Here is a 117,144-nt window from a genome sequence, read left to right as displayed (position 1 = left end):
ATTATCAGTATAGCAGTAGGTTAAGTTATAAACAAAATGACTGCCTCAAAACTGACATGGATGCTCTGGAGTTGTAATAATCACACTGGACCAAATTCAGGCTTGGCAGTTGTGCTTCACAGTATGTCAAACGATGAAATTCTCCTGGACTTCAGCAAGGCTCTAGTTTCATCCATGTTTTAGCTATTCAAATATATTTGTGGCCAGTATCCAGTGATTTTCAACACTGTTCATATCCAGCACCCAGTCATGTGTTAGCAGTCATAACAACTTACACAAGTTTCATTTCATAAGCGAATATTTCCGTTTCCACTGTTTCTGACTGCGGTGCTGTTTTACAGGTATTTTTGGCATCTTTTCTGCCAATGTTTTAATTTCTCTATGAATTATCTAAAAGGAGGAGTAGAGTATATTGTGGTTGTACCATTAAGGCTTTCCCCTGCTTTTGCTATCACAGTAACGCTGCCCAGTTCATTTTAGCCACCTTCTCTGGTAGAGATAACTGCTCGTGCAGCTCAGCTGCGAGCATCTGCCCCTCTAGCAGGATGGAGGTCAACCCACATAGCACTTTCTTCCCATAGCAGCTGGCTCGGCATCCTCTGACAGCAAAGCCTTGGGCTATTTGACCCCACTTAACTAACTGAAAGTTTGAATTGGTTTTCTCTTGTTCATGAGATGGACCAATCTGCTTGAAAATTTGCCTCTCCTTCAATCTCCTCCAAGGTCTCCAGAAGTGTGGGACGTAGTGTTTGGAGCAGTGTCAGCATATCCAGTTTCCCACTTCCAGATGCCACCTGAACTGGCAGATCCTGAGCTGTGACTTGGCTCTGTAGAGTTAGCACCCCACCACATGCTCTCTCCCCCTCGGGTTTTTCCTCTGCTGCCCTTAAAACGGACCCCCAGTGCTGCTCCCCTTTCGGGGGATTTGAGCTTGAGGCCCTCCAGGATACTGGGGTTTTGCCACCCTGGAGATGCAAGTTTGTAACCTCCCTATGTCTGTTACGAAAAATCTTTATCCTATCTCTATCTGGTGGATAGCCTACACTGCCAGGTGGCAAACACAGGCCAGTGGAGGAAAGAAAACTAACTGAGTTTCCCTCTGTAAATGCAAGTGAAAGGGGAAGAGACCAGAACAGAGTGGGATTCGCACTCTTCAGCAGCTCATGAAGCAGCTGGGCCGGCTCCCTGCACCTCACAGGGGGCGCAAAGGGGTCAGTCCCCAGACCAGGACACAGACTGAAGACGGTGCCTGGCTGGGATAGGCCAGCTTGGGAACTCAGCCTAGATGAGATGACGAGTGCTGTGGCAGCACCAAACCAGAAAACAGATGTGCACCACTGGGGACGCCACTGGGACTCTGCACAGGGAGTTTTGGGTGGCATGTAGGGAACAACAGGACCAGTGCCCTCTGCCCAGAGGAGTCAACCCCTTAGCTCTTCGGGCTGGGATGAAGGAGCACCTCTAACGTCAGCTCTGATGCACAGCAGCAGCTGGCTATATGTGCGCAGTGCGCCAGCCTTGCTCTCAAACTGGTGTTATATCCCCTGAGCTGGGTTGATGCCAGTGGCCACCAACCTGGCTGTGAGTCTCCTGCGACACCTAGTTGGCCAGGCCTCTGTTTACAGTGGTCCGTCTGTGACTTTTTGTAGAGGGGATGAATGATTCCTGGCTGGAAAGGCTACCAGAAAAAGGCTTAATGACTAGGTTTCCTAGAAGTGAGACTTTATAAGATGAGGTAGGTTCTGGTATTGCCCCATAATTTCTTACTTGCCTAAATTCTGTCTGTTCCTGTAATCCATACATAATCCAGTTACATGTAAGTAATTGCTAGCATTGATTTGCAACCAATATTTGGCGAGTCTGTGATCCACACGCTGCACAATTTCTGGCCAAGCCCTGGCTTTACTGGTCAGCTGATGCTTTAGTGTTGTGTTTCCTGCTCCGAGCGCGTCTTGTCTGAGGTCTGCTGCCACTGTGCCACTGTCGGTGCTTGGAGGATGTAAGGAGCTGCTCACAGCCTCAGCCATTTCTTGCTTCCCTTGGCTGAAGCAGGAATCAGGAATTGAGCATTTGAGTAAATCAAAGAGATGGTCTTGATTATGTGGCGGTAGATGCCAGATGCCTTGGGTTATTACTGCATTATAGAGAGGAAAAGTTCGTAACAGCTGCAGTGGGTCTGCCTGGACACGCCATAGGGTATTCAAATTCATAGCATTTGAATATTTTTGATGAAACCACTACATTTCCTGCATCCAGCATACTTCTGTTTGGGATTTCCTGCCTTGCTGAAATTCTGCGAAGAGAAAGAGCCAAGGAGGGATGACTCATGGCCAGGCTGGAGGCCGGGCGGTGACTCAGAGGTGGAGCTGGCTCCCTGGCCCGCTGGAAATTCATATTGCGGGGCCAGCATGCTTGACTCAGGCAGCACAAGGGCTAGAGAGGTTCCCAGCATGCTTGCTTCTCTAGCAGTTGTGGAGAAGAATATATGGACCTCTCCTTGGCATCTCGTAGCATGTTCTTCACCAAAAATGTGCTAAATGTTCATCCGTTTCCATCTGCCTTAACTTTCCCTGAACATGAGCGACCAGAGTCATTCACAGTATTCCAGGCAAAGGCTCGGCTGCGCCTCTACATGATGGCACTAAAACCTATGCAAAATGCCTGGCCTGATACATCCTACAACTATATTTGCTTTTTTTTTTTTTTATGGCTGCATCACACTGGGGACTCATCATAGTCCTGCAATCGATCAACACACCTGAGTTTTCCCCAGAAATCCTCACATTTCAGCCCCAGCTCTTGAGACCTGGTGGTGCAGCTGTGAACAGGATGGTAAGTTAGAGGCGTACAGAGAAGCTGTGAACTGATATGCGCAGCTCACGGTACACAGCCTTCTGTTACAAGCAGGTGGAGATCATTTGAGCATGAATTCAGTGGTGACTACCCGTGGCACCTAGCCGGGGCTAAGGGTCTCTGTGGGACTCGGAGGTTGCAGAGGCTTCATCCAGCCTCGAGGATTGCTCAGCTTTTAGAAATTTATCCCTGCGAGAAGCAGCTCTCGGTGGTGTGCTCTAGACCGAGTCGCAGGAGGGAAGCTGCTGTAAGAGCCGGGTGTGCGGTGGCTTTCCTGAGGAGGAGAAAAGGGTCTGCCCCATCCTGCCTGAGATAACTCTTTTGTACGGCAACATACTGCCCCGCTGCTGCGGGAGGAGAAGGCAGGAAGCGTTACCAACCATGAGCAGACGAGCTCAAACAGCAACTCGGACTCCTTCTTCTGGAAAAAAAGTATGCACAGCAGAGGTAAGACAAGGCAAGCAATGGTACGTCATCCCAAGCGGAAAGGGGGAAAGCAAAGTTGTTGTGGGCTGGCTCCTCTCTGGGGAAGGAAGAATGACGAAGGCAGCCGGCTTGAGAAACAGCTCACCGATACCGCGGGCAAAGTGCTGTGTGGCACCTGCTCTTGGTGCTAGGTTTGAACCCCCTTGGTGTTGTCTTTAGTTTTTTCTTATCAGAAGGATTTCTCAATCACAACAAAGTGTGTTTCGGTGATGTTTTCTGTCCCTCCGTCTCAGGAGATGTTGCCAGTCTCATTTCCTCCCTCCTGCAATTCTGCAATTGCTTAATGCACAGTATTGTCACATTACAGGTTTCTCAGACTGTGGGTTACAAGTTTCTAACCTCTCATTCAAAATGATATAATTGTAATGGTTTTATTGCTTTAGCCACAGATATTAACAGTTGCACACATTTTAGGCCAAAAAAGCCTAAATATTATTTACTTCGATAGAGTCACTGTTATTCAATTGTATCTTTGTATTTGAGAATGTGTTCACATAGTAAGGAATTAACTATTTCTGGAAAAAAATTTTTATTGCCAGTAAATGATTTATTTCAGCTTGCACAAATAATTGCTAATAATGCAAGACGGGGAGGGAGAGGAACACGTGTCTGTACCAGCTGCTGCTTCGCTCTTTCCAAAAAGCATAAGGAAGTTGTTGTCAGTCATTGCAAAAAGATTTTCCTTCTTCCTCTTCAGGCACATATGTAACAGCTGTTGCCTCTGGCAAGTGTAATTTTTGCCTTATTTGTGCTCATCCCATGCAGAATTTTATAAAAGGCTAAACAAAGAAACAGAAAACAGCAGAAGTCATGCTATGAATCAGACTCATTTCACAGGGCTGGAACAGCCAAGTTAGAAAAAGAGCAATTTGGCCACACAAAGACATAACGGCCCTGAAACTAGACCTATCTGCTTTACAAACCTAGAAGGAAGTCCAGCAGGAGAAGAAGAAAGTATCACTGCTTGTTACCCTGCGGGACGCTGCCCCGGATTTCCTTCGACTTCATTTCTGCTGCTGCATCAACCACTGTGCTTCTTTTCCATCTCGGTGTCAAGTCTCTTTCTCGATAGAAACTTTATTTAGTTGTTCTAGATCGAGCTATGAGAAAGAGCCTGTCCTGTGTCAATTAAACCACGCCGCAGGGATCCCCCACGCGTGGCTGGTCGCCTGCTCTGCGCTCTGCGGGTGGCAGGCACTTGCAAGCTCTCTCTGGCTCAGAAATGCAACGCCTCCTCACCTGGGCTGGACAAGGAGGTGAGAACACAAGATTTTGGTGGCTTGCACAGCGTTTTCTTATAGTTTTCCAATGTCATAAACATAAGTGCAGTTTTCTCACTGCTAGCTTTGTCAAGGCAGCCGGAGTAGCATCGCAACCTGCAAACTCCTATAGCCTTAGCCGCACAGGGCAGCTAAACCTTCACTGATTAAAGCAAAGTCACTCAGTATTACACAAATTACCCATCACTCAGTACTACAGAAAAAAGTCACCTTCTTAGTACAGGGAATCCCTGAGTTTCTGATTTTAATTCTCTTTTGCAGCCAAGCTGCTTCCTTAGCACCATCTCTGCTTTCCCTCAGTTGACTGTGGGATTTTAACAAAATATGTAACTTTTATAGTTCGGTACCCTGTTTCTCTCCTTCTCATTCTGAGGACCTCACCTTTGTCCTTGTGTTTGTCCCATGGGTACATTGCATTACATCTTGGTGCTCTCCAAAAACACTTTAGGTTGAGTTGAAAGAGTCTGGAGCAGCTCACCACAAAATAGTCTTGAAAGAGATTGACTATTACAAAAGACTTTGAATTCCCTTGTTAAAAACGCAGTAGGTTAACCACAATAGAAAACCCAAGTACGTATCTCTAAGTGCATGCACGGGGATCGAGTACATAAATCTCTAGGATTATGTTTGTCAGGCTGCAGTACACTCCTAACAGGCAACACTGTCAAAAGCAAATGCTAGACCTAATCCCCCTTCATAGGGAGCTGATTTTAATTAAGAAAGTAGAAGATGCAGAGCAGCTAGCATCTATCACATATGCAAGCATTTGAAATAATTTGTGATTCTTTGGAAAGATTAATAGCAACACAGAACTTCTTGCTCACATAGCACAGTGCTCTAGGAAAAGGTCTTTTGTGAAGCAGCTAAATAAGGTATTGGAGATAGGGTCCATCTATTGGCATGTGTACAGAGCTGTTATTCAGCACTGATTTTCCCTATACCCTGTATCACCACTGCTGGAAATACTTTGCGTTATACATTGGTGTATAAGCTCAAGAGCCAACAAGAAGCACTTTTATCTGGAAATAATCATTTGCTGCATGTTGAGAGTCTTATTTACCTACGTGTTAGCTCACTTCAAGAGCAAAACTTTAGCCCAGGAAAATCTTAAGGGCTTGCTGTCCCGTGACCTTCCTGCCAGCACAGCGGGCTTTGGGATCAGCGTACCTTTGTGCCAGCTCCTGCCCGCCTGCGCTCACCCCACGCCGTGCACGTGAGGGTGAGCCCCACGGCACCCCGTGGCCCTGGGGGGAGCTGTGCCCTGCTGTCCACAGGGGCGCAGGGCAGCCAAGCAGGGCCAGGGGGCTTGGGAGGGGGGCTCACACTCCTGCGGTTTAATTCCAGCTGGAGTGCAGAGCAGCTCTGCTGGCATACAGACTACGGCAGGATAATCTGCCGTTCGCCCAGAAGTACTGATCTGGACATGGGAATGACTGGGTGAAATTCAGTGGTCTGTTTTTATGCAGAGGAAGAGATTAGAATAGCACATTAGTTTCTCAGAGGTTAAAAATCTATGCATCTTTACTCTTCAAAGCCAGAGCCAAGTCACAGTGCTTATTTTTAGGGAGTGCTCTCTGTTGCAATCAACAGTTAATTTGGACTAGAAGTCAAAGGAGCCATCTGGCCCTCAGACAGATCCTTGTATGCTGTTAGCTCTGCAAAATTCAAGGAAGGTAGCGTGAATCATCCGGAGAGAGCAGCTCTTGTTGGAGCTGTTCCTTGGGTACAGTGCTAACCCGCTGGGGACTAGCATTTCCTCTAGTGTATATTTAATTTAGTGGTACGATCTTTTGAGGGTATTTCTTAAGAGGCAGCAGCCACTGTTACGAATACAGAGATCCGCCTGCTACCTGCCTGCAGCAAATATAGCTCAACAAATGGTGGCAGGGACAGGGATACCTGGCTAATATTTCTGGATGAGCATTTGGTCTGTTGCCTGAATTTTGGCAAGTGATTTCTTCTCATTATAACCGTTTCCCTTCCAGTTTGTCGGGTTGCAAGCGCCTCATGAGAGGCTGAGCGTAATCCCGTCTTCATACAAAGCCTGATGAAACAGGACCCTGATCTCAGCCCACGCATCTAGACCAAACTTATTCAATTAATTTTTGTACTGAGGTGCATCCGAAAGGAAGGAGTGCTGAGCACCCTGTCTCCCAGCGGCAGCGGAGGTAGGGCCATACTGACGTGACTGGGAGACTGCAAAGAGATTGAGGATCTCCTCTAGGACTGCAGGAGATGTCCCACGGCCCAGGCAGGCAAAATTTGCTCTCAGGGAGATCCCAGGCCAGAGGCCTCTTACTGACTAGCTACTGTAATATCAGTGATCGTAAGTGAAATCACACAAGTCGTTCGTTCCCAACCAGTCGTGAATCACACAGCTGGCAACGTGAGTAACGGCACTGCACTCGCTTTTCTTCCTTCCTCTGCAAATCCCTGTTAGCCTTTAAACGTTCAGTCCTTTTCCCAATCTTACAAAATACCGGATGTAAATAAGCCTCCAGAGGACGAAGCTAAGCAACGTGCAGCTACTTGGCCCGAGGGTGCCATGCCGCGGCATTGCGGCCCCGTCCCAAGGTGAGCGCTGCCTGTGCTGGGAGCCAGGCGGGGGAGCCGGCTCTGCTGGCAGCGCTGCTGGCCGGGCAGCAGCATCCCCGCTTCGGTCTGCTGGCTTTTCTCCCTGTTGATCTATATGAAATTATTCCTAGATTCACCTGCTATTTCAGGGTCAGCGTGCAAGGAGGGAAAAAAAAAAAAAGGAAGACTTCAGGAGGCACAAAAAGAACAATTGTGCTTTGTCAGCATTTTTTCCAGGGAACCTCCGTATTTTTCCCACTAGACTGCGCTGAAAGCAGTATCTGCCATTTGGGCAGAAATGTTTGCTAGCAGAAGGGAGTAAACAGTAAATATATTCGTTTCCTTGCACAAAACAAGCATTTCTTACAATCAGCAAAGTAACAGCAGTACAATTAGGCAAAAGTCCATACTGGATGCACTTGGTGGGGTATCAGCATCTTCTGTTCCTGAAAGCTTCTCCAGCTTCTTTAGTTAGCATGGTACAAGCAGCTGGTGTAGTTTCAAGAGGAGACGGGGGACAGTCCAGCTGATCCCTGCCTCAAGCGATGCATTTTAAAAGCCCTGCTGCTACCAGAAGCTGGGGCAATCCCGCAGGAAAGAGAAGCCCCCTTGGGAAGCGCCTGGGAACGGTGGGCGAAGAGGCAGAGCCTGGTCACGTACCGCTGCCGGCACCGGGAACGCGCCAGGCCCTGCCTGGGGCACTGCCACCAGACATGGGTGCCCGCCAGGGCGCCGGGCAGGGGGGCGAAACGCGGCGGTCCCTCCGCGTCCACCCGGCCGAGAGCAGCTGGCGGAGGTGCCCGCGCCTGGGAGCTGCCGGGGAGCCCCTCCAGCTGCTGGTAGTCAGATCATTTCCATTCTGCCGCTTCCAGAAAAATATTTTTTAGCCTCAAAGCGGTGAAGGATGCTGAAGAGAGTATTTATTCACAGTAAATCTTTGTTGCAGCAGCAACGGAGGAGATTCAGCAGATTCTCGAGCGACGTATCCTCCTTCAAACTGCCACCCCAGAGGTCACGGCGGCTCTTTCCAGGGCGCTGGTTTTGTGTTAGCCCTCTCTGCATGGAAGAGGATGGATAACCTTTGCTTTTCAGCGTACCTGGGTCGGACCCAGCAGGGTGCTGATTGCTTTCTGTAAGGTGCTAAGCACCCATCGACAAATGAGGTGTCTTAGCACCTCACAGAGGGTGACCAGCATCTGGCAGAATAAAATGCAGCAGGGTGAACTTCCCAGACAGCCCATGCAGCAACTAATTAGCCATGGTAGTTGCTGCGCTGGCAAATGCATTAATCGCTCGCACTCAGCAGTGCTTCTCATGCAGCTGGGGCCATTGACATTAAACTTTACCTGCGCATGGAAATTACTCTTTCTCTCAAACCATTTCCAGCAACTGGTCTCCCACAGATGGTTTGAGGATATCCTGTGCTCCCCAGCACGCTGCTATGAGGAACTCTTGTAATTTGCTTTGTCTGCTTAGAGAGGAACTGCTGGATGTTGCGTGCTTTTTAAAAATCTGCACTTAACAATAGTTTCAACATATGACCATGTTCCCTATGAAAAGAAGCCATATGATTTATTTTCCTTCTTCAGATCAGGGTTTTCATCTTTCAGGGTTTCTCTACACAAGTTTGGATTTGATTGCTTGCAAGTTTTCTAATTTACACCTTTTGGTATTTTGATCTAAGATCGCATGTGGAGACTGTAACCGCCAGACAAAATGTGTAAAACAAACAGCTTAACTTGATCTCTTCTCAGACTAAGTTACATTAAATTAAGATGCTAAATGTGAACATGGCATAAACAACTTTACATATGCAGTATTTGGACTGAGATAATGAACAGTAGACACCAAAGCAGAGTGATTTTGGTGCCAGTGAGAGAAGAATCCCCCTTAATTATTGAAGAGCTCTTATTTTAGATTTCAGAAATCATCTGCCGGTGAGTTTGCAGCACGTCAGCAGAGCAACCTGGTTCTCAGTTTCAGTGCACTGCTTGTTGCTACTGTGCTGCATAAACTGGGTTCAAAAATCCCTCTGCACCAGAAATCATTGGGAAGTGGTATTTCAAAGTTAGATTTTAAGTCCTCACTCTTTAGGATTACTTTTTTTTTTCAAATTTGTAAGTCCAGCCTTGCTTTGTTGCAACACAAAAGGTGATGAGGGTCTGCCAGAGCCATAAGACTAGCCCAGGGAAAGTTCAGCTTCCCCAGCACCTGCGGACACTTTCCTCTTTCAGGCCTTCCAATATCGCCTCTGTAAATCTGACAAAGAACATCACACATGAACAGACAAAGTAAATGACTAAATTTATAGGCAAATGGCTAATTCTAGAAAGACTGCCACAAAACACTGTATTACAGTTAATAGAAAATCTAATCTGCAGCCTATTCAGTCCTTCTAACCGCAAAAGCATTTGGCGTAATAGCCATCTTTTGATGAATGATTTCTTTGGCTCTTTAGAAAGATCCCAATAAACACTTAAAGGATCCTCATCAGGCTGTATCAAATAATGCAGGCAACACAAACAACTGCGCCCATCGCTGCTGTCAGAGGGAAGGAAGGCAGAGAGACAGCAGCAAGGCAGAAGAGGGATAACACCTTTCTCTCTGGGATTATCTTCTTGTCTCCAGACATCCATCCTCTAACATCACCCGTAGGAATATGGATGAGGAAGGGCAGGAAGCAGCAGTGAAGGGCAGTAATGTCCTAATACACTTGAACCTTATGCAGAAGATTTAGACCCAAAGCACTTGTAATTACGAGATGGGGTCAATGAAGATTATGAATCCTCAGCTTCTGGTTGTGCAGATGCCTACTGCTACTAGCGGAGACACCTGAACGCCAGTGGTGGGTGCGCATCAATCCCTGCAGGTACTGCGTGCGTGAGCAGCTGGCCATGGCTTCACCTTCAGCCTAATAGACACGAGGAGGCGATGCTGCTGCTCCCCACTGCACATGCTACTGAAGGGTTGAAATTACCTGTAGGCCAGAACTGGAACCTCAGCTCAGAATAACTTTTGTTTCCCCCTATCCTGGGAAAAGCTCGATTTTGGACTAATAAGCATTGAGATGTATCAGCAAAATGACAGGCATAAAAAGTCCCGCTTGAACAGCAGGATTAATTCAGTCACATTGCACACAGGCTGTGCAGGATCTTCTGTTCCCTTCCTGCGTATGAGAGTACCTGTTGTTTACACTGCAAAGGATAAACCCTAATTTTCTCGTGCAATGCAGACCAAGTGCTATTGCTGGAAGGAGGATGTTCCACCAGCGGACTGGTGGGTGCTTTCATCGTATGACCTTCACATCACACAAATACGGACATCAGTTATCAAAAAGGTTGGGCAAATGAAAGGCTGGTGGAGAACTCAGGAATCTCCTGTGCAGTCAGCTGACAACAAGCTGAAAAGCAAGACATCCATGCTGTGAATCTGGCGTGACGTGCAGCCAAGGTAGCACAGCTCACCCTGAATTGTTTTGATACGTTAGTCACTTTAGACACATGTAAGCAACCAACTACCTTTAACTACAGGAACCGAAAAAGAAAGGGTAAATAAGGACGGATTGTGAACTTCCCTGCAAAGAACTGTGATACATACTTGGAAACTCCTTACTCTTGCAGAGTTATTATTCCTTTCCTTTCACGACCAGTCCAGATAACTGCAAGGTTTTACAACAGCCTCGTAATGCAACGTATGGGAGAACCCCACCTGAAGGATATTTAATCGGCTCTGCACTAAACAAGGGGTCACAGCAGTAGCTACCCAGCCCCGGCCAAACAGCGCGATTCCTCCCGGCCTTCTGGAGCTGCCTGAAAGCCACGCTCCCTTCCCTGCAGCTCGCCTAGGCAGCCTCTAACGTTAGAGGAGAGACATACTCACGTTCCCGTGCTCTGGTCACGCCAGGCACACCTCAAGCTCTGTATACTGACTCTTGCCTTCTCCTCCACTTTTCACTAGCCCATCCAGCCTCTTCCATTTTTTCCCCACTTCTGCCACTCTCTCCTTGCCCTTCTTCCCAGGCCACTTGCTGATAGACGAGAGCGGCTGCCAGGCTGCTCTCTGCCGCTGTCCCTGTTACAGCGGCCGCGAGAAGCCACCGCCGCTTCTCTCGAGCGCTGGCTGCCACGTCCTATTTTACGCTCTTCAGCAGCGTGCAGAGGAAGGTTGGACTGAGCAACTTCAGGGCGGGAGCGTAACGCTGCTGGTAGCCTGCCCCTACGCAAAGTGTAACGTCGACCGAAATAGGAGGATTAGACCCTGGAGGAAATCCCGACTCTCAAGTGCGCGTGTTACCGACTCCCTCTGCTCCAGCCAGTGGCAGCCAGGCATCCCTCCGGCAATCGAGCTGTAATATTTTTTACCAGATGAAACTGAAATGTGGTCAGTGCCTGCTGTGCTGCCCAACAAAGCAACTTTCAAGCTCTCCTAAGGTCCATGTGCTCCTGGAACTGAAATGCAGACATTTCTCTCTCTCTCTCTCTCTTTTTTTTTTAATGGCAGCATGACTTTTTAGCAACCGCAGTTCCAACCATCATTTCATTTTCTCTTTCTCTCGGAAATTCTGGAGCACCCCCTTTCTATTAAATTACTGATGCTCTGGTGGAGAACAGAAGCGATCCTATTATACTGTTTCTGGTTCATTACATTTCTAATCACTTTGGGTTTGATATTCAAAAGCACTAATTAATGCTTTTAATATGTAATATTAGTAATGCCCTATAGTTGAATTAATATAATTCTAAAAGAAAAAATATATAATATTTATTCTCAAGGAAATATAGAGTAGAAGTAAAAGTAGAGAGTACTTATTAAATAACCTAAGGGTAAGAAATGTATGGAATTGCTAGCGTCCCACAACCAAGCATTCAGAATCCAAAAAATTAAATTAAGATTAGTTCAATTAAGATTAGTCTAATTAGTCTTTAAAAATCCCTGAAACAAACTAAATCAAGAAATCCTCCGCTGAAACCACTCATAATTAAACTTCTCAAACACCACCAACTCCTATCTGTCGCGCCACCAAACCACCACTGAGGCATTTCGATATTTACTTTTAAGGACACAGGATATGTTTTCACACACTTTCCTATGTAATTACTGAAGGGCAGCATTAAATTGTATTTATGTCTTGTGTTTAAACTGGGCACCTTGTATCTTTGGGATTACCCCATTACATTTGGGTAAGTGTAGCCACACCTCTGAGCAGCCTGTGTTTATAAATAATCCTGTGCTTGGAAATAATTATTACATCCCTTGAGTACGTCCTTTCCGTTTCACCCTGGTACCTGCCTCCAGCCCGAATTCCATTCCAACGCGGGGCTTCCTGAGCCTGAGGATTTGCTTAGTTTTGGTAGAACTTATTGAAAATTTCAGACTGCGAGCACCAATTAAGAAGTGCTCATAGAGAATGTAGCCGCATGCAATTCACAATTATTTGAAAAAAATGTTATCCACCCTACATCAGTTTTTATTTCAGTTTTTTAAGGCAGATTTGCAGATACTCTAACGCGACACAGAGTGACCGGAGGATGCTGTCTGGTTGAACTGCACTGACAGCCACATCGCGGTGACGGGGCGGCACAAAGCAGCAGGCAGCGCGAGCGAGTCTCGTCCGTAGTTAGATATTGATTTACTGACTTGGAAGGAAAGTTGCGCCGCCCAGGATGCCGCGGGGGAGCCTCAGCCCCGCGTCCTGCTCTCTGTAATTTAAAAACTGCCTCGTGCTCTTCCCTTGCTTCTCCTGGGAGATCGGCTTCAGCGAGGCAGGCAGCGGCGCGGGGGCCGCGTGCCTGGCGGTCCCCGGGAGCAGCCCGTGGCGAGCCCTCGGCACCCGGCGCTTCTCCGTCAGCCCTGGCTGCGCAACCCGGCGCCTTATCTAAGAGCTGATGTGCTGCTGCCGAGGGGACTCCGCTTGCTGCTTAAGCAAGCCTAGCAGTTATGGTTGGCAATCATTAACGCAGCTACATAAGGACACTGCCTTTTCAAATATAGCCTGCGCGCAAGCTGTTCAACAGTTTTAACAGCGCACAACCTGACGACATTGTGTCAGCCGAGTAGCCTGATTTTTCTAGCTCAACTGAACAATTTCAACTTGCGTACAATTTGTGTACAATTTCAGCTGCCGCTTCTCCCCCTCTTCTCTGCATCTTTCTTCAATCTCTATTTGTACAGGCTATCAATCACTGCTATTTTCCAGGATTTCTGCTTTGGGCCTCCCCTGCATTGTCTCACACCTACTCGCACCAGTCCCATCAGCTCATTGCTTCTGCCACAGACACAGCACTTTCTCATCTGTTTTCGTCCTCTAACTCTTCTGCTTGCTCCTAGCTCCACCGTATCTTATCTCCTGAACCACCTCCCTCCTGTTTTCTCTCTTTAATCTCTCACCCTTCTCTGGCTCTTCACCATTACAATGAATGCATCTTGTTAAGCCTCTTTACTTTTTACAAAAGAAAAAACCCAAACCCAGATAACTACTTTTCATACGCTTCTCTCTCTTTTAGCCATCTTATTTCTGTTTGGTTTGTAAACTGGCTGAAACCTTGTTTACGAGAGGTGGCTGGAGTCCTCTGCTACCGGCTCCATCTCTCGCGCGGCGCCTGTCCTTTGCCGTCAGTCGGCCTCGCTTTCACTGGAGTCTCCAATGACCTGCTTGTCGTCAGCTACAGCTCTCCCTCGACGTTTTCCTTCACTAGTCAGCCACCGTCCACAAGTCAACTGTGCTTCGCTTCCTGAGACATTATTCTTTGTCTTTCACAACTCTGTTGTCCCGTTTCCCTTTATGCGCTCATTCAGCAAGTCTGTTGGAGGATCCTCTTTATCTTCCATGCCAGACTTCGCTGGGGGTTGCATAAAGCCCTCTCCTTGTCCTTCTTCTCTTCTTCTATGCCTTATCACTGGGTAATCTCCACTGCAAACATAAATTCACCTTCTGGACAACTTTAAGATCCAGTGCTCTATTCAGATCAGTCTCTTAAGGTGGGATTGATCTGACCAGAAGTGAAAGGGTACAGCGTAGGTGTCTCCATCTGAACCAGTTGTCTAGATTCCCTTTACAGCCAAGTGACCCTCACCTTATTCTATAGCAGGTACCTAAAAGAGGCCAGATGAAGAGCCGCCAGGAAGAGCCTGTTTCTCTCCGCTGCTACAAAGGGAGCCCCTCCGACTAGCTCTGATGCAAATGTCTGCACTGCAGATATTTAAAACTGGCAAGATGAATCCTCGACCTTTCTTCCAAATGCAGGCTTCACTGCTTCTCTGCTGTCTCTTCAGGAAAGCCTTTCTATCAGTTCAAGCTAAGCTTGGCTGAAACAAGACCACTTCATTATGGTGCTCCTTCTCTGCTCAGTCACTGTTTAGACCAGCAGCCATGCATGCCTACAACTTGGCTGTGTCTTTGGTCCACACTTTTCCCTGCATCCTTATTCAGGCCAGGTCTAAGCCTTGTTCTCTCTAAAATCTCTGACATGAGGCCTTCCTGTCTCCATCCATACAGCTAAAACTGCCGTCCAAGCTGTAATCACTTTGAATTGTGATTACTACAAAAGTGCATTGCCTGTCCTTAATATATACCGTTTTGTCCTGTACATAATCACCCTAAATGCGTCCGCAAATAATATTTCTCTAGCTGGTCCTCTGACGTTGCCATGCCTATCTTTGTATTTCTCCCCTAGCTCTTTACTCTCTGTTACATCAAATGTGAGCTATTTGTCTTCACTTTCTAGGCCTTTCATAGCCCTTCCTGGCTCTGCCTGTCTCATGCTTGGCCTCTCAGGCATAACAGAGAGTCAGTCCTGCCATCACTGATCAGCCTGTGGTATCACCCACTTCGGTATGTTTTCAAACACAGCCCTACATGCTTCATGTTGGCCAGGATGTTTGGGAGGAGCTGTCGGTACACATCTGCAACACCAACTCATCTTCAAAATTCTCCTTTCCCTTACTGCCTGCAAAAAGCTTGACAAGAGTTAGGCTTCCTAGCCAGTCTTTGTGCTGACAAATACTGTCTCACTGATTCATTCCCAGCTGACTGTAGGCACACCTCATCTCCCACGATACACCAGGAGCTGGACTGTCCCATGATAGTTCACTGCATGACGGAGAGGGGTCCTTGTCCATGATCTGTGCTCCTATGTGCTACAAATTCATATATCTAAAATGGCAACAGAAACCACCAAGTCACAATCAGCATTTCCACAACTATATAAAAAATAGTGTTCTTAACCTTAAGACGCGCAGCTATAATTTAGAGATAATATATGCTGCTAGCAGTTGTAGGAAGCCGGGAAGACTTGAGTCAATTTGTCATTCTTTCAATGCTCCTGGCACAAACGGCGGCCCTAAAGAGGTGAGAGGGGGCTCAGCTGATGTACAGAATGGAGAGAGACTTCTTGGTAGCCCTGCAGATCTCTTTATTAATATCTGAAATTTTAAACTTTAAAGTAAAAGAGTGTTTTGACCATATTGGAACACCTATACTCCAAAGGAATAGCATTAGACTTGCACTTTTCACTTCATATTTATTTTCTGCCTTTGCAGTGGCTAACAGTGCCACCTTAATTTTATGTTGACTGTGCTGATTTTTAACATATGTTTTCTTATTAAAAATAAGAGTAAAAGTGCAGCAAAATAACCTATAGCTTTAAAATCCAGAGGGACTGAGGAGGAAGGCAGCAGGCACTTATCAGGCCACTTTTGGAAAGTGGCAGGTATTTCCTCTCCTGGGGAAAAGGAGGTGAGGAAAGAGGTGGCTGTTTACTAGTTATCTTCTAATCATCTACTTTAGATGGTTTGATTAGACTGTATTCTACAGTGGAAATGTTTCACACTGAGGTTTTTTTTCCCTGACTTTTGTGTTGAATAAAAGTGTGTCCTTAAAGAAACTCTGAGCGTAGCCCTTGCTGGGATGGGAAACAGATTAGTACTTGCTTACAAAAGGTTATTGTTTAGAAAGATTATACCGAAATTTCAGGTGGGATTATTTAGTGTGTGTGTTAGTGACCTGGTTGTTTTCTTCAGTAAGTCTTTCTGAGCATGTTTTACTGTGCTGTGAGTTTAAAAATTCATTTCAAAGTTTTGCTGCCCTTGCTCCAACATCAATTAAACATATTAGAGAGTGGTGCTGGAAGAGGTCTGCCAGACAAAGCTGACATATTTTGATTTCCGATTTCCGATCTTGTTTGTAGGGTGTTCTAGGACATACGGGTGGGACTATAAGAGAAAAGGTAGGTATTAAACTGCCTGAGTGATGCTTAATAGCTCTGGTATTTTCTGAACAAATTGTACATTATAATGAAAATAATCTTGACTGCAATGTGCAATGAATCTCTTTGTGCTGGATACTAGGTGGGTTGCAGAAAACGTAGCGAGAAAGTAGAAAAACTTGTCCAAGTGCCAGGGATCAGAATTTTATCCTGTTGTTTTTAAAGCTGAAAAGAGAAGACTTTGTGCTTCGTTTACACTGTAGGGTGAAAATAAATGATGCTGCAAGCACCACTGTAAGTTGAGTAAGCTTTACTTAAATTGCAACAACAGCAAAACACTTGAACAGAAGAAATTAGGTGGCTGTTGTTTAAGTGTGTTACTGATTGTACTATGCTCTGCTGAAGCTGGGAGGGCTAATGGATTTCTTTTACTTGGGATGAATATAAAAGCAATTGAGCCTTTTTGGTAGCTGAAATAAAAGGATTACCAAATAGGCATATGCAGACTGATTAACTGTGTTCTGGATGTTGATGGGGATTTGAAAACATGAAAAAGAGAACAAATAGCCTTGTGCCTGGCTACCCAGAGAAAAATGGGGGTCCTGGGTGCAACTGCTGGTTGGAAAAGGGGTTGGAACTCTCTTCCTAATTCTTGTTCAGTACAAGAAAGTGGGACTCTGCTCCTTCTTCGAACATAAGCAGTACTGCCCAAGAGATACCTCACTGCTATCAGCTTCTCATCCTGAATGACACAACATCTGGAACATCAAAAAGCACAAACTAGAATCGGAAGAATAGTAATGGAAATGCAAGGTGCAAAGACACTTCCTTCTCCTAATGTTGGTGACATTCTACCTCCAGGTGGCAAAAATTAAAAGGGTAAGTATCTTGCCAAGATGCTGGTGATGTTGCAAAGGAAATGGGAAAGTCCTAACTTATTTGGCAAATCGACCCAAGGAATTATTCTCAAAATGGCTGCAAAGAAGAGTTTTGTATAGCTAAGTGCCTCTTGCTTTCCTCATTTCAATGGTGAATACGTCATGGCTTTCATTTGTAAAGAGATGCTTATTTATGCTGGCATATAGATATGTTTTCAGCCTAAAAATTGTATTTAAAATTTAGAGCTAATCCACTCCTTAAACGTATTTTTAATTTGCCAGTATTATTTCATTAAATGCTAGTTATGCTTCTGCTTCCTTGCTGTTCAGGCTTTTGCAGTCAAGTAGAAACAATTAACTGGGCAACAGACCTGCGCAATGAACTAGAAACTTCATCGCAATCAGGCAGTTCTGGAAACCTGTTTATTTACAAAACGTACAAAGTCCTCTTCCCTCGGTCACAGCAGGAATCAAATGGAAACACCATCTTTGTTTACGGGGGTTTAGATCAAAAAGCTCTCTAGCAGTACTTTTCTGAGGTGCGCGTGCTTGTCTAGGTCTGACGCTTAATTTCTGTTTGCCTTCCGCCTTTTCCAGGCTACTTCTACAGCTGAAGATATTTTATTGGCACGTAACGTATTTCACAGGCAAAATACTCCTGGCATAAACCCGTCCAAGCCCAAGCTTGGATTTTAACACAGAACCACCACCTTTACAGGCCCCTAACACCCCGGGACCAGGCTTAGCAGTTGCACTGAAACACAGCTGCACCCGGCGTCGCGTTGTCCCTAGCACGGGCATGGCCGCAGCTGTCGCAGACAGAGCTGCGCTGGCCGAAGTCGGCCTGCAAACTGCTACCGAGGAGCCAGACGTCTGCCGCGCCGAGGCTGGAGCAGCCCCTGCCGCGCAGCTGTCCGGTGACCGGTGCTACCAAGCGACGGCGACCTCCCCCCCTCCCCCCGCGGCCACCCGCTCGGCGAGGGCAGCAGAGAAAATGGCGCCTTCGCCCTGCTCGTGACGCCGGCCGCTGGAGTCCTTCAGCGACTACATTTCCCAGCGTGCCCCGCGGCAGGCCCGCCGGCGGCGGCGGCAGGAAGCCGGTGCGGCGGAGCGGAAGCGGCGGCGGCAGGGCATGCTGGGAAGCGTAGTTCGGTGGAGGCCGCGGCCGCGGCCGCGGCCGCAGCCCCTCCCCGGCAGGCGGCCACCGCCCGCGGCCAAGCCCCGCGAATTTGAAAATTCCCGCGGTGGCCGCGGCCGCTCTCGCGAGATCTCCGCCCCCCCCCCCAACACCGTTCCGCCCCGCCCCCCGCGCGGCGGGTGAGCGAGCGAGGTAGGTGCCGCGCGCGGGGGGAGGGGAGGGAGCGGCGCGGCGCGGAGCGGGGCGCGGCGCGGCTGCGCAGGCACCGAGAGCGGCGCGGCGTAGGGCGGCGCGGTACCGCCGGGCAGAGGCCCGGGCAGGCGGAGGCCGCTCTAACCGCTGCGGGAGATGCCGCCGCTTTCACCGGCACGTACCGGGGGAAAAATGGGGGAGGTGGTGGGGGAGGTGGGCGGGAGCGGCGCAGGCAGAAGGCGGCGGTGGCCGGTGGCGACGCTCGCCCCCCCCCCCACTCCCCCGCCCTGCGGCCAACAGCAGGTACCGGGCGCTCCCGAGGCGGCTAGGCCAGTAGCGGCGCCGCTGGCGCAGCGCGGGCCCGGCGGGGGCTGTCGGCGGGCTCGGCCGCGGCCGCCCGGCCCCTTACGTAAGTGACCCCCTGGGCCGCGGCCGCCGCACGTGGCCTGGCCGCGGCGAGGGCCGGGGCGGGGGGTCGGGTCGGGCCGGGTTGGGCCGGGGCGGGCGGCGGCGCGGCCTGGGCAGAGCACATGGGAGGCGGCGGCGGTGTGCGAGGCTCCGCCGGCGGGAGACGGCAGTCAGGGGCTGGGGGGGGGGCGTGGGAGATGTGGCGACCGTCGCCGCGAGCTTTCCCTCCCTGCCGGCCGGCCTCCTGCCCGGTCACCCGCACATCCCCGCGCCTCTCCGCCCTTCGGGCGATTTTTTGGATTTTTTTTCCCCCCCCTTCCCCCTTTTGGTCTGGTTTTCCAGCAGAAGGCGGGATGTTTAGCTTTCTGCATAGAGCGGGAGTCGCAGGAAGAGAACTGGGTTTAATGGGCCGAGCACAGTTTTACAGATGCCGAGTGTGTTTCGTGCGTCTCCTGAGCCCTGCTGAGGGTGTGAGGGACCTGCCTTTCCCTCTTGCTTTGCCAGCCCAACTTTTTGTTATGTGTTGCTGAGGGTTTCTACGACTCTTAATTTTTGTATGAAGCATGCATCATGCCATAGAGTTGCTGACTTAAACAAAAGTGCTTGAATTCTTCCGTAGTAAACCGTGACTCCAGGTCTGGAGCTTTTACCAATAGAAAGAAATGTAGTGTCAATCTTTCAGGTCTGCTAATTACTGCCTGATAACGTTTGGTAAAATTATGCAAAATCAGAGGACGTAGTTGTGTCAGGAACACTGAATCCCGTTTAGGGTGTCTGGTGAAATAGGGTATTTCAAGTGATTTTTTCCTTAGACTCATCAGTCTAGATCATTATATCAGTCTTGACTGGTAGCTCTCATAAGCGTATGGGCATGCAGTACTGTATCCTGTTCTGCTGAGGACAGCTCCTCATTCACTTATTACATCAGCTCATTTTGCTGCATTTGTTTTCCTTGGGATTGCTTTTCTAACACAGTGAAATGAACTTCATCAGGCTTCTGTTAGTTTCAGGTCTTCTACCTAGTAACCTGTCAGATAGGGTTCTAGAGAAGTAATAGTGACAGACCTGTGGTGATGTGTCACTTGTGTGGTGGACAGAATGCTTAAACTGCATTAGTAGGAGAGAGGAACTAAAAGCCTTGGCCTATTGTATATGTTGGAAATGTTTTTGTAGTTTACCTTGTCAGATTGCTTCTTGTAGAAGTATGTTTCAGAATCCTGTGCTGGGAAGGCCATGTGGTAGGATGCTGTACCATGATGTTACGCTGGCGATGCCCTGTTAACTACTACCTAGTGATATCAGCGAGGCTGGATTTGGTGGCGAGAAAGCTAACAGCTGCATTTGTCTACCCTAAGCATACCAAGTCATACAAAAAAGAGTATTTTAGCACAGACTTAAGGAGCTTCTGCTAGCTTAGCCATATTAGACGGGGGTTTCAGCTCTTGAATAAATGCATAGTCATATTAGAAAATAATTGTGGGAACTAGTTGGGTAGACTTGGATCTAGTGTCAAATTCTGTTTGTTTTTGTTTGTTCTTGTATTTAAAGGGAAATCAAGTCTTATGGTCTGCATCAGATACAGGTTCTTAGCTGTTGATGGCTTGGTGGTTGATGGGATAGAGACCTGAAATTCTTTTTTCTTTCTTACCTTCTGCTGTAGGTTTGTGCTTCCTGGAGAGCTTGCGAAACATCTGAATAAATTCTGCAAGGCAATCTGTAGGCTGCATTTCAGTGAAATAAGTCTGATTCTTGCATTCTGATAGAGCTCATTTCTGTTATGATAATGACTTTGGGGGGGACTAAAATTTGTTATTTGGATTAAATACCTGGGATTTTGCCTAAAACATCAGATTTTCTCTCTCCCCCCTCTCCCCCCTCTCCCCCCTCTCCCCCCTCTCCCCCCTCTCCCCCCTCTCCCCCCTCTCCCCCCTCTCCCCCCTCTCCCCCCTCTCCCCCCTCTCCCCCCTCTCCCCCCTCTCCCCCCTCTCCCCCCTCTCCCCCCTCTCCCCCCTCTCCCCCCTCTCCCCCCTCTCCCCCCTCTCCCCCCTCTCCCCCCTCAAGTGGGGAAAAAATAATCAAGTGCTACTCACTAAATCACCTGCTTGTTTTAGTCTTTCTACTGGAGTAAAACATGGCAAAATTCTAATTCACTGAACCTGACTACTAAAGTGCAGGAAGTGTCTTATCATTCTACTGCTCCTCCTATGTTTGTGAGTTGTTTCCTATTTTTCTGAAGAAAATGTCATGGAACCAGTTGTTACCAGTAATTCAAAGAATTCCATAATTTTCATTGATACCTGTTATCTAACAAAGTAGGTGCTGTTTTTCTCAAAAGAATTTACTGTTTTTCTTTCATTTCTTTTGTTTTTTCCCCACTCTGTCCTATTTCCTTGGAAAATGTGACCTGAATAAGCATATTTTTCGTGTCCATATCCGTTCTCAGATCACCAATTAACTCTTCCCTGAAATTACTGTAGCTTCCACATCTGACTGAATGGAAGAATGGAAGAATGAAGCCACTGACAACTGCAGCCTTTGTCAGTGGCGTACTCATTGCGATAGTGAGCCTCTACATGGAAGAGGGAGTTAAAAAATGTTCATGTCTTAGGTAGTGTATTTTCTAAAAAGAAAGTGTTTCTAGCTCTCTTTGCAAACTGTGTTTCGTTTCAAACATATGAGCCAGCATAACAGCTTGCTGCCACAAAATGGAGAAGGTTTAATTCCCTCTGTTCCACCTGCACTGTTGTGCCTCCTTTCTTTTACCAATCTTTATGCTTGCCAGACCTCTCTGTGAACCAGTTTACCTCTCTAACCTGGCAGAAACTATCCACTTGTCTAAGTTGATTCCCTATCTGTTTAGGGAGTCAATGTGGCTCATAAAGTGGTCTGCAAAGTGTTCAGGTCAATGCAAGGTAAGCTGCAGGGATATAGTGCTTGGACAAGAGAGCAAATGGGGAAGTGGGAGGTGATAGCAAGGCCTCTCTCTTTAGGTGGCAGTGAACTCGCCATGCTTTATGAAATCATAGCTTCAGCTGCATGTAACTGACCCTTTTTCTTCAGTAAGCCAAAAAAGCTGTTTGAAGCTGATTTTCATGTACTTCTGTCAGTCAAAAATGACATCCCAGAACTTGTCTATATGCGATTTTGCCAGAACTTATAATTTTTAGAATGCTTTTTCGGGAGTCTGTTGATCCAAAACCCCATCATTAGTCTGTGATTTGTGTCCTTAGTAGTAGTTTGTGATGTTGGTAATCGTAAATACCTAGGATGAAGGAAGAATGGTAGTTTTGACAACTTGTGCACAGATCGCTGCTATAGGGATACAGCTGAAAGGTTCAGTTCTGGTTTACTCCAGAACATGGCGTAAGCCTTGTGGCGTTTCACACGTCTCTGATTTTTAACAGACAGATATGAATGTGATTGTGATACTTGCTTTCAAAGAGAGCAGAAATGCAGTTAGTGTTGGATAGATCCTCTTAAATGAGAGATTTCGTGCCTTTAACCCATCTCCGGATAGAATCATAGGATTCTTCTGGGAAAATGTTTTTCCATTGTTTTGCTTTCCGAGTGGTCCTTGGTTTAACTTAGTAGCGTGATGCAAGTAAAACATCCTAATATCAGTAAATATTGCTTATAATTTATTATGGAGTTTATATGTCCTTGTTCCACATTGTCAAGCCAGATGTCTAGAAAAAACATGCAAAATGCACGTTGGCTTACTAGAGGAAACCTGGACATGGCTGCTGCTCTGGCATTTTTTTGTGCTTTCGTGTGCCTGTGTTTCAGTTGAAGTAGCTGCAGCATGGTTAAATTTAGAGTTACAAGAATGGTCCCAGTACTGGAGCGTTGCCTACTTCATCGTTCTGACTAGCACAGTGGCCTGAATGCTAGAACCAGTGACACGTGTGATCCGTACTGTAGACAGGACTAGGCTGTGTCAAGGTGCGAGCTCTCTGCCAGAGAAGAACTCATGGTTTCCGGTTTCGTGGGTTGTTTGGGGTCGTGTTTGTGGGTATTTCTTTTTTTCTGTCTCAAATTTCTCTCAATCTCCCAATTAAATTTTAAAATTTAATTTCCTATTTGGCTGCACAAAGATCAGGCTTTTCCCTGCAAGTGTACTCTTGGCCTATCCAGGCAGGCAGTAGCAAAGGAAGGATGACTGTGGAACTGTATTTGAAATCTCACTGAGAGCATGCACTCGAGAAGCATCCTTGAATGCTGTCACCTACCTCACTGGAAAATTGTTGCTGGCTCTTAAAACCATCTTGCTACTACTGTGAGATACCATGTTAGTAATCATGAAGTACTTTTCTCATCATGCACACTTGATTTTAGATGCCTCAGTGCTTTACAGAAAAAGCTTTATTGTCTGTTCGCTATGATCATGTGTTCTTTTCTGAGTTTTGTGGTATTTTCTGTGCTTTGCTGCTTTGATAGATGTTGTCAAAATCAATGTTTCCCTTAAAAGAGCATAGACGAGCAGGAAATTTAAAAATTGGCTATTTTGTTGTTCATTTGAAGTAATAGTAAAAAATGTTCTGGAAGGGACTGTGCGCGTAAGAGCGCAATTGAATTGACTCTGGTCTGGTTCACCGCTTGCTACTGCATCATCTCCCTTCTGTGTTCTTTTTCAGCTTTTGTCATTGCTAACTCCTGGTGGAATTAGCAGGAAAAAAAGTGACTTCTCTTAGATCAGTCCGTTCCAGAAAATTGTAAATTAGACTGTAAGGTGGTTGCCAGATACAACATAAACAATGTATAAGTGATTTGTTTTGCTTTGTTTTTTTTGTTTTGTTTTGTTTTTTGGTCTAGTCAGAATCTTGGAAATCAGTTAAGATCTGCAGATAACATCGCTGATAGAAGACATTGGGACTTTGAGCAGAGATTGTGTGTTTCAGATCCTTTACTGTTCCATTTATCCCCTTATGTTACCTGTCCTGTAAACACAGTAACAGTTGGTGGCAGAAGAAAATAAGACAGGCAAAAGAACACATTAAATTGTGTTAAGTGAGAAATATTTTGGGTGGGTTTTCTAGGTCAGGGTGTTTTTTTGTGTGTGTATATTCTGGGTTTTTTTGGCGGGGTTTTGGGGGTTTTTGTTTGATTTTTATTGTTGTTAATGCATAGTCTACTCTTGGTATTTATTTTATCTCCTGCTCCCATCTGTTCGTTGCTCTGCTGAGTGGTCCCCTTCTTTGTTCTTTACGCAGTATATCCCTATTGTTTTATCCTGCTCTTGTCTTGAATGTGAATTTTCTGCTCGGTTGCCTCCTTCTTCTGCTCTTTCAGATGTATTACCTGGCTGTCTTGTTGTTCTTCTTCTGGAATTTTTCCTCCTGCTAATGTAGGAGGTTGTTCCTCTTTTCTCATTAAGCATCACAGTGGTGCTAAAGGCACTGATCAAAGCAGCTGGATGCTGAAGGCATTTAAAATGTGCTGTTCACCAACCAAATATTTGTTAGTGTTGGGTGTAACGGCTTATTCATAAAATGTATTTACTAAATCATTACAATTAAACTAAGCCAGACTGCTGGTTGAAATGTGGAGCTTTTTACTCTCTAGAGTCGTCATATGTCCAAATGTTCATCCCATTGCCATTTCAAAATGATGACAATTACTGAAAAGCAAACCCAACCAACCTATTGCAAATAATTTGTTGTCCCGTTTTGAACTTTATCTGCAGTGATTGTGCATGCTGGCAGAGGAAACAATAGACCTAGAGTGGTCAGACTGACTGGCTGCAGCAGTGTCCTGCAGTATTGGCCTTGCCATCAGGAGCATTTTTTTTCCAAGCGTTGACTTGTTCTTAGTGTGAGAACCTGAATTACACTTCCTGTATTTCACACGTTAGTTGTTTTGATGCTGGTGGAGGATCCTGGAACTTGGCCTATTCTCAAATAGAGTGCTTGTGACTTGAAGTATAGTGAATTCTAGTGCTCAGCTTTTAGCATAATCTGTCTCCACAGAAGGACAATTTATATAAATTACACTTACTCAGAAATGGGTGTTTTCCTTTTAATGACTATTTTATTCCCATAGCCTAGTCTTGAAAACTAGCTGTAACCTGGTAAACTGTAAGGAAAATAGATTGTTAGTGCATGCTGGGAGAAACGGTCATAAAACTTTATATGAAGGAAAACATGTTTGTTGCATTCAGTGCTATATGGTTTGCATGTACGCTTAAATGGCTTTCTGTACAGGTTTGTAACATAGTAAAAGGGTTCTCTTTGGCAGGATCAGTGAGCATGTGTAACACCTAGAAATAGTGAACTGCTTCTACTTGTGTCTTCCTTTTGAGACTTGGTGAAGGAAACCATGCCGTTTGAACAAGATAATTAAATCTGTCCTGCCTTCCAGAGGCTTTTATAATAAATCACAAAACTTGCAGAACTTTAATGTGGAGTAGTGTATATTTCCGTATGTATGGACTATCTCTTAGTCACCTGTTTATCTCCAATCTTGTAAATCAGGCTTTTAAGTTTTCCCACAAAAACTCTGGCTTGGCACACTGAAATGTGAACTCTTTGTGGAGCACCTACAGAGATGTGAAGATCTTCTTAAAGCACTTGAAATTTCTATGCAGTATTGCAGAGATGTGATAAGGACAGGCAAGTAGAAGGAAGAGAATGGGGTAAGGAGGAGGATTTAAGTACAGAAAGAAACAATAATGTTTCATAATGTTGCGTTGTTACATGTACATCACAAGTGTGTGGAAAAATACTTTCTAATTTATAAGCTGTAAAAATCTGTATTGCTCCTAGTATAAAAAGTAGCAGTGTATTTTCTGGAAAAATTGAAATGAATATACTTACACAGTTAGTATCTCTTAATGCTCAACTGTATATGCAAAAAGTGCACAAATGATTAGTAATGCATGAAATTTGCTAGAAGATAATTGACAAAAATAAAGTATAGAAACAAGGGAAAGGAGAAATAAAAACACACTGATAAGCCTTTTAAAGAAAATTGTTCACGATCCTATTTTGTTAGCCAGTATATGAGTAGACTTCAGTTCAGTATGTTGGGGTTTTTTTCTGCTATTTATCTGTCAATACCTGTGCATCACTTCAGGTTGATGATCTCATAGGCATCAGAAAAGCATTCTCCCTTTGCTCTGCTTTGAGGTTAACAACTGACCTGAGTGCTCTTGCCCAAGTTTACCACAGTTGCTGCAAGAATGAGAACCCATACCTGAAAGACGATGTTAATAAAGAAACATATTTTAGTTGCTAACATCTCAGATTATACAGGAAGCTCAGTATCGAATACAGGGTATAGGACTGAGAGGGGTTACGGGATTCAAATATTTTGAAACACGTTTTAGAAAATACTAGAAAATTATTGTAATAATAAGGCTCCTTCCTTTATTTCTTTGCTTCCTCCTCTTGTTTTTTCTTTCTTTCTCCATCAGCAAAAGAGGAATGTTCTTTCTTCAGGCATAGAGAAGATAGAAATTCAATTATCTATCCTGCCACTAGCCGAAAGATTGAGCCTCTGAAAGCAGCGGCTATTTTCTGTTGTCAGAATTATGTGTTGATGGATACGTATTTGGGAGAAGGTGTATGGAGAAACATTTAAATGCTGTTGATTACAAAGAATAAAAAAAAAAAAAGCCACAGGCGATGTATAGGAGATTATTCACTGAATACTGATTAAGCTCCTATAAAATCTCAAAAATATTTATGGCTAGCATGAATTTATTTTTTCCACTGTTCCTTTATTTACAGTGAAGAATGCGAGACCTAACGGCTCAGGTAACGAGCAGTCTCCTGCAGTTTCCAGAGGTGACTATTCAGGCACTTGGGGAAGATGAGATAATCCTAGATTCTGTACTTCGTGGGAAGTTTTCTGGAGGTGAGCCTTTTCCTTTTAAAATTTGGTCTTGGACAGAGACATTCTTGCCTGGAGGTCACCTAAAGCATAGGGTAGTATTAGCAGCTGTATCAGGTTGGTGCTCTTGAGATGCACCAGATTTGGAAAGAATAAAAAGGATGTTTTAACTATTAAAAATGCTGATGTTAAAAAATTAATATAGTTACGTTTTGAAACTACAGCAATCTACATTAAAAACTAAACCAGTCTTGTGCTATTAAAACCATTTACTTAAAAACCTGCTGAATCAGTGAGGCCTCCTCAACTTTTAATGAACTAAAACACTTTTTTTAGAAGGTAATAGTGTTGTCTTGGATCGTATTTATTTGCACCAGCTCAAGGTTTGTGGCCATCTGTCACATGCAGAAATACTTAAGTTCTTGTACAATATTAGAGGCAAACAACCTTTTTTTTTTTTTTTTTTCTTTTCCAATCTGAATAAGAACAGAAGGGAGAGGATAAGACTGCTAAGCACTGCAGCCATATTTCTGCAGTGTTTAATAGGATGCAGGGCAGTATCCAGTGAGAGTTTCTGAAGTGGCTAAGCAGATTAGATACTTGACTTTCTAGGTGATCTGAAAAGAGCTGGATGCATATCTGGATCTCTGGCCTTCTGTTAAGACCAGGTAGAATCTATCTGGTTATAAATGCAGTAATGCAGTTCATATTTTCTTTCAGCTTAAACTAGATCTATGAAATAAAATATATTAAATTCTTTATGGAATCGGTACATGTAAAAGTTTCAATTTGCTAATGCAGCGCCCATTTTAAGCTCATTTCTTTTTCAATTCCAGTTCCCTACCCAAAGTAGACATATGCCCAGTAAAATTAGTAAACTAGAAATGAATTGTTATTTATCTTTGAAATATGCTTTAAGACTTGCATTCCCTTGCATGTTTCTCTTTTTCTTTTTTCTTTTCTTTTCCTTTTTTTTTTCCCTTTTTTTTTTAATAACAACAAGCCAAATACACTGAGCCATAATCTTCACACCATGTTGCAGTCTTTATCCCAAGCAATCAAAATCCTTCTTCAGTGCAGGGAAGACAAGTACAAACGCAAAGTAATGAGGTTGCTAATTGTAAGGCATATTGCTTGAGGATTTCAATGGGTGATTTTAAATAATTGAACAGAATTAGGTAAGTCAGTCTTCCTCTGTTAGGTTGTGAGTGCTTTTATTGCAGCAAAGGGACAGCGTCTTTCCTACTTGAAATTTGCTTCAACCAGCTTTCTTTTTTCTTCTAGGGAGAAACGGCCTAGCGTGGTTGGCATGTGGTCCCCAACTTGAGATAGTGAACTCCGTGACAGGAGAGCGACTCTCTGCATATCGTTTCAGTGGAGTAAATGAACAACCTCCCACTGTTCTTGTGGTGAAGGAGTTTTCCTGGCAGAAGAGAACTGGATTACTAGTTGGATTGGAAGAAGCAGAGGGAAGTGTTCTCTGTCTGTATGACCTTGGAATATCAAGAGTGGTTAAAGCAGTTGTCCTTCCTGGAAGGGTGCGTACTTTTTAAACTGAGAAATGAAGTTTTTGTCTTGTTATGTGCTACTTAACCCTATTTCAAGAGAATTTTTGGAACGTTGTTTTGTAGGAAGTTTTTTTTTTAATAGGAGAGTGTTTGTTTGTTTTTGTTTTTTTTCTGTACTGCATTAACTTACTGTCACTTCACAGTATCCAGTCAAGGGAGTCTTGATGTAAAGTCTTGGGTTTAATGGTGCCGTTATTTTGTGAGTCATACAGATAATAAAACGAGTTTTCTGATTTTACCGAAGAGTATGTAGTTGCCTAATGCTCTAATTTCATAAAAAAAAAAAAAAAAAGGCATTGAAAAATAGCCTTTTCTGTTTAAAGTGAAAAAGAAAAAAAATTACTTTGACGTGTCTGTAGTATGCTTTTCCTAGATGATTAGTTTCTGTCAAAAACAGTCTTTAAAATGTTTCAAATTTCCGCAGTTGTGTTGTAAATGACTTAAAATACACATTCCCACGAATCAAACTAGTAAACAGATGACTCTGGAGCAGAATGCATTTTTATGATGGTTTAGGACAGAGAAAAGAACATTTAGCAAGCGAGTTATTTGACAGATTGTTGAAAGATTGGCTTGCAATCCAAAGTGCGTCTTCCTTAAAGTAATTCTTGGGTTTATGATTAGCATCTAAGATTAGATCCTGCTAGGCCAAAAAAGAATCATCTTTGACGTGGGAAGTTTTAAAAATCTCACAAGTTGATTATCTGCTCTGGATATTTTTTACTGAGCTGGCTTGTATTGGTTTTGTCTTAAACTATAGCTTCCCTGTTTGAATGTTTTTCTACATCAGCATCCAGGTCCTTTCTTCCACAGTAGTCTATTTGAATCTGTGCTCACTGAATATTCTTTTTGTATAGACAAGGTACACTGACATATTTTTTTCTACCTTTTCTAACATATAAACTCAAATGATGTAATATTACCCAGTCTCATTATCTATGTTCTATTTTGAAATGGAATATAGTTATAACCATCAGTTGTTTTAGAGAGTTTTTTTAATAGCATGAAAAGTAGTTCAGGAGAAAACGCGAGGGGGAAAAACTGGCCGTTGTGTGATAAATGCTACAAATTGGGGAACAAAGCCAAGGCTTATCTGAATTTTTACTGTTCTGCCCTGAATGCTCTTGCATTACAAGCATATTTGATCTCTTGCTTTCATTTTGCTTCCTATCTTTTTGCTATTAGATTAGTTAGATTAGTGTAGACATGGGTGTTGCTAATTGGAGTATAAATTTTGAGTTGTGAATGGGCATAAGGGTAAACAAAAACAAGTAGATAAAACTTATGCTTGACCACTATCCATTCCTTTGGAATTTAATTATTCTGTAGCTCATATTTGCATCTTATATAACGTATAACTTGGGGTTTTAATTCTGCCTAAATGTTTCTGTGATTTTTCACACTGATTACTTTGAAAAGTAAAATGTGGATCTGTTCTTAGCTTCGTTTTCTGCAGTTTGTGTCGTTTACTTTTTGAAGATTTTAATGAGCACTTTAATTTATGGACTATATTCCCTGTGGGTATATCTTCTGGAGTCAGTTAAGCTATACAGATTAACTGAAACTTTGACTGAAGGTGCCAAACCATTAATGTATTAACACAGGGCAGTTATTATGAAAACGTGATTACCTTTTAGTTGTAAGAATAGGCGGTAAGTCATTCAGAGCATCAAGGAGTGAGTTCAAAAAAACCCAGCAAACGTAGAAAAAATTCTGTCATCATTTTTTTCTGTGGGAGCATCCCTAACTGCCGTGGAATATCCATGCAAAATGAAATGGAAAATTAAATATGTTACTGGAGTATTATTTACAACAAATTCCATAAAAGCAAATCTAAATTGAAAACATTAGTTATATTAAGCTGGTTTATAATGCTCATACTTTTCAAAACTATTGAAAAGTATTTTCACAAATTTTTCTGATTTGTATGAGGAGGCAGAAGGGTAGCATTCAGATTCAGTGAGCTGAGAAAAGTTTTCTTTGTTCATTCCCAGAATGAGTTGGCAGTAGTGTAGGAGAATATGAAAAGCCAGTGCATAGCATAGTGGAAAAATATGCTGTTTCAGGAGCTTCTACATGGAAAACTGAAGTGTTAAAACCAGGAAACGCTTTTGGAAGACTGTATGCAAAAATTGAAAAGATTCATTTGGAGCCAGCTGAGCAATGAAAAAAATCTGTCCAAATAAAAAGAAATTAGAAGCAACACTTATAGGCTGGGTAATTCTGCAGTGAAATACATGCTGTATTTCTGTTCTCCTAGTAAGTCACCAAGACTTGGAGCAGCAAGAATTTGGGTAATCAGAATGCTTTTGATAATCCTTTGAGTAGCAGGGCAGATAAGAAGTTTAATTTGTAGGAAGTCTGAAACAGAATGAAGTTATCTAGATTAGTATAGATATGTCTAAGATTAGAACTGTTGTGATCAAGATGAAAGGTAAATTCTGTAGTGGCTATGTAGTCATAGCAAACACTTGATGTAGGAGGAGAGAACTGTGAGGCTTAGGGATTTGGTTATTTTTACCGCGTCTGAAAAAACAAATTGCAAAGAGACTGCCTTCTGATGCTCACCTCTTTATTTTACGTTGATGTAAAATTTTCTGCTGGTTTCATTGTGTTGCGATGCTCTAATTTCATAAGAAGATCAAATGATAGCCTACGTTCTTTTTTTGTATGGCTTTAGTGCAGGAGTCTTTGCTTGTATCTCTGCTGTAGCATTCAGCATTGTCCTGGGATGTGTCACAGGTGCTGAAATGTTTTACTTTAGTTTAAAATAGTTCAAAATAGTTGCATGCAAACTGTTGGCAGCATCGAGGAGCAGAATGCGCTTCTTGCTTGGTTAGTTAGCTTTTTATCTAACAAGCTGTTCTTCTTTTGTTGTTGTTTTGTTTTAGACTGACTTTTTAAACTTCTTATTAATGTACACAAAAGAGCTGGTGTGCATTTAACAATTTTTTTTAACTTAATCTTGTAGTTATTTTAATCTAAATGAGGGCTAGTATCAAGTTTACTAAGCCAGTATCTGCCTTCATCACTTGCTGGAAATATTCCATTTCCATAGAAATGGTGTGTCGGCCAGGCAACTGCGTTAGTGCTTTTTCTGACTTAAAGCCATGATTTAACTTAATGCAAGTTTTGCAGAGAAGGCATAAACTACAATGGCACTGATGCGGTGTGAGCAGAGGAAGAACTACATTTAGTCATAAATCTCTTACATGTCATAAAGTTCTGTACATACAGTTAATTTTAAAATTCTCTTAGTGTTAATCGTTTTTCTTAAGAAGGAAACTAAATTGCTAATCTACAATAACAGAGCACTCTATTTAAGTTAAAATTAATTCACTTAAATAACTAAGAAGTAAGTTGGAGATGGTAATGAATTTTCGTACAGGGATTTGATTTTCTTAAAATAATTGGAGGAGGCAGTACTTTTCTTTCAAATCTTATGATTCTGCATTTACTTTCTTGTTTCTGAACAAGTGCTAACTGCGGCTTTACTGTTGAATGATTTCTGTTTAGCTTGTCAAACAGCTTAGGTATTAACTTGCAGTTTTCCTGTAGGTAACTGCTATAGAACCCATAATTAATCATGGAGGAGCCAGCGTGAGCACTCAGCACCTACACCAGAGTCTGCGATGGCTCTTTGGTGTGGCAGCAGTGGTAACAGATGTTGGACACATACTTCTGGTTGACCTTTGTTTGGATGATTTATCTTGCACTCAGAATGAAGTAGAAGCATCAGGTGAGTTTGCAGTCTTTAAACTTAAAACTCCTATTTTGAAAGTAAGAAGACTCAAGTCTTCAAAATGGGATACATGTTCTTTATCTAGAAGATGATAACATGCAGACATTTAGGACTACCAATGGCAGATGGTGGTTTGACATCATGTAATCCAAGCCGATTAAGGATGGGAGTGGTTTAATACTGTTTCTGAATTCATAAATCACAGAATGGTTGAGGTTGGAAGGGACCTCTGGAGATCATCTAGTCCAACCTCCCTGCTCAAGCAGGGTCCTCTAGAGCATATTGCCCAGGATAGCTTCCAGGCAGGTTTTGAATATCTCCAGGGAAGGAGACTGCACCACCTCTCTGGGCAACCTGTGCCAGGGCTCTATCACCCTCATAGTAAAGAATGGAACTTCTTGTGGTTCAGTTTGTGCTCGTTGCCTCTTGTCCTGTCACTTGGCACTACGGAAAAGAGTCTGGCCTCATCCTCTCAACACCCCCCGCCCTTCAGATACTTGTAGACATTGATGAGATCACCTCTCAGCCTTCTCTTCTCCAGGCTGAACAGGCCCAGCTCTCTCTTTCAGCCTTTCTTCATAGGAGAGGTGCTCCAGTCCCCTCATCATCTTTGTAGCCCTCCGTTGGACTCTCTCCAGTAGCGCCATGTCTCTCTTGTACTGGGGAGCCCAGAAGTGGACACAGTACTCCAGGTGAGGCCTCCCCAGGGCTGAGCAGAGGGGCAGCATCACCTCCCTCCACCTCCTGGCAACACTCTGCCTCATGCACCCCAGGATACCATTGGCTGCCTTGGTCGCAAGGGCACACTGCTGCCTCCTGCTTAACTTGTTGTCCACCAGCACTCCCAGGTCCTTCTCTGCAGAGCTGCTTTCCAGCAGGTCAGCCCCCAGCCTGTACTGGGACAGGAGGTTATTCCTGCCTAGGGGCAGGACCCTGCACTTGCCTTTGAACTTCAGGAGGTTCCTCTCCGCCCAGCTCTCCAGCCTGTCCAATAAATAAATGCCCCCCTCCCTCCAAGATCTTTAAACCGTTATGATACTTGTCCGTGAGGTTCAGGAATTCTACCATCTGAATCCTTGCAGCTGCCTGTTGGGAAGCTGTGTCAACCAGAGGGGCCCTATTTCTTGGAATTGTTCTTCTGTTAAATGACTTGTGAGAAATTGTAGGAATACTTTAAAAATAAATCCCAACTTAACAAAAATCATGCATTTGGATGAATGAAATCTAAGTTGTGTATTCAGGTTGCATCCACTGCTTTGCTATTACAACAGCAGCTCCATGAGTTCATGTCACTTCAAATGACTTTGTCATGAAGCCCAAACTCCTGAGGTACCGAATCCAAAAAGAATCTGTCCATCATGGTTACGCTTTTACCTGGTTTTGAAATATGATACAGAATATCAGTCAGTCCAGTCAGAGAGTTCCTGTGTTCTTTGAATAAATAGGAAGTGGAAATAAAAAAGGGAAATGGATGAATGGATATTTTGCCTGGGAGAGTGGAATTAGATCGGACATACGGTCACGTTGAAGTGTTTAAAGTGCATCCTAAAGAGAATAACCCATTCTTTTATTGCATGATTCTGTATGTGTAGACCTAGAAGTTATCACTGGAATTCCTGCTGAAGTTCCACAAAGAAGAGAAGCTGTGACCAGAGAGGGACGACATCTCTGTTTTCAGTTACAAAATCCTTCAGGAACAGCAATATCAACCTTATGCTACATAAGTAGAAGCAATCAGCTGGTTGTGGGTTTTTCAGATGGTTATCTCTCACTATGGAATATGAAGACTTTGAAGAAGGAGTAAGTAGATCTTTACATCTGGCCGTGCCTGGAGGTGCAGGGATTTCAATATTTACTCAAGGAATTATGTTAAAATAAAGGGTAGCTTTTTTTCAGGGACTGAAATTGTTGAGTATAATCTTGAAATGCTTAGAAATCCTCTTCTGAAATAACTATCAAGTGATACATGTATAAAGTGGATCTTCTCAGTGAACTAGGGTTGTTTTCCGTGTTTATTGTGCCTGTGAATTAAGGAATCTTGGAAAACGTACTGCTTCTGGTTACGTTAAACGGGATGTGACAGCACTGATATCTATAAGGAAATAAGACGATTCCTTCTGTCATCAGCGTTCAGTGAAACCAGGAAACACTTAATTTAAAAAATTATTTCATCTAATTATCTTTTTCAGAACCACTTACTGCAATTAGGACATAATTTGCAAAACTTGAGTGTATTAATAATGTAATTTTGCTGACAATATTGTTAAAAGTATCCAGGATGAAACTACCAAGGCATGTTAGCTGATTTGTGCCTGAGAATGTATTTTTTCCCTGCATTTCAGCCTTGACTGAAATAAGAGATTGACCAGTTCCAAGGCAAGGATGTTCATTGTGTCAGCTTGTTCTCATCAAACCTGAATGAAAGTTTGCTTAGAACATTTGGAGATCAGAAGAAGGGACATGTAAATTTATGGGCAATGGGAAGATCAGGGGATGATTTCAAATCTGCCAAAGAGCAATCTCACTTGAGATTTATGACCGAGGTCAGATAGGGATTCATTAAGCAAATCTGTCGTGACTCACCAGAAATTATTAAATGCAGAAATAGATGATGGAGGAATAAGTAGGTGGCAGGAATAGAAAGAAGATAATGAAGTTACAAATCAAGTTCAGAAGTCTGGAAGAAAAATGCTTTCCTATGCAGTCCAAGCGAAGAAACAGGAAACTATTTTTGTTTGGCGCTGTTTTGGATTTGTTCAGAAGAAATTCTACATTTTAAATTCTGTACTTCAGCTACAACAGCAGGAGAAATGTTTTGCTTGGCAATTGGAATATTCATTTAGAAGAGGTTGGTTTGAATCACTTCAGGCAGAGGAGGACATAAACCCATTTCTTAGTGTTTCTTGGAAAATAAATTCCTTATCTCTCAACTGTTCCATAAAAAGCAGTCACTTCCTTGTCTCGCTTCTTTGGGGTATAAAGTGGAAGTGTGACCTTCTGCTCTTTGAGGATGTGAATGTGGTTGCTCTTCTGTCAAAGGGTTCTTCCACCCTGGTGGTGATGAGTTATTTGCTGATGTTTTAGGAGAGGTGATGTTGAATGCATTCAGTTCTCCTGTTTCTGGATTGAGATTCTAAGTAAATGATTCTGAATTAGATAAGAATAACCTGAATATGCGTAGCTCATAACCACCCGTTTCTTGAGTTATCAAAATATTTTAAAATTAATGCTTTCAAGTAATGTGTTCAAGTCAGGCATTTTATTAAGAAGAAATGCTGTGGCTTTTGAAGGGCATTTAAGAATACCTAGCATGATACAAGTAGTGAGGGTATGCAGGCTCACCTCTGTTTGTTTGTTTTTACCTGTACTAGGTACCACTTTCAGCTTGAAGGAGGAAGGATTCCTGTCTATGCTGTTACTTTCCAGGAACCTGAAAATGATCCTCGCAATTGTTGTTACTTGTGGGCTGTTCAGTCTACGCAAGAAAGGTGAGTAAAAACTTACTGTAAAAAAACATTTATTGAATACAGCTATTGTGTGTGTGTTTGTTTTATACACAGTCTTCAATCTGCTCTTTTTGCCCTGTTCTGTTAATTAGGAAATTGATCATATACTAACATTTTTCACTAATTAAAGTGTGTGTTAATGAAATCTAAAGAAGACTATAATGTCATGTTTACTCTTTTTGAGCCTGTGGAATGTATTTTTTTCTTCCTTCTTGGACAATCTTAAAAATTTTAAGTATAAAACTGAGCTCCATTTTAATTGTAGAGCCACCACTGGCAGTTTCCTAAAAATGAGGAGTAGTAATACTTCTAAAGGTACTGTTTTGCAAAATATATTTGCGTTTTAGAGCTGGTAGCAATGATAGAGCCGATAGAATTTTGCTGAAGATTTAGCCATACAGGGGGACTCTCTCTAATATGGCAGATGTTATGCTTACCGTGCAACTTTTACAGGACTTAGCAGACGTGAAGAAGGACCTTCCAGTAACAACAACAACAATAATAATGGCCTCAAAAATATTTTTCTGGAGTAAATTTCTTCCCTTTTATTTATAGTTTGAAAGTTCAAAGAAGTCAGTCCATGAGGAAACACTCATCATCATAGTTGTATTGCAGTCCCTTTTTCTTGAGTTTGGGACTTAACAAGGTGCATAATTGCTGTTATATCTGAGCACCAGTAAATCTTTCTGTTTGTTTCATATACTTTCTCTTAGTTTGAACCGTGACTTTGAGTTGCTGTTTCTTGCATTTGTTCAAATTGCTGTTGTAGAGCTTTTAGCGAGTTCACTAGATGCCTGGTGTTCTTGCAGTTCCTAGTTTGCTCAGAGTTTTTGAAAGAAGGCAAAGCAATAGTGGCTATGTTTTTGTGCTTGCGTTCTTAAATTATTTGCTCTATTTCTTGATGATTGCTTCATAACTTGTTTGATATTTGCATGATGGCATCAAAATACCGTTAAGCCGACAGTTCAGGCTGCAGATCTAGAACACAAAATGTGCCAGGCTAACAGCCTGCTGCCACCAAAGGAGGGAGGCTCACAATATTGCTGATTACCTTGTGCCAACTTTAGCAGTCCTTGGATCCTCTGTGACTCAGTTCAGATCATCTGGCAGAGAAGTTGATGGGTTTCCTGCCAGGCTAATGAATCAAATCAGTATGTAGAAGGGTCTGGTTTATACAAGAGAAAGGCTGGAATATTGTTGTTATGGCAGGGAAAAAGGAACAAGATTTCTCTATTTCAGTGTGAGCGAGCTATTGAATCAGCTCAGCTGTTCATAGAGCAACAGTCGTCTTAGGTTTGACTTTAAGGTAGATTGGATCAAGAGCTCTTCACTGTGAAGAACTATTTCAACAAATTTTAGTCTGTGCAACACATTAAAGCTTTCAAATTATATGGCTAGCATTTGTCTTTGGAGCTGTTAATGTCAGCACTATCTCCTTTATATTTTAGATTCTTAATGTGAGCAATTGTCATGGTTTGGGAAGTAGTATTTTTTCTTTCCAGCAAGAATGTTATTAAGGAAAATTTCAGTCTAGGTCTAATAAAATAATAATTTTGCAGAGGGGTGTATAAAACAATTTTTTAATCAAATTTCATAATTTATGCCCTTTCAGTGAAGGTGATGTTGTGAGTTTACATCTGTTGCAGTTAGCATTTGGTGACAGAAAACGCTTGGCATCAGGACAAGTGATGTATGAGGTAAGATGTTCATGTATGTGAAAACATAATGATTTCCATTAAATGAGTATCTATTAAAAATTGACAGGGATAATACTTATCGAAAACATTCAGAGATAACTGAAAATAATTTTTGTGCTGAGTCTTCTTGGGCACAGCCTTTATCTGTACTTTTCTGAAAACAAGTCATAGGATTTTAAACTACAGTGCCCTGTGTTGCAGCTAGGCTCATCTTCAAAGAGACTATATAAATTCGAGGACTATGCCCTTGGATTGTTTTGAACAAAGGCAAACTCTTGAGTTTGAATTCTGACCTTTTCTCTTTTTCCTTATATGTAGTGAAGCTTCTTTCTCATCAGTAAATGTTGCTTTAGATGTTTGGAAAAGATGATGTTTCTTTTTAAAACACAGTATCTATCAAGCATAATATACACACAGCATAATATAAACACTGCTCTGCAGCTCACCATTTCAGTTTTTGTTTTTGAAAGAACTTTCACTGCAATTCACTTCTGCATCTCTAATGCTGCCCCGAGTGCTCTGGCAGGTTGATCGGAGAACGCTGCTTTAATCTTCCTCCAGTTTCATTTTTCATACTTGTGCATTGTTTTATCCTCTTTTAAAAGTTATTTTTTAGCTGCAGGCTTGTTAGTGGGAAAGACAGTACCTTGTTCTGTCTGCTTCTTTGGAAAGAAGTTGTCTATATCTGTTCCTCTCACGGCTACTGTGTTCTTTTCGTATAGTTTAATATTAGAATGTGGGACCTTTTACTATTCGGCGGTTCTTTGTCTTGGTCGTCTTACGTTCCTGAACAAGGTGCGACAAGTGTCAATTTTTCCCTCAGAGGACTGAAATGTTTCAGCAGCTTTTTAACATGGAGCCACTAGAAATCCCAGTTGATGCTTTCTTTGAAAAATTGCAAAAACTGATGGAATAATTTTCCTGTGTTCGTGATCTGAGAGAGTTGTAGTGTGGTTAATGTAAGACTTATGACCCTCGACAGACTTTGCAACCAGTAACACGCTCTCAGATTCTAATCTCTGGATTTGTGGTGGTCTGCTCCCACACTGGTTCAGGCTCCCTAGTGATGCGCGCTGTGGAAGAGTGAAGCAGGGACTAGTCTTACAAAGTAGCTGAACAGAGAACTAAGTAGCTGGACCCTATGAGGAGAGCAGACATGTTCTTGAGCTAGTTTACGGATTAGCACCTTACACACATAGCATCGTACCAAGGCCTTGTAACATCTGCGGCAAAAAAAAAAAAAAAGAAAAGAAAAAAAATCACCAAAAGAGGGATCAGGACAAAACATATGATCTGCAGTTGATGAGGGACGCTTCTGGTTTCAAAATATTTCCTTGTAATTGCAGGTTGTTTGGTACTGCAGCATTAACCATGTCCACAGCTACAGCTATGCAAAGGTCTTCATGATTCCAAAATCACGTGTGCTGAAATATAAAGTCCTTTTGAAAACTGCCTCGGGGTTATTTCTTGATTTTGATTGTGGCTGTTGAGAAGCCTAAGATGCTAACTCAGAAAAATTGATACAGTTGAGACTGTTGTTGAATTCCAGTTCTGTCTGCCCCCATTTTCCTGCTTTCTATCATCTTCATTACTGGTATAGTGTACTGCTTTTCAGACTTTTGTCAGCCAAAGGATGACAAAGTAATGAGCTGTACAGCAATGTGTTGCTTTTAGGGTGTTTGTGAAGCTTTTAGTACTTAGGTCTGCCTACATGGCTGGCTGGATCAGGTTTCTTGTCCATCTTGAAGAGAAGAAACTTAAGAAAACGTTCCAGTTTGCCAGGGAAAGTTTGAGTATATGGAGAGAAATCTGCTATTGACCTATGCTCATTGGATAGGCTAGGAGTTTGAAGGAGTTCTGCGTTACAGCAGTGCCTTAGTTTCCACAAGGCAACTTTGAGGCTACAAAACAGCGCATCTTTGTTGATTTTTCTATTATGGCAAAGACACCCTGAGGCTTTTGAAACGTGTGGACTTGTTGTCCAAGTTTGACATCTGTGTGTCAGCCTTCTGTCTCCGTTACCTTCAAGGCTAGTTTGAGTCTGTGTTCAAGTAATTAAATGTGAAGGTATGTTTGGATTATGCTTTCAAAGATCTTTTTTATGCCACCTTGGTAATTACTAAATGTCATGCCTCAAATCAAGGTTGTGGGGCGTATCTTCACCATAATCCTACAGAGTGCTTGCAGATGGGCAGAGTACATCATATAGGAGTCTTGGGCCAGTGTAGCTCGTTTGAAAACGGTCTTCATGTTTTACTGGTCAATAAAGTCATTACTTAACATTTTCCTTACAAAGACTTTCCTTAGCTTAAATTACTTGCCCCAGTGGAAAATGTGAAATATACTGTTTTGCTTCAGAAGTTTTCTTAAGCAGGAATTGTTTGGTTCCCCTCCCTCAACTCCTCACCCTGACTTCCTGGTTCTGGCTCTCTGTCTATGTACCTACTGTGTATGTGGGTACCTGTACTACTCCACAGTGCAAGTATTATTTTCTTTATTTAGTTCAAATATCTCTGATTGCAAAGCTACCGAGTTCTTAGTTTAAATACCTTTTTCCTACGTTTATTTCAAGATCTGGTATCTGAAGACAAAGGGAGAAACCTTTAAACTGACTGCATAGATGCTTGCTTCTTGAATGATGCAGAAAATGTATATGAGAGATACCCAGATGATTTTGTTTAGCAAGTTTCTTTAAACTACCTGATACATGGACTGAATGGTATGAAAAGGATTTGTACCTAAGCACAATGAGAATTGCTGGTATCAGGATATTTTAGATAATCTGAAATTCAGTTGGATTCATTTAGTAGCTCTGTCTGCTTACCACTCAAAATACTGTGCTTTAAATTTTGTTCTCCATATTATCTAAAAGTAGAAATTTGCGGCAGTTAAAATAATCTCTAACAGCTTTGTGGAGTTTTGATACTTTATCAGATGAAGCAATCCTTTGGAATGATGGACCTCTTGCACAGTGAAACATCTTGCATTTAAAATTTGTTTTTAGTGATTATTCCCTCCATCATAAAAGCGAGATTCTTTGCTCAGGCTTCACACTAGTTTTTCAAAGAGATGGTTAGATATTTCTATCTATTCTGTATTTGTTTGTTACAATTTCCAAAGCCGCTTGGCAAAATAGAAAGGACGTTGTGTACTTTAGGGTAAGTTTTAGCATTATTCTTTTCAGTAATGAAAGACTTATTTATTTATTTATTTAGATAACCTTGAAAATTATTTGTAGTTTTTGCTAGAAGGGTTAAGAGAACGCGTGTCTCTTCTCAGGTTACATGAGTTAGATGTCTCATATGAGAATGTATTGTTTTGTCGCCAGTTCACTTCAGAGCTCTGATAGAAGTTAGGAAGCTTGGTCAGAATCTGGCAGGATGGATTTTTTGAGTTTGTGGAGCTGCTACTTGTCCACAGTACATGCATTCATTAAAGACTGTGTTGCATGGTAGACAGTTTGAATCAATGCAGCGCTTGGAAAGACAGTATTTCAGTTAATGTTTAATTAGAAAAAATCCGTGTCAGAGGTTCAGTGCGGTACTGCTGGGATTTTTGAATGTCTCAGATTAGTATACTCTCTCTGTAGTAACTCATGGTCCTGTATGGGTTCATATGTATCCCATATCCTCTCTGTTTTCCCTTTCTGCTGTTGTGCTTGGTGAAGGAACTGAGGGAGGTTTCACTCTTTAGTTTCTTTGACAGGATTAGAGGAGGAACTAGTGGGAGCTTTCATGGTATGAAAGACGGCTGCTAATCAGTAAGACGTTCTCATACCATGGACAGGGGGATGTATGTTCATTGTAGTGGTGTGCCTATAGACAGTACCTCTCGAAGAGCTTTAACTTGCTAGAATTCCATGACTTCTCTAACTTTCATCTGCTCTCTAGTCAAGACATGGCGCAAAGAACTTTGTACACATCTGTACTGCATGCGCATATCTTCATAGATAAATATTGAGGTCTGTAAAAAAAAAAAAAAACCTTGATTCTGCAGGGACTCCTACCAAATATTTTAGAAACGAATGATGTTAGGAAAACACTGAATTGTGAGAACGGGGAAAATCCTTATAGCCAAGCTTTTCAGTTACCGTTTTACACTTCAGATACTCTTGCATATCATATACAATTTTTATTTATGATCAGAAATAATCTCATCAGACATAATCCAAAATATATCTATGTTATATTAGATACATACGATCTGTCATATTTAGGTGTAATAATGTCTATTTTAATCTCAAAATTATCTTTTCTATTTGCTTTTATTTTTCCCAGGGTTTGGAATACTGTGAAGAAAGGTACAGTTTAGATCTCACGGGTGGAGTCTTTCCTTTGAGAGGACAGACCAGCAATACTAAATTACTCAGTTGTCAAACCGTAGAAAAATTTCGCAACCACGTTGACAGAGAGGATAGCGTTAATGAAGGTTTGTTCCGTGTCCGTGTTGTATCCGTGTTTAGTTGTTCCCATGGGGACGTTTTTAGAATCCGAGCAATGAACGCGGTTGTCTAGCTACAGCCTAAAAGTTAAATATCTGTATAAAGTAGCTTGTTAGGCTTATTTAAAAATAAAAATTGAGTGCTTAAGTTCTGTTTAAATATAGAAATTAACAGTGCAGTCTGTCAGAGGAAATTTGATAATGAGTAAATATCTTAATGCCAGAAACTGTATTTCTGTGACAAAAGATTTGTTTCATTGATGCTTAGTTATCTTTGATACACCGTATCCCGTTACTTTGTATCTTGAAGTTTTAAAGTGCTATGCTGGTTAGACCTTTTCAGTAATTTTGACCTTTTAACAGTGTCAATGGATGATTTAGTTAAGAGTGTAGAATGTTTTTATATGCAGCAAGAGAAGAAAAAAAAATGTAATTGTTGCTAAAAGTACCATGATAGTTATTTTATCGGAAAAGGCAGCAGCAAGAGATAAGTAAATAAAAAACTGGATGAAGAAACGAAGAAAGGAAGGAGTTAAACTGGTACATCAGATTGAGCTATCAAATTCCTGATTTTGTTTTTAAACTAAGTATCCGTATGTGAAAGTAGCCAAGTTGTTTGTTTTATTAATAGTCAGAGAGAGATATTCCTTTTTGAAGAACTTCAGTGTTAGAAGAGTTATCGCCAGTGATCTGTGTTTATGTGAAAAACTGATCTGTTTGGGAAGAAAGTAATGCTTGTTGTTTGAATAAAGTAGGATGTGTTTGCTGGCAGAAGTTTATCTTTTTGGGGGGTAAGATGTGCTTTAAACATACTAAGCTTGGAAAAACATTTTTTACTTTGTATGCTACCTGTCATTTCCTTTCCTTGAAGGAGTAAATGTAATCAGAAGTTTACAAGTTAGCATTTTTTATAATGAGAACGTTGAAGTCCAAGTTTATAAAAGAGTGAACCTGCTCTTCCTAACCCTTAGTTAAAATAAGACAAATTATTTGTTGCTATGGGCTTGCCTGAATTCATCATTTCTTGTGACTTGTCAGGTACTTTTGATTTTCTTGGTACATTCAAATTGCTTTTTAGTGTTTTTAGTCTGTTTTAGGCCAGTGAATGAATACCTTTGTATGGGCAGCTTCAAGATCGTAGAATAGGACTTTTTTAAGAGGAGGGGGGATCTGTTTCATGCTGATTGACATGCTGTGGCTATGTTTGGTGGGTGATCTTTATTTATGCTTCAGCATAAATAAAATTAATGCTTTTCAGTCCTTTTATTCCTCCAGCTGTGTCTTCTGTTGGTGACTTTAAACAATAAGATGATTCTCTCCGTTGCTTAGGATTGTCATTTAGATGTTTCTTTTCCTGTTCAGACTTAGGCGTGCATCTTCCTGTCCAAATTTTTCTCTAAATTTCATAGATTCCCGCATCTGACAGCTCTTACGTAATGGTTTTGCTCATCTATGTACACGGTGGAAATTCTTGTCGTGTCTTTCACCATCTTGCAATAATTAAACAAACGTCCCTGGGTTTTTAAATTCAGTTACACTCCCTCCGTATCTTTGAGACTACTGTTATAGTGATAACTTCCATAGCGTTTTGTTTTGTCTGTCAGTGGAGCGTTAAAGTCTTAACAGGAAAACCTTTGCATTTTCTACACTTGTCGTATGTTTCTGAGGAGAGCTTTTTCTAAACACTTCTAAAAAATTTTCTTTTTGATCCCTGTTGTGAGTTCTTTTTTTCCTGCCTCATGCTTCATAAAATACCTGTAATTTTTCTACTGATTCTTAATTAGTTTTTTTTTTCAGCACCTCTTCAAGTTAAGTTTGAGACATGGATGAACTTTTGCTGAATGTATGTCAAGACTAGCAGTGAAGCTCTTTTTCTGAATTACGAAGACAATTGTTATTGTCAGACAGTTTCAGCAGTTGACAAAACTGGAGCGGAACAGAAGTTCACAATAAAACGTAGTAAAATATGTGAGGGTCCCTAAACTGTAGTAATGAATTCAGCGGAGCAGAACAGAGAAAACATTCTGCCAAAAATTGTTTTCTTGTTCTTCACCCTATTAGTGCAAATCATGTACTACACGCTTTGCTTATATCTAATGAACACGTTGTCTCCAGAGAAGACAGGCTGTTCTGCTTATTGAGACGAATATCACATTGTGAATGTTTTGCTTTTAGATGAAAATTTGTGTTCTAATTTCTGGGTCGTTTTTGTTTTGTGTGGTAATTGTGTTCTTCCATTCTGAATATGCTGGAAAGGAGCTATTCTTAAAACTTGTAAGGGAGGCTAATCTGGAAATTAACAGTGCCAGCTGAGTTACACAACTGTATATGATGAAGTTGCTTACTCATATCCTTTCCGACAGTAGCAATGTATATGTTTCTAGAATAATTTTTTGATAAACTGTTCATCTAGCTAAATATTTTCATCAGTTATTGATGTATGAAAAACTTAGTTGCTAATGATGTGTATTTGCTTTGGTTTAGAATTGATATAATTTTGTCAGAAAAGAGGGCAGTATGTCCGTAACCGGTATGAGAGATGCTTGCCATTCTGTTCAGTTTCTTTTCTTATTTTTAGTAAGCGTTGTGTTTAGCAAGTGGTACAACAAATTAAGCTAAAATAGAGGTGATATTTCTGGTTTGGTTTTGTTTTTAAATACTGTATTTTCCGCAAATAAGAAGCAGTGTCTTGTCTCTTACAGTAATATCTCCTGACACCAGTGTATCAATCTTCAGCTGGCAAGTGAATACATATGGTCAGGGAAAACCATCTACTTATTTGGGCATCTTTGACGTTAATCGCTGGTATCATGCTCAAATGCCGGATTCACTAAGGTAGATTTTTACTAAGTTGTTTTCAATATCCTTACTAATAAGTAATTTGAATGTTAGTGTTTAATTTATATATGTGTTTCCTTTAAGGCCAGGAGAATTCCTTCATAATTGTCCCTATTTTGCATTATGGTCACTGGATACTGTAGTAAGCATGACTTCCCCAAACCTCATACTGGATGTTCTGGTACACGAGCGGAGTTTAAGTCGCGGAGTTCCTCCGTCTTATCCACCACCTGAGCAATTTTTTAATCCAAGCACCTATAATTTTGGTAGGTATTTCACTGCATTTAGTAGGCATAAGATTAAGAATTACAGTCAAATGTTACTTAATGGTTCTCTTATTCATTGTTTATCACTTAAAAAAAAACAAAAATGCCACTATGAGCGTGTTGTACTAAAAAGGTATTTGATACTGTGAAACATATCAGACATAGTCTGCTGAGTTTTGAGTTTCAGTGCTCTTGTAATGTAGGCTGTGAAGTGGTGATTGTTATAGAATTAAATGGCTTTAAGCTGAAGCTCTTCCACCTCGATAGCAATAGAGATAAAATTTCTTCAGGCACGTAGTGATTATTTTTATAAAAAGTTTGTAAGTGGTCTGATGAAGAGAGTGGGTACTCATTTATCTTTCCAGATGTCTTGCTGTTTTTAAAATTTAAAATGGTCATAATACAGCTGGAAGAGTATAGAATTTTGTCAAATGATCTTTGTTTCTGCAGATGGTACTTGCTTGCTGAACTCTGGCGTTGTTCACATGACTTGCACTGGCTTCCAAAAAGAGGTGATCTTTTATGTGTATTTCTTAAGAACGTCAAGAAATTGACATTTTCTAGGTTTTATATTGCCCTGCTTTCACTGTAAGAGGCCATTTTATACCCATTCCCCCCACCCACATAATTGCAATTGTATCCTGCCAGTTTTATAGAAATGGTTATGTCCTATGTCCACATGAGAACTGTAAAACCGAGGATGACCCGTGCTGAAGCAGGATCACCTGTTGAATGCCTGGAAAGGAGTACAGCGTTGCTCTAAGATCAAGAACAAAAATATTGTAAAAGTCAGGGAGAAAACTGTTGTTTCTTAATTACCCGTCATTCAAAGAGCTTGTGTGGTTCTGAGTCACAGTTTTCATCCCTGATTCCCTTTTAAAAGGGATAGAGAAGGGACAAAATGAATTTTTTATTTTTTTGAACTGTGAAAGTGAAATGAGTATTTGTGTTTTTCCCATCATTGCCAAATTGTAACTTTTGAGCATTGGACAGATTGTAACAGTTCTTGCAAGGAAATAGTGAATTTTCAGCTGACTAAATGTTTGCAACATAAATAGTTTTTTACAGGATTACAAGTTTTACAGGATTTTTTTTTTTAATAAACTGTAGCTGTTGATTTGGTTGCCATCTTCAAGACTACGTAGTGATTCTTACTCAGATCATTGATTGCTAATCTTCTAAAGCATGTTACTGATGCAGCCTTTCTGACTATTTAAGTGAACATTTATATTATTTCTTTTTGTCATTAGTTCCGAGAAGTTTCATAGTGGAATATTAAGGCTATCTTAATCACTTGCTATTTTTGATGTTTCAGACCTTGAATTTTTTAAAGAAATCTGGTCCTTCGATAAATGAAGCCATTCATGATAGCTACAATAGATGTCTTGTAGCTGGCTTGCTGTCTCCAAGGCTAGTTGACGTCCAGCCATCTAGTTTGAGTCAGGTAAGTGTGTATCAAGAGTCAAGGGGGAAATGTATCCATAATGTATGTTATCGGACAGGCTATAAGAGCTAAAAGACATGATAATCTGATTTTCACATTGATTGCTTGTTGTATTGAAGCTCAGGTGTTGACTTATTGACTTCAGTTAACAGAAATAATAGTATTCTTAGATTGAAGCTACTGAGTTCAGTGGGGTGCAGTCTTTAAATTTAGTCTTTAGAGATACCTTTATTGATTCTGGGCTGCAGATAAGCCCAAGGAAGCATGCAGTCAGCGCTGACCATGTGCAGTGAAATACTTTTTCCCCTCAGGACAACCTTTCATCCCCATAAGATGCTGTAAGCAATAGGTTCGGTGCAGTAGTTGACAATAGGGAGGTCTCACTCAGATGAGAATTGCTGCAGACATCAGCTTGCTGCACTGTGTGTATGGTCGCACTGTGCGTATGGTCACGCTGTCCAGGTGGCCAGCCAGTCAGCCTACAGGGGAGCAATTGCCAGGAAGGTAAAAGCAGTCCTCCCTCTGCCCTCATCCTCTTGTCTCTTGGATTCTTCAACGGATTTGGGAAAGTGTGGTAGGGCAATTACCATTTGTGTGCTGTGTTCCAGTTGACCTGGCGCATAGACTGTTTATTTTGCAGACCTGATGTCGGCTTTTAAATACAAATTAAGTGTTTTGGAAATAACTTGGGAAATCAAGAAATTCTTGAAAAACCTTTGCTAAAGTGCGAATGCACTGTCCAGAGTCATCTTACAGATTTGAGTGGGGTTTTTTGGAACGTTAGTGACAAAAATTTTAGAATCACCGTGGTTGAAAAACTTGGTTTGGAGTTTTATTTGGCACCGTAAAAATTCTCTGGTGTGTTTCCTCCTCTGAAACAGCACTGAGAAAAAGATGGAAAAATCATCTGTGTATTCCGATTTACAGAAATTGCTTTGACTGTAATGATTTTAGCTAGAAGGGAAGGATGGTTTTGAATATGTCTTTTAAAAAAAAAAATTAAGAATAGAATTCAATAAAATGATACGAGGGATTGTTTCACCTGAAAGAAGTGTCAGAACACCAGCCAAAATAAACTGCTGCTTAATATTGCATGGCTGTGCATAGCTGTTACCCTCCTAGATTATATGAGTGGAAAAAGTAGAATTTCTCTATACGTGTTCTGTGGAAATATTTGTGTGTGGATTAAGGTAGAATGTGTATAGAGTCGCAGGGACGGGAGGGCACCTTTTATAGAAGGACTTTCAGTTTCAGCCACAGGTAGCAAATTTAGTAGTGACCGTGATGACGCTCAAGATAAAACTGCTACAAAATGGAATAGATGTGTATTTTGTAAAAAAAACAAAACAAAACAAAACAAAAACCCTGATATGCTTCAAGCGTTTAGGGTTTTTGTTCTGTATTTGAAATGTCCTGTATTTGCATTTTCTGTTTTCTTCTTTAAAGGATTTTCTTGGGAACACTGGAAGGCTAACTTTTAAAACTGACTTGTCAGAAAAATATGGGGAGGGACATAAAATCAGAATACTGGTAAATGGCAGTAACCGAAGAAGGAGAATGTGTATATACTCCGCTTTCCTCTTTAATCTCTCAGTGGAAAGCTCACATAATTACAGCGTTCTTGCTTTGTCCAGCAGATGTATGTTTGCCTTAGAGATGTTACTTTTGTACTTACTGATGTAAAGCTAATCGCAGTATAAATATAACTTAAAGATGTCTTGAAATGTAGAAATGGTAAGTAGCAAACTACATTACAATACAGTGTTTGAACACTCTAAAATTTAAACCTATTAAGATTTAATTTACAGTTTCACTTTTCTCTCATTTTTAGGAGATTAGAACTTAATGTTTTTGAGCTGGAGCTAGTTCATTGTCTTAGTAGCCTAGAAGGCTGGTTGCTCTTAGCTTCACCGTTTCTGGTGTGAACATTGCATGCCTGCGTTTGGTCTGTCCCCTTCCTGCGTTCCTGAGGGAGATTCTTGTGTGCAACAACATGCATAATGGGTGTTAGCAAAGGATGTAGCTGCAAATAGTTAGTTGGAGATCAGTAAATTAAGACTATAATGCGCAGGCGTGCAGATAAAGATTAGAGTCAGTTTTCAGTAACTGGAAACGTCAGAGGAAAAATTAGTGTGTTCCTCATACCAGCAAACTGTCCAATCTGTGGCTAGAATTAGCAAAACAATGTGAAATTAGGTAAGTGTATACTAATTGACTTTCTGAAGTCTGAATACATGTACACTTATAAACATGTATTTACTCTTGATAGTTCAGGTGCTGAAAGTATGTAAAATTCGCATTTTATTTTGTCTGTTATGTATAGGAGGAACAGCTAGAAGCAGTATTGTCAGCTGCAGTCCAGACAAGTTCTTTAGAACTTCTGACTGGGTGCATTAAACATTGGACATCTGAAGGTAATACCTAGGCTGTTTTTGTTTTTATATATTTTGGTTTTTGAAAATGTTTGTTTTTTAAAAAATTATTTTTTTTTTTTTTTTTTTTTTTTTTTTTTTTTTTTTTTAGAGCAACCAAGTTCTGCTGCTAATTTGCGCTTTGTTCTTGAGTGGACATGGAACAAAGTAATCTATACGAAAGATGAATTTGACCAAATATGTGAGTATTAAAGTGTAGTCATTTTGTGAGCATAAGGTTAACCTTTCTTAATCAAGCTTACTCAGTAATATGACTGTATATTATATTGCACACAGTTCTCTCAGAGTACTTTGAAATTGTTGTATGTGCTAATGGTTTAATATTCATCTCTGAAAAGGTGTTCCGCTGTTTGATGGCACTTGCAACTTCATTGACCCACAAACTGTACAGTCTCTTCAGCACTGCCAGTTGCTTCTGAGCAACCTTAGCACAGTCTTGAACTGTTTTCTAACAGAAGCACAAGAGCTTACTGAAAAAGGTTTGTCATAAGATTACTAAGTATTTGGTATGTTTTATTATTAAATTAGAGTTCTGATTTGAGGTTGTGCTTGGGTTGTACTCATGGAAACATGGGTTTTTGTTATTTTTGCTTCTTTGCTTTCATCATGCTGCTTGGAACACAGAGTCAAGTTTAGCCTAGGAGAAGGACTTAAATCGGTTAGTGAGGAGAAGTTGCAATTACCTCTTAATATGCATTGAGTTTAGGGAAATGATTTGTCGTGGTGTTCATGCAAGTGTTTGCGTGGGGAGGTTAGAGTCAGCAAGAAGTTATGTAAACAGCTGAATTGAAATTACAGCAATTGAAGAAGGTAATACCAAAAATTGTTCTGAATTCTTAGCTAGCAATTTATAGTAGTACACAAATCATGTAAAAATTAGTAGAAGTTATAAAGGAAGCATAAGTAAGTAACTTATTTGCGTTTCTCTAGCTTTTTATATTACAAATTGTTCTTGGCATATTTTAAAAAAGTGTTTATTTGCAGTAGTAAAAATCCTTGCTACATTAAAAAAGTCTTGTTCGTGAGTGCTGTTAATAGTTCAGGCTTTATTTTTCATTTAAACCTTTAGTCAGTTTGGTGCTTTGTAGGGAATTGTTTTTGGTGGTGGTGGTGATTGTGGTTTTTTTCCTTTAAATAAGAAAGTGATTTAAAATGGAAATCAGGTGATTTATATAGTGTTGTTTTATGTTTCCTACTTAGGATGATGAAGTTTTGGGGGGCTTTTTGTGGTGGTGGTGGTTGTTGTTTTTAAGGGAATCACATCACAAAAATAATCATGTATGTTTTCAGGTTTTACAGATTTGACAAACAAGCAGGTTGTGACTAGCCTCATTTCTTTGTATGCGCAAGTGGTCATCTGGTTCTGTCGGTCCAACCTCCTTCCAGAAGGTTTAGGTAAGCTTAAACTGTAGTAGTATGCTTGCAACAGGGAGACTGTCCAGTAAGTGATTCATATAAATACATTCTTAGCTGTGTTTTTGTTAAAGTATCATCAGTAAGAAGTAGTGTTGGTTCAGTTACAGTGTACACTGATGTTCAGTTGGTGAAATTGAGATTTTACTATTTTTTTTTCTAATACATGATGTAGGATGATGCAACCAGTTTCTTTCCTGGATGTTCTTTATACATCTTTATAGCTTTTAAATAGCTATAAGCCTCTGACTTTAAGGAGTTGCTTAACTCCATAACTTGAAATACTTGGGATTTCTTTTTGTCTTTTTTTTTTTTTTTTTGTTTAAAAAGACTGTTGAACAGCAACTACTGAAACGTTTGTTTTTACCATAAAATCATTACTTACATGTTTTGAACTATTTATTTATTACTTGAGGAAAAAAATGCATTTGAAGTAATTTAGTCAGATGCATTACCTGTTTCGTTCTCATCCTTAGTAAAGGCCTTACAAATGCTCACTTCACATATTTAAAAAAATACGTTTCCTTTGAGGTCTGACTTCTTTGCCAAAGTGACAGTTATTGCAATTAGCTTACGCTTCACGTTCTGAAATTCTACATCAACCGTAAACTTCAAACCATACTTAAGACAAGAAGGAATTGAGTATCATGCCTTACTTCTATTTTAGCAAAGGCAGAAATAGGAAGGGCTTCTTTCAAAGCTGGAGATTTGCTTGTGCCTAATGATGTTTCACTTGTACAATTTTCTGTCTTTTTAATCTCTTAATATCTAATTTCTTCTTTAACTTAATTTTACTTTCCTGCCTGCAGATGAAGACATGCAGTTGTCTAGACCTTTCTACAATTATCCTCTGATTCAAAACTACTACACTGGTCATCGGCAGAAACTTGAGCGTTTGTCAAGGTAAGATTTTTCCAAGAACTCTAGAACACTTCCACTGCAAACTCAGAGGTGGAAGTGAATGGCTTTTATATCAACAGTTGTATTTGTTATGCTTAGTGTATTTACCAGCAGTACTCTTAAATTCAGCCGTGCATGTGTTTTGATGAATACAGAGTTTACTTTCCTGTGTTAGGTTGTTTATATAAGTCTGTACTTGGTACCAGTGCTTGTTTTCCCTTAAGCTGTAAGAAAGCATGAATACACAATGTGAGGAGATACTGAAGTTTGTATTGTTATTTGTAGCATACTTAAGTCATTGATTAACCTTTGTGACTTGTTACTACTACAAAGATCATCTGATTAGGATGGAATCAATCATCTCCGGTTCTTGAGTGAAAGTAAAGCACAACATTCCCAAGATGATTGTTTTGGACATGGTGTAAAGAATGCCTTAGAACGTTTTCATCTCTTCTGGTGAACGATAATAAATGATAATAGTGGTGTTGGCCTAAATCTCCTGCTCACAAGTATGCTTTAATAAGATAACCAGAATTACATTTGGTTCGCACTTCTAGCACTCCAGCTGGCTGTTGAATAAAAGTCACATTCTCATTTAAACTCTGAACTGGCTTGCTTTTAAATAGGTGAAATGCCTAGGATTGTTGCATGATAATAGATTTTGTTATTTGGAAATTTTACTGAAAACTAAATACAGAAATTCCGATTCTGAACACTAAACAATCTTAGGCTGTGGCACTATGAACAAAATGCTACAAGATGAGCTAAGGTGGAATCTGCAGTGTACTGGGTACTTAACGTTAACGTAAATCTAAGCTCAAATAGCTTGTGTGTGCGCTTATGTGTTCCTTAGAAGCATATGACATTTACCGTACTTTTTCTGTTATTTGTCATAGGGAAATCAAAAGGTGGCATTGTAGTCAGTAGAGGACTCCTTTTTTTGACTATACTTTTCAAAACACTGTTCAGACATGTGTAACTGTAATTCTGTGTTTATATAAATAGATGCTGCTTACGATAATACTGAAATTTATCTATATGCCCAGCTTTGTGAAAATAAAACTTTCGCAGTAACAAAAGTGAGATGATGAAAGTGTGAAATTTCTATTATGTTGCCTCACAATTGCTGTGTTTGAACTCTCTAATTTGAGGTATTGGATTTATATAAAAAAAACAGTCCTGGCATTTTGATACTGTCAGGTTTCTTCTGTTAGAGTGTGAGAGCAGTTAATTAGACAATTCACTTTGCAAAGCTTTGTTTAAAGCTTTGTTGTTCCTTCGGTATTACAAGTAATATAACAAAAAAAAAAAAAACTTTAAAACCAAAAGGTCATTGCAACTTCTGCCTTATTATGGAAAGCTTTAAGATTTCTATTTAGATCTCCTTTAATAATTGAACACAATGTAATGAGCATCTCTAATGAGCGTGCCTGAGAAATCTGCATATGGATTTCAAATGATATTTACTCCTTTTTGTTTATTGCTTTACGTTGACTCATGGGGCCTTTTTTTTTTGTTTTCACTGGAGGGAACCTGTTATACTGAAGTTGGAGTTAGTCTTTTCCTCCATCCAAATCTTTGCTACCTTTTGTTTCAGAGGGAAATGGGATTCTGACTGCTTGATGATCGATGGAATGGTTTCTCAGTTAGGAGATCAAGTTGAGAAGTTGTGGCAGAGGGATGAAGGAGGAACTGGGAAATATCCACCTGCTAGTTTACATGTAAGTGTTAGGGGTTTTTTTTTGAGAGAAATGATTCGTTAAAGGTGAGAATTTCTAAAGCTTTTAATTTTTCATTACAGGCACTGCTGGATCTCTATTTGTTAGAAAATATCGAAGAAAGCTACAAACATGCAATTGTATCCTTTACAGTTACTATACCTTCAGTATGTGCACAGATGTTTAAGTTTTAATAATGTTTTTAATCCGTGCTTCAAATACAACGCAAGTGAACGTGTTCAGTTTAATATTAAGTAGTAAACTGAACTATTGCTTTATTTTTTTCATGGTTTTCATGTTCTGTTGCAAAGCTCTTTCTGATACTAGAAAAAATTTTTCTAAGGAAAGGTTAAAGATAAAAAAAAAAAAAATTCAGCTTTATCAATTTTTTTTTTTTAAAGCACCCATATCTGTAGCAAATGGGCTACTACTTAGTATGACATACTAAAAGGTGCCTCTTCAGAGCAGAAGGGATTGTAGCAGTGGTTTACCAGTACACGTTTTTGCTGAAATCAGCGGTTCCCCAGCACAGCTAACAGTGCTAGCTTTTGTTCTGTTAAAAGTGCAAGCACACAGAATAATAAACAGATAGAGAAGTCATGGGGCAGAAACTTAATATTTAAACTGCTGTATATATGCAGAGGATAGTTGCTTCTGTTGTGATTTTCGTCACTTAACCAAGCAGGGAGGGGAGGCTAGCGAGCGAGTACTTTAAAAACTATGCTCCAGAGTTGTCATACTAGAATATATCCCCGAAAATGGATATCGGAAAAAGAAAATGGGCACGACCGTCAAATGATGCACAGATTGTCTTTAACTCTGAATGACAAAATCTGGATTTATTTGTGGTTTAGAGACAGCATAATTTGCGTTGTTTTGCACACTCTGGAAATGAAAAAAGAAAAAATCAAAACAAACATGGAAGTTCTTTGCTTTAAGCTGTGGGCATTTAAATGTTTTGAATGTTCACCTGGCAGCTCCGTTGACTAAATAGAGAGCCTGAGCTAATAACTGACTGACTGACTTAGATATCTAAATATAACCTTTATGAATACCTTGCATAAATCCATTAGTTCTTTCTAGTGGTTCAGAATACAGTTTTGTGATGAGGAGCCGACTTTCTTTGGATTATAGTAGCTTAAAATAGCAAAATTAATACATTGCTATTTTCTGCTTCCTAACACTTTCATATTCTTTTTTTAATTGCCATCTTTTGTAAATGTAACGTGAGAAATTTTAGCCATGTATTAGCCTTAATCAGATTCTTGATATCAGACAATTTACTTGCTGCTAGATATAATGCATTCCTTTCCAAATAAAACGGAAACCTCAATTGACTCCTTCCCAACTGCCTTTGCTATCCCTTGGGGTCTTGTTAAGCTTATTCAAGGTTTTTGGCTTCTAGATCACAATGATTATGAGGTAAGTATGTCACACTTTTATTAGGTGTACATTGTGGTATAAAGCTATATTCTAGAAAAATGATAAAAATTGGTGCTTAACAGGTGCTAAAAAGTTACAGGTTGTTTTTGGTAGTATTTTTTGTAGTTATAACGTCCTCAGCAGCACTGGGCAGCAGCAGTGCATTACAGTTTTAAATTTGATTTCAATTGCTTTAACGTGAAATTGATAAAAAGGAAGAAGAAAACTTTTATTAATGAGTGATATTTGAATTTTCAAAGTCATCTCTTTAGGTCATCTTCAGCAGAACAGTTGAGTACTTTCTCAAAACAATGTTGTGGATATTTAAAATAAGAAAGCTATGAACATAGCAGGATGTGAGGCAGAAGACTGCAAAAGTGACTTTTAAGTTTAATTCATGTTCTTTCTGGTGCTGAATGTTGTTCTTTGCCTGTAATGATGTTAATATAATCTATTTGTCTGGGAGAGTAACTTACCATGTAGTAAGCCGTGTATTTGTAAAAAGTAACGTCGTAGACAGGGATTTGCTTAACCTAGAAATGTATTAGTTCTTCCTTCTAAGACACCTATTTTGATCTATGTGGCTGAGTCTCTTTTGTGCAAATACTTTAAATTTTTATATACGTTTTGCTAGCACTGGTTATGTAAGCCTAGCTAACATATTCATATTCACCCTTTCTTGGGAAGCTCTTGAATGTTTTTATTGCAGGAGTGTGTCTGTGTATCTTAATAAACTTAATTTCTAACTTCTACAGAATTCATTGGCCCTTCTCTTTCATCCAGCTACAATCAAAACTGTGTCATGGCAGCATATGAGAATTGTTCAATCCCTCATGTGCCAAGGAGAGCACAGGCGAGCCCTCAGATATATACAGATGATGAAGCCATCAATGTCAAGTAGTAGTGAAGTGCGACTTTTCCTCACTGTGCTGTTGTCCAATAGGTAAAGAAATAGATAATATATCCGACTAGGTTAGCATCTGAACATAGTGAAGGGTGGAGAACAAGTAATACAAAGTAAATCATGATCACCTCAATACCCTGTACACTTTGAATGCAGTGGTTTTGGGCATCTTCCTGACTATACTATTAATATTCCTTTACATCTCAACAAATTAATTGCAGGTGCATGGTGGAGGCTTGGAGTCTGTTGCGACAGCATACCACTAAGCTAAACATAGAAGAGCTGTTAAAACACATGTATGAAATCTGTCAGGAGATGGGGCTAATGGAAGATTTGTTGAAGCTACCCTTCACAGGCACTGAACAAGTAAGTGTGGGCAAGAAAGAAGTCTTAATTGTGTCTTTGAGAAGAAGCAGAATTATAATAGTTTTCTGAAACGTGTTATTTTTCGCAGGAGTGTTTGGAGAAGTTTTTACAGACTAATGCTGGTGTTCAGAATCATGAATTTCTTTTAGTCCACCATCTACAGCGTGCCAACTATATCCCAGCGCTACAGTTGAATCAGTCAATGAAGGTTAATCTTATGGTAAGCATAGCATTTCTGTCACAAGTGCAAGCTTCTCTCAGGTATAAACTAACTACTATTTGGTAGTAATCCGTAAAAATTGTACTTTCAGCTTTTTTATATTCATCAGGGTTTTTATACCATTTGAAATATTACAGATAAGTTTCTACGCCTTAAGTTACAGCTGAATCAGAAAGTTGAACAAAAACTTTCATTTATCTAAAATTACTCTGTGAATTCATAACCTAAATGTTATAGATCATTGCTCACTCTACTTCAAATAGCCTGTTTAAATCTGAAGAATAGCTACATCCTTTCTAATGTGTAGCTATACATTCTAATTTTCGTGAGTCCTGCATTACAGAAGTGTCGCTTTTTATCAAATTCCTACCAATGTAGAACAGTTTGCTTTGCAGAGAAAGCAATATCTGCTTTTGTTGTAGGTGGCTCATAGTAGGCTGAAATACAAAAAACTGCTTAATCATAAGTAGAGTGTATGGGCAGCATTAAGGGATTTTAACTCTTGAAGAGCTCCAGTTTCAGAAATTAATGAATGAATTCTGCATGCATGAAAGTATTAATTTCTTATAATATATTCAAGGTATGAGGATGTGAGCAAGTCAGTGTGAGGTAATATCCGGTATGATCTTTGCTTGTTTGAACTGTATTTCTGTGTGCATGTTGTTACCACAGTCAATCTTACCATTCAGTTTTTCCAGATACGTACGTTATGTGTAGGTCAAATTATGGAAGATTGATTTGTCACTCCTTTCTATGGAATGAAGCGTACGTTGTACGTAGGGTCTTGAGTCTTGCACCCAACTTTATTTTTCTAGCTGAGAGCACTCTGGATGCCAATCCACTGGTGAAATTTGTGCGTGCTGTTTTCTTTCTTCATCAAAAGTATAGTGTGAGGTCTGCAATTCCATGGTTTTCCAAGGAGTAAAATGCGCAAGATGATCTTGGACATTGTTTTGCATTTGAGCACTTTTATTCGGCTGGATGGATGGTGTGTGTATAAGCGTGGGTAATTTTTGCTGCGCTCAAATCGTTTCGTCCAAGTTAACTTGCTGTTGCCTGCTAGCCTCGAGTCATCTGAAACTTTGATATTTCAGAAAAACAACGGAAAGTCGGCAGTTTTTTTTCTGTAAGGTGTTTGGAGATGGGGATCACAGATAACAAGTATATCGGAATGAGTTTCTATGGAGTGCCAAAATTGTTATAAGGTTACAGTTTTTGTTATTATGCTAGTCTTCTCCATCCTCTGCTAAATAATACAAGGCAAAATTGTTGTGTGCTGAAGGGTAGAATTTGTTGTTCTGTGCAGTGGTTGTATTTTGTGGATGTATCTGTAGAGGAAACTAAATTATTCACAAATTAGAATAGCACAGATCGTTCTGTGCAATGGATTTTTTGTAACGGGTTTACTTTTTGCTTCACTCTTTCCGTTTATCAGAATGATCGTGATCCTCGCTTGAGAGAGAGATCAGTTGCCAGAAATTCTATATTAGATCAGTATGGCAAGATACTTCCTAGAGTTCAAAGGAAGTTGGCTATAGAGAGGGCCAAGCCTTACCATTTGCCTTCTTCGGTCTTAAGAGAAGGTAAGTTTTAGGGGAAGAATATAACGGACAACTAACCTTCGCTTTGATTACAAAAGTCTGATGTTTTTCCACCTCTTTATTTTATAGTCTCACGACCAAAGCCGTTATCAACAGTGGCAAAGCAAGCTAATGCAGGAAATGTACATACAAGAGCAACTTTCATCAGCAATGTATTGTCAAAAATTGGAGAAGTATGGGTAGGAAATGAGCAGAAAAACAATTTCTTACAATATGATAGGTAAGAAGCCTTTAACAAAGTTTTGTCTTCAGCATGTGTATGGAGACAAAGCTGAAAAAACACTTGAGTTGTGTTAGTGTTTTGGAGAGAAGTTGGACTTGAATAAAGCTTTTTTTGGTTTGGCTTTTGTGTGTGTGTGCAAAATGTGTAAAAAAAAAAAAAATCAAGATTGTTTTAGTGGAAAATCTGTTTTATATAAATATTTATTTATTTTTACATTAAAATAAATGTGTTTAGAGAATTTAAGATAGGTGAATGAAAATATGGGAATACTAAAAGTATGACTGCCATCCATCTGTTGGTGTACAGATTTTGATAGACTTGATTGTGTGATCAAATATGAATCTTCTTTCTCTTCCTGCCTCATTTCTACTTGTTTCAGCCTTTTTACTTAAAAAAAAAAAAAAAAAAAAAAAGGCAGAATCCTAAACTACAGAAAAAAGGTTAATAGTTGTCAGACACTTTCCATAAATGGTGTCAAATCTTAAATGTCAGTATCTTTGGACTGTAGGGGAATAAAAGTCAATTACGTTTTCCTTCTAATTCTAGTCCTAGAATTACAGAACCACCAGTCATAACACTCCCTATGCCTGATGCAGAGTTGCCTGATGCATTTGTTGGGACACCAGTTACGAAATTTTCACAAAAGTGTTCCAGGTATAGTAGATCTACAGAATGTCTATTTCAAATAGATGTGTAAATACAAGTTGTTATGCAGTCCTTATTCTAAATTTTTAAAGTATTTACAGTTTTGTGTAGGTTCTGTCTTAACACAGAAGTGTCTGTCTTAACACAGAAGTGAGTTCGGTAGTACTAAAATTGATATTGCCGAGTACTACTCAGCTAGTACTAAATTTAGTAGTACTACATGTAAAGTACATGTAAAGTATTTGCTAAAGGGGAGAACTTAGGGGTACAACTAAGGGGAGAACTTGTAGCAGTCCTAGCTTTGAAACATAGAGAAAAGAGAAATTCTCTTCTGGCGCGAGAACAGCATAACTTATGTAATGTAAAATTGGATTACTCTTGCCTTGTAGGCCCTGATTTAGAAAATTAAATATGAAATGTGAAGAGATAATAAAACAAGAAAATGTCTTATTCTTGGCCTTGATACACCATGCCCACAATAAGGGGTCTTCACCCGTGTTTTTTCTTCATCTAATATTTTTACTGTGTATTGTCTCAGCTTTTTTGAACCCAGCTTTTTTTTTTTTTTTAATTTTCATGTTTTAAATCACGTATTTTGATAGGTTGCTGGATTTGGTGGTTCGTCCTGTTCCTTCGTATTCTCCAGCGCAGGATGAGAACTGGCAGTCACCGTGCAGAGCTTCTACTTCATACATGACGTCCAGCCCGTTGCAGTCACACAGTTCCATCTCACAAAAGAAAGTTTCAAGAGCATCAGAGTTAAATTTACTAGAGACTCCTCTTGTGGTTAAGGTTTGTATTTAGGAAAAATAAACAAATAAATAAATAACATTTCTGATTAAATCAGAAACACCACAGTGTTTAATGGCATATAGGATTCACATTGTTAGGCGTTTTCAATATGCCCGTGGTTCTTCTGTGTATAATTCTTTTGGAAGCAGTACATTGATAATGGTCTTGAAGAGGAAAATATAAATTCAACATTTAGTTCTAATGTAATTGCAGTATGCATATTGTGCTGTAGCTTCATGAAATAGACTTGTTGACAGAAGTGGAACAAAGCATGTTAATAACTGGGCTTTTCAGCATACTTGGACATTTAAAGATGCAATCTGTAAATTAATCATTCCTTACCTAAGTATTTTATAGCTCTATACAGTTTGACTTAGGTACCTAGGCTGAAGAATGTGTGCGCTTCGGTTTCTTAATCTGTTTAGGTGAATCACAACAGTTCCAGTTAGGCTAGGTGTCAGTCTTTTTGTCAAGTTCAGTGATAGCTTGTTGCAGTAACTTTAGTTGATTGTTATTAATGTGCTAAAAATACATTTCCATTCACTGCCACTATGTTATTTGCTTACATCATATAGTACTTGCCCCATCTTCCTGGGACTGTTCTTTTTGCCTTTGCTTAACTGAATACAAAACAGTTGTAATCTCTCTGAATTACAGCCCCTTTCTGTTTATGAAATATTGCCAGTGTTATTAATCCATTTTCATTCTCCATCTCTTAATGCCTTTCATATCTATAAAAACATTTTTTGAGCTGGGATAAGAGGACCTGGACACTTCCACGTGAGGATGTATTGATATTTTTACAGCACACAGTATCGCTTAATTTAGTCCAGTGCACCATGTAACTTGATTTATGGAAAAGTAAACTATCACTGTTGCTTTTCTGACTGACATTTCATGCGGTAGGGTTTTGTTGTGTCCAGGGTGACATTTTAAGTTGTATACCTTTTAGAAGAGCAGTGCAGAAATTGCAAAAATTACTGGGATGGAAGATAACATGACAAACGGCATGATGCTATATCTTTGTTTCTTCAGGAAATGAGTTTTAAAAATGACTTTTTGTGTTTACATTTAAAAAAAAAAAAAAAAGGACAGCTAGCAAAAAAAGCAGAGAAGGCAGGCTATATGATTAGCATTTGGATATCTTTTGAAAAAGAGAGCAATACAGAGGCTAAATTTTGTCCTCTTTGCTGGTACAAATCCAATTTGCAATTGAAACTAGTACTTTGGAGAAGTGAAGTCTTCAGTTTTAAAGGTTTAACTGGTTTTAAATTAGGTGTTTTTAATTTTTTCCATAGAGAGCTAAAGTTTTGGCCACATCTGCTTCTGCTTCTGGTTTTCCTGGGTTTACTCCTCAATCCATTCTCAGATCCAGCCTTCGCACCACACCTCTAGCAACTCCGTCTGCATCTCCAGGTCGATCAGTTACTCCTCCTCTACGAGCAAAGGAACCTAGAATTTCATTCAGGGAAGAGAGCTCAAGTGCAAAACGGACTGCTGGGGTAAGCTGGGCTGCAGCTAGTGATTTTTGCAGCACAAGGCGTTTTAGGCTGTGATTTGGTTCAGATTTTTTTAAAGGTTGCAAAAACATCTGTGTAAACTCCTTATATTGAGGACTGAAATGACAAATTAGAAAAATGGCAAGTTAGAAAAATAGCAAATTTGAAATTGGTCAGAAAATGTTTATAACAGACCTGCAGGCATGTGGTATTACAGGAACATATCCATAATGAATATGAGTGACCTTGACAGTTCTGTTACTAAAGTGTTAGGACTTGTGACTGTTCCGAATTGCTAGTTCAGTTTCCTGCCATACCTTACCAAATGATAGCACGGTAGGAAAGCAAAGAATATAGATTGAGCCAGTTGTTTTTAAATGACAGATTCTTTTTTTTTTTTTTTTTTTTTCTTTTCAAGCCTTGTGAATTACACATATTTGAAAACAACAGAAATCATGAGCTGCGTTTATTTCTGGTCTCTCTTCTTATGAGACTGTGGTTACTTAAATTATTGTAAAAATAGACTCCTGCTGTTAAGAGCTGTACTGTTGTCTGTTCCCCAACTGTAAACTTCCCAGTTTTAGTTCCTGCCTTACACCAGGGATAGTATTCATATAATTGTGAAATGAAGTCAATCAAGAGAGTGATCCATCTGAAAGTTGCCGCCTCCTGCTCCTGCTGCATTTTTGTTCTCTTTGATTCAGTGATTCAGCTCATCATGTAGTTGCAGAAGTAGTGTACCAAAGTCGGGGTCAGAATGGGGGCATGTATGAGCTTTTTCATGTATGTATTAACAAATCATCTTCATATTCTGTATTTTATTACCTTTTAAAAGACCTACTAAGACTAAGAGCTACTCAATTGTAGCAGAAGGTTCTTTCTCCTATAAAAGTTCCTTACTAATTATAGACTGTGGCCAGATTAATTTACTTGCTTAATGCTATGGCATAGAGCAAGCTGAAATATTTTAATAGTGCATACAAGTTAAAAGGACAAACAGGAAAAAGAAAGATTTAGGAAAGAAAGATTTGTGTGTGCAAAGTTCCCTCTTCTTGAAAACATAGTAGTGAACCAGATGAATGGCCTGAAGATGAGACTATAAATAATCACTACCGAGATTCGGTTTGTTTGAATTCTCCAAGGTTGTGGAAACTCACTTAGCAGTCAGAAGTAATAAATTTTTACACTCAGCTTAAAGTTAGTGCCAGTATGAGAAGTAATTTTTAAGTAGCTTGCTTAAGGTGAAACTTCTAAAACTTGTAAGTATTATCAGCATGTTTCCATTTTCTTTTTTTCTTGCCTTGGCAAAAGCACGTGCATGTTATTGATTGTTTACTTTTTCTTTTTAACGAAGGTAACAGAAGATAATCAAACACAATCTGGAGCTTCATCTGAGCATCATCTTATGGTGGTGGAAGATGCTTGGTCTAAAAGCAGAGAGAAAACAACTCTGTTTAGTCTGAGCAATCCTGAGGATGATCGTGCTGAAGTGGAAGAGTCTTCAGAAAGCATACCTGGAGATGGTTTGGAGAAGATGGAAGTCAGCAAAGAAAATAGTAGCTTCTCTGCCAGGTCAGACCAGACTACTTTGGAGTACCATGATGCAAAATCACCTGGCGATTTTGAAGATGATGTCATTTTTATAGCCTCTAAACCAGCTAACTCTTCCACTGAAGAAGTGGCTGATTTTCAAGAATCAGAGAAGGAAGATGGCAATGAAATGGCTGAAGACAAACCTTTCCAGATGGAGCAGTCAGATTCATCAGACCTGAGGAAACAACCTGGTGTGTTTCGTCATGTGGTAACCTAAGTTTTTAAATTAATTTTTCAAAGGTCTTCTAAAGGTGTCTTTGAGTGCCACAGTTAAAAATGATTATTGTTTACAAGTGTGTTAGGCAGTTTTGATTGAGAAAGCCATTTTATTTCGAGTCCTTTTTCAGGTATCTTGGTCTTTATGAATGTATGATACTTTTGACTGGTGTTTCTTGTGCGTAGTTGCACTTCATTATTGCTCAGTGAAATAATTTCCTTTTGGAAAATGAATCTGTCTCCTTCTGGTTCCAGCTGTCCTCTGTCATTCTGCTGGCTCGGCATTTTATGCAGCCTCTTCCCTAACCTATTTCAGTTGGTGTTTGAGCTGGATTACTGCTTAAGCCCAGCCCAGCTGCTTAGGTCACGTTCATATGAGCGCCTCTGCTGGCAGGTTAGAGGAGATGTATCTCTTTGGCTGGTGAGCAGTGATGAGGAGCTGTGAATGGTAGTTTTTTCAGGTAGTGCAGGAATGGGAAGATGATGTGCCAACGTGGCTAATGTCAGTATTTCACAAACACTGTTCAAGTCCATTCAACTTCAAACAGAAGTTGGCTACTTCTGCGAACTGTATGCAAGTATCAGTCTACTGTGACTGAGATCTTAAAGCAGTTCATGACAAGCGTGTGTGCAGTCACATATCGGTGTACCATATGCAGTGCAATTCAGTTCTAAGACTGAGATGATTCTTTAGTGATCCTGGAGAGAGCTTTTCACTATTGAAGTTCCTGAGCCCCTTAGTGGAAAAACAGATCTTCTCAGGTACAGACTTACACAGGTAGAAGGGGTCTGAGTGTTTGTAATAAGAACATGTACCTGCTCTATTTTAGGTGTCTTGTATTTTGACAAGAAACCAAAGGTGCTTTCCACTAAAAATTATAATGATAAGGTACTAATAACTAAAGAATAATCTTGTAAAAAAAAAAAAAAATTTTTGTCATTGCTGGGCTATGGTAGAAACAGTTCTGTGCAACTCTGTTACTCTGGAAGCATTAGAAGGCGGTGTATATGGCTCTCATTTGGCCTGAGCTGGCAAAATTATTCCAGATCTGGGTACTGTCCTCAAAGGTAATTGCTAGGCTTGGAGGAGGCAGGCAGTAGAGACAAAAGGGGTGAGAAGGACACGTCTAAAATGGAACCTGTCAAGATAAAAACAGGTTAGCAAGCATTTCAAGATCCAGCGGTTTTTTTTTTCCTCTCTCTCACGCGTGCACTTTCTCTCAGCTTCAAAATACGCTCCTCTCTTTCCATGTTCTGGGAGAGGGGAAACGCTGGAAAAGGATAAAATTGTTCTCTTAGTGTTTGGAGGGACATGGATGCTATTTGCTTCAAAAACAGCAGTCAATTATTAGAGTTAAGAACCTTAGACGAATTCTTGTAAGAGAGGGGAAATGGAGTCAAAAAAGGAAAGAAACATTGCTGGAATGAAATAAACCTCTGAAAAATAAGGAAAGAGAAATAAGAATACTTGTTACCTAATTTTAAGAGCAGAAGCATGTTCTCTAGAGTTTTGTATGTTCAGTCAGTAACATATCGAATTTTAGTTTCTAAACAAAATGCCAGTGGTAATCTTGTTTTCTTGCCTGGGAACATGTGGCAGACTGTTCTTGATTTACTGGAAACAAGAATTCAGACTTTCTGTGCATTTGAAGTCTTAGCAGCATTCTTTCATTACATCAGTGCTCTAGATGAAATACATAAGAGGCTCATTTAAAATCATGTGAGCATTTTGAAAGAAATTATATTAAGTACGAGAGGGAAGTCACTCACCTGTCTTATTTTTCTAGGATTTTTGGAAGAATCAGATACCAAATGTCCTGCCATTCCAGAGGATGGTAAATTGATACTTAAAGCTGCTGAGGCTACTGCTTGTTGGACAGCAAGTGAAAGGTGAGTAAGCTTAGAAAATATGTGCATCTTTGGCTTTGTACAAGTATGTAGCTGCTGGCTTTCTTGTATTTGAAAACTCTGATTTTGACCTGATATTGATTCTTCCCTTTATTCTTACATATAATGGTTTTCCTGTTTCTTCCTGACTGTGAACATGATTCATTTGGCATAAATTTAATTTGAATTGACTAGCTGTCTCATCTGTCATACTTGTTTCTCAAATAGCTGCAGACCTCAAAGTACGACAGTGAAGACTTCACTCATTCACTCACTAGGTCATATAAATCTTGTTACAAACTGAGTCTTACTAAGGAGATATTGTGAATTTAAGTCCCGCTTCTGTCTGATAATGACCCGTAGCTAAAAGTTTTCGCTAAGATTCCTGCAACTTAAAAGGTTTTATCTGGGCGTTTGAATTCTTTCTGGCAGTGTTTTGTATATTTAACTAATTTTCTTTTGTGTGCACGCTTAAGCCTTTATCTATGGAAAGGGAAGCCATTTTCTCACTAGATGCTTTAAAATCTACAACTGCTTAGTGATGAAGAAGAAATCTGAGTAATGAAACAACCCTTAACTGTGTATGGTAATTTGTACCGAGAGCAACTTTTGTTGTTTGTTCTAAATTTCCTTTATCGTAGTTGCACTCTTTCTGCAGAAGACAAATTACATAGTATCATTTAATACAACTCTGTAACTAAGAAATCAGCGTTACAAAGCTGGGGAGAATGTGAAGTACTAAATTCATTGAATAAAATGAGCCCCGAGTTGAGCGTAGTTAGCTTGAGGAAGGAAATTCCAGTTTTTCTTAATTAGTTCTGTTCTGAGACTTAAGATCGTACAGCGAGAGAATGTTTTATAAACCTATTTGGGGTTGGTTGTGAAGTTTTAAGCTGATTTTTTTCTTTTTCTGTTTATGAAGTGAAACGACCCACCAGGAGTCCAAAATGTCCTCCTCTTCAGAAGAAAAAGGCATACCAGTTGAAACAAATCCACAGGCCTCTGAATCCCTGGAGGCAGACAGTGAATGTATGTACAATATGTTGGAGGCCTTATCTGAGTTAAGGTAGCAGAACTCCTAAGGTTAAATGTGTAGTTTACCATATCACTAAACAACTGTGTCAGACTGAGTAGAACTTGTATATTACTGCTAACTTTAATCAAATTGGAGAGGGACTATTCTCCTTAAAAGTCCTCATAGTGAATGTTCCTGTTCTTGATAAAAGTACTGAGAGAATTGTTAAAATTTAAAATGTTACTAAAAGGAGAGGTCATTATTTTTCTTAATGTTGTATACCACTCCTGAGGTGCATGCTACGGGATCTGTTCCTTGAGTTACTATTTTGAATGATGATGCATCTTCAGTATTTAGGCTGCGAAGAAAAACTAATAATCAGTGTGCTTCTTACAGCTACCTTTTGTTCTGTTGTTCCTTTCGTCTGTGAACTTGACAGCTGATTTCACCTTTCTCCTTTTTTTGTTGTGGGCTGTTTACCAAATATTTGGCTTGTAGTTTTTGGAGAAAGCCTGATACAGGTGGCAGGATGGAGAACTGTATTGTTCTTTCTCTGTCTCTCTCTGTCAGCAGCAATGTATAGCGTGTTTCACAATTTCAGCAATATAGTAGGCATGAGCTGTTTGTTAGCAAACTAGCTGAAATGTTTACCACTGGTCCACAGAAACAGATGTTCAGTTATAGTATCTGATATTTTTTAGGATAGCCTAGATAGCTTGGTTTTCTCCTTAATATCCTTTCCTGGCCTTCATTTGGCGTTCTTTGAGAATTTTTTAGAAAGTTCTGTGCTCAGGCTTTGTTTATCCTTGAGCACTACTTAAGTATAGCCATGGTCCAGTATTTTTAAGGAGCCTACCCAGAGAGTATTTGTTACTTAACTGCTATATAAATGACAAAGTTTATGTTAAAATGACATAAATCTTTTTCAGCTGTGATAAGTATCCTCGACAGTGAGGATGTGGTCAGTACTCATTCAGAAAACCACCTTGAGGGAAAGGGTGTAGATTTGTCTAAAGAATGTAACTTAGAAGAAGCGGAAGGTGAAGAAAATGTTCCTTTCCTGCAAGAAGAAATACCTGCTTCTAACAGCCTTCCTAAAACTGAGGAAATTAACGTAAGTAAATTATTCTCCCGTTTTCTACAGAATAGAAAGCACTTAGCAATTTTGAGGACAGTCCTAATTTACTGACACTTAGTCACACCAAAACATCTTAATTTCTTTCTCTAGTTAACATAAGTTAACTTAATTATTTAATAGCAGACACCTTTTGTCTTCTGCGCGCATTCTGTAGGTATATCACAGAAGAGAACCTGTTAAGACTTGGATTTTGAGAGCTGAAGTAATAATAATAAAAAACCCTCTTACTTGGTTTAAATAACTCTGCATTCATTTCGTTTACTAAAGCTTGAACATTTATTGCTTATTTGGCTTAATTTTTTTTTAATGTTGAAGACAACAAGAAAGGTTGGGGAGTGCAGTTTTTGGACTCATTTTCAGAATGACTTAGGTGCTTATATCCTTTATTATTTATTCCTTACTAGCATAAACAATTTCCAGTAGTGAGTTAATTTCACTCAAGATATTCCAGCTAATTTTAAAAAGAATCTTCCTGTAGCAACAAAGGTTTTAACATCTGAACTTTTGTTGCATGTGTTTTAAAAGGTGATTCCCTTGGGCTGAAAAGTGGAACTAGGAAGTCTACAGTTGTCCCAGATTTTTCTTATTGCCCTTACCTCCACGTATAGGCCTGGAGCTGATGAATTATTTGGATTCATTGTGGATGCTCTCTGAGTGCTATGCAGAGTAGACTGTCAAAATCCCCTATAGGATTGCACTGACAGAAATTAACAACAGCTAGAGAGAGTGAAGTACAAACTGAAAGGTAGTTTAACATGAATAGATTGATACTTATTTTTATTTAAGGAACAGAAAACACTTCTCATTGTCCCTTAATTTGAATTAAGTTAAACAGGCAGTCACTCGTTTAGCTTTTTTCTCAGCTTTGGGATTTGGAGGAGCACTGTAGAGGTCAGTATAGTCTTGGGAATGCATAAGTCGCTTATGGGAGTAAATTGAAAAGTTTTGATCGTTAAAAAGGGAACAGTGCGTGAAACAGCCTCAGATCTTCTGAAGACATTAATGTGGCATTCGTGTGGCATTACAATTTTTCTATTTTTGATGCAACTACTTCTTACTGGCTTATATGCAAATATTTTTTTTTTGGCTTCTCTGCCCTTATAGAATTTAGGGGAAACTACCTGCTTTCTTGTTTGTAGATGCGTAAGTGTGAAAGGGAAGTTTGAACAGAGTAATACTTCTTGAGTTAAGTTCTGAAGTGTGGCATGTTTCTACAATATGATGTTCTAGCAGCTTTTAACAAGATATAGGAGCCAAGAAAATAAGCAGATCCTGTGGAGACTACTGTTAAATGGCCCCTTTCCTCTCCTGTAGTTGGCTAGCGCTATAACTTAAAGGGTTGAGCAAAGGTCTTAACACTTTGACTAAATTGTCTTGACCTATTTGAGTCGGGGTAACAGCTTCCTCTTGAGATAAGTAAAGGATGTTACTTTTTTGCTCAACATAAAACCTTGAGGATCTCATGTGAATTTAGAAGGAAAGAATAATTATCGGTACAGGGAATTACAAAACACGAGATGGAGAGATTACCACAAATGGAGCATGTGAATACCTACACTGAATATTCTGTTCTCTATTTCATAAATGCATTAATTGTGTCTATAGTAGAGATCACGTTGTGTGTTTCTAATTTTGCATTCAGTGCTGATCTAAAAGGAAAAGAAGTGTTTCGCTGTCTTCAGTTCCATCTGTCTCAGCTTGAAATCTGTCTGTGTGATAGTTAATGATACGTTAACAGGCGTTTTTTAACTTCAGGTTACTGAAGACAGTGCAGTTCAGGCACAGATCTCAGAAGAAGCACCTGAAACATCTCCATGTAATGAACTACATTCATCAGGCAATCTTAAGCTTCAATATAGCTATGCTGCAATAGAACAACAGTTTGCATGTGATTTGCCTGATAATAAAGATGGTGAATGCGATGCAGCTGAGGGAGATGGAGAACTTTTTCTGTCTCAGAGTAATTTTACATTAGTGTTGGAAGGAGAAGAAGGTGAAGTGGAGATGGGAGACCCTACATTAGTAGATGCTTTGAAACCAGCTAGCACAACAGCAGAGGAAAAATCTATGAACAGTTTGGGAAATACTGAAAACCAAGAGCATGTTACGAACTCAGTGTCAACTGTAACTAGCGATCAGGAATCTCAAAATATTGCAGAATCACTCCCTTATGTGCCTGAACCCATCAAGGTAGCTATTGCTGAGAATTTGTTGGATGCAATCAAAGACACAAGAAGTAAAGAATTTACATCTGAAGCTGTAGAGCAGTCTATTCATGAAAGCATAGGTAAAAAGATGACTAGATTCCAGAAGTCAAAAGCTCTCTTAACTGTGCCTGAAGGAATGGAAGATGAATCCAGCATGCATCAAGTAGAGTATGTGATCACTCCTAGAACGCGCACAAGGGGACAACTGAATAGAAGTCTAATTATTCCATCAGCAGATGATCAGCAACTGTTAAAACCTGACAAACCGGTTCTTTTGGGACTATCTACTCGGAGAAGTACTAGGCGAACAAAAGAAACATCTGAGACTTCTAATGTTCAAACAGAAGAAAAGGCTCAAGGTGAGCAAACACCTGTGATCCCTGTTACTCCTAGGAGAGGTAGGAAGCCTAAACAGACTAATTCAGAAAAAGCAGAAAGCAGCCATTCTGATGGACAAGCGTTGTCCGTCAGTACACAGTCTGTAGCTGTTACTCCGAGAAGAGGGTTAAGGAGAGCAAAGGAACCTGTATCTGGACTTCTGGAAGAGCATAACGAGGAAACCTCTCTTGGTGAGAGTAGCTTTCTTGCTTCTACTACGTCCAAAAGGACTAGAGGAGGAAAAAGTTCAGTAGGGGATCAAGAAACTGGCCAGATTGGCACGGATCATAAGGCAAAAATGGCGGTCAGTCCCAGTAGAAGTGGAAGAAAATTAAAAAGCACTAGTTTACAACTTGATGAAAATATTGTCACAAATCAAGAGGTGCAGCCTAGTGACCAGCTCCTCTTACCTGTACCAACTAAAAGAGGCAGAAGAAGAAAAGTGAGTTCATCAGAAGTCTCAGAAAATTCTGAAGTTGATCTATCTAAATCGTCACCTCCTCAAACAGAGTTCAAACTTCCTGTCACTCCTAGAAGAAGTGTTAGGAAAGGGGCTCAGAATCTCTCAGCAGATACAGAATCCCTCTCTACTCAGGAAGGCATACGTTCAGGTGAGAAAGTGCAAATCCTTCATATTCCTAGAAGATCAACAAGAGTTACACTTGCTAAACCAGAAAAAACGGATACTCCTGAGAGAACACCTGCAAAGCTAAATGAGGAACCAACTACACCCAAGACAGGGCGTCGGGGCAGAAAGAGCCGACTGCCATTGATATTGGAGGAGAGCACAGTGGAAGAAGCCTTTTCCCAAGGGCCTGATGGCAGTCCTTTACTGCTTGCAGACCTAAATAAATCAGGACATGACGAAACATCCAGAACTTTAACAGATCATAGCACTCGTATTACGAGAACCAGATCCCGCAAAACTGGCATGGATCAGAAACTATCTGTAGAGGAAAACGAGTCCTTCTTTTTCTCTCCTCCCCTTACAAAGCTGACAAAGAAATTAAAAGGTAGGTGCAGTACTTTCTTACACAAAATAGGGGATACTGTAGTCTTGTCAACTACAGAATAAAACAGACCATGAATATGGCTTTATGTACTGTGAAGAATGTAACTGTGCAAAAGTGAAAATTTGGAACAAAAGAAGGAATTCTTTTTTTTGTCTAAAGCCTGCATGACTGGCTGGCTCCTTATGGTAGAAACAAATGAAGAAGATGAAATCTTCCCAGTAAGGTGAAATTAAATTTAATATGAATTTTGTCGTGACCTTAATTTCCATCAAATTCCAAGACATTAGAGAGCGATCTAATTGCCCTTTCTTCTCCCCAGCAGAGAAATAAAGGAAACATGCTTCTAGATTTTGTTCAGATTTTTACCTTAATACGAGCTGCTCCTTGCAGCAAACTATACCGCTCTTAATTATGTGGTTTGTCTTTCATTGGCTTATGCTTTGCTAGTGAAATTATTACAGATAGGATTTTTTTATATTAGACTACATGATAAAAATTTCAAAACATGTAAAGGCAGCTGATGCCTCTTGACCATAAACACATCTTTGATTATGTATGTACAGGTAGGATCACTGCACTGATTTATCTTTATTTCACAGTTTACTATAAAATGATGGATCCCAAGAGGCAGTTCCTAGGGAGAAGTACCTCCACATGGAGTGTTGATCTGATCCTTTATTTTAGGAAGTTGAAACTGTAATTTAATTTCATTGTCCTTTATATATAATGTACGCACACATTAACTACTCATTGTCATTTTTAGCTGAAAAGGCAGACCATCCCGTGCAACTTCAGGATTTAGACCCAGACTTGTCTTCTCAATTTGTTTTTTCACCCCCTCTTTTGAGGTCAAGGAGAAAATGTGTATCTAGTATTTCACGAATTGTGAAAGAACTGGTAAGTAAAAACTGCATTTTTCTCAAAGTGCTGACTTTTGTTCTGTACCTCTCTTTCAAATCATGCTCTTCAGTGCCTTGCCTTTTTCCTTGAAAGTATATCTAAAAAGAGCCTTTAAATTAATCGATTAAACAAGTATGTTCCTTCCTGAAAATTAGCTACAAAAATCAATTTTGAATATATGCAAATTAAGAATGAATAAATGTTGCCTTGCCTTTAGCAAAGGGCACGGTGACCTTCTTTAAACATGTATGGTGTGTTGTTTGTTGATTTCAGAATCAGAACTTTTGGATGTGATGTTATAATTTGAGATGGCAGGTTTGTTTTTGCAGAAAGGAATTGTAATGCTTTTGGAAATAAGAACTTTATCAGAATTTCTGCATAAAAGAAATCTTTATTTATTCTGTGGAAGCGTGAGAATCCGTGGATGAGAGTGACGTTTTTGTTGCCTTAACGTAGGAGCTTCCAGCTAAAGAGGAAGAGGAGACCAAATCCATAGAGTCTGTGGGAAAGCAAAAGTTGAAGAGAGGTAGAACTGCAAAAGCGAAACTGAAGAAAACAAGCAAGTATGAAGTTCTCTGGAACAGTTATTTGCATTCCTTTATTGTGGTTACAGTTCAGCTGGTAGCAGCCTAACTTCTTCCCCATCTGGCCAAGAAGTTCTTCCCTCACTTCTTGCAAGCCAGTCTAGCCTGCTGGTCTGATAGAAACTTTTTTTTTTCCCCCCTCCATCTTAAGAGTTTTCTAATGGAAACAGAAGAGGAGGAGGGAGGGAATAGGAAAGGACAAGAGGTTACCCCTCTTTTTGGTGGTAGTGTGCTCTTAGATTGATATATTCAGTCTTAGGAAACCGCACTCTTACAGTCTTTAGTTCCTCGTTTAAGGAAAGGAGGGGACAGGCATTGACTAAAGAAAAGTTCTTGTTCCTGGACATGTTTCTTGTTTTGTTCTGGAAAACTGCTTATTGAGGACATTTGCTTCCTAAAAGCTTGGAGGACTCTACAAGTTGTTGTGAATAAGCGCTGAGAATAATTGAGATGATCTGGTAAGGGGTGAAAACAAAAATAGGCTTATTTTTATAGCTTTTCTGCCTTGATCCTGGGTACAAAAAAGCCCATAAATAACAACACTCTTGGACATTACTTTTTTAATACTACTTATTTTCTCGGATAAATATTGTTGGTAATGAAATCCATTTGGTACTTTCCACTTTCCTACAGACCTACGAGAAAAGAAGGTTCTTGGTCACCTCCACCAGTGGAGATTAAGTTCCTTTCCCCTTTTGGAAGTCCGGTGGATGGAACCAAAAGCAAACAGAAAGAATCCACAGATGCGGCAGAAAAGACTCTACGAAAGAACAAAAAAAGACTGTCTAATTTTCCAAAGCCAGTTGTGCGCCGGAAGATGCTATAACTTTTTTTTAAGTTTGTAATGTACACCACTGTTTGTAAAGTCATCAAAATTGTGTGGATTAGTTAAAAAAAAAAAAAATCATCTAATTTGGAAGAGATAATTTATATAAATTATTGTAAAATTTCATAAACAAATGGTCTTCAATAAGTAACTCCATATGGAGTGTGATTTCCTCAGTCAATGCAGTTTTCTATTTTATATTAAGACTTCATACATTTATATATTATGTAAATACAGCTTATTTTAGGAATGTTGAATAAAAATGTATACTTCACAATATGCTTACTGTCTGATAGCTTTTTGAGGGAATAATGGGTTGAATTACCTGTATTGCTCAAAGAAATTTTAATGTTGGTTTGCAGGAGTTGCCAACCCTCAAAAGTGAGGCCAAAAGCTTTTTAAAGGTTTGCTTAGAACTACTGTAATAAGTAAACATTTAAAACATGTTGTTTAAATTTGGTAGATGATGTTTGACCTTCTGGCACAAATAATTGGGCTCACAATACAAACTGATAATTCCTTATATTCATGGTTAAGTTTTACTGTATGGAAGTCAGAATGTAAACAACTGTATTTTAAGCTGTGCAATATTTTTTTGTATTTGTTTTAAACTGGGAAAGCTGCTCTTGAGTTTATAAAACTAGATTACACCTCAGATGTTTCACTATTTTTTTTTTTTCAATTCGTCAGCAAAAGCCTAACTAATGTTGAGGGTTTGATGCTTACAATAGCATATCATATTTAAAGGGATATTGCCCACATAATTTTGGCTCAAGTTTCAAAGTATTTTCATATATTTGGATTAATAGGAACGTTACTGTAATTGAAATAATGAATTGTCTGTAAACATGTTTTGCAATATTTGAAGCCTGCATATCACAGTGCCGAAAAACTGATGATAAAGCTAACTTAGTCTGAGAAAGGTAAAAAAAAATGTACAGAAATCTTAGTTACAAACCATATTTTTGAACAATTATTATTAATCTTGGGTTATGGAGTAAATATCCCTATAAAGTTTCAATTTGTAAAAATAAATGCAAAAGCTATTCTTTTAAAAGCAAACGTGGAAGTACTATTTTGATGTGCAGTCTTTTACACAGTTAATGGAGTATTTTATGTATGTTAATTTATATATGGATGCAACTTTGAAGACTACAGAATGGTGGAACCTGACATTAAACTTTTCAATTAGTAAAAGCTGCTACAGTTACTTTAAGAAATAATTTATGGGGTAACTAATACCTTACACATAATGAATGAATGAATGTATTAACAGTAGACTAAGCTTGCAAACAAAGTTTCTTCTGTGGCCATGACTTTCCCATCTTAAAACAGGGAGTTCAAGAAAGTAGTTGCTTGCACTTTATTATTTTTCTCCTTGGGAATATTCATGACTGAATGAAAGTTTAAAAAAAGAAAATGCCAAATGTTGACAGTGTGAAAGTGGCAGTTCGAGTGAGACCTTTCAGTCAGGTTGGTAATTATTTACTCCGAATATTTTATATTAAATAATTTTTGTATAAAACATAAATATGTTCAAAGAGCAAGCGGGAGGAGGAATTTCCAGCAATATTTTTACATGCGGATTTTACAGAGATGCCGTGAATAGTTCTGAATATGAGGTGAAAGAAAAAAAAAATTGTCAAACCTCAACATCTGTTCTGTGTAGTGCACTAGAATATTTATAAAGTGCTGGGATTGCTGATTAAATAGAATTGGCTGCTGAATGAAATACTAGTGAAGACTGCTTAACAGGGTTTTAACGTATTTGTTATTTATACTGACAGTATATTTTTTGTATGAAAATCACTTAGAGCAAATGAAAACATTGTATTAGCCAATTTATTGATCATTTGAAGTAACTCAGTCTCTTTATAGCCAGCTCAGCTGAATTATCCTTGGCAGTGCTTCTGGAGGGGGAAAAAAAAAAAAAAGCAATGCTAATACAAAAAAAGCATTAGATATTTAATAAATTCCTAAAGGATTGTAATGGTTCAGTAACTTTTATTTTAAAGGAGTTTTAATCCAGTTATACATTAAAATGTTTTCCTCTATTTTACTCGGCTGTTTATATTCAATATGCTGTTCCTGAATGCTGACCAGGTTCCCGTAGGTGGATTTGAAAAGAATGGGAGTATAAGCAGAATGTGTAACAGGGAATGAGATTTCAGAAAGTTGAAGGGCATAGAAGGAAATGGGAGCAAAAACAGGCTTTGGGGAATTTTATGTTAGAGCTTGACAACAGGAAAGCTGACTGCTAGCTAAAAGCGAAGATGGCAGCTCAAGGATGGTTTTATAACAAAGTGGAGAAAATTGATTTTACTTATTTTACTCTGTATAGATTTGCTTCCAGTACACAAAGGAGAGCGTGGAAAAGATCATTTTAGGGTGAGAAGGATCCCGTGCATTGCCAGTGCTTTTTAACAATGAGGACGAACTGGGAGGGAGACTGCATGTTTAAAGATTAAAAAATGGCTTAGGGGGTGAGTGGCTGACCGTGCTAGGGGTCTTCATACAAAATTGCAAGGTGTTTGCAGGTGTATCAGAGAAGAAGACAATATTTATGGTGCTAGAGAGGACATGAAGGGGGCTATTAAAGAGGGATGACGTATCATGGTGAAAGTATGCAGAGGGGCGTAGAGAAGCAACTCTCACTCTCTTAAGAGACAGCACAGGAGAGACCTTTTTTGGGAGCAAGATCAAAATTTCCCAAGAACTACTCAGCGCAGTTCATCACTAAATAGAGAAATGCTAAGGTTTTTCTATCACAGATTGAGTTACTTGAAATTTTCTTTTTTTTTTTTTTTTTTGTAAAGAAGACCTGAGGTTTCTCTAGACTATTTTGATGCATCTGTTTAGATCGAATGGCAATGACTGATAAATGCTGAAACTCAAAGATACATCTGTGCCCTTGGGGCCATAACTCAAAAGTAAGTTCCAGTGGGACATCAACTGCTTTGGGGATAGTACAGTCTCACCTTTCAGAAAGTGGAATAACTAATATATGTAATGGCAGATTTTATTTCCAAGAAACATACGAGGAGAAGATATTAATGAAGGGAGAATGAACATTATCAAAGCTGAGGGCTGTAGGTAAAAGGGAATTTGTCAAGACAAGTGTTTCAGTAAAAATTTTTCCCCCGAGTTATCTCAGATAAGTGACAGAAACATTCGTAAGATTTTTTTTTTTTTCTTTAAAGGTTTAGAAGCCAAGAATGACAAAATCCAAATCTCTTTTACTGTTGATAGCCACTTGGGTTTAAAACATTAATTGATTAACGTTGACTTAGTCTGGTTTATTTGCTTTAATATTGCTACGTGCCCAGTGTGCGAATAAGGCCTCCGATAACTAAGTCGTTTAATCCGCTGTCAAACATTCTCACGTGAAAGACTCCTCTCAGGGCTGTCAAAATAGTAAGAGCAATACATGTTTTTACCACTCCTTCATCAGTCGCCGCTCAGCTAATCGTAAGTAACTCGGTAGCTGATTTGCAGGCTTTGCTTCCTTTTTTTTTGTGGAAAAGACAAACTACAGTCAGAAGCAAATCTGTAGGCGATCGAGCATTGTTAGGCAGTGTTTGTAACCTTATTAGTCCAGGCCCATCTGAAAATACTAGGAAGTGATGGAATTTCAAGTAACAAGGTAGCGTTTGTTTCTCATTTTGTTTTGTACCTTACGCCTTCTGTGCAAAACTTCTACTTACTGAACCGAATGCTTTTTTCAACAAAGTAGCAAAGAGACCCACTATCTTGACTATGCTTGGAGAGAAATGTACTGTGACTCGTTTTAAATTAAAGCTGTTCTTACAATAAAATGCATTTTGCAGTGTACTCTGCTATGTGGGTGGCCGATGTGGATTTTGTGAGGGAGAGGAAAAAATGCCAGGTCCAGTCACTGATCTGTCAGTTCGTTCACATCGCTTGCTCCTTGACGGTGCATTTACCTCGCACGGTTCAAGAACAAGCTTATTTCACAATTGGTTCGTGGTACGTTCTTGTTGGCCTTAGTTTTAATACAGCCTAAAACATGAATTTTTAGTGAATAATTGATTGCTGTGTTTTGATACTGCAACTGTAATTTTACTACAGAGGGAGAAGGATGCAGGAAGTAGGTGTGTGATTTCTATGAACTCCAACAGCACAAGCATATATGATCCTAGGAATCCAGGGCTCGTGAAAACCTTTACTTTCGATCTGGCTTATTGGTCTCATAGCGGCTTTCTAAAGGACAAGAATGGTATGCTCGTTTCAGCAGGATCCAACAGTTACGCAGGCCAGGTAAGACTTTATTCAAAGAGCTAATTCAAAGCAGTTTTAGCTAATGCCAAGTTGTAAACTGGTCAGTTTGTTTATCTTTAGGTATTGACGTTCCCCTAAGCAGAAAGCAAATGACATATGAATCTGTTTACTGGTTTGAAACACTAAAACTTTATTTACGTTTCTTCTTTCACCCTGGAACGCTCAGCATCTCAAGTGTGTTTGTAAATCTTTTTTCTTCATTTAAACTTTTACTGGCAACGCTCCTACTAGACAGCAGTGCTTGTGTATGTGGTTTTTTGTTCATCTACTACAAGATGACCAATGCTGTCTGTGTGTATTGTTTTTAGAGAGAGGTCTTTCGTGACCTTGGTGAAGGAGTGCTGGAGAATGCCTGGCAAGGTTACAATGCTACTCTCTTAGCTTATGGTCAGACCGGCTCAGGAAAGAGCTATTCCATGATCGGATATGGTGCAAACAGAGGCATAGTCCCAGTTGTTTGTGAAGAACTCTTCAAAGCGATTCAGAATCAGGAAAAGAACAAGCAATACCAGGTGGGATTAGCACAAATTGTCATTTATTTTCAAGATCTTTCCGGAGTGTACTTTCAAATAGAAATGTTAAGGACTTTATTGATTTAAAAGGTTCAAATTAGCAAAAATGAAAATTGTGAAGATACTGAGCAAATGACTGTGCAAACCATAGTGTATCCTATGAAGAAAAGTATTCCGTAAAAAGTTGATGTAATACAGCTAGATTTACAGATAAACTCTAAAGTAAGAATGTCCGTGTCTTACGTGTCATTAATTGATCCCTGATATGAGTACTAAAACTTATATTTTTTTAGTAATTCTTTTACCAAAGAAAGATCACTCTTTGCACCGTTACCTACTGTAAAGTGAGTGGATCTGTAGTCTCAATTATGCACATCACTCTTCCACAGAATATTTATGCAAAAATCTTTTCAACTCCTTAGTAAACTTATTTTTTCCTTATGCCTTTTGAAGGGTTTTGTATTGTCATACCTCTTACATGCAACAGGATTAATGTTTTTAGCTTTGCAGTACAGCTTTTGTAGCTGCTGGATGCTCCCACTTTATCAGCATCCTTCTGTGCTTGTAGTCCAGATAGCCTGCGGACAAGTAACAAGCCCTGCATGGATTAGAGCATCACTGTAACTGCTGAGCTTCGCTCAGGGTATACAGGAGTGCCTTCTGTCTGCAGAAATATCAACCCGATTACCGAATACTGCTTGTGAGTTATTCCTGTGTTACTTCCCTTAAGAAAGAGCACTTTGTTTTTCCTAACTAGTTCAACATATCCCCAGCTTCGTGCCAACAGAAATGGCATAGAGATGCCATTTGTGAACATGTTTCTATTTTCCTTTCACATCAGGCAGTTGTCCACCATCTGCTTCTGTGATAAAACAACAGTGAAAATTCATTCCTTCCCATCTCAATCACTATATCAACATGGAAACGTAAACCCTATTTGAGGTTAAGTTAATGTTGTTATAGATCGTTCTCGTTGCTTGGACAGAGGAAAAAAGTCACCTGTCCTGGGTTTTTTTTTTTTTTTTTAATCTTAGCCATAGTCTTAATGTTGCAGCAACAGATTTCTTTTTTGAAGTTAACGGCATTATTATCGTGAAGCTTAAAAGTTTGGTGCCAGTGCTTACTTAGGGATTTTATAGTCCCTGCCAACTTTGGGACCTGGGGAGTCTTCCTTCCCAGCTGCCAGTGCTCAGTCTGGTTCACCTGAAGACCCAGAGGTCTCTCCACCTCAGGCCCGTGGACGTGGCTGCTACTTCCCCTTCGCAGGTTTGGCCAGTAGCGAGGCTGAACACTTCCCCTGGACAGGCATGCACACGCACACACACACACACACACACACACACACACACACACACACTCACACACAGCACGCTAACGTGGTTGGCTACACTGGCCACCACCCGACAAGGCACTCCCTTCAACAACGCCCACAGAAAGCAATGCCAGAACTCACCCACAAAGGTAAGCAGAGATAGTCCAGGCCTCTTCCTCCTCTCTAGCTGATCAGAATTAAAGCCTTTGCTCTCTGGATTTACAAAGGCACCCACAGTCACAGATCCCTTGAATAGCAGCGTGACCTCTAAGTCCATCTTCTGTCTGTGGCCTGACTCTGGGCCTCTTTACCCAGTATGTGGTCTCCTCCTACTTGCCAGCTAGTCCAGCTTGATGCTCACTAGGAAACAGATGTATGCACCCATACACGTGCGGATCCCTTGAATATCAGCGTGAGCTCCCAGCCTGCCTGCTATCCATGGCAGGACACTGGGCTCCCTTACTCACCTCTGGCTCAAACGTTGAGTCTTTCCAGAGACAGATTTTCTTTATACTCACCAGCTCGGCCACCTTGAAGTTTGGTAGTGAATTACACAAACACACCCACATGCTTTTGGTTAGGGGAAAATACAAACATGCCATTCCCTCTGCTTGCAGGTGCCGTAGACACAGAGGTCCTATGACCTGTGGTTCCCGCTCCAGCTGCTGGCACTTAGACGCCCGCTCACTCCAGTTGCTGGCACCACAAACGCATGGGCCGCTATCACATGGTATCTGACGTCAACTGCTGGTGCTTAATTCACTCCTGGACTCCAGTTCACTGGACCCCAGTTGCCAGCACCCCTAGCACGGGGGCCCTATGCCCTGTGGCCCTGCCAGCTGCTGCCACTGAGACCTTCCCTGGCTCCCACTGCTGCCACGGCAGATACTGGGGCTGCTGTCGCCTGAGGTCTGACTCCAGTTGCTGCCCTTTGATTTTACTCAGTCTTGTCTCTCCGGTTGCTGGCACCTAGACCTCATGGCACTCTCACATGGAACAGAGAGTGAGATTACATGGAAAGATAGTTAAGGAAGGATTTAATAAAATAGGATAGACTGCAGTGGTCGGGTGCAGGCTCAATCAGATGAGTACTGACTGGTGCCTCTTCGCATGTGGCTGGTCCCTTTCATCCTTCCTATCCATCCTCCTCTCCCTTTTTCCCCCTTATTCCTCCCCTATCCTCCACTTTTTCCTATCTTTGACCTTTTTCTTAAGCGTTCCTTAATAAGTTTTGCATAGTCCTCACAGGTCCCCCTCAAATATCCATAATACTTGTATTTGACATATTTCTTCTGATTTCTTAACAGCCCCTCAATTAGTGGCTGAAGGGTTTTGATCTTTCTTATTGTCCAGTTATCGCTTACTTGTCAGGTTTGGGTCTCTATATGTTTTGTTTCTCAATTTCCCTGTTACTTATTATTCCCTTTTAACTGACAAGGTCTTTGATCTCATAACCTTAATGAACTAGCTGCTCTCACGTCCACATACCCTTATATAGGTAGTATATATGCCTGCAGGTGTTCATTCGGAAATCAGTAATGGAAACATTGACTTTTTCTGTATTAAAATGGCCTTGAAAATAAACACTGGCTGGGCCACTCTGCTAGTCAATGGTGCTGTCAAAAATAAATATTTGCACTTCCTGAATTTTCTGCAATGCTGTATAGATGCTCATTAGTTCTTAGTATCTATTTTAGGACAAATAAAATGATTTATTGTAACACATCTTGTAATGAGTCTCCCTAGGCAACGATGAGGATTTTGGACACAAGGGTGGGTTAAAGAGCACTGGGAGAGGAAACAGGGCTGTGATGAAATGGTATGGATCTAGTAAGCAATTACTTGCATTCAGTTTATGTTGTAGTTTAGGGAAAAGGATGTTTTGATCTGTGTAGCCTGCATTATTTTTAGAATGGGATGATACTCCATCAAAATGATTTTTTTTTCAAATGCATTTATCTTACAGTTATTTCTTGTCCTTACAGATTACTTTCAGTATGCTGGAAATTTATAACGAACAGGTAATGGTCTTGCTTTATTTCATTATTATCAAATCTTAATGTTTTCTTGTACTTTTATTTCTTTTTTGCTTTAACTTCTTATGTAAGAATGTGTGTGTGCACGTGTGGGCCTGCATCCCAAGGGTCTTTCCCTCCCAGATCTGGAAGCTGTGTTCAGCTGCAACCCTTGCAATGTTTCTGTCCTTTCTCTCTCTAATTTGTTGTTTGTTGCTCGTGGATCCTACACAGTAATGTGATAATCAGCCTTTACGTTCTCTTACAATGACTCTTCTGGGCATGTTATCTGAAGTGGGACCAAGCTGATGGTATCTGAACCTAGCAGCATCTTTTTACTGGTTGAGCTAAATGACAGCCTGATACCAAAAGTCTGTTTGGGTTCATAAATTACCTCATTATCAAGCTACTAGGGTGGGCCAGTGAGTTAAATTTAAAAACCTCAGACCACAACTAGGATCCTGAAATAGTGTTGTTTTTTGCAAGAATCATCATACAGAGGGCTTACGTTTATCTGTGTAGTAGCAGATAACGCAGCCGGGCCAGGAGCGGGTCAAGAGGGACCCACGCAGCAAAACCTGGCAGTAGGTTGGACAGGAGGCCTCCTTCTTTCTTCACCACTGTCACTTACCAGCAGCGCGACATGATCATACTGCCATGCTGTTGGCCATGCTCTTTCATCTCGGGCAGTGCTTTTCCTAGTCTACGTTTTACTTTTGGGCTTGTTAGGCTTTTTCTTGACTTTTTTTTTCCTACACTTTCCTTTTTGTTGATTTCTTGTTTTGGTAGACACAGGGTATGTTGCTAATTGAAAATGGGTAATTTGTTTCTCTTAAGCTGGGAGGGGTTTTTGAAGCTGGTGTATGCCTTACAGGACTGAATTTTTAGCTTTCTTTCTAAGGTGTATACATTTTTTGCTGCTTGTTCACAAACTGCTTCGCTCTATACCTTTCTTCTCGTTACTTTTGAGCCATGTGGCCAGTTTCAGTCAAATTTGATCGAGTGGGCACGAGTTAAAAAATGAATATACAGGAAAACAGATGACTTTAGTTTTAGCAGCTGACAGAATAACTTCTCACCTCATGTAGCAGAAAGGGTATAATTTTTTTTTGTTAAAATATATACTGCTTTTCAACTTTGATGTAAAAGAACTAGGCAGATAACGGGCTGAAAACATCTCAAACGTGAGATGGGGAGTAAAAAATAGCAGCACTGGGAGAGGGAGGAGCTGCCTTGGGTTCAGAGAGACTAGATGCAGACCACTGCATATACTTTCCTGATAGACTTCTTTCAGAATAGGCTCATTTCCTTGTCTGCCTTCTTGAAAGTCATATATTTTGTTTTCATTGGCCGTATTTTATATTTGCGTTGAATTCAAGAAAACAGATGTTCTTCTTGTTTACATTTTCAAATAAAGCTATTGCATCTTTGTCACCATAAACTATTTTGGGATGCAGACAGAAGGCAGTACCCTGCTATAAATTACAAATAATTGCTCTTGGAAGGGTGTAGTAGATTGAAAGTTAAAGTGCAGGCACTTTTATGATAATAATAGAAGGAGAAGGAAATAACGCCTTTATGCTGAATTTTGTAAATGTCTTAAGTCTATAAATGTGGGCTTTGAACGTAGGTTAAATTTACCTGGAAAATGGAACTATATGGAAATGAGAGTATCTAAGGAGGATAAAGCCAGAATAACTACCAGGTGCTGTGCGGTATAGTCTGTCTTAATTTTTTGTACCCAAAGTGTAACACATTTTACTCAGTTACAAATTTTGACTGTAGATCTCTCTCTGTAGGTAATAGACTTACTGTCTAAAACGAGGAAGCCTGGAGGGCTCAAGATTAGAGAAGACCAGCAACAGGGATTTTATGTGGATGGTCTGAAGCTGGTGCCTTGTGATAATTATGCACAAATTGAGAGGTTAATGGAACAAGGGAATAAGATGAGAACGACAGCTACAACCACCATGAATGCTACCAGCAGTCGATCTCACATGGTAATCACGATCCAATTCAAACAGGTGTAGTATGAAGGCACCGTTTCCACTTTTCAGTATACTTGTTTAGTATTCTTAATTAATTGGTCCTGTTAGAAGCACTCTAAAATGAATTTGTTGAAGTTTATGCAGACACAAAATTCAGGGTGGCCCCGTTTTACGTAGGGCCTGGAGTGATCGGGACCACCATTGTTTATTACTGCCTCTGGTAGAGCCAGCAGAAGAGCAAATGTGAGGATCGCTCCTCCCTCGGTTGCGGAATCAGCCATGGCAGCTTAAATGATTGGCACCATGCTCACTCACTGCTGCTGCTCTCTGAGTGGTGGACACCAAAGGCAGTGACATCCCAAAACACTGCACCTCTTTGCAGAATAGCTCTGTGTTTAAGATCCTCTGTGTCCTAAATTCATTTTCCAAATATTACCAATGGGCTTTATCATCTCTCGCTAGTAACCTGCAGTCCCTGTTCTGGTAGCTCCTGTTTGCACATTATCGTTATGCATAAATCCTGGTCTGGATATAACAAGCAGCTCCGTAGCTAGCAAGCTTGACCATCGGTAATTTAGTGCAGTACATGTGTCTGTGGCTTTCTGTGGCATCTCCCTGACTCTTTACAAGAGAAGGCTGCCAGGTCAGCTTTGCAGCGGGTGGGAGAGGAGACATGACCGGAGAGGGTAATTTAGGCCTGAATCCTGCTGGGAAGGAAGCTGTGAAAACGTGATGGAGCAATGCTATCCTCACTGTTGCAAAGCCCGAAGAGCTGTGCGCTCCCACAGCCAGGTAGCAGGGCATTGAGTAACTGCGGTGATGCTGCTGACAGAGTAGTTTAATCATATCAGAGCAGTTATACTGTGGCAGTGGCAGTGGAGATGCTCCACTCAGTGGAGCGTCCTCAGTGCTTCATCTCCTTCCCCCCCTTTTTTTTTTCCTTGATAAACTGATACGTGAACTACAGTTTGTGTTGAAGTAACCTTTGACTGGTGGTGGAAAGCTGTCTATAGAATAAAGTATTGAGGATAACCTTATGGTAGAGTTGGTTGAGGACAAGAAGGATCAGGCTGGCCTGGAGGTTAAAGTCCCATCTGTGCAGTAAAAGCAAGCTCAGCTTCCCACTTCTGCCTAGCATGGACAACTCCGAAAGCTGCTCAGCCCCTTGAGAGAGAGAGGCAGTACCAGGCGTATCCAGCAAGAAAACTGGGAGGGAGATATCTAATTTTCCTCCTAGGAATTGTGTTTGCAGTCATGGGAGCTATGGAGTCAAAGACATTTCCAAACCCTTTTTCTGTGGGTCAGGGAATGAACAGTGTTGCTTGGACAGCTATCTGGAGAGAAGGTAAACCCCAGAAGAGCAGCCTGAGAGAACAAGCAACAAGCTGAGTGAGCAATTGAGGAGCGCAAAATGTTAGTGGTGGGCGTGCCTGAAAGACATGTATCTCCATGGCGTCAGTGTAGGACACGCTGAGATGGACGTTTCAGTTCACATAGAAGTGGTTCCTTGTCCTGTTTTCCAAATTTCAATTCAGTGTTGAAGCACTGCGGATGTCCCTGGATGAGCCATGACAGCATTCATCAAAGCCGTGCAGGACAGGAAGGGAAGAGCTTTCTGCATCTGCCTGAGACTTCAAGAGGAATTTAGAGTTGCCAAAATCAAACTCCTGGGGGTGGGGGAGGGGAAGGTGGATCCTATGGAGAAAGAGAACCATTACCGTTGGCTCCTCTATTAACAGTCTTGCCGTTTGCTATATTTTTGGAGAATCAATATAATAGTGTTTTATTTCACCTAAAGTCAAGCTGCTCTTGAGCTGTCTGTTTTCCCTATGAGCGGTGCTCATCTTCCTTGCTCATTTGGGTCCTTCAATGTGAAGATGTAGCTATATTTTAATTAATATCAGAACTTTTGATTTGATAATCTTTCCATATGTTGATACCGTATTTTACAGATTTTTCTAGATGAAGCAGTCACTAAACAGTCGGTTATAAATCTGGTGGACTTGGCAGGAAGTGAAAGGCAAAAATCCTCAGGATCTGAAAAAGACAGACTGAAGGAAGGAACCCGTGTAAATCTAAGTTTAACAACGTTAGGAAACGTCATCAGGTATTTTTTTAAAAATCCCTTTCTGTAAAGTAAAAGCGAAAAGTTTCTGTGAATAAAAAAAAAAATCGTCTCTGAGTTCAGATCTTCCTTGTTCTATGGTTAATAAAATAACTTAATGAATAAAGCTTCACGGCACACCTGAGAAAGCATGGAGCACATGGAAATATAAAACGCTGATTTTTTTTTTCCTTAGCTTCTTATTCTATGAGTATTTGGACTGCCTGCTCATTTTTCAAAGTAGCAATAGGCTGCGCAGCTTTACAAGGTTGTTGCTCAGTATATCTGACAAATCTAGGCTTTTCTGAAACTGCTGAACTGAGCCATTCCAAACAGTTCTTTCAGTTTTTTAAAATCTTGACAGTAAATTATTTAGGCCTTGTATGAAGGATGATTTCTTTTATCCCTATAACGAACACACTGAAGTATTTAATCTGGTAGTGGTTTGTGAACAGAGGACCTTTTTTTAATCTGCTTTGCTCCTGATAGTTATCCTTGCATTGCTCACCTCTTCCCACTAAACCCTTTTTTCCCCTTAGCGCTCTGGCTGAGGGAGCTACTGGAAAGAAAGTGTTGCATATCCCATACAGAGACTCGGTTCTGACTAAGCTCCTGCAATCTGCTCTGGGGGGAAACAGCAGGACGATCATGGTAAATCGACCCTTGTAATTATTACCCAACTTATGTGTTGAAATAGAATTGCATGGTTGTAACATCGGTGAAAATAAGTGTAACTTAAAAGTTAAGATTGTTTTCTGTGCGGCATAAAGGAGGGAGCTTTTCTGCTGGTCCAAATGGACTGCCCAGAGCCCTGTAACAAACAGTTAAACATGGACAACTCTGAAGGCTGCTCTGCTGCTATTATCTTGTGGAAAGTTTCTTGTCACTAATAAAACAAACGCATTGCTCAAAAGGCCAGTGCTTCTTTTTTTTGGAATAGAAACGCATCTGGCACAAAATCTATCTGTCTGTCTCTGCTGTAGAGATATAAAAATCATTTCTTTGGAAAAAGTACTCTGCAAATTCTTAAACATTTAGCTGTAAATCTCATAACCGCCTGTTTTATATAAAACCCGAGTTCTTTACGTAAAACTAGACTATATAATGAAATAACTATTTTCTTCTGAATTCTGTGATTGTTTGTGCTGTGAACGAGGTGCTGCATTCCTTAGTAAGACAAAACTCTCATGGACTCTGTTCTTCCTCCCCGATGGATACCCTCCACTACCTTTAAAGAGGCATTTTTTAAAGACAGTGCCATTAAATGAAAAGTGGAAAAAATATGAAAGCAAAATGTGCATGTGTGAAAACGTTGACGTTAAATGTTAATAATCTTAAAACAGCTTACCTGAGTTTCTTCAAGTACGAGCTTTCTTAATTCATCAGTGATGCTTTGAACACATTTAAGGCCAAATTCTGCAGCTGTCACTTGTTCAAGTACCACCAAAGTGTTTTTGAGCATTTTTTTGGAGTGAGTTGCTAAAAGAAGCCAGAGTTACCAGGATACTAGCCCCTTCATTATTAATTTTTGCACAAACCGTCTGTACCCTCTCATCTTTCTTTCTCATTTCTTGCAAAAGTGTTAAAAAGAGTTAGTTTATTTATAGCTAGCTGTCTAGGACGCTAGGATTCTCCCTTTATGTTTAAAGACTTACCAGTATGTTTTCCCATGTTAATCCATTTTTTAAAAAACTCATTCTGGTGTTAGGTAACACATTTTATATGTTTACAGATTGCAGCTGTAAGTCCAGCAGACATCTGTTATGAAGAAACTTTGTCGACCTTACGATATGCTGAGAGGTAAACTTTTATAATTTTTTCTCTCTGGCGTTTGTGCAAATTGCAGTCAGATGCTGGGCAAAATAACAACATATACCAACTCTACATCATTAACAGCTCGGAAAGAAGAAAGATTGAATGTGTAAATAGGCAAAAACAGCATAGTAAGAGCTTATTCTTTATTCTTATTCATCCGTGGCATGTGTTTTTACAACTAACTTGTGTGACAAAGGTAACTTTTTCCTGAGAATTCTGATCCTTATATGTATGTCATAATTCAGCTTTTCTTTCTTTCTCTTTCTCTCCGGGTAACGCAGCACCTGTAAAACTAAGCCAGAGTCCCACTGACCAGACAGTGCTGAAATGTAGACAATGCAGATGATCCCTGCTCCAAGGAGCTTATTGTCTCTGCTTCCTGATTGCAGTAATACTGCTACAAAGAGCTCTTCCTTGCTCAGGATCGAGTTGCTTGCTCCTTTTTCTATCTATTGGTTTCTGAGCTAGAAGTTGCTCTCTCTCCTGCCTTTTGTCCTCCTCTTTCCCTTTCATGGGCTAAGGACTGAAAATCAGTCTCTTGGCAGTCCTTTCAGTCATGCTTTCGATGTGAATCCAGCAGTAATATATTCTTACGCCAGGTCCAGTTAACAAGAAGTCAGACAGTTAAATGTCCGTTATGCAGAAGTGGATCATAGCTTAGCGATGTGGACGTGGCAGCCTGGCGGTTAGCAGACCTCAGGAGCAGAATGGCACCAGTGAAGATATAATGTTTCTAGCACCAATTCAATTCTGGAAACAGCTGAACTGCTTTGACGGGCTGGGGAACTCAGACTAATAAAGCCTGCAAACCTGAGCCAGCTCCATGCAGAGGCAGCTTGAGTTGTCTCTGCAGTGCATTTCTCAGCATGCTTGGGGCACGCATATTCTTGCGAGGGGAGGTCTGTTTTTGAAGTATCAGTCCCACGTTATCTCACACACCAGAGGTGCAACAGCTATAGCTACATTGCTGTAAGTCAGGGTTAGCTGGAGAAGAGAAGGATCTCCTTGGAATGGCTGGGGCAAAAACAAACCAGGCTGTCATTGCTGTTAGCAGCACAAGAGAGGACTTTAGATGCCTTCAGCCTAGGAGCAAAGTGGAAGTGAGGTTTTTTTCACTTGTAAAGTTCCAGAGCTCCATGGAATATTTCTGAACAGGGAAAAGAATTAAAGAAGAAAACAAAAATCACATTTGGCAGGAAATCTTGTCCTGTGCTGGGATTGTCTGTGTAACGTTGTCCTTTTTGTTTCTTTGTATATTTTCATATTTAAAAGGACAAAAAAGATCAGGAACAAAGCAGTGGTAAATGCAAGTCCCACTGAGAAGCTTACAAGAGAACTGAAGGCTGAAAATACCAAGCTATTGTCCAGACTGGCTGGGCTCAGGAACCCAGGGACGTTAGCAGCTGATGAAACACGTATGTATTTCCGCATAAATATGGCTACAAATAACAAATAGATCTTGAGCTCCTAATACATTATCAGGAGGCCTTTTGGTAGTCTGTAACACTGAAGAAGTGTGGAAGAAATGCAGCTGAGGCATGTCTACAAGTGGTTTTTTTTTTTTACAAAATGGAGGGCAGAGAACATTTTGAAAAATGTCTGAAACAAGCCTTGTAGTTAACCTATTAGTGTATGGCAATATGCATTTGCACATTAAATTTCCACTTAAATTTTTCATTACTATGGCACCTCTTATCAGAGGTGATCAAGGAGTCTTACGAAATGTGTGCCAGTTCAAGTATTTCAAAATCACAGGTTCATGTGGGTAGAGCGTTGGAGACCTATATTCACTCTGCTCAGTCTGATAAACGTGTAGGAGCACACTTGTGATTGTGCCACACCACCCCTATCTGGAGTCCCCTCTTAGGACTCCATCTGCTCCTGATATGAGGCATGTCAGAGCCAAGAAAACTGGGAACCTTGTCCCGGATGAACGGATGGTCTCTCCTTACCAATGGGCTCCCAGCTGGCTAGCTCACACTCTATTTATTTAGCGAGCGTAACAGCGTTGCTGTGTTTCTACCTGTAGATATGAGAGTAGCAGTTGATAGTTTATGGTTTGGGATGTTTTTTAGTTATTCAGACACTATCAGAACAGATACTGTTTTTAAAAACCGTTTTTAAAAAACGGTTTTAAAAACCGTTTTTAAAAAACGGTTTTAAAAACCGTTTTTAAAAACTTTGCCTTTGAGTATCAGTCCCTATACACATGGGCACAGCCAGTTGCTCAAAGTCGGACCCTTTATCAAGAGTTGTTGATTTGCTCAGATTAAAAGCCCCCCCCCCCCCCCCCGCCTCCAAGTCTAAGTAAGGACACTGCAGGCAGAGAGGAGTGAATAATATTTCATCTTTAAAAGAAAGGAATATTACAAAAAGACAGACATCAGAGCTGAAGGAAGAGATGGGAGCGTTTGCGATTGATTAGTAGTTTGCAAACTCCTTTAAAGAGAATTCAGCCGAGTTGGTTCCCAGGCACGCTTTGCAGGCAGAGTATTTTACAGTGATCACCGCTTGGTTAGAGGAAGACAAGGAAGATGTCGGCTTTCGTTTTCAGTTCTGGATGGTGACTGCAGCAACAAATATCTCAGCTATTCAGCAGCAGGGTTGGTTTGTGTCCCTGAATGCTGCATAGCCCCCACGAGTAGCAGGTAGGACATGCTTGCTCTGCAAGAGGCCAGGACATCTACCAGCACATGGTCCCCCTTGCTGGCAGTCCTTGTCTCTTACAGGGGTTTTGCTATTTCGCATGTACATACCTTGGTTAAAGGTCTCTCTCTGCTCAGAAGAACTGCGTTATTTGCTGGCTGAAAAGGAGCAGGGGATTCAGAGCGTTCAGGTGACATGGGAGTCTCGGCTGCAGGCAGCCCGGGAGGAGTGGGAGCAGCAGTACGCTGCAATCGCTCAGGTGAGTTTTCCGGGAATGCACGTTGCAAGCTGCGGATCAATTGCAGATGTTTTCATCTATGGTCTTTTAATGACAATGGCCCTTCTTGTTGTCTTTAAGATTCATTGCTCACGTACCTTTCTGCCCACAACGTCCTGACAAGACTCTCCAGATGCTTTTAAGCTAGAGCAAAGCCATGTATTATACTGTAATTAAGGGTCTGCAATATAATATCAAATATCTCATGAGCTTATGTAACAGAATCTTCTGTCTGTTTCTACCACTGATGTACGTTACCGTTTCTTGATTTTTATTGTGTGGTTATAAGGAATTATTACTGAATAAAAGATGCGAGTGAATGTACCGAGCTATGTCAGGGCAGCTCAGACTTGCCATTTTCAAGTCCTTGACAGAGAGAAGCAAAGATTTTCACTTCCAAATCAGTCATGAGATAAACACGCTCAAACTTGGGGCAGACAAATATTCTTTGACCTTTCCAGTTTCTCTTCAAGAATCATTTCCGCTGTGTTGCCAATGATAATGGTCAAATAGATGCCAAGTTTGCAACTATCATATTCGTTTTATCCTAATGGTAGACTTGCATATTTAAAAGCGTTTACCTCTGTGCACAGGTAGCTTGCATAAATAAAGCTGTTCAAGGAATCGTTTCCTGTGTCCTTCAGCCACTCCTGCCGCTTGTGTTATTATTGCTGCATACTGTACTTTGTCGCAGACTTAGCTGTGTGGAGCAAAGTCTCTGAGTGCTCGTACTGTGCCTCCTTCCCTGGGATCCTTGTCCTGACAAAGCTGTTGATTTTTGCTATAACGCAAATGAATAGTGCGTGCGGGTCAGTTTTTTTGCGGAAAGTAGGTCTGGGGATAACTCCAAAATATTTTTTTGTTTGTTTTACTATTTTGTTGCTTGAAGTAAAACTGAACCAATGAAAGACCACAAAGCTTACACAACTTAAGGAGCTTCACGTGCAAAATTGAATGCATGCATTTTATTAATCTCACTAAAGGTGAAGTGGGGGCTGAACACCATCCTAAGCTGAGTGAGCTGCAATTGTAACTGAAACATTAAACCAAGCCTTTTTTCACTGAATTTTTTTCACTTCATGGTCAGAGTTCCCATGCGTTTCTAATAAAAGTGTTTCAGGACTTGGAGACTGCGTACATGCATCCAACATCTCTTGTTGAGTGTTTGGCATTTGGGTTTTTTTCAGGATGTTCTTGTACAAGCTGCTTTATGGTGGTGATGTTTCTTGTACGAAAAAGACCTGTATGAATATTATTAGCTGTTATTTCAGGCTTTCAAATGTATCCCGCTAAAATAACTAATTTCTGAATTGTTACTCAGGAGAGACAGATGATGGAAACATTCCCTTATCTCTTGAATATCAACGAAGACCCCCAGCTTTCATGGGTTCTCAAGCACTTCATTCAGGATGGTAGTATTTTTTTCTTTTTTTAGTCCTGAATACAATATATGAATACTACTTTCTGTATCTTAACACTGACATAACAGCGATGTTGTAGTACTACATTGCTCAGACGCTTGAGTCACTATTTTCTTCTTTTTTTCTGTAAGTTCTTACCTACTTTTTCCCCCATCAACTTGGGCTCCTTTGGTTTGAGAACAGAGCAGACCAGAGAATTATACTTTGAGAAGTGTTTCTACTGCAAGAGATGTTAAGAGACAATAGGAAAATAAGTCATAAGAAATATCCAGGTCTACTGGATGTCAAAGTCACTTCTTCTCCAGAAAACTAATGATCTGAAAAGGTGAACTTTCGTTTTGCAAGCTGACTAGAGCTTGCAAAAGACTAGACTTGAGCTGCAATTAACAGAAATGGGACCAGATATTTGTAGATCTGCACATGTGATAATTACACTGGATATTTTTCTGCCGTCTTTTTGACAATAACGAATCACAGGGATTTCTAGGGGTTCCCAGATGCCTCTGTAATTATTTGTGTGTGCAGTACCAGCAGTCGCATAAAGCAAACCCTTTATGTACTTCAGGATCCGGGACCTTGTGTCTAGAGACAGATAATTTAGTATACTGTCATTTTTTAGTTGCAGCGCTAATATGAAAGGTTTGTGCTGAGCAAAGCTCTTCAAATTGATGCAAAAGAGAAAAGGTAACTGAAACTGAACCACAGGAAGTTCCATCTGAACCTGAGAAAAAACTTCTTCACTGTGAGGGTGACAGAGCCCTGGCACAGGTTGCCCAGAGAGGTGGTGGAGTCTCCTTCCCTGGAGATATTCAAAACCCGTCTGGACGTGATCCTGGGCAATATGCTCTAGGTGACCCTGCTTGAGCAGGGAGGTTGGACTAGATGATCTCCAGAGGTCCCATCCAACCTAAACAATTCTGTGATTCTGTAAAACTGAATGGTAAAACTGAATATCTTCATCATCACATACCTGTTGTTTAGAGCACGTGTAATTTATACTGAAATCTTCATTTTTTTTCTAGGTTCTTCCGAGGTTGGTCAATCAACCTCAAATGCAATAATCCTAAGAGGTTTGGGGTAAGTACATTAATCTAAGGAAAGCTAGACACCTATGTTCTTGATTCTCTTGCTGTTTGGACTTAATTTTTTTAAGTTGTTTTTAATGTAAAGAATTGTACTACTCTGCATAAGCATGGGTTATAGTTATTTAGAACTTTTTATGAGGGCTGGTAAGGGACAGGTTAGAAAGGATAATTGATGAGTTTCTTATGTTTCTAGAAACTGCCATTTTTGTAATGGTAAACACGTGAAGTTAAATGGCAACTCTGAGTTAAAAGTCCAGCTGCCTCTTGGGTGGCAAGCTAGATTTATTATCTTCCAATTTACGATATCCTTTTCTGTGATGATTTTCTAATTTAAAAAAAAAATGATTCACAAGAAAATTTATATCTTTCAGCATTTTGGACAAACACGCTACATTTACAAATGCTGATGGCAAAGTTACCTTAACACCACACGATAAGTGCAAAGCCATTGTGAATGGTGCGCCCATCACAGGGAAAACAAAGCTACAGCACTTGGTGAGTGTTTTCTTAGGACATAAAACCAAAGTCTGAAATAAAAATTCAGAAAACAAAAAAGCCTGAGCATAACAAAGAACTTAGAATGATTCCTACTCACCACATCCTGAGAGAGGATCTTACATGTAAGGAAGGTGAATTTTATATACACGTCCTCTCCTGCTCTCAAGCCCACTCCATAATCACTTCTCTTTGCAATTTTACCTGCTCAAGAAGAGGTCAGGAGCACTTTGCTCTTCTGTGACGCTTGACGTGTCACCTGCATGAATTTGGCAGCAACCTTTGTTTAACCCTTCAGGATCGTGTTATTCTGGGATCAAACAGCGCTTTCCTGTATGTTGGGCCACCTGCAGAACGAACAGATGAAGACCTGAGCAGATACGATTATGATTTCTTTCAGTCAGAGTTGGCAGCGGCAGAAGGTTTTAGTGTAGATGAGCTTGGTAAGTGTTATTGTTTGTGTATTGGGTAACATTCTTCAGTGGTGGCTGATGTTTCGTCACACCCTGGATCATTTGCGGACGACTTCATAAGCTGTGTTTTCCTTTTGCTATTAGCACGTTGTTCTTGCAGCAGGCTGGAGGCTGTGCAGTGCCTTATGAGAAGGCAGCCAGGAATCACGACAAGTTCATTTTACCTACCTAATACATACTATAGCAGTCTATAGTATAATATGTCTATAGAAAAAGACAATGAGTTTCAATTTTGGGGACGTTTTTTATGAATTCACATGTTGTTTCATGAAACCAATGACTTTTCTTGAAACTGGCACGTGTTTGGGGTTATTTATGGTGTTATGCTCACAAACAGTAAAGTGTGTGTTTGTATTATGTCTCAGAATGAGCTGATTGACAGCTGTGATTCTGGCAAATTGTTCCGGATTTTATTTCAAACAGACCAGATTCTTATCAACATTTCACTTGGTTTTCCTTTAGTGCTAGAATTGCTTGTTTTATTTAAAAAAAGGGAGCAGTACTTATAAGCTGCATTTGAGAAATGACATCAGATTACTTTTAATAATACATAAACACTCCAACTGAGAAGGTCACATGAGATGGCACGCTGAGCAGTGCACATCAACAGTACAGGATGCCACAGCATGTTTTATTGCCTGAATATCTTCTCCCAGAGAAGTCTCTGGTGGGCAGAATCAGCCCAATGTGTGCTCAAATATGCTTTCCCTTTGTTTCACAGTCCCTCTAGCAGCTATCTATGTTGGTTTTGTTAATGTGGTCATATTAGGTAATAGTGGTACAAAATATCATGATAGGTATTCTTTTGCTGTCATCCAAAATATTCCCATTGCTCCTCTAAAATTTGCTCCTTTTTTTCCTCCCATTTTTTCATCTGCTTGTATTTTTTTCATTATATGTTGGAGAAACGCTACCCTCCAATGCAGGAAATGCTACCCCCCAGTAAAGTGAGGGTTTTGTAGTTCACTTTTCTACCGGCTGTTTTAACCTGTTCAGTCCAGAGGGCGAGATGTTTAGTTTGTGAATATAAAATAGACAGTCCAAAGGTCCTGTGAATATTTGCTGCAGGTCTTTTGCATTCAGATGCTCATCATTCTTAAAGAATTCGGGTTTGTGTGTGCTGGTTTTTTAAATCCTGTTCTAATCTGCCAGGTTGTTTTGAGTTACTAAATGGTTCTTCCATTTTGTGTTTCAAATTGCTCCATTTCTATAGAAACATGCAGTAATTATACACAGCTGGAGAGCTATTAGTGTGATCACACCCCTGATTTCAGGCATTTGACTGAGGTGCAGTTGAGCACCTGCGATCAGAGCCCTTGCATCCTTACGATGGTCTCTGGGATGGGTGAGGGCACGCAAGGACTTCGCTTAGATGCCTAAAACTTAATGGCATGAGCATCACTCCTGCAGTGAGAGATGCAGTGAGTATGCGCCTGAGCACTGCCGTGCAACTAGCTACCACGATATCCCCGATGCACGTTCTCCATCTTTTCCAAAAAAGTAATGAGGTAGTGATGCTCTAAAAAAATAAATCTGCACCGTAACACCACCAAACCAGGGGGAGCTTGCAACTGCTCCTCAGCTGCATAACCAGCTGCTGTAGGTCTTCAGAACGGGCTGAGCCAGTTCTCCAAATATACCCAGCTGCTTGTCTTTAAAATCCAGGTGTTGGTCTGCATTTTTCAGTTTAGGTCTGCAGGACCTGAATTCCTTAAAAAAAAAACAAAAAAAAAAACAACGAACAAAAGACCCAGACAATTAATGACTGAACAGTGAAATTCTGTTCTAAATAGCACTGGCTGCAGCGACCTCTGAGGTCAACTGAATCCTGCAGCAGTTTGGGGAAAACTCTTCCTGCACTGGGCAGGACGGAAGCGGTTTTCTGAAGTCCAGTTACTTTCTAGTATGAGCAACTAATCAGTCCAGCGTTGAAAAAGGCTGAAACAGGTTGTTGTGAGCCAAGCACGTGTCTCGGCTGTAGCTGTTGTTCCTCTCGCTTGTGGGCGTTGCGTGGCGCGTGCAGGTTCGGCACTAACCGCGCAGCTCTGCGTCCTAGAAATGACGTGGCTGCGTACGCTGGCAAGGCGGCTATTTTAAAGGCGGTTGGTAGGAGGAAGGTAGCATGGGCTAGAAGTATTAAATTGTATTTTGGCAGTCCGAAAGGAACTCCTTAAAACTACCCAAAAGTTAGACTGCAGTTTCTCCCTTTGTATACCCTCTAACGCAGCCTTTCTAACAGGTGCTGCCGGCGGTAAGGACAGCAGAGCCGATCCCGGCGTCCTTGCCGTTTTCCATGATTATATCAAGCTCATGCCACTGGTAGCTGAAGTGAATCAGATGAGCGAGGAGCTGAAGAAGGTAGGTAATGCCTCTGCCCCAACTCCTGCAGGTTAAACCTGGTTAGTAAGTGTTTGAAGATGAACAAAAATAACTGTAAAAGTCTTTTTCCCCTGTACTCTTGCCCTTACTGTTGCTCCATTCCTTTTGCTCTTCCCAGTCTTCCTCAGCACCTGACAGGCAGAGAAAAGAGGAAATGTGGTGTGAACAGTCTCCCTTTTGTGCAGCTCTTCCTTTTTGAGGGTGTTAAGTAAATTTTCAGTAGACAGAATTTGGGAGCATAGATTGCAGGCAGCAGCATATCAGAGCAGTTGTTCTGTATAAATATGCAAACAACATCTACCCAAGTGTTTCAGAGGAAGGTTGAAAAGTCCCAAGAAGATAAATTCTTCTTCACAGTCGCTCCATAAGATAAGGATAATGAGATTAATTCAAAGGAAAATGTAGACAGACTATAATAATTTCCCAGCATTTAAATTAACTAACTTCTGAGAAGTTTCCTAAAGGAAAGCAGAAATAAACTGAACAGTATAAAGATTCTTCCTTCTCTCAGCATCTTGATGGAGCTATAGGTGGTGTGCAACTGGCACACCTCAAATGCGGGAATTATGATGCTCCAGCTGGTAAGGCTGTATTGGCCCTTACTCTCTCAGTAGGTTCTGTGACACATTCCCCAACTTTTTTAATGCTGTGTTCATCCCAAAAGTCGAAATAGCCCCATTTCCAGAATTCAGTAGCACAACAGATGCCTGCCATACTGGTACATCTCCATTCATAGCAATTCGTAGATCTAGAAATGTTGTTGCCTTCTCTGCTGGTTTCTACCTCCTGGTTAAAGGGAGAAGCAAATTTCTTGCATCTGAATGTCAGCAGCTAGGAGGGGATATACATCGGTACAGAAAGCACTGGATGAGGAGCAGGGACAATGCGTAAAGAACCTATTTGCTAACTTCCTTGCAAAAAAATTCCCAGTGGTCTATAATGAGCAGAAAAATGTTGTATTAATGTAAGAACACAATTAATATAGGATCAGTAGCCTTCTGAAAGAGCATTGGAAATTTAGTGTTGTCTGCTTGTCTAAAGACTCATCTGACCTCTTTGTATACTACATAAGAATGGGAAATCCCAGGCTCTCAGAGTACTACGTCAATACAGCGACAATGAGGGAAGTTAAGGAAGCCTCATTCTAGGTGCGTTTCCAAAATTTGAAATACTGGGGATGTCAAATTCGAGACGTTGCAGAAAGATTATTGTGAGAATTTACTCTATGAACAGTATCATATACAACTAAAAGTATTCCCAGCTTATTCAGCAAAACGTGTCCTGGCTGTTAATGTGTTTGAGAAACCTTTTGACTTAATAGGACCTCAAGTTTGAACTGAAGGTGAAAAATCTAGCCTCAACAGACTCCAGAGGATATGACCTACAAAAGGAAATAATGGTAAAAGTGACACATGCAACTACTAATCAGGTAAGAAGGCCGAACCTGAATCAGCTCACGTTTTAAGAGGAGGTTGTAGGAGAAAATAAGAAAGGTGCAGGGGATGCGCTCATCCTCAAGGTGCACACGTGGAACCCTTGCAATTGCTGTCTCTGTGACGTGTCCTAACAACACTACACCCCTTTTTTGCCCTTCCACTCTCTTTGATGCGTTTTTAATGTGCTGCCATACATGAAGTACCACCCTCCCACTCCTGTATCTGTTCGTTTCGTAAAAAGAGTCCACGTACTGCCTGTAGCCGTTCTCCTGGAAAAAATGGCTTGTGCCTGCTTGCAGGAGATCCTCGAGGTGTGCTATTTCTGCGCCTAAAAGAACTGAATCTGCCTCGTCATTTCAGTGTACCATTAGCCACCCTGAGGTATTTTCTCTTTCTGTTCCTGTATTTTGCAACAGAGATGCTCCTGGTGAACTAACGCAGGAGGATTTGATATAAAATTCTCCTTAGAAGGTGTCTAAGTGCAGGGAGGGATGGTCAGAGACCTTCACGCTAAGGTTCGTTTTTTGCTGAGATTTTACTGATGGGTCCCTGGGCTCACTATAGCACGAGATCAGTTTCATCAGTGCTAAAAACGCTCCGTCACTGAAACCTTCTTCAATTGCAGCTGATCATGGGCTGCTTAGCAGGAAAGCTTCACCTTTTAAATAATGAAGGAGAGAACTTGCTATCTCCCTTTCAAAAAGACAGACTTTTTCAACTATTTGTCTGTTACCAGTTTATTTGGAATCTTTGGGAGAGCCACCGTTGGGTAAAGAAAAGCAATTTTACATTTTCACTTCAGATATTTAATAGTTCTGGTTTAGACACGCTCTAAATTGTGACTGTAAGCTGTCAGTTTACAGGAACATTTTATAATGTACTTTATCCTCATTTTGGTTTAGTGTATTTGCCGCAAATGATGTCCGTTAGTCTTTCAAACCATTGTGGCTGCAACATACAATGCCATTTTTTTTGTTAAAAGATTTCCATTTCCTCTTTGTGTTGTTCAAGTATTGGCATGGACAATGCGTTGATAGTAGATAGATGTTGTGTGCTGTTTAAAAATAGAGAAACTAGAAACATGAGAGGGAGCCTTGAGACGTAAGCCAAACGATTTATTTAGATTTTTTCAGTGGTATTTTCTCTGCTGCTGGTTGTAAGAATGAGTTATATTGAAGCTGTGAACAGGAAAAATAAGATTTAGGAAAGAGATTTTTTTTTTTTTAATGCAGAAGAAAGATGTCAGCAAACAATACTGGACTGGGAGAAAATGAACATGAGAAGTAGTCAATTCTGTTTTAATAAATGCTTAAAATCTCCACTCTGCCAGATAAATGATCTTTTATTGGAGCACAGACTTACACCTCACACTTCTTTATTGTAAATGAATGCTCCAAACAGTGGTCTGTAAAATAAATCTCTTTCCTTTCCTCCGTGCTTCAGTGTTTGTATAAACTTTGAGATCGCTTGGTCAGAAGAACAATTTATCCTATGTTTTAAGTATGAAATTCTAAGAGCTGCCGATTACTTCAGTCGGTATGAAAGGCTGAAGGAACTGAGTTTTGTTTGCTCTAGAGAAGAGGTGACCAAGTCCTCCTGTGCATTAAAGACTGTTGCAAAGAGGATGATGATCAATGAGTCTCCATAGCCCCACAAGGAACACTAGAATAGTCTTCCTTTGGCAAAAAGGAGGCTAGATATTAAAATGAAAATACAGTTCTTCAGCAGGTTACGTAGCACAAACTAGACCAATTCATTTCATCACTTCTCCTCTGCTTCCCTAGGTGTGGGTATGGTCAAAGGCCAAGTTCATAAATAGGAAGTTTCTAATGGAAGAGCTTTACCAGCGTTTTCAGGAAGGCGAGGACACCCACGTGAACCAGGACAGCGATCCATTCTGGGACCCGGTGGAGGTTGTTCACTTGGGGTCTGCTCACGTCTGGCTTCAGTCGCTGGCGTACTGCGTGCAGCTGGAGGAGCAGACTGAGCTTCTGAATTCGGAGGGGCTGGAGGAGGCTGTTGTGCTAATAAACCTATCTCCGTGCTCCAGGGACGGGAGGTAAATGTTCACCACCTCTGTACTGGAGAGCTGTTGGTTGTCATTTTTTAAAGGAATTCAGGAAGTTTGCTTGTTGAAATGCTTGATTGGAAATGAAGGCTGGAAATGCTGAGCAACATGTGAAAAAGGGAGATAGAGATCTTGCTGGTGTAACTGGGAGGAGAAATCAGCTCCAGCACCGCTAGATGAGACCCATAAGCAGTCAGTCCTGATTCCTGCCTTTGCTGAAGTGCTTCGCAGAGCCCCAGGAACTGTATTTTTCAAGCTGTCAGCCTAGTTGAATGAACAGCTCTGGCAAACCGCTTTTATCTTTCCCTGCCCCCTGATGGAGTTGGCACCTTGGAAGGGAGTAATGGGCCCGAGGTGGGCAGTCCTCCTCCTGCAGTTTCTGGAGGAGGTTTCTGATGTGCAAGTAGCTTCTGCTCCTGTTGCTTGGTCTCTTTCTTCATAACTAAACATCTCTGTAAGGTTGGGACAGTACAGTAAGTTTCTCTTAGTTGCTGTCAACACAGAAGCTCACTAGTTTGACGAAGAAAGCAATTATATATGTAACAAAATAAATTCAGTGTAGTCCTTCTCTATTTTGAATGATTTCTGTCTCCCTGTTGTCTCTCTGGACTCCATTCTTCTTTATTTTTTGACCTTTTCTATGGGCATCTTTCTGTCTTCCTCCCTACATCTTGTTTTTCTCTCTGAGGCACTGCTGCTTTCACTCTAGTAACATCTGATAGTGAAGGTTACCAGGCTTCCATCCTAATTTTGCTGTCTTGAAGTTCTGCAGCGAAGAAAAGCGGACCAGCTTTATAAAACTCATGTTCCGTTTGCCAATAATTATTAATTATCAAAATATGCATGTCATGTAAAAGCAGCTCTCCTCTCCAGCCCCAGTCTGCACTCCTCATTTATGTTGTTGTCCTGCTTTGTGGTTGGTTGGGGACCTGAGTCAAATACGTTGTGCTGTTCTTTCTGCATTTGTAGAATCCTTGGGGAAGACGATACGGTCATCGATCCTTTGGAGTTGCTGGGAAGAAGGGTTGATTTCCAGATTCACATCGCAGAGTGCCTTGGAGTCAAATGGCTGCAAGATGCTGTGGGAAGAGGCATTCAGATAGGGTACTGTGGTGCAGCCGTTCCCTGTCTCGCCAGAATACTCCCAGCTTGTGTTTCTGGTTAAATCGAGAGCAGTTTTAGCATTACCCCTGTGGAAGTCGTAAGACCGCCTAAACCATTATCTGTTTTGCCTGTGTCTTTAAGCTATAGCAAGAATTTAACTTTGAATCTTTGGTGCTATAGGAGATATGCAGTGTCCTCCCACAAATATTACTGCGATTTTTAAAGCTCTGGGTTGAGCAAGGATATTCATGAATTCATTTGCTCTCCACAAAGGTGTGGGGGATGGAAGGAGTCTGAGAAAAGTCCCATGGACTAGTAAATGAGCAGAAAGCTCTAATTCTCAGAATAAAAATAGAGTTATAAGTAATTTAAAGCTGTTTGTGCAAGTGCAGTTTTGACAGCATGCCAAACTGCTGTTGTCAGTGGAATAAATACTACAAATTAATAAAGCACAGTAATATTTTCACATATCATGTGTGTGCTATGGGACTGCATAAGGCATTTTATTGAGCAGGAGAGAACAGCTGACCTTGAAACGCCACAGTAATTGTTTTTGCTCACCTTTTGTGTCTGTTTAAATAGCACTTTCAGAAAGTGAATTGGCTTTTAATTAATTTTTTATGCTTATATTTTATCTCTTTAGGTATAGAGTTTATGATCTTCCACGGTTCTTATACACAAAGCCTGCCTGGAAAAATGTGAATCCAAAGATAGAAGAAACAGTCCACTTCTCAGCTCTAAATGCATCCTATGAATTTTTGAATTATTTACAGGAAAATGCTTTAATTGTTGATTTGTGGGGACTTCAAGGTATTTCTCTCCATGATTTTATATTTCATAGTCCTCTTCAGTGATGGGTTGTAGCTAGAATCAAACTATATTGCTGCATCATTATAGATATAAAGCTGTTTGCCTGTAGGATGAGCCTTGAGTAGCCTAGTTGTTCAAACTCCTCAGTACAATATTAATTCCGTATGTGAAAAATGAATCAGTGGCTTCCTGGTATGATTTTTTAAATGAAGATGTTAGCCTAAGCCTCACAGAGCTCTACATCACTTGATGCTAAAAGCAGGCTCTGTGGAAAAAGTTTTGCTTTATTTTCAGACAGCGTATTGAATGTGCTGGTCGGTACTTCAAAAGCATTGCTGCGGGAAGGCCCAACGCAGCCCCGTAAGGGACAGCAACACTACCCCATCCATTTAATGGGGGGGGGGGGGGGAGGGGGTAGGAACTGAAGAACAGAGAGGTTGGGTAATTTGGCCCAAAGACACAAATCAAGTCACTGGCAAGTGCAAGAAACCTGTGTGCAGGCTGCGCTATGATTTGGCCATAACCAGGTGGTGATGGTGAAGGAAATGGGGAATGGGGTGGTGGCCCCCAGCAGCACTCTGCGCCCGTCTGCAGGGAGCGCCGGGGCAGCCGTGTAGGCAGCCCCTCTGGTAGCCGGCCCCGGTGCGCTGCTGAGGGCCACCACCAGCTTAGTCTTGGCTACCCTCTTTCCTGGTCCTTCTGCTCCTCCTCCTTGCGTGACAAGCATCTCAGTGGGGGCTGCTGGGGTCACCCTGGGCGCTCGAGGCCTCGGGACTCAGGAGCTGCTGCTGGCGCTGTGCATGGAGCTGGTGCCCGTGCCCACACGGGAGCCGTGATGGTGTGGCTTGTGGGGATCCACAGCATGCAGCCCCCTGGAAAGAGGGTGTAAGCTGAGCGGCTTGAGAGTTTGCCCTGCCACTGGTTAGAGACCTCTCTTCGCTCTTTGCTTTATTTTCCCTCCCTCCCTAAGTTACACAGGTACCAGTAGGTTACCACGGTTCGCGTTAGCAATACATGCTAGACCGTTGAATGCCCTGGTCACAGAAGTTAATCACAGTAGCGTATGGTGCGCGTGTAAATATCTCTGCGTGATGGACTTCTTGCAGTTGCTGGGAACTATTCAGCGGACTCAAAAAAATCCTTTCATTTTTCAGCTCTAGGTGTGGGCGTAATATATGAAAAAATGTGGTTTGTCTCTGGTACTGTTCACAATGCAGTCTGCAAAAAAGGCAACTACTGTTTCTGATTGTCAGCTTTATGTGGCAATTCAGTAGGAAGGAATCACCAGGTCTTTGGCAGTCAGGGTGGTCCAGACTGTGCCAGGACAAGACTGTAATCCATGTGTTTGCTGTCACCTGAGGCTTCACATTAACATTTGGCAGCATCTGAGGTCCTATGGAGCTCCTTCAGTGGCAAACAGGATGCAAGGCCAAAATGTAAGAGAGAAGCATGAAAATCTGTGATACATCGCTATATCTACGTACAATACGGGTATCTAGTTGGAAAAGTGAATTTGATGAGTAGAATAGGAGCTCCTTTTCAGGATAAACTTTAGAAATGTGGGGATTTGTAAGAATGGTGTTGTCAGAATTAAAATCGCCATATAATATTCTCCCAGTAATTTGTTAATTTAGCTGTTACAGTTAATTGCTGTGACTATTTTCAGAAAATAAGAAAGCACACATTTGCAATGATGAGATTCATTATACAAATACTGCATTTGGTTGAAGTTACAAGGAAAAAGCTATTATTTCTGTCACGAATGAGGAGTTTTGGAAAGAGATGGTGTTTATTGCTGCTTTAAATATTGGAGACAGCATACAATAAGGGCACCAACAACGCAGAATGTGATGGCAGGTTCCTAACCACGCTGTCTTTGCTCTGCTGCAGAAGGTTGCACAGCGATGGACTGCTCCCTAGACGGTCTGCTGCTCACACCTGAGGGCACCATTATCGTTGACAATCCTAAAGCTTTGACTGCAAATGATGTTGGCCTGGTAAGTGCACTTATATTATTGATACGGCATTCTGGAAAAACACCTGATTTTAATGGGAATATATTGTGGCCAAAGGTTGCAGGAAGGTGTCTAATTAAGCACAGCACTTTGTATGAGCCCAAAAGCTCCCTGTGTACTGCACTGAAACGCTATCATGGATGACAGGGCCTGTCAGGTGCTAAGAGTTGTACTGCCCAGCTGCAGGAGGCACGTGGTGAGCTGTGGCACTGCAGAACTGCTTCATATACAGTTGCTGGAGCACCACAGTCGGGTACTGGGGGTTCTAACCAGTTCTTGACCTTGCCAGCTTATTTAACTACATCAGAAATTAAAAGATTATGAGAGAAATCAAAGCAATTAAATAGTAACTTTTATAGTTGTGTGTGTGTGTGTGTGTGTGTGTGTGTGTGTGTGTGTGTGTGCGTGCGTGCGTGTATTCACACACACACACACACACACACACACACACGCACACACATACATCTAGAGAGAGAGCATTAAGCAAAATGTTTGCCCCTGGTAATTGGAGAAATTCTTTTGCCACTTTTGCTAATGAAGTATGATGGTAACAGGCCAGCAAACATTGGCCGCTGGGGCAATAGTAAACCCATATTTGTGTGTTTAAAGCACTAATGAAACTGAAGGAAAAAAATGTCCTTCTGAAGCCTCAGAAAAATTTTTCAAAATTCCAGCATCATGAAGAATGTAATAGCTCTGCTATTCCATTAAAAACATCCCTTTACAGTTGTTTTTTTTGCTAGACAGGAAGCAGTAAGGAACTGAGGACAATAATCTGAACTGGATTTTTTTTTTTGAAATAGGATCCAGCTAACCACGTGTCCGAACTGTACAGGAAACTGCTGCAGATGGAAGAAGAGACTGAACTGCTGAGAGAGATCAACAGAGCTTTAAGAGAAGACAATTTGCTTCTTAAGGACAAGCTAAAGAAGTGGGACACAAGCCACCATGAAAGTCTGTGCCTGTCACAAGTGTCTATTTCATGCTTTTGCTAGAGTTCTCTCATTTACCCGTAGTGCCTCAGGAGGCAGGCTGTAGAGAGCTGGTTTATATCCCACTGATTTTTTTTTCCCATCTGACAAAGGGAATAAGACTATCAATCACTTACTTTCAATGGCAGTAAATTCAGGATTAATTTTTTTGTTTACCAGTTTGAACTTTATTTTATTAATAAAAATATCTTGCATTTTAGCGATGCAATCAGAGTCACCCACCAAGACAATTAGGATGACGAAACAGTCTCTGTCACTGAGAGGAACTGAGGCGATGCACAGTCCTCGGACCAGCTGCGATGCGGAATTTGCTAAGGCCCTTAAAATCTTCTATCAAAACATGAACATAGTCAGACAGCAAGTCCTTCAGTTGAAGCACTCCAGGCCACCGGTACGTAAGCCTCCCACAGCATTTTAAACATAGGAGGCACCTTTCTGATTCCAAGAAATTTTGTGCTAGTTTTAGCAATCTGAAAATGGAGGTATCATTGGTTTTGTCTCTTTCTTGCTACATTTCTTTTTTTTGGTCCTGGAGTGAGATGCCTTGTTTCCATGCATTTTGTACAGCACCCAAGGTGCTGTTAAGGCCTGCAGACTAGGTAGTCTGATATGCTGGTTGTAACACTAAAAAAAGTTGAGCATGGTCAGCACAAAGGCAAGCTTCTCTACAGAAATGTTTGCCTGTTGGAAAAGGAATACTTTACTTTAACCAGGCCTGTTGAAAGAAACAGTATTTAGCTGGGTGTCAACTTAGCGCTTGTAAGAAGTTGACTTGCCAGCACCTTCATATATTTGCTTTCCAGGATGGGTTTTTTTTTTTTTTGCATTTGTTTTTTAATTTATGTAAGCCCTTATTTCAGGCTCTGACAAATTTAAGTAAGTCAAAAAATGAAGCTTCAGCACATGTGTGCACACACACATGGTCAGCTTCTTCAGCAGCATGATGCAAACCAACTTTTAGACTGTGAGCGACTCAATATTCAGTAAGTCTCCTTGCCTGCTTAGAAAATGAGACACTGTTTTTCTGAAGCTCATCAGGAGTGGGGAATGCACATCAAAAATATGTTGCCAAATGGCACAAACAAACAGTTGAGGCTAGTTATGAAGCTAACATATGGTAGCCCACCTGTGGCTCTTAAGCCTTATGCAGCTTGTGTCCTGCTTAATTCCTACAGCTGTTCCTGCAGGAGAGCAAGTGCTGCAACTTATTTGGCCAGGAGAAAAAGCAGTGCTTGGTTTCCAAGCACATCATTCCAGCTGTCATGTGCTAATTTGCTGTGGCAACAGAACATGCTACTATGATCCTAATTTTAGTTTATGAGGTTGTGGCTTGTTCTGTTAGTTCCCTCCCCTTTTACTCAGTTACCACCTTAGTTAACCTGCAAGACCATCAGGTAGTCTTTGCTGTATAAACAAAAAAATGGTATGCACGTTGATCCTAACTCATTCCCTTTATTATGTTTTAGCAGGAAGATAATCTGCAGGTACTACGTCTTTTTACAGAGAGACAGTCACAGCTGATAAACGATTTTGGGAAACAATTTGAGTCTACCATTTGCAAGCTTAAAAGTGACGTAGCTGTTATAGTTAAGAAGAAGCGGGGAATGTACAGCACATAGCAGATCTTGAGGAGCCACTTCTAAGAACACATCTGAGTACAGGTGAGTTTTGTTTGTCATTAAATTCTGTAATGAGCACAGTATAGACGACATACTCAACGCAAATGTTTTGCCCACTCCCTTAGCATATTTGTTTACCATGCATCAGTCCACTTAAAAAAAAAAAACAAACATTAATTATATCTGATTCGGGCTAAGACGATTAAAAAACAAATTTTTCGTATTTCTGAAATGCCTACTCTGTAACAGTGCTCTATTACATCTTAGCAAGCTGCAAGGGCAAGTTATCAGAACTGTTCTGACAATATATATGTGTGTGTGTGTGTGTATATATGTGTGTGTGTTGTTTTTTTTTTTTTGCTAGGTGAGTTATTGTCCAACCACATTACAAAGGGCCACATATAGACTTAGCAAGAAGTAATTTAATCTTTACAAACAAGTGTGGAGCTTGCTTTAGCACAGTTCAGAACTTGAAATAGCTAAACTTCATATATACTACCTTAACACGTCTGCTACTTGAAACAGTTAAACTGCAACTGTGTGTGTTTTCTCGATGCTGCCTTGCACATTGAACCTAATCTACTAGAATGACTTGTTCCCTTTACAGGATGAAACCTCACTGGGTCTTCAGCTAGCCCTATATTACAGTAAGGTCATACTGACAAGCCCCACCCTCTGTGTCTTCTCTCTCTCTCTCTCTCTCTCTCTTTTCTTTTTTTAAGTACAGCTCACTGGAGGAAAACGAGTATGGCTGAAAGTCAACAAACTAAGACAGCAGTGCAGTCAGCTGATCTTTAAACTAACCTGGGGGGGAGGAGGGGGAAGACTCCTTAAACTCTTAGAAATTAAAACTATGCTTTTGTTTCACTATGGATACTAAAGCTTTAAAAATAAGAACATGACAGTTAAGTAATAGTGCCTATCCCAAACAGGCACGAAGAGTAACTGCTAAGGCACTTGTTAGGGCCTGCTTGCTTTAAATATTTGGGGGTGGGGGGGAAAGGCTGTGGTTAACTGTCAAGTAGATTCTCTAGTGGTTGCATTAGTAATTCTAAACTTATGCTGCTGCTCTGCAACTTCAGCTGAAAGGTATTAAGCAAAATTCTGGAACTAATACTAAGTCAGTGATTAATCAGGTATGTTCATGAATTAAAACTCAGTACCCTTTATGGGTTGTCTCACTATAGCAACTACTATTATTCTTAACTCAATTTTTTCCCCATGTCTGCTGTAACCAACAGTACAGTTAAACTCATTATCTTATGATTAGCTGTTAACATCCAAATGAGCTTTTTTTGGAATTAGACCCACATGTTAGGTCATGCAGTTAGGGTTCGACTTCAGACTTCAGGCTTGCTAATAACAGAGAACTCCATGCCACGTTTGTTGAGGCGATCAATCAGTTTTGTTTTAGAGAAAGCAGCTCCTGGAGAATATACACCACCTCTGTTAAAGAAAATCAAATGAAAAAAAAACATTAGCGGCACAGTGACGGAGTAATACTTTCATAAAGATCTGTTTCCCTGCCTAGAAAAGAAAAAGCCACTTTGTCCCACAGGAGAGAGCATATGAGGAACTTGGCAAGCTGGATATAGTCATAGGTTCATTTCTGCATCCAGAAAACTTCACAGAAACCTTGCCATTGTCCGATAAGACAGAAACTAATGCAACAGATGCTGCAATAGTGGAACTAAAAAACTATGTCTTCATCCTTTCAAATTGGAAGGCAGATGAAGGAGTAACCAGTTTTAAAACAAGTTGCAGTGAAGTATCACCCCCTTGCATAGCAAGAATTCTGTTTAATAGTGCTTTCATTTAGGTGAGGTAACACAAAAGTCCAAAGGGTTAAGATCTGTATTTTCAAAGAAGAACATGTGCACAGTAACTTGAAGTTAGCTCATGCTGTTCTGCACAGGGAAATACTTACTGTGCAGGCAGACAAGCTGCATCTTCCAGCAGAGCCACCGCTGCTTGAACCATTGCAATTGGTGTAGCAATATAGCCAGGCTCTGGCAAAAAAAAAAAAAAGAAAAAGATTTATACAGAGTGTTGAAATGTAGGAGTCATAATCCTAACTTGCTCTTTCTTACATATTGCATGTTGAAGAATCATCTTATCTTTGGTAATTACACAGCCATCCCCATTTGAGAAAAATGTTTCTGCCTGGCAATCATCCCCATTAGCTGTGGAAGTCCTTAAGATCCAATCTGGACAAATGCCTGTTTCAAATACAGGCCTATGACCACACAACAATCATAAGTAAGTGATCACCTCACACTGTCAGAAGCCTCTCCGTTGCAACAAAAGCTTTGCATCAGAAAGGCTGAACTCAAGCACAGGATAGGCAAGACTGCCACATTCAGTTACATATCCAGATACTTAAAGCAGCTATGCTTCATTAACTCCTTTCTGAACATCCATTCTTGCTTTGTCTCCAGAACTTCAGGTGATCTCCCCCTTCAAAAGGATGAGCTGAACACAAGTGTGATACAGCTAGAAATGAGATTTTTATCAGATCAGTTTAGGGTCACTCACAGGGGACTGGTAACAAACAGACAGGTAATAAGCCCAGATTGCAATAACTGAAGAGTACCCTTAAGACACTCTCCCTTTACTGCTCCACTCTGAGAAAATGAAAATTAATATGGGGGGGAAGCAGAAGGGAAGAGCATGACAAGAATACACACTAGTTAGCTACTTCAAAACAAGTCACAGTCCATGCTAGTATCTAAGGTAATACTCTCAAGGCAGCAGCCAGCTGACTTTTGTCTATGTTGCAATTGCTCCACTAGGGAGAAGGGAATGGCCCTGGTAGCAGCTTAAAGCCGTATCAGGAATAGGAAATGTGATACAGAAGCAGTTTCCTACTACTAACATACTTACCTGGTCCTTTCACTTGGGTGCAGATCTTTACATTTGGTTTGCCTTTCTGGGGATCTTGCCCCTCACTGTATCCCTCACCAAAAAACGTCATTGTAAAGGAGGTTTCATCCATCTGTAGTGGACAAGACAAGAAGTGCATTCACCAACACCATAGCTGACTTCTGTCACACAACCAGAAGTAATAATGTAAATGCCAAGTACTGTAACACATCTAAAAGTGAGACTGGTTCTTTTGAGTTATTGCTAGAAAGGTACAATCTGATTTAAATAATGTGGATATACTAATCACTTTTCCTTTGCTGGAACTATTATTCTTTCTAAAGTTCGTTTATTTTCTCAGCACTGGGTTTTTTGCTACTCAGTCTCCCTCTGCCGTCACCTTTGATATTTTGCGTACTGTGAGCCATCCAAGTAAGTAAAACAGGCCCAGCTATATGATCCATTTTTGTTATATGGGTTTCATATACTTTGATATCTAATGACAGGAGGCATGACTATTTAAATATGCAAAGCTAGGTGAACAGGTGTACAGAATGTATTTAGAAACAATTAATTTCTCTCAGACTAAGTGGTGGGCTCCAGATTACTATTCCACTAGTAGCGTAACTTACAGATTTACTCATTAACCTGGATGGAGGACAGATAGTTACCTGTTTCTGTGTTGGTCCTTTCTTTGAGAAACGTCCAGCAGAGAAAAATTCTGGGTACTATATAATAGGAGAGGAAAAAAAAAGACCAACACTAAACTAAAGGAAAAATCTCGAACCACTGAAGTCTTTTGTGTTTTAAACACTTACTTTTATCAGAAGTTTTCTTCCAAAGCTAAATTTCACAAGAAGAAGAAACAAGATGCCTGCCAACATCAGCTTCATAACAGAGCCAAGACCACCCACGTTTGCATAAGCAGCATACTGTACCTATGGCAAAAACAAATTTGCAGTGACAGATTGCATTCAAATTTTTTACACTGATTCATTTCTAAAATTAATTCATCCCAAAATTAGGATGCAGTTTTTTTCATACAGTACATAGCTATTTGAAGAGGACCTTAAACAAGAATCTCAGTTCTAAACGACTCTTTGAATAATGTTTCACTTTATAATTCATAGCAAGAAGAGGATACAGCTATAGAACAGAAATGGAGTATGGTAAACAAGAGCGGAAAACTTTATAGAAAGACATCTTCTGGGATCTGATTTCAGGCTTGTTTTAAGCTATACTTCCTTTCCTCCTCTTTATGCTTTAGTTTAAGAGAAACTGAGACCTTATTTCAGAATTCTGGAGTAGTGATGGCACGCCTTTCTTATTAACAGCCCCAAGTATATTTTTAGAGCGCTGTTTGCCATCTATGTCTTAATTGGTGCTGCTGATTCTGTACAGCTCCTCTAGATGTCCCTAGTACTGGTCTCCTCTCAGGAAACTATGGCAAACAAAAACTAAACATCCTATTTTCCACCAGCAGTGATGTTCTTCTCTTCATGTTGCCTGTACTCTGCATGCCAGAGACCCAAGCATCAAAGAGTCCAGATACAAACCAGGAGCACATAACCTCTTTGCCACAATGTTTATTAAACTACACTGACCTGACATACTGTTACACAGACTGCGATTATGATGCCCTTAAAAGCTCCACAGGTATCACCAAAAAACTTCCGCACAAGTACAGAATTAAATGTGTTTTCTTCCTGCACTTTTTAAAAAAGTGCACACAACACAGGAAACATATCTGAATATTTTACTGTATATTCATTAAAAATATTGCATTACATAACTTATTTTTACTTCAATTCAGTCATGCAGTTACCCGTGGCACAGAGCAACCACTTAGATGTCCGACGTAATTATTTTCATTTTTTCATGTAAACTACTGTATACACAAGAACTGCAGAAATTACTCGCAGTTTTCCAGGATTCAGTGGTATAAAAATGGTTGATGGCTATACCTCGTAGGTTCTTCTGAGAACAAAACCAGTTATCAGCACTGATTTTGAACATCAGGACAGGACAAGAAAGGCTTCAAATCCTGCTTCCTATTGTGACTATTGGCAGCAGAAGTGACAGGCCAGTTTAGCTGTTTAAAAATGAAATGCTATTCAAGCTCTCCATGGTATAAAATGAACATACAGCTAAAGAAAGCTCAACATACAAATGATCAACTGCAGTCACCTGAAAACTAAGCATATCCAAGTCTGATAAATCCTGAGAATATCCTCCAGTGCTTCCACAAAAAATCTGAGTGTAAAAATTCTGGTAATCCTCTGATCTGTACGGAATTCTGATTCGGCACATCAAACATTAAAATAAAACCCTCAGACTATACATCATGGATCATACACAACATACATACATTTTGAATTGTGTTCAGGAGCAAACATATAGCCACACAACACGATAAAGATGCCTTATTTGACACAGTTCATTGTTATGATTGACTGCATGCCATGCATCTGCTAAAGCAAGTTAGTCCAGAGATGATAAGCGACATGACTGACTTCAAAGGCTACCCGAGGTGCAAAATTACTTATGGTCGGTATAAGAATGCTGTATTACACTGTAAGATGCATTTACTAAAATACCTCAGTGCTTAACACAACTCTGTTGTCCTTGTTTGGGCAAACGCTATGGCAAAACAAAGCCCTGAGCCTTCAGCTTTGTGGGCCTATGCTACATTGCCATTCCCTAAAACTGTGAAGCCTGCCTTTCGCACATTGCTGTGCCCAAGGCTTCCATCCCCTACAAGCGCCTACCTAGAAATCAAACTGCATGAAAACACTACAAAAGCAAGAGACTCTTAGGAACCATCATGCTAGCAGCAAAAAGCAAACTCATCAAGTAGCATATTAGGTACAATTAAACAAACTAGAGCATCCGAAAGAACCTGGACCACATCAGGTCAAGCAACTTCCAAAAGGTGATCAATAGAACAAGCCTCCTTCCTAACAGGAGCAAAAGCACGTTGCACCTCATTATTATCTATCTAACGACAGAAACCCTGCTACACAGATCCTGCACAAGGAATTGTTACTACATAAAGGAAGGAAGCCCTGAAAATGATAATGAAGATACAGTATACTAATAACAGTAACTTACAGGCGTTTCCTGCAACTGTGTGTGCAAATAACGCTGAGACCGTTTCACAACAGAAACGTCAGATCCCATGAACGGAATGGAATACTCTTTGAATTCCTGACTGTAAAACACAAGTCCTCTGCAAACAGAAAAAAACATTCAGAAACGATGTTCAAATGTTCATGCAAACAGAAAAAGATGTTCATAACGACACTACCAATACTGGCTTTCTCGCAAGCATTTTTAAGGCATTATCTCTTTTCACTAAGTTCAAGCAAAGAAAGACAGTGATTCCAGTTTATTCCTGACTCAACTCAAAATCCACACACTGTAGCCACGATGAACCCGGTACTGAAAAGAACATTTTCCTCCCATTTGGTTTTCCCTTTCTACTGACCACTTCTGAAATCAAACTCAAAAATTTGCTGTATCTCTAAAAGGCTTTTAGAACAAGAAGCTCTGAGAGCCAGTAAATACTAATGCATATTCTTTTTCAGTGAAATATAAGTGTATATGTTCAGGTTTACTAATTTGTTTATCTAATAGCATTGAAGATATGTGTGCATGTTTTACTCGCATCTTAAATGCATCTCTTTAGTACTTGGTAGTATGTATCATAACATATATAATAAATACTAGAACTGTTAGAAGACCACATGTTTGACATCTTAAGATTCTTATACCTTCTTTTAAGTTTTGCACCAACTACAGGAACAGGGGTATATCCTATCTGTTTTCGAAGCTTCTTCAGATTGTCTTGATCTGAAAGGCCATAAACAGCTGACTTCCAGGTCCCATCATGTATACAAGATCCCTGGTGAAATAGTGAAACAGTAATTAATTCAGTATCTAAAGGTTTGAGGTACTGTTTTAATAGTGAGCTGACACAAGGAATTATTACTGCTATGATAACGTCTCATGATTGTATGCACTACCAACTGTACCAAGAAACCCAACCAACCAAAGAAAAACCCAGCCAAACACTGGGATTGCTGGCAACACTTGATATCTGTTATAGTTTACCTGTATATGGATCCTTCCCACATCTCTCTGCAAATAAATCATCTGCAGAAACTCATCAATTCTTGAAACAGCTTAACACAACTAATTTCACGCAGACAGCCCATGCTAATGAGCCTTACAAACAGCTGTTTGCTTGGGATACTTTTACCACCTTCTTTAAAAAAACAAACAAACAAACAAACAAAAAAAACCAAAAAACAAAAAACAGTCCTTAGACTTATCAAAGAGCTGCCAGTTTGTTCCTTGGTCTGAATTAATGAAATCATAGTTCTTCAAAGGGGCTACAGGTGTGTTATCACAAATACCTTTGAGTTTCTAAGACAGTGTAAAGCAACTAACCTCAGGTCCAGATTTCACTGTCAAGAAACTTTCGACGGCCGTTAAGGTACCTTTAACAGAGTAGAAAATATTGCTTGGGATACAGAGTCATACTAGTTCACAGAGTACACTCTGACAGACTCATCTGACAGAGCACCGACATCACTAGTTGAAGAGGCAGAATCAAATCTTTATCTTCAACTGAAATAAACTAAGATTAAGTACCATGGCTATTTTAGTTATCAAATTTCATAAGCAAAGTATTTCAGTAAGGGTCATTAATATTATCTTTACTCATTAAATATTGCATTTTTTAAATCTAGTTAATGAGAACAATCAATCGAAAAAATCAGTGAAAAAAAAAAGAAAAAAAGAGTATCAAGAGCCATATTTAGTTTTTTTCCAAGTTTTGAAATAAATGATGAAGCCAGCTGTGAAAAGGTACACAAACTTAGGGAGTTTGGTAGACCTTACTACAAAAATCAACGTATCCCAACATTTTTCGTCTTATGCTTTGCAAAGGACGCTCAGTTGTAACGCACAGCTAAACAAAACTCCTCAAAATTCTGCTTTCTTTCGCTTTGCTCAGCTCCTTCTGCAATTAAAGAACTGTTCCTGAAAGGGCAAATTTAAATGTAACAAACTAGACAGAAAGGTGGTAATACTAGAAAGTTAAGAAAGAGATAAGAGACATCTTTACTCAAAATAAGCATCAGACGTCAAATTATAAAAACCCACGAACAATCATATACTTATTTCCCTGCCTCTTCTCCCTCAAACCAGATTTTCCTACAGATTAAGTTTCAATAAACTGAAAATTGATACACTCCAATGAAAAGCAATCCTACTTAATAACAGTTTTAATAGTACATATATGGAGAGTCATACATTTGGGTACTCTTACTGGTCCTTCCAATGGAAAGTCAGAAGGAGAGGCATTTGGTGCGATCTACAACCTGTGCTCGCAGTACAAAAAGACGACTTACGAAACCTGATTACTCACTAATCTGCATTCCCTTTCCCCTAGCCCTCCTCTGTCCCCCCTGCCTCCTCCTCACAAAATCCTCACCCCACAGGAGGCAGCACGCTGAGGCTTGCCAAGGGATGCCTACATGCCGACTGAACCGCCCATGTCTGACAAGCGAAGGTTCTGTTCTCTCAGTGACTGATATTAATTTGAATCCCTCCTCCATCTAATCACTAATTTCCTCAAATCTAATACAAATGTGATTTCCTTTCAAATTTTCATGTATCAGATCTGGCTGAAACTGGTAAACTGGTAAAGAGAGGCAGAAAGAGAGTGAAAGCGTTCCCACACAAGATTCCCACACAAGCTTTAGAAAACCAGATGAGAAACAACCTAGGTTTCTTTTTCAGCATAAGGTCAGGCTTAAATAAGTCACCTTTCAACTTGTCTCTGGTGTACAGTACTCCCATATCTGCTGGTATAGAGTCAAAGCCACAGCTTCCAATAACATATACTCCCTTTTCTGCAGCTTTTTCATTGTATTTCAGGTACATTCCTTCCAGAAACTAAAAAAAAAAAAAAAAAAATCACAGCAAGTATTTTAAGCAGAACCCCATATTTGGCAATATCCAATATTAACCATCAGCACTTTACTTTATCACAATACTATGCATACTTCAAACAATTTACAAGCATCTCTGAGGCAGAAACATGTTCCTCCTACATTATGGTACGGACACCTCACAACAGTGCAAAAAATTGTGATCTATACAAAATTCCTACATGAAATCACAGCCAAGACTGACCGTAGAATTCCTAAGTTTTTGATTTCCAGAGGGTTTCCGGGCAGCTCTTGTTTAAAAGTAATAAAGCCATACAAATAATACATGCTGAAATTAATACATGTTAAAGTCAGTGCATCTTAAAATTGCAGATCAGGAGACAGGATTTGTCTTCATGTCCAAAAGTATTAACAACAACATGAAACATACTAACCAGACTCCTTCTCTAGGTCCCTAACATAAGGTAGTATTTTTCTGATGTCACATACCTGAGGTTCCCCACTGATGTCAATGCAGCTTGCACCATTTTCAACGCAAGCTTTTATCACAGGTTCTCCAAAAAATCTATACTACAGAAGGAAAAAACACCACACGTAACAAAAACTAAACAAAACCACAACACAATCCACCCGATTTGCTTTACCTATCGTCTCTACAATAGCAATAAACATCGGAGAGCTAGTGCTTTCTAAATGGGGCAAATATAACTGTACTTCTTTTGCGGGGGGACTGGGGGCAGGAGAGGGGAGAGGAGGAACAGTGCAGGGAACTAAAGCACTAATAACTGAGTTCAGTGCACAAAGTACTCAGCCGCATTTTTCCCAGAAGATCAGCAAGGACAATTTGATATACCTTATCTCGATTTATGGTTCTTGCATTAGTACGATCTGCATATTCTCGGTAATTTTGCAGATGTTGACATGACCTAGCTGCAGCTCTTGCACTTCGATCCACTCTGCACGAGCTGCAGATTTTGCCATTTTTTAAAGGGGCCACGAATTTAAAACGAAAAGTCTCCAGGGGAAGCTTTTTCAGCTCTCTCTTCACCCCTAAGCACACTTCAAACAGAACATTTTGGCCAAAACCACGCTGCTCTCCTCTTTTCCATTAGTTTCTCCTGCCGCCTGCGAAAGATTAAAGCCCGCCCGCTGCACTGCTGCGCAGCTTTCCGGGACGTGAATCATCAAACTCCCGCCGCCCCCACTCACCGGGCCCACGCAGTCGAGCACCAGCCGGGTCTGCCTCGCCATGGCGGCCAGCGAGCCCTCGTCGCCCACGTCGCACAGCAGCACGCCCACCTCCGCGCCGAGCGCCGCCTTCCCTGCGCACCGCACACCGCCGTCACCGCCCGCATCTTCACCCCCCACCCCGCCCGCCCGCCCGCCCGCCGCGGGGCTCGCCTCGGCCCGGCCGCCCCCCCCCTCCACCCCCGGCCGCGGCCCCTACCCAGCCTCTCGGCCGCCCGCTCCAGCACCGCCTGCAGCTTGTCTCGGCTCCGCCCGGCCACGGCCCAGCGCAGGGGGCCGCGCAGCTCGCCCCCGGCCGCCGCCCGCGCCACCTCCTCCACCACGAACTGGCCGGTGAAGCCCGAGGCCCCGAACACCACCAGCTCGTAGGGCCGATCGCCCGCCCCGCCGCCGCCGGCCGCCATGAGCACGAGGAGCGCGCGAGCCGCCGCCGCACTGCGCGGTCGGCGCCAGGCAGCGGCCGGCACTCACGGCGCCGCCCCGCCCCCCGCCCTAGGGGCGGCGCGCCAGCCCCGCCCCGCGACCGTTGCGACCGTTGGCTGGGGCTGACGCGGTGCTGCGCCCCGCCGGCGGACCCCCCCCCCCCAGCACCGCGGCCCCTCCGCCACTGTCGGGGGAAGAAATAACCTTGACTCTCGTTTCACCATCTCCAAAAGAGAGAGAAGCGCTATCTCCCTTAGGGCTTAGGGCGTTTCTGACGCACTTCAACGAGATAAAAGGTGTACCAAGAGTTAGTCTAGGCGGTTTGGAGACTCACCGTCTAAGCAGCGGTGTTTGCAGAGAGAGGTCCTTATTCCTGGTCTCGCAGAAGGTGTGACTCCACGTTACAATCACACGGTCACTACCAGTTATTTAAAAGTACATGTTTCTGCCGGTAGGGCACACGATGTAGACGAACTGAAGGCTTGTTATTAATCAACAAGAAAACTTTGGTTGGCTAAAAGTAAACCAGAAAGGTCTCCTCCCAAAACAAGAGTTTTAGTTTTGCTCAACAGCAAAAGCAGGAAAAAAAATCTGCAGATTGAAGTTCCCCTTGGAACTGGGGGGGGGGGGGGAAACGACGACCCTACAAAAACGCATTGCTGAGGAACGTTGGCAATGGCCAGACTCGGTGAACTGTGACCACATCTGTGCTTCTAAGGGCCCCAGACTGCTAACCTGAATCCCACAGGGTCGCTGCGGGAGGAACCCGGTGAGCCCTGCTCATCCGGCCCCTTCTCCCAGGGAGGATCTACCATGTCTAAACCGGTCTTGACAGCTGCTGGTTTAATCTATTTTAAAACTCCAGTAGTACAATTTTTCACACCATCCCACGGCAATCTATTCTCGCACTTTGAAATCTTCACCGCTGGAGATACTAACCTAGAGCTCCACAGCCTGTGGTTTCAACCCCATATTATTTCTCCCACTCCTGGAGGATAAAAATAAAAGATTGAATCCCTGAAGTGTATTTAAAAAAAAGATGATGCAACGCTAGCAACTTTCATGGGTCTCCTCTGTCTTCCACCAGTTAAAAAACACCAATTCTTGTGATCTTTCCTCACAGGTGACTTCATGGATACATGTTCCAGTTGTTCTCCTCTGAACTCTCTCCAGCTGGTTCACATTTTTCTTGATATCTAGTGCCCACTGCTAGGCCTCATATTCACATTACCAGTGCTAAAGAGATGGAAAACGCTAGGTGATGCGCCTCAGGATTTATCCCTAGCTTTGTATATGCCCAAAACATCTGCCTTTTTTGCAAGTGTCACGTTGTTGATGCACATTTCATGCGTGTCTTTGTGATCTGTTCCACCTCGGAGGCTTTTTCAAATCACTGCTCCCTTGCCAGTCTTCTCCCATCTTGGAGTTGTGCTGAAGAGTAATATGAAGGCTCCCCATATGTCCTTCCTGAAGGTATTCTAAACATATCATTCTTGGAGGCAGCAAGATTCACCTAAGGGATTCTCACCTCCGAACATCAACTCACCACTC

General features: G+C 40.7%; 3 protein-coding genes across 4 annotated transcripts; 2 read left to right on the top strand and 1 right to left on the bottom strand.

Annotated features, from left to right (window-relative positions):
- The first annotated feature begins 18,353 nt into the window (after positions 1-18,353).
- AHCTF1 (AT-hook containing transcription factor 1) lies at positions 18,354-74,225 on the top strand. 2 transcript variants are annotated; one of them, XM_068939332.1, is made up of 36 exons: positions 18,354-18,604; positions 26,740-26,866; positions 28,127-28,380; positions 31,969-32,149; positions 33,745-33,952; positions 35,524-35,640; positions 37,271-37,355; positions 41,633-41,783; positions 44,498-44,630; positions 44,718-44,899; positions 45,350-45,411; positions 46,215-46,343; positions 48,667-48,757; positions 48,867-48,956; positions 49,114-49,254; positions 50,066-50,170; positions 50,998-51,091; positions 52,686-52,809; positions 52,890-52,946; positions 54,082-54,228; positions 54,984-55,171; positions 55,354-55,498; positions 55,587-55,718; positions 57,154-57,301; positions 57,389-57,539; positions 58,089-58,196; positions 58,790-58,979; positions 60,278-60,481; positions 61,833-62,262; positions 64,075-64,177; positions 65,097-65,203; positions 66,119-66,303; positions 68,083-69,925; positions 70,689-70,822; positions 71,282-71,388; positions 72,043-74,225. In XM_068939332.1, the coding sequence occupies exons 2-36, from the start codon at positions 26,746-26,748 to the stop codon at positions 72,233-72,235; spliced, it is 6,840 nt and encodes a 2,279-aa protein (XP_068795433.1). In that variant the 5' UTR covers positions 18,354-18,604; positions 26,740-26,745; the 3' UTR covers positions 72,236-74,225. The 2 variants fall into 2 exon arrangements, with proteins under 2 accessions (XP_068795433.1, XP_068795432.1); XM_068939331.1 differs by lacking the exon at positions 18,354-18,604 and adding an exon at positions 18,641-18,778.
- LOC104151724 (Kinesin-like protein KIF28P) lies at positions 73,655-105,999 on the top strand. The gene is made up of 21 exons (XM_068939333.1): positions 73,655-73,708; positions 76,325-76,513; positions 76,843-77,046; positions 80,344-80,379; positions 82,173-82,397; positions 84,314-84,468; positions 85,005-85,116; positions 86,198-86,265; positions 87,553-87,695; positions 89,064-89,185; positions 90,525-90,615; positions 91,647-91,701; positions 92,081-92,204; positions 92,503-92,647; positions 94,917-95,035; positions 96,378-96,485; positions 98,277-98,551; positions 99,530-99,664; positions 100,308-100,474; positions 102,365-102,471; positions 103,293-105,999. Exons 1-21 carry the CDS (start codon positions 73,655-73,657, stop codon positions 103,482-103,484), a joined length of 2,826 nt encoding a protein of 941 aa, XP_068795434.1. The 3' UTR covers positions 103,485-105,999.
- SCCPDH (saccharopine dehydrogenase (putative)) lies at positions 104,914-115,678 on the bottom strand. Its single transcript, XM_068939334.1, has 12 exons — positions 115,370-115,678; positions 115,132-115,244; positions 114,412-114,492; positions 113,797-113,926; positions 112,415-112,464; positions 111,736-111,866; positions 111,074-111,191; positions 108,781-108,900; positions 108,634-108,690; positions 107,984-108,095; positions 107,028-107,109; positions 104,914-106,546 (listed from the first exon to the last, which is right to left on the bottom strand). Exons 1-12 carry the CDS (start codon positions 115,572-115,574, stop codon positions 106,441-106,443), a joined length of 1,305 nt encoding a protein of 434 aa, XP_068795435.1. The 5' UTR covers positions 115,575-115,678; the 3' UTR covers positions 104,914-106,440.
- Between the last annotated feature and the right edge of the window lie 1,466 nt (positions 115,679-117,144).

The sequence above is a fragment of the Struthio camelus genome, chromosome 3 (genome assembly GCF_040807025.1).
Source record: "Struthio camelus isolate bStrCam1 chromosome 3, bStrCam1.hap1, whole genome shotgun sequence".
In the NCBI taxonomy this organism is placed as follows: domain Eukaryota; kingdom Metazoa; phylum Chordata; class Aves; order Struthioniformes; family Struthionidae; genus Struthio; species Struthio camelus.
Note: the sequence above shows the minus strand (reverse complement) of the source record. Positions and strands in the feature narration are given on the sequence as shown.

What these genes read in the sequence shown, in the direction of transcription:
- AHCTF1 (XM_068939332.1), top strand. Translation starts at nt 26,746, where the DNA reads ATGCGAGACCTAACGGCTCAGGTAACGAGCAGTCTCCTGCAGTTTCCA. An exon ending in TTTTCACAAAAGTGTTCCAG is followed by an intron (nt 58,197 to 58,789) that starts GTATAGTAGATC and finishes GTATTTTGATAG; the next exon opens with GTTGCTGGATTTGGTGGTTC. An exon ending in CACGAATTGTGAAAGAACTG is followed by an intron (nt 70,823 to 71,281) that starts GTAAGTAAAAAC and finishes GCCTTAACGTAG; the next exon opens with GAGCTTCCAGCTAAAGAGGA.
- LOC104151724 (XM_068939333.1), top strand. Translation starts at nt 73,655, where the DNA reads ATGCCAAATGTTGACAGTGTGAAAGTGGCAGTTCGAGTGAGACCTTTC. An exon ending in CCGTGCTCCAGGGACGGGAG is followed by an intron (nt 98,552 to 99,529) that starts GTAAATGTTCAC and finishes CTGCATTTGTAG; the next exon opens with AATCCTTGGGGAAGACGATA. An exon ending in TGATTTGTGGGGACTTCAAG is followed by an intron (nt 100,475 to 102,364) that starts GTATTTCTCTCC and finishes GCTCTGCTGCAG; the next exon opens with AAGGTTGCACAGCGATGGAC.
- SCCPDH (XM_068939334.1), bottom strand. Translation starts at nt 115,574, where the DNA reads ATGGCGGCCGGCGGCGGCGGGGCGGGCGATCGGCCCTACGAGCTGGTG. An exon ending in GGTGCAAAACTTAAAAGAAG is followed by an intron (nt 111,192 to 111,735) that starts GTATAAGAATCT and finishes TTCTGTTTGCAG; the next exon opens with AGGACTTGTGTTTTACAGTC. An exon ending in CACAGTTGCAGGAAACGCCT is followed by an intron (nt 108,901 to 111,073) that starts GTAAGTTACTGT and finishes TTTTTGCCATAG; the next exon opens with GTACAGTATGCTGCTTATGC.